General features: G+C 38.8%; 3 protein-coding genes across 4 annotated transcripts; 1 reads left to right on the top strand and 2 right to left on the bottom strand.

Moving 5' to 3' along the window:
* Positions 1 to 8,935: 8,935 nt before the first annotated feature.
* On the bottom strand, positions 8,936 to 35,396 carry LOC109031099 (facilitated trehalose transporter Tret1). Of its 2 annotated transcripts, none has more exons than XM_019042432.2 (3): positions 35,135 to 35,396; positions 14,465 to 14,850; positions 8,936 to 13,575 (listed from the first exon to the last, which is right to left on the bottom strand). In XM_019042432.2, the coding sequence occupies exons 1-3, from the start codon at positions 35,184 to 35,186 to the stop codon at positions 12,595 to 12,597; spliced, it is 1,419 nt and encodes a 472-aa protein (XP_018897977.1). In that variant the 5' UTR covers positions 35,187 to 35,396; the 3' UTR covers positions 8,936 to 12,594. The 2 variants fall into 2 exon arrangements, with proteins under 2 accessions (XP_018897977.1, XP_018897978.1); XM_019042433.2 differs by lacking the exon at positions 35,135 to 35,396 and adding an exon at positions 20,938 to 21,164.
* On the top strand, positions 25,062 to 29,093 carry LOC109031100 (uncharacterized). Its single transcript, XM_019042434.2, has 4 exons — positions 25,062 to 25,181; positions 26,348 to 26,519; positions 27,163 to 27,344; positions 28,302 to 29,093. The coding sequence occupies exons 1-4, from the start codon at positions 25,122 to 25,124 to the stop codon at positions 28,590 to 28,592; spliced, it is 705 nt and encodes a 234-aa protein (XP_018897979.2). The 5' UTR covers positions 25,062 to 25,121; the 3' UTR covers positions 28,593 to 29,093.
* Positions 35,397 to 52,439: 17,043 nt separating the features above from the next.
* LOC109031016 (uncharacterized) lies at positions 52,440 to 115,245 on the bottom strand. Its single transcript, XM_072297571.1, has 5 exons — positions 115,056 to 115,245; positions 70,731 to 70,834; positions 60,250 to 61,884; positions 54,032 to 54,879; positions 52,440 to 53,639 (listed from the first exon to the last, which is right to left on the bottom strand). Exons 1-5 carry the CDS (start codon positions 115,071 to 115,073, stop codon positions 52,591 to 52,593), a joined length of 3,654 nt encoding a protein of 1,217 aa, XP_072153672.1. The 5' UTR covers positions 115,074 to 115,245; the 3' UTR covers positions 52,440 to 52,590.
* Positions 115,246 to 115,600: the final 355 nt, after the last annotated feature.

Raw genomic sequence — 115,600 nt, 5'->3', positions numbered from 1 at the left:
GTTAAAATTTCAAGGCGTATTAAAACTGCTGCGTGGCTTCGTATTTTAGCTGATCTCCTCTCCCGCAGTTTAGTTTTTTTCGGTATAGTTTCTTTTCCTTCTTTCTGACGCACTTGGATTTTAGAAATTGATGTGACCTGATAATAGGGACCTCGAGATATCATAATTTCAATCATTTTTAGTAAAGATACAACATTTTATGAGCAAGATAATTTCATTTTGATTTTGAAGAGAAGTCTCCCTTTAGATTTTTTTATAAAGTATGCATTTTTAAGGTATTTTTCTTACAAGAAACATGCGCGCGGACTGACCCAGGGGGTTGGGGGATGGGGGATTTGGAGGAAATCACCTCCTAAAAAAGGTCATATGGACCTCACAAGGACCAGTTTTGGCAATATTTGATAAGCCCCATTCTGCACCCTTTGAGTAATATGGCAGAGCCTCTCAGAGTCCTCTTCGACTGCAGTGTTCGAAACTCACCTTCGAGTTTTAGGAGCCTTGTGGCGCATCAAGCCCGATTTTTAGGCGCCATTGAAGATTTCTTAGGGGCCAAATTGGCTTTTTGCCCATATATTAAGGCGCATTTAGTGAAAAGTTAGACGCTAGATGTTTTCGTAACAGGACTAGACAATTCTGAGTTTTTTCAATTCAAGTAGATTTGTTTTTCTTTCTTCATGTGACTTCCTATGAAAATCCAGATTTTTAAGGGGCAATTTTTAGGGGCCACGTTGGCGCATAGCCTTCATTTTCTAGGCACCATGGCCGATTTTTTAGGCGCGTTGGCGCCTGTGAGTTTCGAACACTGTCTTCGAGCCTACCCCTCTTTTAACAGAAAATGACCTCCAAATTGTCAATTCGGAGGATCCTGCTCCTTCGAAGAATTGAAGTCAGTTCGTCCCTGTGCCAGTAGTCTTTCAATACGTTTGAAATGCATATATAGTTAAGTAAGTGACCGATGACCGTATAATTAAATCGAAATTACTCACCATACGTGATTACTATGCTTGTCGGGGTACTGCATGGGCTGAGCTCAAACTCATCCAATTTTCACACCGTGGTGTCACATCGCGACGAGAACAGGTTTAGAGTTTACTATGGAACCATTTGTACGCATCAAGCATGAGTATTTGACCCAAATGTAGATAAATCAAATTCTATGCGCCCCGCAAGTTGGCAGAAAAAAACGAAAGAAGATAATTTTTACGGGACATAATTCCCGGAAATTAAAGGAGGAATTAAAGGCATCACGTTGTATGGATGACCATTTTGACACAGGACTATACCTCCATCTGACGTTGCTAAGATTGTGCATTCTAGTTGCTCTCTTACATTTACAACATCCATTAAACTTTATGGAATGTACTCAAGAATATACTCTCTTTAAAGTTCGGGAATCCACTCCAAAATAAGATATCTAAACTACATAGAGACACTTTTAATACTGAACACATGAGACAGATAACTCATTGTGTCTTTGTCATATCAAATAGTATTATGGTTAATACACATGCATTTTAAATACTCTTTTAAATTTTAAATAATCATTTTAAATAATGCATTTTAAATAATCTTAATTTTTTAGGAGGTGATTTCCAAACTTGCTATCGTCTGCAATATTTTCTTCGTAAATAATTAATAAAAGAGAAGGCATTTGACAAATTGCTTTACTTCGTAACTTGTCTTGACTCATTGAAAAAATCGTGGAAACAATATTCCGGAGATGTATGCATGTGCTACTACCATAACCATGGTCTTTTCATCATCTAGAGAAATTAACTCACGAAAAACATTTTTTTTCTCTCTCTCTTTGTGAGCATCCTTGTTAAATGATTTTTCACAAGATTTTGCTACAAGTGCTTTAAAGTGAACGCGTCATCAACATTAAATCTGACCAGCGGTTAAATTTGATTCTACCTTCTGAGCGATCACATTCGAAAATTATTATTTTGGATCGTTTGCATGAATTGTTCGGTAAATGAAAAATAATGAATAAACAGAGAGTGACTCTTTAATCCTTGGATTCATTTGAGTGACGTATGGCATCGTCGTAAACCTTTCAGAGCAACGACTCACATTCTAAAGCAGCAGATTCTCCGTTGCACGTATCTTCGTTGGCTCGCGGTATGTCATTTCCAAGTGTTGCAATACAATTAGATTTGCGAAGACCTTCAATTTAGAATCGCGGTCTATAACCCGCAATATGAAGTAGAAAATTGCACGGAATCCTCAAAATTTGGAATATCACGCGCAATAGAATAATTTCCATACTGCGGAGATCCAAACTGACCCGTCTCCCCCTCTGATCTCCTGTATCCTACATCCTGAATGACCTTCTTTATATGAATTAGGTGCCTCATTCCATGTTGATCATCCCAGTCGGAAGCTTCCCAATGCTGAGGCGTGAATGATCGATTATCGATATTCCCCCATTTGAAGCTGTGGTAAAGAATCGATTATTAGGGTATTCGTTGCGAACACCCTGTTTATCGATCCTTTTCCATAGGTTTTAATGGCAGATTAATCGACGTATAGTAAAGCACATTGCGCCACTGAAGCTTTCTTATAGTTAATGTTTTGCTCAAAGCTTGATGAGACTCGGAAGTAATGTAATGAGCAACTAATCGAGAAAATCACTCTTATCCATAAAGTATTAAAAAAAAAAAAAAAAAAAAAAAAAAAAAAAAAAAAAAAAAAAAAAAAAGTGTCCACAATTATTGTGGTTTCACCGAATTGATGTTTTAGTACATAAAATTGACGGCAAGATGAAAAAAGCCAATACGTAACTCAGTTTTTGAAATTATATGTAATTTTTATTTCGCATTTCAGTTTGCTGATGGATTCATCAAAATTTCATTCATTGTTTACTCTCGTAAAATAATTCTGCAGAATAAACACGTCGAAGAAAAATTTCAGGTCATACTTTTATTTTTGTATTATAAAGATTGGATTTTTAGTTTTACTATAGGAGTGTGTTTACATGCAATCTAGAAAAGACAGTCATGATCTTCGGAAGATTGAAAGGCTGAGCGACAATCCCTGGGCTGGGATTGTCGCTCAGCCCTATTTCGACTAATAATGGCGTAGGAGTCAAATTTAGCAAGACTTCAACTGAATCTAGGGAGCTGTATTTCGGATAAAGGGTTTAAAGTAACATCCATGTAGCAGAGTAACAGAGTAACGATGTTGAATGTTATAGATAAAATTGAAATGGTCGAGAAAAAAAGGTTAAAAAAACATTGTAGAGTATAATATTTAGTTGCAACGTTCTTGCTTAAAATGTCGGGAGCTGCTTCACGTTGAGTCCTTTAAGACAGTCACGCCAAAAAGAAAAAAACAAAAAAAAACAAACAAAAAAAACCTGTAAATAAATATTGAAAAATATAATCGTAAGGCACGCAAATTCTATGCACGATGTTCTTTATACCTAAATTAATTTGCTGTGCACGAAGTTTCGTTCGGACGGATTTAACCAAAATCAACCTAACTACACGAGATATTGCCTAAATTCCTCTTATGTTTTATTTTTCCACCAGAAAACTTTATAATCACCATTGTACTTAAAATTGTGGGAATGTATACTTTATAAACAAAGGTAACCTCACAGAAAGTTTCAAGGCCAGAGGCGGATTAAGCAATTAAGCAACACCAAATTCACTCCATTTAAACCTGTGTTAAATAATCGATTCTCGTTGGAGCACTTGCCCACTCGAAGACTCGATACGTATCCATAGATTTAAATTGAGAAAAACAATATTGCCAATTTGCTGGATCCGCCAATGTTCAAGGCATCACACTTTTTAATTCTTTGTTCAAAAAAATAAAGCTCACTGGAAAAAAAACACATTGGATCTAGAGTCCAGACTCTTTAAAACATCGACCAGAAAAATTACTCTTGATTCAATTAGATTTCTGCTTAGATCAAAAGGAAATCCGCTCAAATTAAGAGGCTTGGTTTTTGATTTAAGCAAAAATCCGATTGAATCAAGAGTACTTTTTCTTGTCGATGTTTTTGAAAGTCTGGACTCTAGATCCAATGTGTTTTTTTTTCCAGTGCTTATACGAGAAAACTAGGCAACAATAAATGCAGTTAGACTAATTCCAGCCAAGACCATCTATTCAGCATAAATCCGTCAATTTATCCGTAATATCCGTATCCGCGGCGGCGCCATCCACGTCGCCTCCATCCTCTGCGCCCTCCCCAGCCGTATTCGTGACCGCGCCGTCTCCAGTAGCGTCGCCGTCCGTAGGGTCGTCTGAAGTTCCTGGTCTCGGCGAAGACGCGTGTCGTGGGAGTATCGTCCGGGAGCGTCGTCACGGGAACCACGTCGGATGTCGCGGCGGGAGCCACATCGACATCGGACACACCTGGATCGTCCACCGCCTGGCTCCTGGCGTAAGCCAATAGGGTGACGAGCACCAACGCTAACAGCGTAAGCATCCGCATCTCGATTTTCCGTCAGACTGACATCCTTGAATAAAATCAAACTATTGATGAAAGAAGCGTAATGGACCATTCGAGTATTACATGAGGCTTTTGGTCAGTTATTTAAGTTCCCTCCCCCTCGTATGGCAACCTTCTGAGTCAGGCAAGACTGCCCGACCCAATTTTTTCAAAAAATAATGCACTGAATAAAAGTATGACAAATTTTACCTAGAAGTATGGTGAATTCTTCATTAGTTTTAACAATTGGACGCATTTCTATCAAAAGGAACTATGTGCATTAAGACATGAGCCCTGAGACCCATATAAGAATATACATATGCATAACAGGGCTCACGTCATGATGCACATAGTTCCGTTGGATAGAAATCCGTCCAATTATTAAATAACAAATTTATTCATGGTTTGGAAAGGTACAACCTAATACTCAGTTTTTAATTTTTAATTTTTTTATATATTTCATCCAACTGAAGGAAAGCGGCGGTGTTTTCAGCCGCAACGTCTTGATGTATGTGTTTTGTTTTTCTAGCCTTGTTCGTGGTTTTATATTTTACTAATTTATGTCTTGTCGCGGGCTGTCGCGTTTTCAACATACATGTCATTTCTATCATTAGTCTACTGATTCAAGACAGTAATACTGTAGCATGAGGATAACCAGACATTTATTTTAGTAGCATGCATCTACCACACTTTTAGTGAGTACGATTAAAGTTACATTCTTAAACTCTTTAGAATCTGTTGATGTTTATCATACTCATATCACTATCAGTCGAAGCATACTTTCTAGTGCGCGGAGACAACCAAAAAAGTAGCTAAAAGAACTTATTTTTACGTATTGAAGGCAGGGCCGGGTTAAGGGGGGCGGCCACACGGGCCGCGGTCCATGGCGGTAAATCTAAGGGGCGCCAAAAATTTGCAATTTTTTAAAATATAGGTATAAAAAAAAATCGGATTTATAAAAACAAAATTACAAACGAGAAAAGGCGACAAAATCTCTCATTTAATGAGAATGCAGTAGTTTCTAACTTTGTCGTATCTTAGTGATACAAAAGACAGCACCTTCAATAAGTCGAGTTAAGAGAGAGACAAAACACGCAATTTGGCCTGGAACCTAATTGGACTTAGAGAGAAATGATAACGAGGACTTGCGATGAAAAGGAGAAGCCCTCGGCGCGGCGATCGGCATGTAACACTTATTAGCACCTACAAGACTGCACGAATACTTCACGCATTGCATCAAACACAGTGCGGTCATTGCGGTCAGCGTGTAACGGATAGCGCCTACAAGAATGCATGAATACTTCACGCATTGCGCCAAACACAGTGCGGTCAGCGTGAAACGCATAGCGCCTGCAAGATTGCGTGAATACTTCACGCATTGCGCCAAACACGGTGCGGTCGGTGCGGCTCGGGGCGGAAGTTAAAATTATTAAACCAAATTTTGTGTTTTGTTCTTTCATAATTTTTTCGTTCATTTCTTATGAATGGAAGGCCTTGTCCACACAGAGATAGGTTTACGGAACTTAACTTTGCGCAAAGTTCCGTGAACTTTTGCTAGTAGTGTTGACAGGGCTTTCCCCAAAAATGTGTTCAACACGAGTAAATGCGTCTTATGCACCCTTCCCCCGCTGACACGTTCATTTGATGGTTTTTATCGAGTTTCAAAACGAATGAGAAGGGGGCGGCAAAATACAGGCGACCCATGGGCGGAAAGTAGGTGAATCCGGCCATGATTGAAGGACATAATTTGTTTAAAAGTGGGAGGCTTCCTTAAGACTAGGCTAGCAAGATACGATAATCCAAGCTGAGACCCCTTAAGGAGCTGATGCCATACTTGAACGATGCCCAACGTACATGAGACATACACATAGACCCACACATAACCATACATAGGCGATACCGGAAGGGTGTCGGTCGGTGCAGTATGGCACCTACTAGCAGAAATTCTCTAGTGTCAACGACCACAAAAAGCACAATGGTAGCGACAATCTTGGAATAAATAAGTTTGCTTTCGAAGAACATATCATTCTATTCTTTCAAACGAATTTACACCCATGGTCTGTTGATCTGTATTAAAAGAACTCTGTGAGTTTGGCAGAAATATATATTTTGCTATACACGTCTTATGGCAAAAATTTGTTTTCTTCGTCCTCATGTTCTGATGTCTACACTAGATAGGTTCTAATTTCAACCTTAACCTTTACCCAGGATTCAACATTGTTTTTCAAACAACCGAAAAAATGCTTAATACTTACAGGTGGAGCAGGTTAAAAGATTGAGACCGAAAATGTTGTAGCGTCACTTTGTTCCCCGTACAATCAGACCTCTAGGTATGTACACAAATCTTGAAATTTGGTGCAAATAAAACTGAAACTGAGCTATAATATTCAGTCTTTATATCTACTGATAAGAACGTAACGTGCGTATCGTATTAAAATCGAACAATGAACTTGAAATTATCACTCGGTTTATGCAGGATTTTCCACTGCGGTGCGAACAATAGAGCTGATTTGCATATCGGGTAAAAATGGCTCAAAAATTATATTGCGCGAAATTAGGCAAATTAGTCATCATGATCTACGCCGTGGAGACTGTCATTGTTCCCCCCGAATAACGCTTCTGTAGATAGAAACTACGCTCTGAAACAAAAATCCTCAAATATTAATGATGAATTGCATTGATTATTTTTCAACGTCTTTAATTATTAAATGTTAAAAAAACGTTTTTGAAACACTTACACAACGTATCGTTTTGTACGTGCTCATATTTTCAGACCATTTCCTTCACACTTTGTCATTACGTTAGTTTCACTCATCCGGGGAAAATTTCTCCCAAAATACGAACAAGTTGAGCATAAGCTTTTATAAATTACTTGTGAAGTTTTCACGAATTAAATCAAGAAGTTATCAAGTGATTCCTAAAAATCAAGGATTCATGAAGATTTCAAACGGTGCAGCACTTAAAGTTGCAAAAACAATTTTTGATTTTATGCTTCAATTGTTATCTTCCAATTACAATCGCGGAGAAGAGGAAAACTGGTGATGGTCAAGCTATCCTTTCTATTTGAATGTCGAATATTTAATACTGCAAAAGTTGCACTAATCTCATTGTTTTGAAACAATCTGAATGTTTGGAAAGTCCTGAGGACTTTATGTCCACGCGGAGAAGTTTATCTCCAAATATTGTTTTTGCCTCTTAGTCGTTCTACGGACCTTTCACTACATTCACCAAGCGAACTGATTTCAAATCCTAAAGGCAACGTACATTTCGCCTTCAGATCCGCAAGATACAACTTTAATGACGTCGTTGTTGATTCAAAGACTATCTTTATTGCAGGCTGACCTTCGGCTGACATTCAGAATACCTAATACTCCAAGAACTTATCTATGTAGGTATTTGCTACGTTCTAGATTTTCTTTCTTGTAACTATTCTAAGGAAATAATTGTTACTTCACTAACTTTCCGGGACTTTTTTTCGTGACAAAAGTGTACTCATATTTTTTGGCATTAGATGACATGAGTAATTTTTGGTTTTAAGGAAATCTACGTGTTTCTGAGAAACTACTGATTGAGAGAAAAAAAATCCTTCTTACGATTGAAAGTCTCCCTTCTATCATCAACGTAACTGTCAAGAATTTTGGTGACCATTCATTAAGAAAACAACAATCAACGCAGCAATAAAAAACGTCAGTAAGACTACACTAAGCAAAGAGTAGACTAAGTTGTTTGGGTCGTAAAGCATATTGTAAATATATTTCAATTTATAGTACCTAGAACATTCTCTGTTTGCAGAAACCATACAAATAAGTTATATAGCTGCAACACTAAGTTCAATTTTCTCAATAAGGTTATGTCAATACCTAATCAAAATTTACCAATACTTCACAATTGTGCATAAAAAGTGTCTCAAAAAAGTTTAATTTGAGATGCGCCTCAAGGTGGAACCTGAATTTCAGCACTGCATCATTTTATTTCTTGTCAAAATGTTGCAATGAAAACGACTTATCCGATACATTTATCATTTGTCGATTTTGAAACGAGCATTATTAACGTTTCCAGTCAGATTTCAATTTTCGCAAGTTGTTAATACTGGATTTTGACCATCAAAATGTTTGCAAAACTGTGTATAAAGCCGGACGTTTCACGTAGATTTTGATTGATTATAATGTATTTAAGTATGGAGGAAATCCTGCGTTGCCAGCTTGCATACAAAGAGACTCTGCTCTAAATTCTACAGTTCTGACCTCCGTTCTACGTGTGCCGAAATCCCTATCACTAAAACACCAAAATTAAAAATTTTAATCCTGTAATGATAGGCATTGAACATAATGTTATATTTATCCCCTGGAAAAAGTGAAGAGGATGAGAAAGAAATATAAAATATGCAGAATATATTCATCATCCATGGGATGATTTTTTTATTTTTTTTTCACAAAAAAGAGAATAGAAGAGAGGAAAGGAGAATTTAACAAGAAAATCAAAATAATATAAAAGTATTCGTAATTTGGATCACATTTAAATAATTTATGGCACAAAGTACGAGGATTCATTGTTTTTCAATGAATGTAATACAGGACTGTTAAAATATAATAAGTTATCAGTGTAAAGATTACATACTCAAAAAAAAATACGGAAAACGTAAAGTATAATCTGAATGCAGCACAAACCTATTCTTAAATTAGGTACACATACTAGCCTAAATATGAGTTTCAAACGTATCGGATTCATGCATCTTTTCGGCATGTTTATGACCGAAAGTTCAGTGAATTGCATGCATACGTTGACATTCAAAAAGCCGAAGAAAAAAACTGAGTCTAGGAAATCATATTGGCGTGACTTGTTAATCTAAGATTTACGTAGGCGGTAAATGTTAATTTGCTGATTCTAAAGTAAATTACAAAGACTAATGTCCAAAATGTCAGTTTATTTTCTCCGTTTTTAATTTGTTCAACCTGTTTGCGAGAAATTTTGATAAGGACTTAGACACGGATGAGAAAAAAAGTTCGAAAACAGATAATGAGCTGCCTCGGTTTGTATTGCACACAGGCCACTTTCGGTTTCCTCAATTAAAGACGTTCAGCGTTCATTATGAATACCGCAGCTCAGTATCTGTTATCGAAATTCTTTCTCAGTGTACCGTGTGGCTCCTTCTTTCTCACCTTGTCTAGTGGGCCCATTCAGCAGTAGCGATTTCTAAAATTTGGCAACACTGTTTTTTCTCAATTTAAATGCATGTAAAACAATCGATTCATGGTGAGGCAGCTTGCCTCGCCTAGAATCGATATTTTTAATGGATTTAAATGGATGGGAAACAATGTTGGCAACTTGCAAAATCGCCTCTACCGTTCAGTTTATCAAAAAATGTAAATAAAAACTTTTCATAACTTCTGAAAATAAATACTTCATCGAATGAAATGTGGCAACATCAGAGAACTCATACGGTTCTCTTCCGCAACACGACATTAGGTATTTTTTTTAAAAATAATTCATTAAATTGGCATCACTTGCGTTCATTTGTGATGAGCCGTGTCGTGACGTCCATCCAGTGCGCTCCCATACATATAATCTAGTAAAAAATAAATAAATTTATAGCCTCTGTTATGAGATAATTTATTCCTCGTTCAGACTGTTCCTTCAGCTCTTTATTCATCGTTTGGCATCGTTCCCTCTGCATTGCAGATTACATTTTTGCTCTTCATTACTTCATTGTCGGTGTTTTTCCTTCCCGTCCACAGAAGTTCCGTGGGTTTCAGCATCAATACACAGTACTTCAGGTCCCACCAAGAATCACTTGCATTTCTTGGATGAACTATTTAACGAAGAATTGGGTGGAGTTTCTCGAAAGGGAGCGAAGTGGACATCAGCTGTTGCCAAGTTCCATAGAAATTTATTATATCCTTACTAATTTAATTGTTTTTTTACACAAGACAACGCACATACCATGTTTCAAAAATTTCAGGATTTTTTTTTCTTTTCTTTTTTTTCTTTTTTTGGGACACAAAGTAAATCCCCTGAAATTGTTAAGATATTGGTGCAACAGTCCTCTCTCATAAAAAATTGAACTGTCCAATGGAAGGCAATAGCTGTGGTTCTTTTTTAAAGAAACTTCACCTGATTCAGACTCTATTTTTTCTCAAATCTAAAATCTGTGTACGTTCGTATCTACGTCTTGCGTTTAACTTAACCTCTAACCGTCGTCGCCTGCTAACAGTCCTGCAGTGACTTGCAACTTGGATTTTAGGAAGACAGGGGGTAAAAGTAGATCAGAATTTTTCATTTTTTTTTTTAGTTCAACCTCAATCCAAATTATTCAGTCGTTGAGTATGGGCCGTTACGTAAAGTTTTTCGCTGGTTATAAAGAAATCAAACGAATTAGACAAACCAATATTTTTCCTAAATTTTGGTCAAATCTTTGTAAAACCAAGACTAAAACTACTATGATCAAGGAAAGAAGAGCTTTAACGAGTAGATTTTTTCGTGACGATTGAAGAAAAACTATTTCTTCCCAGAAATTTTCAGCATGATCATGCTTTGGTCGAGCACCTGTCTCTTCAGAATGCTTATTCCCCTTTTTTTCGTCAGAGATATCTATCAAAATAATTACATTAAATATTTTCAGATAAGATAGCGATAAATGATGATCTAAATAAAAAAATAACCGAGCATTCTAACGAAGAATAAAAATGACTTGAAATTTGCAACGTCACTAACCGATCTGATGATTCTTAGCCTCACTATCAATATCTCACCTTAAGTGTTTTCATATCATAATCAGTTCCAAAATAGACAAATTCGCACAAATAAACACTTGAAAAAAGATTTCGCACGTATCTGAGAATTCTGAATGTTTGGACACGAGCCCAAAGTGAGTACATCGAAGAATTAAGTTTCGTCAGAAACTTTAAGCTGCTCTATGTGAGGAACTAGAGCCACATACTCTGAGTATTATCAACCTCCATGCGGATGAAGCCTTGGTCACACGATCAATAAACTCGTCAATATGTCAAGGTCACTTCAACGTAGTCCTGTCAGACTTAATATTCTACGGGTAGCCAAATATTGATGGGCTGATCGTTACTTCATTTCCGGTTTCCGACAGCATCACTCGTTCGTAATTTTGTGATCCCTCTCTGATTTTCCCCGCTTTCAACAGGACAACTAGTTTGCTGACAGCAAACTGATTACAATCTGCCGAAACGACAGAAAAATTGGATGGACATGGAGATCAGAAATTTTGTTGGGCGTTTTTCTAGTAATTTCTTTTACCTAGTCTTCATACTCCTTGGAAAAACTGGGAATTCTTGTGTGTGTGTGGGGGGCGGGGGTGGCATACGATTTTTTCAAGAGAGTTCTGGAGGGCAAATAAAAACAACCCCACAGATGAAGTTAAACGCAATCAATTAATGTCAGCTTTGATTGTTTCACTTGAAGTTAGTCCGTTATGGAGCTCTTGCAGCCATACTGCCGTGCTAAGGAAGAACGCCGCATGAACCTTCAGACGTTGCCACATTTTCTTCAGTAAAACTTTAATTTACTGGGAAAATATTGAATTTTTTTCTTCAATTTTTTTAGACGATTTAGTCCGCAATTTCGTATAAAATGTCTGAAAATTTCAAGAAAAAACACGCAAAAAATACAAGTTCTCAAAAAATACATGTTTTATCCGGGACAATTTGGCAACTCTCGAATGTTCATACGGCGTTCTTCCTTAGCATGGTAGCATAAGAGGGATTCGGGGGGCGGGGGGCCTCCTCGAAAAAATTACAAAACAAAGAAATGAGAGGTTTCAATCACCTAGAAATTCACCACAGTGAAAAATGCCAAAGGATGTTTTAAATATTACGCGGTTTCTTCACAAAATTCTTTACATTTTTGGAAAGTGCAAAGTAGGAGGGGGAGGGGGGACCCGCAAGGCCCATCTAATATTGCCCGTGGTCAAATATATGAAGTAATATCAGCTCATAATTATTTTATAAGTCGCCGACGCAATTGAAGTAACTTGACGGCTGATAAATTTTCCATGTTTCTCGAGCTACTCAGCTGACATTTTTACCGTGTTAACATCCAAAGCTCGCTTTTTCACGAAGAAACTGCGCGACTTTAATACATTGACGCAAGCGTATTGATCATGAGACCACGGCGCACGCAGTTCTTCAGACTGCTTTCTCACTATCCCCATTGCTCTGCGTCACCACCGGTCTCTCGCCATTCAGCTCGGCCTGTATCTCCTGCAGCGACTTGCCCTTCGTTTCTATCACATAGAAATACGTGAACAAGAAATTAACGAGGCCAACCGCCGAGAAAATCAGGAAATTCGCGTACATCCCGATGGTCTCCGTCAAAATCGGGAACATCCCCGTGCTGACCGACGACGCAAAGGCCGCAATGATGGCGGTCAACGCCGACGCCATGCCTTTCAGGTTATTCGGGAACATCTCCCCTTGGTAGATCTTCACGATCGGCCCCAGTCCAAAGGAAAACGTGACCCCGAAGACTAAGAATCCCGCCAGAGGGAGCCACTTGAACGAGCTGACGTCGATATCGGTATTGTCGTTCAAATAGTACCATATCCCGGTCCATAGCATGGACACGAATATGCCCAAACTGGAGGCGTAGAGTAAGGGCTTCCTGCCTGCTTTGTCTATGAGACCCGTGCAGATCAGGGAGGAGAACATCCAGACGAAACCGATGATGATCGTACAATGATCCGTGGTTAGAGGTCCTAGTTTCGGTGGGAGGATTATGGAGGAGAAAGCTTTCATACAACTGATTCCGCAGAGCCTTTGCATCACGTCTAGTGTCTCGACGATGATGAAGCCTTTCCGGTTGGCTGGGTCTGTTGCTATGCTTGTGAGCTTTTGGGTGAATGTCTCGTCGTCCTTTAGTTCCTTATCGACGGAGGTTTGGATCGTTTGGAGCTCTTTCATGATTGGCTCGTCACCGCGTAGCCAGGATAGGGACTTCCCCGCGGCTTTTGAGTTTTTCTTCATGGCGTAGTAGTAAGGTGATTCGGGGCAGAATACGAAGAGGATGATGAACAACACCGGGAAGAAACCGCATATCGTCGCCATGGTTTGGATCGTTACGTACGGGGCGACGATGAAGGAGAAGTTGTTGCCGACGAAACTGCTGACCTGGAACAGAAATGGGAAAGAGATTTTGAGATGAAGACTTCGTCAATTGGACGTATCTCTATCAAACAGAACTAAGCGCTATAGCGGAAGAAGGGAGAGGGGGGCTTGGATTGGGGATGGAACCTGGCGTCGGGCTCATTCGTTCCTCTACTCGCAATGCTTTTCCATGGCGCTTAGTTCCGTTTGACAGAACTCGCTATCCGGGATTCTAAAATCCACAAAAGGAACTCAATTTGGCGCCTAGTTCCGTTTGACAGAAATACGTCCATTTGGATGAGTTTAAACGAACAGGATTTTTACCCATTTTCACATGAACCTTGAGATCTTTAAAAGCTCATGCATGACAGGGCTCATGGCAAAATAGATATAGTTCCTTTGATTTCAGTACGACCAACTGTAAGATATTTGTGGATGTTACCCAAGAAAGGTTTCGAGAGGCAAATAAAAAAAGTTTAACACACAAAGTCACTTAATAATTTCTCTAGTTTCACTAAGCTCCTCCAAATTTGTCATATGCAATTTTGTTGTTAGGCAAAATGTTTTTACGGATCTGGGTGTTTCCTTTGAAATTTTAAAACTACTTAGTGAAACACACGCACAAAAAAAAACCCATTATTTTGACATCATTAGCTTCGATAAAATTAGCACCAGAATGTTAAATTACCTTCTCACTATTGTGAGGATATTGACATCCTCTAAAATTTTTGGAAATTTTCTGACATTTTTCAAAGTACTGAAACTATTTTTGGCATCTCGTGACTACTCTTAGAATCTCATGAAATTCCTCCAAATCTATGAAAATAATCAACCTTCTATAAAATCTTTGGAAATGTATTAAAATTTCTCGAAGTTTCATGTAACAAACCTCATAAAATTATCCAAAACTAACCTGAAAGAACGATCCGAAGATACCCCTGACGTGGGGCTCAGAGATTTCGCCAGTGTAGAGAGGGACGACGGTCTGTATCCCACCGAGCCAGAATCCAGAGAAAAGGCGGGCGACCATGAGCATGGTGGCCGAAGTGCTGAAGTAAACCAAGATCCATGATAGCGTCGGAAACACGGCCAGGACCAGGAGAGTGGTCTTCCTCCCGATGAGGTTGATCAGGAACCCGCTCGGAAAGGGGCTCAGGATCGTGCCGTAGTACATGGCGTTCACCACCCACGCCTCCTCATGCGGGGTGAGATGGACCGGCGAGTCGGGCTGTCGGAGTTTCTTAAGGGTCGGCGCCGGCCAGCCCACCATGAGCCCAGCGATCAGACAGCCGATGGAACCTGGAACAGGAATTTTAAGGTTAAGTTGTCGGCCTCCTGTAGTGTAGCGGAGTGGTTGTAGCGGATGTACCTCTTTGATCGGGGGGTCACGGGTTCGACTCTCGGCCAGCGGGCTGATTATTGAAATCGATAGACAAAACAATAGACAGACAAGACCAAAAGGATACGGAAGGATCCTCCATAGGATCCCTCCCTTCCACCCATGTGGAAGCGGGTGGTTGCAAAAAATTATAAGCCCAACTAATTTCGTATGATGGTCTGAAGTTTGCAGCTAAAATAACGCAGTTCCGAGAAATGTATAATTATGAAGTTTGATGAACAATGGGCTGTGCTTGAGGCTTGAAGTTTCCGGGTTAAAATGCAATTTTATGCCCTTTTTAGGGTATTAAATGACTAAGCTAACCGAAATGTGCGTATATAGGTACCTACTCCAGAATATGTTTTGCCAGAAATTCACACTTAGAGCTTACCAGACAACTTAATAAGAATCAAACCCCTTTAAAGTTGATTACCAACCGATTAAGTTCCTATTAGATATCTCATAGGTAGCTGACATAAAAAGTAAACGTAGCTGACACTGACCATTTGATTCACCGCAGTGAGTCAAGCGTACAGTGATTTTTCCCCGTGGACATTGGTGTGTAACTGGTTATTAACTATGACCCAGATAAGACAGGAATATTTAGCCAATATTTAAACAATATTGTTTTGGTATTTATGCAAACATTGGACCAATATTGGTTAAATATTGAGCCAATGTTAAAATCGTGCACCATCTTTCCTTTTGGCATAAATACTGTGCCAATACTTTGGCTGAGAATACTGTGCCAGTACTTCAAAGGAAAGTATTTGGATATCAACATTGAGACAATACTACACCTATATTGAATCAATTTAGGGGTTCGCAGCTAGGGGATGGTGGAAAAGGGTTAATTGTGGAAATAATTTTAGAAACCATGAAAAATAAAAATAATGAAACCACTGGGATGTTAATGAATCGATTTTGCAGATTAGAAATTTTTCATCCACCTTGGGGATTGAACCCGGGACCTACCTAACACTAGCCGACGACCCTACCGATTGAGCTTCACCAGACGATGTATTCTGGTGACTTAAAACCGGTATTTAACGTCGAGTTGGACGGGCAACTAGGATATTTTCCATCTGCCTGGATTTGTCCGTGTATTTATTTTACTTTTTACTTTACTATATTTTTTAAATTTATTTTATCGTTTTACTTTGTTTTATTTCCTTGCTGACTCTATTTTTTTCTTCACTCTATTTTTTTTTTTTTCAAGCACTTCATTTTTTTTCTTTAATTATTTACTTCTTATTCCTTTACTTTGTTTTGTTTTACTGTAATTTATTTTAATACTTCATCATAATTTTTTTGACTTCAGTTAATTCTTTAAATTCATTCTATTCTTTAACCTCATTTAGTTTTTTCCCTTGTACTTTATTTTTTTCTTCATCTCAGTTTTTTTACTTCATCTCCTTGCTCCCTCTAATGTTTTACTTCAGTTTAGTCTTTGACTTCATTTTATCATTAATTTGATTTACTTCATTTTATTTCTCTTCTTTTGTCTCTGTTATTCTATTATTTCCACCATTCTATTATTTTATTTATTTTTTTCTCTTTAAATTTTTCATCGACATTCTGAGATGCATTTTGCATTTGATTGCAGTTTGATGTCTTCCTCATAAAGACTATGCAGGTGCGATTGCCATAATCTCACAGCTGCACAGCTACTAAGTGCAAGTTCTACAGGAGACCAATAAGCACACGAGATCAAGAATTTCTTCTTCAGTTGAATTTAAATGTTTCATTTGAAATTTGAAAAATAAAAAATAAACAACCAGATGTGAATGAATGATAACATTCTCATTCAATGATAATATTCACAACAGTACATGAACTACAAACGAAACAAAAAAAGAAATAAACTGAGATCACGCGCAAATACATTGAAAATGACCTCTAGAGGTGGAAATTCAACAATTTCTTGGGAGGCAAAAAAATATATATTATATTATATTAAATTTGACAACAACTGCAATAACCTTTATGAACAATAAGGTTGAAAATAATGGATAATTGTTCAGAAAGAACACATTTGAGCTACGTCTTAAATCTAAGCCTTATTATGTTTAATACTTTTCGTTATGGGCAGGCATTTAGTATGATGACCTATACCGATTAGGATATCGAAAATATTTTAAAAATATTTTGAATAGCAGTATTATTGTTTAAAACATTTTCGAAAGATTTTGAAAATACTTACCAATGCATTACTGTCTTTTAAAATGTTTTTAAAAGATATAATAAATATTTTGAATATAAATATTATATGTACTGATATTTTAAAAATACTCTCACGATATAAATTTTTACAGTATTGAAATACAAATATTTTGAAAATATTTTTATGATGTTTTGGGTAAACATATTATTTTTAAAAATACTAAATGATGATTCTTTAAATATTTTCTAAAAAAATAATTTTGATTATAATATTATCAAAATATTGTCAGTATTGTGTAAATATTGCGACAGTACTGACAATATTTGCCCAATATTGTAAAAATATTATGTCTTATCTGGGGAGAATCTATAAATAATGCAGGAATAATAGTGTTGAACACAGACCAAGATCTCCATAGTTCGAACTGATTTTTATCAGGTTGAGAATTGTATTCTGATGTCCATACAACATTTTGTGGATACCGTTTTTGTTTGTTATTTGTTCGCCATTTGGAGAATATAACCACACCAAAACAGGGTGACTTCCATAAAATAGTTCCTCCGTGCTTGGAGATCAAAGAGGATGATCAAGTTCAATGACATTGTGATGTGACAGTTCTCTTCTAGTGGAAGTGAAACTGATTCAGTCCAATTTAATGACTAATTTTAGGGTGACAAAACCGGTGCGACTAGTAACCTACCGGCAGACACTCCAAAATTACACTCCTGTTACACTCTTCGTTCGAGTGACTGTGCGTCAGTAAAAAGCTTCAAAGAATCAAGTTCGACGTGTAGCATGCAAGGAGTTGCAACAATTTTGATTGAAAGCTTAAGCCATCGAAAGCCAGCTACTTAGCATAGTCACCGAAGCAATTGACTTCATAGCACTTGAAACAAAATCATTACATAAGTTGTGCAAAAATCCACCATGCACTGTATGTCTGAGTTAGGTCACTTTTTGAGATTTACGAATGCGATAGAAATAACAATCTGTATTATTGTATTGGAGTTTACGGTTAGACGTTTCAAGTGTCCAGGTACTTGACGATAAAAATTATGAATGATTAATTAAGTTTACGTATGGTGCGATTGAGTTTAAATCCCCTCTTGAATCCTTCTCTTTATTATTTATTACATTTTTTATCATCTTTCGCACCTCTTTTCGAGAGGGGTAGACCCTTCACTTCTTCATCTTTGAAGTTGTCTTCCATTACAGTAGGGCTAATTCACACGTTCCAAACTCAGACAGGGTTATTAACCGTTGCAGTTGATTAATGCATTGATTATTGAATAATGCGCGGTCTTAAACACCAATCCCGGTATAACGGCAAAACTATACTTTAAAAATATTTTATACAATGTAACTCATGTGTTAAATCTTGACAGTATTTTTAGTTACTTTTTATATATAAACAGTTGTGACAAAATGGTTGTAACTGTTGCATATAATAATACTTGAATTGCAAAAAAGTAGTAGAGTATTTTCTTAAATATTTATGTTTAGACAATACAATGTTACAAAATCCCTCCACTGCTGTTTAATGTAAAAAAATGATTGAATAAATTTAAGTATATAAACCAGCATGTCGTTCAACATTTTCGCGGAAGAATTCCTAAAATTAATGTTCATTAGTTTCCCACCGAAAAAATGTTATGTCATGAGAAATTCGCGTAGTGGAAGTTATGACGCCAAGTAAAAAGTGTTCGATATGTAACGGCTAATGAAAAAAAATGGGTCAAAGTTGATTGACTTTTAGGGAGCAATTAAGAATGATGAACCCTGACTCTAGTAATGAGCGCGTAATAAATAGGAGTGTACTAAGATGGATAAATAATGAAAATTTGCTCATGAAGAAAAACAGAACTATCTATTCAACGAAAATGATTTATTTTAGTCTGGTCAGAATGTATGGTACTTTATCATTCTTGATCGTGTTAGTAGGTAATCACAGCATGCACCTTAATTTATCATTATTTTGATATATCTACCAATGTCTTCAAACTAATTGATACTTGTATCATTAATGAATTCCTGAATGCTGCCAAAAGAATTTGACGAGAGCAATTTTTTCACCAAGTAAACGTTAGTCTACCTCGATACAAAATAATTGTTGATTTCTCCCAGTTTTGCACACTTGAGAAAAAGACGCGAGCAAAAATCTCTCCAAGGATCTTGAGTATACAAAAACTGCACACAGTGTCCCAGTGGGTTAACGGAATATACCTCAAAATCAATCCTCTGTGTTAAAGTAAGATTTTCTTGTATAATTTAAATTTTTAATTTTTATTTTTATTTCTTTTTTTAAAATTATTTTCAAACAATACCTCCCTCGAAGCAACGGCGGCCCCTCTAAATTTCCTGAAAAGTTATTAACTTTATTCCTTTATCCAATCCTACACTTTCTTCAATAAATAATTGAGATTATGTAATTTTACTGGCACTTTTCATTATCATGCTTAGCAATTGGCTCTTAGTTGTTGCAGAAAGAGGGGGAATTTTGAGTTTTTGATCGTTTTTTGGACACTTTGTTGGCGCTTGTTAGTCCCATAGTTATAATGGACTTAATTTTCACTTTTAGCGCACTCTCTGCTCTTCGGCAACCCCTTGTATTTTGCCGATATAAGCCAAATTTTGCTGTTTCAGCTAAATATTTCAGTTCGTTCAAATAAGATTTGTCGAATTTTGGAAAAATGTTGAAAATTAAGTCGTCCCTTCTCTTTTCGGTGCAACGGCAGTAAGGTCTGATTTCTGTGAAAGGTTCCACATAAATTGACAGTGAAACTCCCAAACCACATACCTTGGTTTGCGACGTTGCAGAATTCCTAACTGGAGGAAATCGAGAACTGATCAATGTCAATTGTCAAAAAAATCCGTGATTTTTTGCTCTCTGTGCGAAGCAAATTAAAAAAAAAAAAAAAAAAAAAAAAAACCCTCAAGGAATGATGTTGATTCGTTCTCCTGTCAAAGAATAAAATAGAAGCAGAGGTTTTCAAACACAGCAAACGCGATACGTGGTTTGGGATTCTCACCGTCGAAATAAAACTTCAATCATCAGCGGAATCATTCAGTTCATTCTTAGATTGGTGGACTTTCAAAGAACACTCAATTTCGCAAAATTAATCGTTAGACTCATAACTATGTCGACTCATAATTGTTCTCTTTGGTAATACAACAATAAGGTCCATTTTTCCATGGACGGTCAAATACTTTCGAAAGGCATTCGATCTCTAAAAATCGGTCATAGGTTAAGACTCATATCTGTTCCCTTCGGTAACACAATAATAAGGTCCATTTTCCCTTGGACGGTCACAATTTCGAAGGGCATTCGATTTCTCAAAATCGGTCATAAGCAAGGCTCATAACTGTTCTCTTCGGTAACACAACAGTAAGGTCCATTTTCTCATGGTCGGTCACACTTTCGAAAGGAATTCGATCTCTGAAAATCGGCCATAAGCTAAGACTCATGGCTGTTCTTTCGGTAACACAATAATAAGGTCCATTTTCCCTTGGACGGTCACAATTTCGAAGGGAGTTCGATTCTCAAAATCGGTCATAAGCAAGACGCATAACTGTTCTCTTCGGTAACACAACAGTAAGATCCATTTTCCGATGGACGGTCACAATTTCGAAGGGCACTCGATTTCTCAAAATCGGTCATAAGTTATGACTCATAACTCTCTTTGGTAACATAATAATAAGGTCCATTTTCCCTCGGACGGTCACAATTTCGAAGGGCATTCGATTTGTCAAAATCGGTCATAAGCAAGACTCATAACTGTTCTCCTCGGTAACACAACAGTGAGATCCATTTTCCGATGGACAGTCACAAGAAACTAAAACTCACATATGATGGCAGCGGCCAGCTGCCGCCTAACACCGGGCGTAGCGAACATGCTTGACGAAGTAAGATGGAGGAAATCCCGTCGGACACATGTGCACCAGTAACTTGGCAGTTGACTTCCCGAGTCGGACTGATCAAATCGAAGCGCGAATGATCAGGCGTCGAGCGTAACAGCCATTAATTACTAAAAATGTCACAACGCAAATGAATGGACGCTCTAATTACTGAATCCTTCCCGGCGCGGCGTCCGCTCGCTCTGCCCGCAGCTCCTTACTCCAACTTAAGAGCACTTTAAAGTCGGGGCAAGCCGTCGTGGGGGAGAGCTGCACTCTTTTCAAGTGGTCTAATTGTAATGACTCTTAAAGTCCATGAAAAATTAAATTTCTTGCACCTTGGCAACGGGTAAACTTATGAATTTTGATCGCATGTAGCAAAAAGGAACCAGCGTGATTGCAGTGTTGTAGAAATTTTGCACCTACGTAATTATTGAAAAAATCTCCCAGAATAGGAAGAAATTTTCCCTTCCCACCAAAAAATTGTTAATTTTAAAAGGTTGCAGTAAACTGTGAACATTTGAATACTATAAGTACTTGTCATCCACCTTTCGGCCAAATTATCACATATCGATGGTGAAACTACCAAACCACGTATCTCGGTTTGCGACGTCGCAGACTTCCTGTCAAACTTTATTTTTTAAATGAAAAACTACATAACGTCCAGTCTTGGAAATTTCTGTGATTTTTCCTTTTCGTGCGGAGAAAATTCTGTGAAAATTTCAAGGAATGATATTGATTTGGTCTACTTCAAAAAAATAAAATGTGAGCGTAGATTTTTAAACACCGCAAACGAGATACGAGGTTTGGTAGTTTCACTGTCGATATGCGGCATGTGACGTTTGAAAATTTCCGCCGCCATTTTATTTTTTTACAGACAAATTTTTGGTTCAATCTATTTGAAAATTTCACTGAATTTTATCCGCAGCACAAAGAATTTTCAGTGAAATTTTCGGACAGCTTCGTTGAACAACTTCTCCGCAAAAGAATAAAATGACGGCGTAAATTTTGAAACGTCGCATGGTGCTTGTGATAGTTTGGCCGGAAGGTGACGATATAATTTTAAGTATTTTTAAAAGAAAATAAGAAGTTGCACGATTTTGAAAACCTTGTAATCGCGCTGGTTGCTTTTTGCTAAATGTGATCCAATTGTTAGTCAGATTACTCTCGTGTTTTTGACTGTTGTGTAGCGTTTTTGTCACTGATTATCACTTGCCAACAGTCACATCTATATTTAGAATTTTTAAGTCTGGTGAGAGTTATTTTTGGATGTAGAAAAAATGCAGACTTTACGAAGGAGATAGTACAAACTACCCAATATTTCAATGAGACGCGGACTTGAAAGCTCGGAAACAAGATACAACACAATGTTAGCAAAAAAGAGCGCTCCATTTCTAGGAACATCGAAGATAATGAAAATGGAGCTTGCAATCTATGTGGCACGACTTAAGATGTAACGAATGAAACGACCGAGAAACCCACAATCTAATGTTTAACATAGGAGACAGTAAGGTATTACTAGGTACACGGCGCGGCGTGAACTAGTGTAAAATGACAATTGATGAAAAATGGTGATTTTAATTTGGAGTAGATCACTGAGATAAAAGCAGTAAACATTCTGATTATGGATTAAGGCACAATTTTGGGCAAAAGTAATTAAAATTCTGGAAGCAAATGTCATTCTCTTTTATAATATCCATCAAACTGTAGTTAATTGAAAGATCAATCGACAGTATTGAAAATCATAACTCAATTTTCAGTCTCACGACAATGTATTGCGGTACCGAATTCGGTGCCATGCCATTATATTTAATCTCAAACTTGCTTTTTCTATGAATTGAAAGAATACCACTGAATATGTTCATCTACTGAGCAATTATTTTTAAATTATCAACGCTTGTTTTCAAATACTTAAGGCTTTTTGACAGTGATTAAATTGGGAGCATAATACTAGATTCCTTTCATGTATAAATTCGACTTATTGTCGGAGTCAAAGAGTTGAGCATTTTCAGTAAGAAAAAGTTTTGATCCAAGAGACATCGACTTCTTTTTCATAATCGACATCACGATTTCTTCACCTCTGCTCTTGATTTCGTTACAGAGACCCTGCCGTGCCCTGTCAGAGTAAAAGTGACATTTCGCCTTCAAAATGTAGAAATACCACAACCGTCTCATGCACGTAAATTTAAATTTTCGTCTGTTTTGGTAGGAAAATCATCGTCTTTACTCTTACAATAACCAAACTGAACGATTTAATGAAACTTTGTGATTTATTTACGAAACTGAAGGTCTATCTATTTTAATAATTATTAAGTTAATTTTTTAGTATATTTTAACAATTGTAGGCGCTGTCCCTCCTGTCTTATTGTTGGAGAAAGAGATCATGCAAAATTGCTTTAGGAACAATATGCAAATAAAAACGGTAAGAGAAGCGGCAAATGCAGGCGTGCGAAGCGGTGACAGTGATGCATAATTATGACATCCATCTGCCGCAGCAAAATAATTTTGCTGTCATGATAATGACGGATAAGAGTGATGCCACCATTTCATCAACGCTTATACTGCCGTGCTAAGGAAGAACGCCGTATGAGCCTTCAGGCGTTGCCATATTTTCCTTAGTAACCAACGAATTTACTGGGGAAATTCTGAATATTCTTCTTACAATTTTTCAGGAAATTTTGTTTCCAATTTGATCTAACATATCGAACAATTTTAAGGAAAAATACGCATAACTTTCCTCAAAAATACATGTTTTATCCGGGGAAATTTGGCAACACTCTTATGTTCATACGGCATTTTTCCTTAGCACGGCAGTATGCAGCCGTTCTAAGGGGAAACGTTGTATGAACATTCAAATGTTGGCAAATCTCTCCTACTACTACATATAATTATTTTTGAGAATTTATTTTTATCAAAAGAAACTTGGATGCATCCAAAGGTTCATAAGGCGTTTTTTCTTAGCACAATAGAATAAATCTCCTCCTCTTGTTAAGAGTGTGCCTAAGGCAGATTTAATGATAAATATAGAGGTAAACGAGCTCCATTAATTGCAACTTTGTAAGCTGTAACTTGACAACATACGTTTTCATTAAAAAACGGTCGAACGGTTTACATCGAAAATTTCAGCGAGTTTTTGTAAAATCAAAAAGAGAATCCACAAGTAAATTTTTGAGAAGAACCGTAATTTTCCTCTGCATTTTGAGAGTTACAAATTTCATGAATAGACCTTTATTTCCGGTCACAAAAAACTATACCACCCCCCTCTCAAGTGTATATACTTGAATCCTTCGTAGTAAAATTGGTTAGGTGTTCCGTTCCAGATTTTGGTCACACTTGTATACATAAGTCAAGATTTTATTTATTGCACAAATACCTAATCCATTTCTAGGAATAGAATGGCTCTCGAGAGGGCGGATTTTTCCTCTTGACAGCTCACTTAAAATTGAAGTACCGTCATAAAATATGATTCACCAGCGTCATATAGCCAACTTGAGTATGCGATATATGTATAGAAGAACATAATCAGCAGTTGCGATTTTACTCTCAAGTCAATAACCAGAGTAACCAATATGCGAGAGAAATTTAAATTCAAGTGAAAAAAAATCGATATTTTTTTGATCAGTCCATCTCTCCCTAAATCGATTATTCGTGATGGATTTGCAAGGTGGCTAGAAACTGTTACTAACTTTCGAGAATAGTCGTCTCTCGTTATTAGGTAAGACTTTTAAGATATAATGAATAAGTTGACTACTTGGGAAAAGCTCTCTATGAGGGGAAAAAACTTTAAAAATCGTAATGGTTTCACTTTGCCACGTTTTCTTCGTCGAAAAATTTCCGACTCATTTGAGCTAAGTCGAGCAACGGAAAGCAATTTCCAGAAAAAATCTGGCGCACTTTCCTCGTCAAGAGAGTCGATCGCACGTTTTTATGGAATTTGAGTCTAGTTTAATGCGTAAATCCATCTCACTTACGCATGGCTTTTGAGAAAAACGTTGTTGCATGTAACAGCAAAAGGGCAAAACCATTAGCAACACCCGTCAAGGATTAAAAATGCGTCAAAAGCATGACCTTTAACACTAAAAGGTGCGGGTATAAAAAGGAAACTCGAAACCGGGGTCTCCTAAGTTTCTGATCATGGGTGCTAAGATTAAAATAGTGTTCTTGTGCGCAACGCTTGCCGTTCTTTTGATTCAGGTACCATGCTAGTTTTTGTATCTTATACAGTTTTCTGTAAGGGAGGCACCGATGCTGCTATATATCCTTCCTCCGTAACGTTAGGGCACTTCTTATTTTGTTCGGAGTTTTAGAGATTGTTCAGCTAATGAAGAATCTACGAACTGCATTATCCTTCATATAAGGGGACTTTATTTACTTCAAGCTAGTTGAGAAAACCACACTTTTCATGTTTGTGAGGATAGATATAATACTAAGCACAATTTGCAGGTTTGAGGTTGAGGTCCGTTCCGACCAGTTTTATGAAAGATGTGCTCACCGGAAAATGTCGCGTAGATTTAAGATCCCCTGTACCAGGGCCGGATTTACCTACTTGCCGCCTATGGGCCGCCTGTATTTTTCCGCCCCCTTCTCATTCGTTAAGTGAACGTGCCGGTGGGAGAGGGGTGCATGAGACTCATCTACTCGTGTTGGGCACATTTTTTGTGAAAGCCCCCTAACAAAAGTTCACGGAAAATTACGCGAAAGTTAAGTTCCGTAAACTCATCCCTGTTTGGACAAGGCCTTCCATTTATAACAAACGAACGAAAAAATTATGAAAGAACAAACATAAATGTGGTTTAATAATTTTAACTTCCTTCGCCGCGCTGACCGCATTGTGTTTGGCGCAATGCGTGAAGTATTCATGCAGCCTTGTAGGCGCTATGCATTTCTCGCCGACCGCTGCTGACCGGAATGTTTGACGCAATGCGTGAAGTATTCATCCAGTCTTGTAGGCGCCATGCGTTTCATGCCGACCGCCGCGCCGAGGGCTTCCCCTAGCTTTTCATCTCAGTCCTCGTCATCATTGCCTTCTGCGCCGCTCCGCTTAAGGTCAAATTGCGTGTCTGGTTTCTCTCTTAACTCGACTGATGAAAGGTGTTGTCTCTTCTATCACAGAAAGACGACAAAATTAGAAATTACTATACTTTTACTCTCAGGAAATGAGAGATTTTATCGCCTTTTCTCCTTTGTAATTTATTTTCTGGATCCGATTTTTCCTACATTTTGCCGCCATAGGCCGCGGCCCATGTGGCCAGCCCCTTAATCCGGCCCTGCCGTGTACTAGAGCTTTCCACATGAAGTATAATTTTTTATCAAGATGAATTCTGAAGTTTCCCTGTCTGGAATTTTTTCCCTCGCCACAGGCAGTGCGCAGCGAAAAGGATTCGAACGAAGATGAGGTCAAACAGGATCTCGACAACCTGTTGGAACATCAGCAAGACCTTAGGAACAGGATCGAGGAGCGTTTGTCAGAAGGTCTCGGGTATATCAAAATAGCACGCGAAGAAATCAAGTCTGCCGATAGCTGCTCTGCAGGTAATGTAGTATAGCATTGTTTCATCAGAGAAAATGTGTACGTAAGTTTAAAAAAAAATATAATTTAGGTACTTAGCCCGACCCTCTAAACTGTGAGGCAAAACTCGCATTTTGATTTGCAACGTTGCAGGTTCCTCGTCAGATTCTATTTCTTTCAAAGAAAAAAGACGAACATTATTCCTCTGATTTCATGCCGTCTTGGATTTTGCGGGTTGCTAAGTTGGGGACCTGACGAGTGAGATCTACTGACGAGGTCTAAAAAGACCCAAAGCGTTATAGATCTGTCGCCGTGACCTCAACTTAATATTCCAACATAAGCTGCCGGAGCTGAACACTATCCCCATCTGTCTCGTACTGGTACTCATTACAGCTCAAAAAATATTTTTTCGGCTCTACTTAAAAAAAAATTGAAACTTTTTGGCTTTGTTTTCCCCGCGGAATGGTGGGGACGGACCCAGCACCATTCCTCCGCCTTGTTACTTTCAGTTCGGACCACTTTTAAGTGTTTTTTTCCTCATCGTTGGCTTTATCTTTAGTGTACAACAGACCTATTGATCTCTTGAACGCTAGAGATGATTTTGCTCCTCATACTTATATATGTTGGAAATGTATCCGTTTCCAATTTTATGCTTAATTTTTCCAGTGCATGATTCGTTGGGTAAAGTTTTGGCTTTTTTGCGTGAGGACGAAGAGGACTGTTCAAAAGAAACTCATGAAGCCATCTGCGAGAACTTGTGTGTGCTATTGAAATACGACGAAACTTACGAAGGCGAATGCAAAATTCTTGACACTCGCATTGGTGAAGATGTGCTAAAAATGAGACAGGTCAGTCACATTTCTCAACGACATCAACTTAACAGACAATTAATCCAGTTGAGGGCGTTTCGTAATTAATTACGCAATGCGCTTTAATTTTTAATTCAATTAATTTTTGATCCAATGGCGCAGTGCGTGAAGTATTCACGCAGTCTTGAAGGCGCTATGCGTTTCACGCTGACCGCACTATGTTTGGCGCAATGCGTGAAGTATTCGTGCAGTCTTGTAGGCGCTCTCCGTTTCACGCTGACCACAATAACCGCACTGTGTTTGATGCAATGCGTGAAGTATTCGTGCAGTCTTGTAGGCGCTGATATGTGTTACATGTTGATTGCCGCGCCGAGGGCTTCTCCTTTTCATCTCAAGTCCTCGTCATCATTTCTCCCTAAGTCGCGCCGTTCCAGGCCAAATTGTTTGTTTGGTTTCTCTCTCAACCCGACTAATTTAAGGTGTTGTCTCTTGTATCCCTGAAAGACGACAAAATTAGAAATGACTATACTCTCAGGAAATGAGAGATTTTGTAGCCTTTTCTCGTTTGTAATTTTTTTTTCTAAATCCGATTTTTATTAATACCTACATTTTAAAAAATTGCAAATTTTTGCCGCCCCTTAGATTTGCCGCCATGGGCCGCGGCCCATGTGGCCACCCCCTTAATCCGGCCCTGATATGCACAGTACATTACGTGCATATAGTACGTACGTTATTTTTAAACTGAGCCAGAATTTATAGTTCCTTATCGCAAAATGGAGTCCAACTGATGCGTGTTGCGAAAGAAATTCGCTAGAGAGTTTCTGCAAATCAAGTTAGGTTTCCGAAACCAGTCGCTCAGTTAGCATCATAATGACATGAATCTGAGTGTTGACTTTCAAACATAAATTCTGCACCATGAAGGAGATAGCAGAGTGGGGTTTCTAAAGTGTAACGTTTGGTGACAATAACGTCTGAGAAAAGTTTTCCGCATTTTAGGTCAAACTGGACAAGAACGATTCGGCGGTCTGCAATCTGGTCAAGGAAAAGAACGGAGCCTTAAAAAAGCTGACCAGGGCAAGAAACGCGTACCAGAGTGATATAGTCTGGAGTCGAGTAGTCTCGAGGAAAGCCTTCAATATCATCCACAACGGTCTCGCGGTGTTGAAAAGGGTGGATGTGGAGTTAAAAGGAGGCCAAAAACGTCCCGGAAATCTCCGAGAGTCAGCACGGATCGTCGAGGCAGCCCGTGATCTCCGGGATAAATTCAACTGCTTCCAGGATGACTGATTAGTCATCCTGGAGGTCACCAACGAGATCTATCGGATACAACTGGAAAACTTCGGATATAAGAGGAATACTCGTAGGGGGAGTATTTACTACGTCTCACATTGGATCGAATCAATTGGAGAGGTCGGACAAAATTTGGAAATTTGACAAGCTTATAACTCCATTTATACAAAAACTTGAGGTTTTCAAAATGGTTCAACTGGTTTCCTCGTGAGATTTTCTGCCAGAGGCACTCCAAAATATTTAAAATGTGACGAAATAAACATCAAACTTTCCAGTTTTAGTCAAAAATTTCGTGTCCTACTTTTCTGATTGACTCGATCCACTGTGCATCTCCACACTATGTGATTTTCTATACTTGAAGATAAATGAGACGACAATACTTGCCCTACGTAGGTTTTTTTGTACAAAGCGTAGAATGATCATCAGATTTTAAGAACTGAATGACTTAGAGAAATCCTAATTTGAACTTTTTAAAATACAAGTTTGTATGCAAGTCAAGCCATTTTATTTTACACTTTATACCTTACAACCTTTTATTTTTTCATTGTATCTACAATATATCTAAATTTTTCTTATTAATCAGACAAGTAAGGACTCAAAAATGATGTTATGTCATCGATATCCCGCGGTGCGAATTTTATTTGGACACATGAAAACAGATCTTCGTGATGAGTGCGATTATACTGATTTGTTACTTGTGCTTACAGGCAGTTATATCACAGATTTGACTGCACTCAATCGTTAATAGCACAAAATATCAAGACGGCATGATGATACCCGCTTTGGATGTATCATCGTCTCATAAAAACCAATAAAAAATACGTTCTTAAAAGAAACTACGTATCACCGAACACAAAATTTTACTCGCCATTTGAATTCAATTTATGAGGAGATTTAATTTTTGAACTTGCTACTTTTTTGCATGGAATGACACATTTTTTAAGTTTTCGAGTAGTCTTCAGGCAGACGATGGAAAAATTTTTTTTTCTTTCTTTTTTTTTTACATGCTAGGTTTTAAAATCGGCTGATTCAAAGATACAACTCTCTGAGATCGGTCAAGGAGAGGGAATTCTCATCCCTAGTTTTGAATTTTAGGTGTCAATCACACTCTATAAGAGTTAGGTCATGACAAAATGTGATCGTTATGCGATTGGTATGTCCCCAAAGTGTGGGTGTAAAACCAATCATTGTTAGCGCAAGTAGTTTTAAAGTTCAATCTATCAATTTGAACCAAGACCATGGAATTTTCATCGCGCATGCCTCTGCCGTGTTGTGCATGAGTTCGTGAGCTCACTATCAGAGGAAGAGAGCCGATGTCAATTAGCCTTCAAATCACGCAAATACCACATCACATGCATTAATCCAGGTTTAGAATCCATCTGCTGAATAACAGGCTGCATGTAATCTCTTGAAGACTATTTCGTTGCGGTGATCTAGCTGAAAATAATTGGTAAGAGCTTAGTTCTTTTGATCCTTGTTCCTTACGGGGCACTATCCAAAAATTATGTATCCCTCGACAAGGATCACACAAAATCGTTTTCACTTTTGTGACACGGGACCCTTAAGAACTTTAACTCTCGTAACACATAGACAGCTCTCAAAATAGCGAATCTTGCTCATTTATTTCGGGGCTCAACATGCAAAGCGAGAGGAGGAAATTGCGAAGCTTCAATAAGGTCCTCCTGTTCTACATTATAATTTTTTAAAATGTATTTTTCCCTAAATCGGAAGGGAGCTGCTGTGACAGACGACAGCTGGAGTTTGCCAATATGTTCTATGTCACTCAACCATGGAAGTGACTTGAATTTTAAGTACTCTCGCAACAAATGAAGAGGCTTCTAATGCGTTCGCCAACATGCAGATGCAGGAACTAGTCTCACTAGAAATGAATTTCATACATCAGCATTCAAGCTGACAACAAAATTTATGAGCGACTGCATAGGCATTCTGCACAAAATTGATACCATTTTTTGTTTTAATTTTACAAAAATCTTTTTACACTAGGAGCATTAAAATAAATTTTAATAGAGAAATTGCAAGAGAATGTTACTTTGACCTCACATCGTTACTTTATTTCAAAACGTTGAAAAAACGTTTGTAAGAAAGTAGATAATGCATGAAACCTTAAAAACAGTTTTTCGCAGTAAAAACCACATTTTAATTTTTTTCCCGTCGGACAGTTGTAGTCATGAGACATCCATTTGTAGTTCATTGATGTAATTTGCCGCTACTGTCATCATTTGAGGAATTACCGGCGATTGATAAAATTGACGTGTAGTTGATATTAGAACTGAAGAGGCCACGGTGACTGGACAATGACGATCAGACACTTATATTCACGAGTGAAAAATGAAAATACCGTGCACTTGAACTCCGGTGGCGGGAACATAGGTACTTACCGCGTGTAAGTGTTCATTACTCATTGTTTATTTGTTTCAGTGATTTTAAGGCTGTCAAAAGTTTTACACAGAAAAATTAACAAAATCTTCGTTTGTTCTCCAGTATACCACTCGTGACGACTTTCGCACCTGAATCAGTTCTCAAGAAAGCTTCTAATTGAGAACAGATACAGAAAAATTGATTTCATAAGCACCAAATACGCTCGATTGTGTGTAATTGTATTTGTATACAACGTGCGTTTCCCAATGCGCAACTGATTTTGATGTGGTTTTACCTACATAATAGAGCACATGCCGTTTTATTTTTTACACCATTTTAGATCTACGGCCATTACATACACCGACTCTTATTTTTTTTTGTCAGGAAGCGTTAGTTCATTCTAAAAAAGCATAGCTTCTATTAAGTATGGTATATTTTTCGCGCATATTAGTCAGACGCGTCTTTTTGGATTATATTAGCTGGCTCAAATCATGAAAAAGAACAATCCCTGCTAATGCCAAAGGTGTCCTTATACTCTCGTTAAGTGTTTTTCGAGGTGTGCCTTTCATAACCAAAATTGAAGTTGTGAAGCTTGAGTCAAAGCTTAAATAACGAGCAGAAATAATGTTTTCTCCGGTAGAATCTAGTCTAAGTTTAAAATATTGTATGGTTGTACCCTTTTTATTCGTACACATATTTTAGGCACATTATTCTCCTATGATACAACTGCTTATTCTTACTCTGGTAAAAAATTGGCAGTAGAATCTGTGTTCCAAAATACCATAGACCTACAGCCGGCAGTAAGATTTTCAATAGCTTCTATAGCCGGCTACACAATTTCTTATAGCCTTTATAGCCGATGGCGATTAAGCAACAGCCAGGCGATAAAGTGTATGCTAAACGTTACTAATTACGGATGCTAGGATTTAGTGAATTTTTGCAATACTGCTCTCTTTTTGGGCCGTAGTATCTTGATTTATTTTGCGAGGAAAGCTCCGTTCTTTTGATGGATGCCTGCCATTACTAATATATCAGAGCGCCCTCAGTTTCGTATGATACTGTGCAATACCTCTGGTGTGAAATAGTTGCTTCAAGCGCCGTGGCAGGCGGGCAGCCATCGCGAAACACGCATTGGCGCCTACAAACCTAACAGGGATACTTCACGCGTTGCGCAATGCGTGGAGTATCCCTGTTAGGTTTGTAGGCGCCAGTGCGTCGCCGCTCCGCTTTGTGTAAGGCTCTAATATTTAATCTGGCGGAGTCAGCGTTATTCAACTCATGATTTTGAAATGTTTGCACATCCTGTATGGATTATTCTCATTTTAATTGATGAAAAAAAATGTGTGTTAAAGGAAAATATAATGTGTGTTTTGTAAATATTAAGGTGGTTCCGTATCAAACTTAAGGATTTTCAAAGCATGCACACGAATTTCTACACAATTTCTTATAGCCTTTTATAATCGATGGCGATAAAGTGTAAAGCCCGGCGATAGGAATTATAGCCCGGCTGCATACTTTTTTATCGCTTCGTATAGCCCGGCCGTATGATTTTTTCCGCATTCGTCAGCCAGCTATATGATTTTCTGTAGCCTTCTTTAGCCGGCTTTAAGAATTCCTACGGTATTTTGAAACGCAGTTCTTATCGCCAATTTTTACCAGGGTACAGAATTGGGATAAGTATGATTGAAAAGAGCATGACGCGATAGCCCGAATCTCAATGGTCACGAAAAACATGCAAGTATAAGATTTAATGCGAGAATAAGCTAAAATTGGTTTGAAAATATGGTTTTTTTACATTAATTGTTATTGTATTTTAATTATTATTTTTTTTTCCACTTACATTCGGGAGGTACTTAAAATCCTGCGATAGGGTCCCATCCTCCAACCCATACTTAACAACCAGCTGTAGCTCAATGCAATCAGTAATAGGTTAGCCGCGCACCCAGTAAATCTACAGGGTCATTCAAAAGTCACGCACCACTGGCAACGAGGGGGTTGGCGATTTGAAATTTTTGATTGCACCCTGCCACCCTCTCCCTGAAGGGGTCAAAAACTGGAAAGTACCTAAAAAAGTTTCCCTCTCAATATGGGGGAAAACGTTACAAACCGCGAATCAATATCTTAATTGGACGTATTTCTGTCAAACGGAACTACGTGCATTAAGGCATGAGCCCTGAGACCCATAAGAATATATGCATAGCAGGGCTCACGTCATAATGCACATAGTTCCGTTTGACAGAAATACGTCCAATTAGAACTAAAGTTTTGGCCAGTGGTGCGTGACTTTTGAATAACCCCGTATCATAGTGTATTCTTTCATGGTATTTTATTCTTCTTTTCGGATAAATTTCTGTGTATCCTGCCAAAATACATGAAGTTCGTAACATGTGACTGTCCAACTGACCATTTAACAACAATGACGAGCATCCAAATCTCATATCATGAATGGAAATGCATTTCACCGCATGACAATAAAGAGCTCATCATTCTAACACCACAAGGTCAATCAATTCATTTCGACACCACGAAATATTTCCGCAATGCTGCCTACGTCTAGCGTCGTGCGTGAATCAAACTGAATGGGAATTGCACTCCGGTGTTTTGCGAGTGATAACCTCCTTAACCTCTAATGATTACGCTTTCTTTATGTGGCTGGAGTAGTTTTTTGGCCAATTCTCTGTGAAAAGTATGCTATCGATAAAAATGTTAGAGCTAAAGTATGAATGTGTGTCACAATGTCAATAATAATGGACTGGGTGTGCGCACATTCATGTCTAAAATTATGCAGGAATGTATGCTTTGTCATACCCGCTAGATCATTGCATGCATAATTGTAGGATCTTAATTTGTGTTGCTTCTTCAATCGGATTTGAAAAGGTGAGAAGGATCAAATGAAAATATAAGGGACAAAATACATGGTATCTGAACCAAATGAAGTATTTTTGAGCTTTTAAGAACCGTTAGTATACCACTGATGCATATTGAAGAGCAAATTACTATCGGGGAGCCATAACTCGCCGTTTTCTGAAGAAATAACACATAACTCCATTCAAAGATTGCAAAACTTACACAAGCAATTCAAGTTTTTACCAGATTGTGACTGTGCAATTTCACCCTAACATTTTACTCTTTATATCTCATATCAGGGCAAAAGAAAAATCAAAGAAAATGTTTCGTCAGATACACACACCTCAGTTTCCTAATGAAAATTGATGAGAGCAAGGGGTACTGCTGCCGTAAGTTCCAAAAGTAGGAAGCTTTGACTTCGGTCACCGAACCCGGAATTAGGACGGTATGTTTGTCAACAACTCTTGATCATAACCTCGCATACTTACAGGGTTTTTTTTTTTGAAATGATAAACTCTCGCACGAATACCTTTCTATTGATACATCAGAACTTTGAAAAATCAGTTTTTTCAAACCCAGTCTTTTGATATAACACAGTGGATAAGAGTAAGTTTTTAGATTTTTAAGCTAAAACTGTGCAAAAGGGAGGCTTAAAAGTATAAAGCCGTCAATGTTTTTGCAAGTTATCTGTGAAACACCCAGAACCACTTTAACAGAAAGGAAAATCTATTTTATGAATTACCAATCTATTAAAAGACACATTTATACTTTTAGCAGTCAGCGATAGTTTTACTGAGAGGACAGAGGAAAGTTTCTATTATCAACAAAGAGCCCGAGTATTACGATGTCGCCGCATACAATCTTCACGGAAAGATTTTATAGCTTTATTATCAATATCGTATTCACTGAACTGGGATGTGTTCCAAACGGCCTCTAAAAATCTAAGGAATTGAGGTCAGTTTTGAGAAGGGCTTTCTGTTGCTATCGCCAGAAATTCCGATATAGTTGTTAACTTGTTCACCGATTATTAGAATCAAAAGGTACTACATGCTGATTACGTTAGTAACATTTTCCCCTTAGAACAGATTTAAAAGGGATGGATCTTTTAAAGCCTGAAATCCTGAAAATTGTTTCAAAACGTCGTGTTGAAAAGAAAATGTCATTTAAAATAATGCACAGACTGCGTCAATTTCTTTCGTGATCAGCAATTAACTATTTTTCATGGTATGCTTATTTTTACATTACTCGGTTCATTTTGCGTCCCAGAAACTTTCATGAAATTAAGAGAGTGTGATGATACGACATAAACTTACATGTTATCGCAGCGGCGAACTGTCGCCTGACCCCGGGCGTGGCAGAAAACATGCCGAATAATGTATTGATCGATACAAATCTCGAAGAGGCATGGACGATTACAACAGCTCTGCTAACCTGTATGTCACCACTCGGAACAATTACACACTAAACACCTCGTCAAGACGCTAATGTATGTTTCAGACGCTTCCGCAGACGAACGCAACGCGACACATGGGTTCAAGCGCGTATGAATCAGTGTTAACTCATTTGGCCCGTAGCTGGTCGGCCACGCTGCGCGCTACGCGTCACGTGTGAAGAGGTATTCTCATTATTTCGACGAGAGTGAATTAATGTGGTCGTATTGAAGTGTCAGTGTGTCATTTTGTTTTTTCCAGAGTCGTGACAGGAAATGGGACCTCTCAGGTTCCTGAGGTAACCTTTTTCTTAGAGCGTATACTTCATCAAGTAGCTCCGTTTTTCCTGATAATTAAAGTGTTCAGACAGAGGAATTATGATTCTGCTGTCGTGCTCAAGATGCAAAATTGGACGTATTTCTGCCAAACGGAACTATGTGCATTAAGACACGAGCCCTGAGATCCATCAGAATACATGCATAACAGGGCTCAAGTCGTAATGCACATAGTTCCGTTTGACAGAAATACGTCCAATTAACAGATAATGATGCAATTTTACGCCTACCATTGGCACGACAATGAGCCAATTCGATACTCGTAATTGGTTCTTTAGGACACCAGTAAGAGTTTTCTATCGACATCTCAAATTTCGATTTTTTTCGATTCAACTCTACGAAAATTCTTTACCTGAAAACGTTTTTTTATTCATGAAGAATAAAGCCATTTTTTCTAAGAGTAATCGTATTATAGTCGTTCCTCTGATATAGAAACAAATCCAAAGTTGCGAAATATACTTCAATAATTTATTTTTTTTTAGACAGCACAGTTTCTGTTTATGAATATTGTTGAATTTTGCCTGCAGTCCATAAACAAATCAGTAGAGTTTTTCAAAAGTTAAAAAAAAAAAACGAATTGTACGTTAAAAAATGTCTACATTGAGATTGAGTTCCATCATTTGTTCATGGTACGACAAAACAGGTATGAACGCCGTAGCTGTGTGAGAGCGTCATGGGACAAAAAGTTTGCGAGCAGTGACTTAGCAGTCGAATGTCCTCTCACTAACACATTAACAGAGCTCATGTAGAGAAAATAAGAATCCGACTGTCTTCTACCGACACATCGATAGAGCTCCTGTGCGTCTGACACCTGTGACGCACGAGTCAGACGAGCTAATCAGAGGCGAAGAGCTTCAATGCCCATACCTGTTTTCTCTCTACCATGCTCTCGTCGGGGAATTTGGAATAGGATACAAGAAGAACACATATAATATTTGATTGACTAAAGACTTTTACTAGGGCGAGAATTGACTAATATAGGGTGATCGGATAGTAGATGACCCTGGGGAGGGATCTGAAGTCCTGGGCGGAGTTGCCGATCATGCTGAATTGCTTGGGCAGGGATTCCTGAGGCTGGTTCTGGTCTTGCGCTTGGTCCTGGGCGGGTCCCTGGGGTTGCTCGCTGTTGAAACGGATGTCCCGGGACTTGGCCGCGGTCGTGCCGGAGGTGGAGCCGGTGCTCCCGGAGTTGACGTCCAGGGTGATCTTCTTCTTGCCGCCGATCCCGATCAGCTGCTCGGCTCCGGCCAGACCGGCGATGGCGGTGGCGCGGGGATTCGCGATGGCCAGCCCACCAGGGCCAACCACAGCAGTTGCCACGGGCTTGGAAGAAGCAACCCCACCAGCACCTACAACATAGATACGTGGAGGTTATTGACGATAAAACAAAACACAAGAAAATTGGAGACCAAGGCTAAAAACACACTGAGTGCCTGGGACATTCGGGATGGTATCGGGATGATTGGTTGCCTAAGAAGGTTCTGGATTGGGTCCCTCCTGGCAGAAAGCGTAGAGGACGCCCTGCCAAATCGTGGATTGAGGGAATTAGGCAGGAAATGAGGAGATGCGATCTGCCGGAGGAGCTTTGGCAGGATCGCTATCAGTGGCGGTTGGGTGTCGCTGAGCGTACAGAAGCACTGTAAGAGCGACTTGTTAGTTAGTTATCTACCCTCTCCTCGACTAGAAAAAAAAATATAAAAATGACGAAACCCCTCAGATCCCCATTTGTGATTACACAAAAAATGACTCAGCGGGAGATTAATTTAATCTTTATAGCTTTCGCAGAGAAATACGATAAACTAGGGGGTAAAGCCCCTACAGCTTGATTGTTGAAATTGTTCGTTTGTCGGGACGACATAGATGACATAGGTTAAAAGGCGGAGCGTGATTGGTCGGCTATGTCTTATTGCTACTTTGTCGTGCCTTTGTCAGGTGGAATGGACGACATACAGTCGGAAACTTAAGAGGTGCCGTTAGCTTGTCGTGAGTTCAACCCAACGTAAGAACGACAAAGCAGCGATAAGACATAGCCGACCAATCACGCTCCGCCTTCTAACCTATGTCATCTATGTCGTCCCGACAAACAAAAAAAGTCGATATGCGGGACCCTGTGAGTTCATCAAATAGAGCGGGCTCACCGAGGGACTTTCTCTCATCGAGAGTCTAATCATGCAAATCAGTCCTGTAGATCTTTAGAAGAAACTGAGACAAGGAATGAATATGAATATGCATTTTGTTTAAATGGGAGAATTCACAACTTTATCACTGGTTATAAAAAACCTGGATCGTATTCCCCAAATCTGAATAGAGCTAGCTCGAGAGAACGTCCCATGGCGATAGCCGCAAAAATCATGAAAATCGACTCACAATAGGATGGTAGAACGGACTGCGGACTGTGACCAAGAATCAAAATTAAGGGGGGGGTCAGAAAGCTTATGGTATAATAATTTCATGGAATTCCTGCAAAAAACCAAAGTGCGTGACGCTGTCCTCCCCATCCCTACTATAGAGCGTCACGTAATTCATAAACGATCCCCTAGGCTGATTTTGATCAAATATGTTCATAAATTAATTGAGTGGCTACGTCATTCGAAACATCGAGGTAAAATTATTCAGATCTAATGATTTCCACTAATGATCCCTGATTACCGCGTTTCAAAGCCTTATGTATTTTAATAGGAAACGGAATATAAACAATATAAATGTTGTTTTAGGTAAAATTTGAGTGCAGTTAAACTTCATAAGTTTGTCATATCGGAATTGTGGAAATGTAATATAGTTGTTAATATCAGGGCCGGATTTAGGGGGTGGCCACATGGGCCGCGGCCCATGAAGGCAAATCTAAGGGGCGCCAAATTTTGCAATTGTTTTTAAATGTAAGAATAAAAAAAATCGGATCCAGAAAAATAATTACAAACAAGAAAATGCGACAAAATCTCTCATTTCCTGAGAGTAAAGTAACTTCTAATAATTATGTTGTCTTTCAGTGATACAAGAGACAGCACCTTTAAGTAAAAATAGTCGAGTCAAGAGAGAAATCAAACACACAATTTTACTTGGAACGGCACGGCTCAGAAAGCAATGATGACGAGGACTTGAGATAAAAAGGAGAAGCCCTCGGCGCGGCGGTCGGCATGTAACACGCATCAGTGCCTACAAGAGTGCATGAATACTTCACGCATTGCGCCAAACACGCAGTGCGTTGCGTTGTGCGTTCAGCAGCGATCGGCATGAAACGCACAGCGCCTACAAGAGTGCATGAATACTTCACGCATTGCGTCAAACACGCAGTGCGTTGCATTGTGAGTTCAGCAGCGATCGGCATGAAACGCACAGCGCCTACAAGACTGCATAAATACTTCAAGCATTGCGCCAAACACAGTGCGGCGATGGAAGTTAAAATATTAAAGCACATTCATGTTGGTTCTTTCTTAATTTTTTCGTTCATTTCTTATAAATGGAAGGCCTTGTCCACGCAGAGATATAGGTTTACGGAACTTAACTTTTGCTAGCAGTGTTGACAGGGCTCTCGCAAAAAATGTGTCCAATACGAGTGAACGCGTCTTATTCACCCCTCCCCCTCTGGTGCGTTCACTTGATGGTTTTGATTGATCTTTCAAATCGAATGGGAAGGGGGCGGCCAAATACAGGCGGCCCATGGGCGGCAAGAAAGTTAATCCGGCCCTGGTCAATATACAGTCGGCCCTGCCTAATTGGGACACATCTGTCCCGGGCGGTTTTGTCCCGATTAAGCGGGTGTCCCGATAAAAGTTTTCCCAGTTTACATTGGTAGTATATAAAAGATTCCGTCCCGAACGATTTTGTCCCAATAAAGCGGTTGTCCCGATTAACTAGTGTCCCAATTAAGCGGGGCAGACTATAGTTGATATAGTCTCATGTTAATATAGTTTTATCATTTTTATAAAACATGTAATTTTTGAGATTCTCTCGCTGTATGATCAGGGGGTTGAATTTTTTGAGATTGAGTTTATAGTTTTTGTTCACAATCGAGTCATCAAATATATCGACCTATCGAATGACGTAGTCACTAAAAGTCTACTTCAGGTATGATCTCTATTGAAAATAGGGTTGTCGGAGTGGCGGTACCTGCGATGGCGAGTCCGACGGGCTTAGCCTCGGCGACGGAGGCGTTATCCGGCGGGGGGTTGATCTCGACGCCGTCGGAGGGTCCGGCGGTCTCGGAGGTGTTGACCTCGTCGGTGCCGGCCTCGCCGACGCCGCCCTCTTCGTCGTCGTCGCGGAGCCCCAGCAACTCCGAGTTCCGGTCCACGATGGACGTCCGCCCCGACGGGTGGATGATCAGGTACTTCCCCTTCGCCCCGCCGTAGTACGGCAGCGCCTCCACCGCCCGTGGGTCCGCTTCACGGTGCTCTGCTATCACCCTGTAACATACAAAACATACACATTCTTATTGTAATTTCTTTGTGCAGAAGATCAATTTGGAGAAAAGAGAGATAGAGAGAAAAAAAGAAAAAAATTCAGCGGACTTTCTACTGAAATTGATAGACAAAGCGATGGACAAAGGAGATACGTGCATTACCTAAGCTGCTTTTATAGAGCAGCCTCGCACTCTGCGACGCCCAATCGCCATTGCCCCCTATCCTCCTAGAGACCCTCAGGCAATTGGCACCTTCTGATCTCCGCCTCCACCCCTTGTCGCCAACCTTTCATAGGACGTCCACGCCGTCGCCTTCCGGGAGGAACCCAATCGAAGACCTGCTTGGGCAACCGATCGTCTGTCATCCTTCGCACATGTCCATACCAGACCAACTGCTTGGGCCTGATATCGTGCACGATGTCATTCTCCACATCCATTATCTCGCGCACTTTTACATTGCGGATACGCTCTCTTCTTGAGATGCCAGCAGACCTTCGCCAAAAGTCCATCTCAATTGCCCTAAGCATGCCTTCAGTTCTTTCCTCCTTTCGCCAGACCTCACCCCCGTAAGTTATGATACTATTTACGATGACGTTGTAAATTTTTCTTTGGAAAGAAAATTTACAAAGGAGATAAAGGGCAAAATTGAACAATCTTACTGGTTGAAACGAGGGTCGTTGTAGACTGAGGGGGAAATGACTGGGGAAAAAGGATGAGGATGAAAAGGACGAAGCATCTAAAACTCAGTGCTTCGGAAGATGGAAAGGTGGAACATCCAAAATCTCTATGAATTGAGCGATAACCTTGTATTAATGAAGGAAATAATGAGATTGAGAGGAGAATTATGAAAAGAGATGATTTGCGTTAGTTGTGAAATTACGGAAATAACAAATCGCCTGCCATATACAGTGACGCAAAATATCTCGCAGCACAATGCGTTCAGAATATTTTGTCTGCGCCTGGGGCTTGAAACCCTCGAATCGACGCAACGATCGACGCAACGTGACATATTTTGCGTTACTGTAAAATGCAGGCGATTTTTCATTGCCGTAATTTCTCAATCAACCGCGGTTTTTTTTTTTTTTTTTTTTTTTTTTTTTTTTTTTTAAGTTTGCTCAGGAGTTCATGAGCCTTTTGCATTAGACCTAATGAGTATGATAAAAATGGAAAAGGAATGGGTCCAATGCAAAAATATAATGAACTCCCATACAACCTGGAAGAAACACTGTTGACTCGTGTTAGTCGTGAAATTGCGGCAATAACAAATCGCCTGCAATTTCCAGTGACGCAAAATATCTCACGCCGACCATATCTTCGAGGATTTCAATCTCCAGGCGCTGACAAAATATTCTGAGCGCGTTGCGTTCGTGTGTCGGGACACGCCTCTTTTTTCCTTCATTAATCCGAGATTATCGTTCAATTTATAAATACTGCTTAACAATTATAATCGCTAACTCGAATATGTTTGTAATTACAGGAATTTAAACTCCCCCTAGCGAGAGTTTCATGATTCAGAAAAAATTCTTAGTGTCTGTACCTCTTTCATTATTTGAGGAGTTTCATTTTTTCCCTATTCGTTTCATTGGCTCCATTTTCAAAACTGAATAGATGCCAGAAAATCTTCAGTTCAGAAACTGTAAAGACTGTTTCGTATGTAAATGTTATCGAGGCTTTGCTGTAATAGAACATCTTTTAGTCACTGATATTCATTTAAATAATTGCCTTTGCCTGTTGAATTTCCTGCTAAAAATTTTCTGTGGTGACTCCTTAATCAAATGTTCATGATGATCAAATCACACGGTAACCGGCAGTTCCGTTCCATGAATTTAAAATATGATTTTCTCCAATTGGATTTTGACCAGTTTATTCATTTCAAATTTATCCAAAAATTTTATTGCTAGGGATCTAAAAGTGTTTCGAGAAGCGGTATCCAAAGCTTTCAAACCATTAGAATTTATGGTGACCGAACAATATTGTAATTTCAGAACGCATACTGTAAAACAAGTACAGACAAATTCGTTTGCGCGGATTTTAGCGAAAATTTTAGATTTTTCAGCATAAATGAGACATTTTAAATTGCAATAATAGAACTTTTTACTACTTAAAATAAAGTGCACTTGTGAACGTTGGATTAAGGCCCTTTCAAAAGATTGAAAACCACAATCAAGAAATGTTGGACCAGCTAGGTCTTTGAACTATGATCAACTCGCTATTCTCAGTCGCCGGGTGGAGTTTTACCCGAGAATATTCTTAAGCCCTCGTGTATAAATTAATCCCAGAAAAGCCTCTTATGACATTCTTCACGGGAGGAGCGCTTTCAACGAAAGTTGAAAACAATCGCGTGGACCTAAAAATATGCTTGGATTATGCCTCTAATTATCGTTAACGACAATCGGAAAAGTTTTATGTTGTAGAGAGAAAGTAGAGGCATTATTCACATTGTAGAACATTGAACTTTCTCTGGAGTCTGGGTCTCAGGCGGATTTTACACCTGATAATTTTACTGAAATAGTTAAAAACACTCTCTTCGACCTTGTTTTTTTCATATATTACCTACTCTCGCTGTTGCATGCTGACTCTCTAACTCCACGAGTAACGTACAAGTAGTAAGGTCAAGATTTTAAAGATGCAGTATTGTTAATAATGGAACCAAAAAAGCCCTCCGGTGAAAACAAGGTATTATGTCTTTCAACGAAGAGGAGTTCATTTTGTACCATTTGGCGCGTACAAAAAATTAAAAAACCAAAATTTCAAATTTTCCTTAAAACTGACTTCGGGAGCTCTTATAAAATTTGAAACGAAAAATTATAAATTTGAAAAAGAGTCATGATCGTGAAATTTCCTTCCTCTTCCTCTTCCCCTCCTCCCCTTCCCCCTGCAATTCTCTGGCCCCTCTCTCTCACACGAGCTAATCTTGGAGAGCACTATGCCCCTTTTTCCTTTGTATATTGCTCTCCCAGCTTCAGGAATAAGCATAAAAAAGAAAAATTCAGAAACTTGTCTTGAGTTGGGTTTTTGCTGGATTGAAAAATTTTAGCTGTCACTTTTAGTCTCTTTTTTGATCCTAAGCACATCCATATATCCTATTATTGTGGGTAAATAGAAAGAAATACTGTCTTGCCCGTAACGTTCTACATCCCAGCCTCTTTTTACTTTCAAAAAAAGGACCAAGTAAAATATTAAATTAATGAATATGTATGCCTGAATACCTGCAGAATATTCCGCACAGTGGAGGAAGGACACACAATAACAGTAAGGCAGGGTCTAAATATAAAACAACACAATGTTAGAAAATTTTGAACGCCATAGACGACTGAGATACAAATTTCCATATTTTGAGCATTAATTGTCGTTATTGAAGTCAGTAAATATAGGCACTCTCTATGGTGGGTCTTCTACTGGGTAAAAGTAGGCTCAATATTTGTAACTTTGATTTATTAATTTTTCTGAAATAAATTGTTCTCATACGTCATATTTCTTCTTTTCTTCTTTCCCTTTACCTTAAGCGTCTCAAAGGATGATGAAGGAATTCATTAGTGTCTTATTAAGGAAGAAAATTTCTCAACGCCTACCGATTCAATGCTCCGCTTAAGCTTATAATTTTACCCTGGATGACAATCAGTAATTTAGACCTATCTTGAGCTGTTTCATTTCTGAAAAGAAAGATCCCCAGTTTGAAAGAATGTCCGAATCTTCCCAAGTATTTTGAAGGTAATTTACGATTCAATCTTTAAATGCTGAGCGTATGAATTTGCGCGAAAAATTGCAATAATTTCAAGCGAGGAGCTATTACTTACCAGCTTCCTTCAATTATATCTTCAACGGTATGGAGACTAATTTGAAAATGCCTTACGCATAGAAGAATGTGGGAGGTAAAATTTATAACACTCATAATTTATCTCCAAATTCATCTTCAAATTCCTGGAGAGAACCAGCTTCTAAAAATGCTCCCTGCGTACCCCCTCCCTCCCCAATTAGATTTCGCAAACGAACTTGAGAGATTTTTACCAAAATATCAAGCCTCCAAGTTTAATTTAGCAATATTACAAAAGAAAGCGCACTCTTGATTTAAAGACACGTTTCAAATTTTCACGATAATTACGTTTTGCTCGTACTAACATACGCAAATCAAGAGAATTGAGAGGGTTATGACGGAGAGGGTTAGACGGGAATGACGCAGTCATTTCATTTTCACAATTACGGATTATTCAGTATAATTACGTCATGGAGAGGATTTCTGGAAGATAAACCTCGGTATGAAATTGTCGAAGAGGGTGTCAGACGATTATGGTATATTCATTCGAGTAATAGTATGATGATAGAGTGGTGCTCAACCCATACTATTTTGAGGGGAAATTCAAAGCCGAAGTAACATCAATTTGCAATAGAGTCACAAAATGCTCTCCAAGCAGTTTTGCTAACGAAACCGGGGAGGGGAGATGTATATGTATGAGATAATTAACGTATGAAGAAATGCTTTTACATTTCTTAAAGAGGTTGATTTAATGACCAATGTTTCACCCTAAAATGTTCTTGTTGTGATCGAGGAGCAATACATTTTCTCCCAAAAACCGACGTCTTTTTTGAATAGAATAATATAATACTGCTTGTTTTGCGGAGATTATAGACATACCAAAGGGATAGTTTTGGTAAGGCGCGTTCTTTAAGTACAGCAAAATACACAAAGCAGTTTTGTAAATATCTTACTTTTTGTTTAAAAAGGCTTCTTCTTCCTCATCCGCAGAATCTTTAGGTAACTCTTTTTGGAGTTTTTTGTTGTTTGTTTTCAGAACAGGTTTCTTAGTAATTTTTTTATTTTTCTTTTCCTTCTCGCCATCTTCATCCGACTCCTCTTACTTGCTAAACTTCTGTTCCTTTTTGGTTTTTCCTTCCTCCTCATTTGACTCCATACTTTTTTCTTGATTTCTTTTTTTCAACTTTGCTTTGCTGACGAACGTATATTTATGGGATTTTCCCTCCGGTCCTAAATATTTGAGATCATACACGTTGTCATTTGTTTTTTCCAAAGCTTCATCAGAGAGATTACTGTTGTAAATTTTTGGCAGATACAATTTCCTAGTTACGTTTTTTATGAGAATAGAAACTATAATAGCCTCCCCGAACGGAAATTCGACCCTTTCGGTTTTTAGGAGGGGGTATGTACCCTATTTTTCGTGAGTTCAGTCGGTGAAATTTTATCAGAGCTGATTTCTTTGTGAATTGGGTCGAACTCTTCCATGTTGCTGCAACATAATAAGTAACAAACAGTTTGAATTAGAAAACTATTTCTTCTTTAGACAATAGATTTGAGTGATGAAGATAAAAATACCTTTCTCCCCTGGTTTCAAAATCTAAAATCTCTGAAAATCAAAATTCAGGCAGAGCATTTCACAATCAGTTGATTTTCAACATTACTTTATGAGAAAAACGAGCTTAGGTCGAGCATACAAAATTCGATTGAAAATATTGTACTTGTAGGTAGACCATTGAATGTACTCGTACATCCACTGATAGAGAGTACTTTTTAGTTTTCACCCTCTGTACTCAATCCATTAGATTTGAAAAGTTTAGAAAATAATTATGAATCTTTATGCATTTTTCAACTCATTTTTTCATCATCGTAAATCTATTTGATTTGTGTGCTTTTAATCCTAACTTTTTACAGGTATAATTTGAGAGGGCACGTTTAATAAGTGAAAAGACAAATTTTGAAAGCGTCCAAAATGCGTCGTTCTTATTCGATTTTAGCCTGTCATTTGAATATTTCCAAAATTTTGGGGACTGAATGCGCTGCCTCCATTGACTCTTAAAATTTAGTGTAAGCCTGATTTTTTGTAGATCAAGGAACATTCTTTCGTGATGTCATCATCTCATATTCGTCCAAAATTGGATTTGATCCTGATTGCGTCATTCTTAGGTCGAACGTGTGATTTCTACGCAAGTGTGCGTAACTCAATTTCTCATCAATACGCGCACATCTCTCTTTTTAAAAATGGACGTTGAATCCAGACGATATCAGCATCCTCTTCGTCTTTTGTTATTAATTTTCTTTCCTAAAGGATTGCACCGGATAATACACGCAGACAAGATAAATTAGATACTTTATTCCGACACATACTTCATGGCCGAAGCCACGAAACGTTATTTGCGGGGCCTATTAGACAAGATTCCACGAGGCCTGGCCTGCCACTTGCAGAATCAAGTTCAGTCTCGTTCATGTTCTAAAGCACTGACGCGACCATCACTTTTGAGCTTTGGTTTTTTTTCGTGTATTACAACTTCCAGAGCTCATCAGTTGTGGACACTGAGGCCTTTTCGAATGTAAAAGGTTTGATTTATGACTCACTCCTGCCACGCACCGTCATAGGATCGAAAGGAATCGAAACGCCTCAAAATTTGAATTTCTCTATCGACAAAGGAATGCTCCAGACTAGGCTGCCAGGCTAAGGAAAACCCCGTATGAGCCTTCAGGCGTTGCCAAATTTCCTCTAGTACATCACTAATTTTCAGGAAAATTCTTGAGTCTTTTTCTGCCAATTTCTCAGATAATTTTGTTTGTAATTTGATCTAAAGTGTCTGCAAATTGCAAGAAAAAATAATCATAATTGTCCTCAAAAATAAATATTTTAGCGAAGGAAATTTGGCAACTCTTGAATGTTTATACGGCGTTCTTCCTTAGCACGGCAGTAGGAATCTATAACTGCAAGACTGACAGAGAACAATTGTGTGAATGCATACATAATCATTCGTAAACCCCAATGAGCATACAATCCTAATGCAATAGAAGACTCACCCTACGGTTCAAATAGCTTTTTTTCACTAAAGCATTCGTTTTGATTGAATGCATCGACTTATTATTAAGCATCGGCGAGACAGTTCCTCGGAGGAAATCAATATCACCAAGGCGGGTCATATTATCGGCCATTGTTGACAAGCTTGCGATTCTACGTCTAGGTGGTTGATTTCGCGATGCTAGAAATGGCAACCATCCTGATCGTCGGCGGTATTTCGATTTGGAACTTCTGACCGACACCGCTTATTACCGCAAGCGCAACGTAGCATTAACCGCGGACACCTTTTCGGATCAAGGGCCTGTCTCGCCGTGAGCGAGTGTCTGCTGTTATTAGGTCGATTTATTAATGAATCATCTCGCAAACACTGGGATTTTGATTAGATGCAACCTACCGCTCGATATTTTTCTCGCTCGAAATTTCCACAAAAGTAGCCGTCTGCAAGATAAAAGGACCTAAGTGCATGGAGGTGAATTTTTTAAGGGGAGTGATCTTGCGCGAGAACGAAAGGTCGGGAAATCGCGAAGTTGATCTCTGACGAATAGGTATCACTCCCCGGTGTTCCAGGGAATATGTTGCGAGCTGTCTAATTCATTTTTTTGCCAATACATAGAGTATTTTTGGAAAATAATGTGCAATTATAAGGCCTAAATATGGTGGCTTAAATGCAAGTTTTTCCTCCCAACTGCGATTTTTGACATCCGCTCCTCTGACGTAAGAGTGTATCTCCTTATCCACGTGAGCCCTGTTCTCAGTATAACTGTACCTTCTGGGGCTCATGTGGAAATTGAGTATCGCTCTGACTTCAGAGGAGTGACAACATGTGAGAAACCTATTCGGGTCTATTTGTGCCTTAAACTACAGCTTGCGTTTAATTCTTTGTGAATTTTAGGAGTAATGGGAAGTAAATACAATTCAAACATACATTTAAATGGTGTATATTTCCGAAGTAATATATCCAGGTTGAGCGTATACTTTGAGTATCACAAAAACAAATTATTCATCACTAGTGAAGATCAGATATGCATTCTACACCGGCATGCAGTAGAATGTTAAGAGAAACGTTCAAGTAATATTTGAGCCTAAATCCATCTGTTCTCCAAATTTAGATGAACGAGGCGTTGAGGTCAAGACTATCTACAATCATTTTTGTCATCCCCGCAGGGCCGGATTAAGGGGGTGGCCACATGGGCCGCGGCCCATGGCGGAAAATTTTGCCATTTTTTAAATGTAGGTATAAAAAAATCGGATTCAGAAAAAAAATTATCAATGAGAAAAGGGGACAAAATCTCTCTTTTCTGAGAGTACAGTAATTTCTAATTTTATCGTTTTTCGGTGATAAAAGAAACCGCGTCTTTAATTAGTCGAGTTAAGAGAGGAACTATACACGCAATTTGGCCAGGAGCTCAGCGCAGAGAGGAATGATGACGAGGACTTGAGATGAAAATGACAAGCCTTCAGCACGGCGCGGCGGTCGACATGTAACGCATATTAGCGCCTACAAGACTGCAAGAATACTTCACCCATCGCGTCAAACACAGTGCGGTCAGGAGCGGTTGGCGTGAAACGCGTAGCGCCTACAAGACTGCAGGAATACTTCACGCATTGCGCCAAACACAGTGCGATCAGCCCGGCGCGGCGCAGCGGCAGTCTTAACCGGCAGTATTAAACCATATTTATGTTTGTTCTTTCAAGTTTTGGTTCATTTCTTATAAATGGAGGACCTTGTCTGCACAGAGATATGTTTACGGAACTTAGCTTTCGCGCAAAGGTCCGTGAAATTTTGCCAGTAGTGTTGACAGGGCTTTCTCAAAAAATGTATCCAACCCGAGTAGGTAAACGCGTCTTATGCACCTCTTTCCCTCCGGCACGTTCACTTGATGGTTTTTATTGATGTTCCAAAACGAATGAGAAGGGGGCGGCAAAATACAGGCAGCCCATGGGCGGCAAGTAGGTAAATCCGGCCCTGCATCCCCGTTCTTCAAAATGAGTTTTTTGGGATAAATATAAAATTTTCCTGACTTTAAAATTGCAACTTGAAAAACCAAAACCTGAATATTCCATTAATGCAAAGGCCAATTAGCAAAAAAGGAAATATTAAATTAAAGAAATACATTTTCCTGTCCCTAGGACAGATCAGTCTTATTCTAACTAAAATGCAAATCATGCACAAAATAAGTCATTTTTGGATTTTTTTTCACTTATTTTTTAATTCTTGATTTCAAAATAATACGTTGACGCGCTTAAGAATTTATTTCATTTAATGTCTATTAGGAATTTTTTACACTTTATTTACATTTTTTTCTTAGCAATATCTTTTTAATAATATCATTAAAATAACCAACATGTTGATTCAATGCACCTGAACGCATACCTATCTCTGTAGTGCATTTCATTCAATTATTCACAAAAATGCACGTATTTGAGTATTACTCTATTCTCCAAATCTTAAATAATATGTATTGGTTTTGCTTAGAATAATTAGGAAAAAATACATCTTTATCTTACATTAACCTATCGTCCGCCGTTGAAGTCAATTTTAGAGTAGTTGACACTTGAAAATTCCAAAACCTTTATTCAATCTTCTTTGAGCCATGAGATCTCACCAGCCAATAATAAAGGAACTATACACCTATATTTAATGTGAAATATTTTTGTCTCGTTAAATTTTGTTTAAATATTTTTGAATTCCGATAAATAATACTTTAGCAGTGTCGAGTTGGCTTGAAGAATGCAGCACACCTATTTATAACGTATTTTTCACAAGTGAACAACTCTAATATGTAGAACCGATAAAGTCTCTTTTGTTGTTTTAAGATCTTGATGGGGAAGATGGCTTCATTCAGTATTCAGTTATTATGAGCCATGCAATCAGGAATATCAAAATTCAAAAATTCTTTTTCGGCTCTACTAAAAATATCTTTCGACTTACAGCTACAAAAATAAGGGGGTTATAAGCATAGCATCAGCTCTCCCACATTGTTAAGCTCCGCATGATTCACATTGTAACTAAGGGAGGCGCACGTAAGCCTTTAAAATATAATTAAGACAAGGAGCATATTAATCCGAACTTTAAGTAAAATTAAATAATATCATTTTGGAAAAGATCCTAGGATCCACAAGCTTGTAAAGGAATACAATGAGTATTAACTGGAAACGTGTGAGACACAAAAGAACGAATTTAGTTCACCTCGAAATTTTACATAATCTTTTCATTTGTAGGCATTTCTTATTTTTCTCTTTTTTGTGTAACAAATAATTGCAATTCCTTGCAAGATCTGTTTCCAAAGCCATACAGCTGGATTTTAACTCAATTTTTTTTTCAAATTTTTCTTTTTATGGTACTATGCTAAAGACCCTCTTTAACCTCTTTCAATCACATTTTAAGACATTTGGGACGTTTCGAGAAGCTAAACTGATTAAGGAGGACTAAGAATAAGGTCCTAAATATAGTTATGTATGATTCAACTACCAGCAACTACTCCTCATAAAGCATTGACATCAATTTTAACCCCATCCGGTTTTTCAGCGGACATAGCTGAATATACTCGGAAATTCAAGTCAACCGCCAAGCATATAAATATTGCGAACAGTAACGGAGCAAAATGAGGTAAACAAATCATTGGGTCAACAGCTTGCCAGTTTCAGAGCCAAGGTAAATCAGGCAAACTACTTGCGAGAGGCTTCGTTGACGTATACCCTAGACGTTTACCACATTTCCAATAAACCGGTTAAATCAGTGTCAGCGCGTCTTGAATTAATGGGACGATCTGGCAAGCGTGCGCGGAATCAAGCACGGCAGTTGATATATCTGGGCGCTCAGCAGTCAGCACGGCTCTAAGTGCCATCAACCCGATCACGCGATGCAAATCCATAGAGAGGAGATGAAGTATTACCTATACTATTTACAATCACAGCCTGCGGATAAATAGTACGTACACTAATATAAAGTCTATATTTACATGTGTTTAAAGAACCGTTGAACACAAAATGAGCATATTCGATGGCCAACTTGAAAAACGCAAAGCCGCAAAGTTGGGATCTGAACTTTTTTTGCAGCACTCAGTGTTACCTCTAAGCTGCCCCCAATGCATAAGATGCATACTCTAGAGCTTGAGATTTGAGCGTAGAAATGACCATTGGCAAGGTTTTGAATCATTCGATTGAAGGAAGACCATCTGTCTGACAACTAGTTAAAGAACAACCCTCCATTAGACAAATTTTTTCGCCTAATTTCTCTAAAAGACATGTATCAGTGATATCATTTGACGAAGAAATAATAAGGTTCATCCCTCTTGCCAAACAGTGATTAATACATTTTTGAAAATAATTAGTAGGCAACTCTTTGTGTGACTACTAGGCAGTCTTAGTCTGATAAACTCTCCGAGAAAATCGCTCTATATGACATAATTCAGTCTTCAATAGTATAAGATAATAAAGTCTCTCATTGGTCAAGTAAACAATTAGTTTTTAATTGAGCTAATTTCATTAGCTCTTTCGTATGTGATTTTCTTCCCCTCCACTGTTATCTATGACATTGTTTTCATTGAGGCTTCTGAGAAGCAGGGTGCCTATATTTACAAGGGTAACTTTATAATTTTTGTAAGCGCCAAGAGTCTATTTCGAGTGCCTAATGCAAGATCCGCTTAAAAGGGAAACGTGTATAGCCTTTAGCTTTGATTATATCAGAAAAAGCATAGTCTAACGATAAGCTTAAAATTAGGGAAAATACGATACCTAACCATATGTCTCTCATTACTTGAGCTACCCTTAAAATTTGAAATAAAATATATCCAAATTAAGTCAGGGCCACGTTTTTTCTCAGATTTTAAGTGCATGACACTTTAATTTATTTAAATAAGCTCTCTTTAATTCTGATTTTTTCTCAAAATTTACCGTAGCAATCACTGAAGAGATGTAGCATATTATATCAAATAGGTACTTATTGATTAACGCGATTGAAAAATACGAAAGCTTTATCTACCCTCTTTGATAAGACGATGACAAGCTGAAGAAGTAAAGGTACTGGAGGAAAAGTCTTTTGGTGCCTGTAAGGTCCAAACTCTTACACAATTTGGAAAGAAAAAATCCTCTTGAATTAATCAGATTTTTGCTCGAATCAAGAGGAAATATGCTTAGATTAAGAAGCTTGGCTCTCGACTCAAGGAAGAATCCAATGAAATTAAGAGTATTTTTTTCGTCAAAGTTTTTAAGAGTCTAAACTCCAGATCCAAGAGACTTTTTTTTTCAGTAGGTGATCACGAGTCAAGGATTCGTGCCCACCGATGCCACTTGGTTAACAAAATTCCAGCCCCGGTGTTTTATCCAGGAACTATTTTCAACGCTTCCAGTGGACGGTGGCACATTAAATATTAGGCAATTTTGGGGTGTACATTTTTTCAATAGACCCACCCTTTCCGAGATCAAAGCCATTCTAAGTAATATTTGGACCGAGTTTAACAGAAAGGAACCAAGCCACATCAGCTATTGCCAAGTTTAACTGGGCAATTCATTTTTTTACAAGAGATCGTTTCGTTCGGATTTCTTTGGAATTGTTAAGGAATTTGCTTCGCACCATGGAGAATTTTCACCAAAATTTGCACGAAAATCCGCACCACCGTTTCCTTGTAAGAAATTAAATTGCCCAATTAAATTTGGCAATAGCTGATGTGGCTTGGTTCCTTTCTGTTTTATTTCGGTCCATTTCATGTAGTCACGAAAGCTCCCTCGCAATCACCTACTTTTTCTCTAGGTTCAAAATTTCCACTAGTCCTCATTCTTGGCATCGCCATTCGTGAGGACTTCAGTGGTTATTCATTTCCTCTCCAAGTACTTGATCACAAGCTGTGGCTTGGACAGAGCGGTACCGCCGGAGCCAGCAACAGCCACCGCAGAGGGGCTGTAGTGAATATAGACCGTCGCGCCTTTCTGTACGTAGGCGTGGGAGATAGGTGAGGCGAGGGCCACCCCGTTTTCCCCGGCCGTGGCGTTGGCCATCGGCTTCAAGATCAAGTTCGTCACGTTGCGCGGGGCAGTCGTCGTCTTCTGCGTCGTCGTTGTCGTGGGGTACGCGCTGCTCAGCGTCGGCCGGCATGGCTTCGGCGTCGTCTTCTTCTTCGGCCGGAGACGGTCAGCCACGTAGCTGTTCAGCTTGTCGTCCGACTCCGCCAGCGAGGCGTTGAGCTTCAGCTTCGTCGAGCTGGGTCGCTTTCGGAGCTTTTGACCGAAGACCCGAGTAGGGTCGAATTCCTCCGGGGTTGTTGGGTACTTGGTGAGGGAGAACGGCATCCGCTGTTGGTTGGCGTCATCCGCGGTCGGGGGTCCGAAAGTCTGCTGGAGGCTGAAGAGCGGGCGCTGTCGGGCGGACATGTGTTGCGGGGTTGCGTCCTCGGTTGGGTGAAGGCGGCTGGGTCCGAAGTCCCCGGCCGTGTTGATGTGGAATTTCTCCGGTCGGAGGGACTCCAGGTCACCGTTGTAGCCTCGGTGCGGAGACTCCAAGTCGGCGCTGTCTGAGGAATCAGCGCTTGTCGCATCGGACGAGTTCACGGGGACAAAATCGTCATGATTTCGAGGAGAACTAGTGCCCTCTAAACTGGTTGCGTCAGGAGTGTCTATCGGGTCAGAATCCTTTGATTGTTCGTCTGCACTTTCTACAGCATCATGATCTGTTTGGCTGGATGCATTGAGTGATTCTGCAGGCGCTTGCTCATCTTGGTAGGTGGTAGAGCTGGTGTCTGTCAAGCTTGCTGCGTCGGAGGATTCTGCAGGCGCAGTACCCATTGAGGGCTCATCCTGGTTTTGAGAGTTCAGGGACTGGGAATTTGTTTGACCCGCAGCATTGAGCGATTCTACAGGCGCAGGTTCTAGGGCAGAACCATCTTGGTCTACGAGATCATTGTTTGTTTTACTTGATGCGTCGGGCGTTTTTGCAAGCGCAGATCCGATTGTAAATTCGTTGGAGGTTTTGAATCGACATCTGTTTGGCTCGCTGCGTCAACCAATTCTGAAGGCGGAAAATCAACTTTCGGCTTGTTTTGGAGTTCCAAAGTAGTATCCGATTGGCTTGCTTCGTCAGGCAATTCTGCAGGCGCAGATACGATTGTAGGCTCGTTTTGACGTTTCACAGCATCGAGACCTGATCGGCTTGCTGCATCGACCGATTCTGTAGGCGTTAAGTGAGTTGACGGGTCTTGCCGCTCTAGAGAATCGATAATGGATTGGTGCTCACTTTTTATCAATTTTTGAGGATCATTACCTTCCCCATTTGAGGTATCGGACTTAGTTTGTGAATTTACAATTTCATATCTTGAATCATCTCTACTATCTTGTTTTATCAAGTACTTCAAAGTGTCAAGTTTCGGGTTTTTCTCAATTCTGCGATGCCAAGGGGCCACGGGGTCACCAATAGACACACGATTTATCGCTTCTGAGGGATCTATCTCGGTGTTCAGGTCACTCGTTATTGAATTGAGAGAGTTAACTTGGCTGTCCGGCGACAAACTCTCCGCGTCAGACGGGTGCATGGCATCAAAATGTATTTGATTGTCACGCGAAACGATCTTGATAACCACCGGTTTCTTATGATCAGACAGCTCTATGACTTTTTCTCTCTCCTTTTTTCGAGGTAACTCTTTAGGTTGCTCCGCGCCGCACCAGTTGTTGCTGAGGTCGCAATTCACGTTTCCAGTCATAGGGGACCGCTGCATGTTTTTAAAGCCAAAATCAAAGAACTGATACTGTGGTGGGAAAAAACGCATGTTCCTATAGTTCGTGTCCTTTTCCAAATTGTGTAAATATCTTTCATAACTAGAATAGCCAGGGAATTTGAGATTCCGAGTGCCATCAATCTGAGTGCCTGGGTTGAAGGTTGGATCTGGATGGTTCACATGCTGGAATTGGAAGGAGTTCATTGATTGTGGATAAAACGGACTGACTGGCGTTTGAGACCATTGGACTGGTTGGTTTGTTTGGAAAGGAAACGCATGTTGAGAATATGCTCTGCTAAGCCGTGAATTATCCGTTTGATATGGACTTCCAAATGGGTTAAAGTCTTGCCAGCCATCCAGCGGATTAATTTTATTCGAGTTCGGCCATACCATCAACCTATAACAAACGCAAAAAAATTGGCTTTTAGTAAAGATATTTTCATTGTAGAAAGATAGGTCTTATACTGAGTGCCATTTTAAAGACTTATTTTTTTAGGCGAGTGAATAAAAATTGAGAATTTTTAAACAAGCTTTTTTTTCGTCTTTGAAGACATTTGTTTTCCCTGAGTTGGGATATTATCACCTCTTGATTAATGCAAAGTGTTTTTTAAAGAGATCTTTTTACTAATAAATCTATTTGTGTAAACTTGTACCGTGTAAAATGCTTGTTACAAAACGTGTATCTCATTATCCTACATTAGTCCCAAGTCTTGCGTTTGTTTTTGTGATATGGCTGAACCCGAATAAATGCTGGCTAATGTATGACATACATGAAAATATCGTTCAATTATTTATCCGTCTATTTTACCTAAACGTTTAACTAGAGGAATCATATCACCGTGATAGGAAACTTCCTTGCTAGCTCCTCATTAAAAAGTACCATTTTTTCTACATCTATTACTTACAGCAACCGTCTTTACTGCAAAAAAATATCCCTAACCATGTTGAGAAAAACATTGTCTGCATTTGAAAAGCACCTCAGTGTTGATGATGGTTTTGTGAATAATCACGTCTCAATATCTTAGCTTTATATTTTTTGGTTCAATATTTAGAGGCTGATGGTTTTTTCGTTTGTTCAAAATCACGACTTTCAAAGATTGGCCAATTTTTTACCCTGAAAATTTCGAGCTTAAAATTTTTTCAAATTTTACTATTACTCTAAAGAAAAGAGCAACATTTGAAAAAATTAGGCTCCACAACTTTTCTGTCAGAAGAGAATAGCACACCTGTATCACGTGACTTTTTAAACGATTGTCACAATTTAATATTCTCTCAGCCCCTGTTTAGCTTTTAAGTATTAAAGGTATCTCAATTTTTGTTGACATTTTAAAATACCGCAATAGAGACTCGTGATATCCAAGCTCAGCAGGCTATGCAACTGTTTTTCATGATGATGATGATATTTGTACATAATTGGTTTAGATTGATCCAAATCAACCTTTAAAGCACCCTTGTGTGTACATTTTGAAAAAAGAAAAAAAAAAATGATTAGTGGACATCAGCAACGTCACCCAGTGCGTGCGCACTCAACTAGAAGGATTGAATTGTCTTTTTTTCTCAAAAAGATGCTTTTGATCGTCAAGAAATACAAAAAATATGACTAAGGTAGAATTTCAAAAGTCTTTCTAATTCCACCAGATATTTCTCTTACTCCGCGCTAATTTCTATTTGACCTGAATTATTGAACTGTTATGATCTGTGAGTATTTCTTCTTGTAATTTTTGGGGTTATTTGATTTCTAATTTTCCCTTAATGGTAAAAATAATAATACATAGAGCTCCAATGAGAAAATTATTTCCACTTACGGTTTCAATAATCTTATTGTTAGCGATGAAAGTATCTTTATCTTATCTTACTGTCCTTTCCCAGAAAATCAACTTTCGCATCAATTTTATTGCATTTTAAACGCAAGTTCCAGCCTAGTAAGGTGCATTACTTACATTCTCCTTAAGAAAAATTTATTCAACAGAAAAAAAAACTTCGATAATAATTTGAGCATCTAAGTAGGTAACCAGCATAAGAGGAAACAACCATACATGTTTAAAGAGTGCTTTGAGAATTTTTCTTAGAGGCATATGTAAAAGCACCCCGTTTTCTCATAAAGGAAAAAAAAAATAATTTTTTTATGGTTAAATATCATTTGTTCTAAAAATATGAATGCTCTCTCTCTCCCTTTCTTTCTCTTATACTAATTTATATTTTCAGAGAAAAAGAAATTAACGTCATTTTCTGATATTTGCACGAATATCTGTCCCTGCGATAAAGCTAAATCAGAAGAGTTTTTCGAAAAAAAAATCTTATTACTATTTCTTCCATCAAATGAAAAATAAATAAAACTGATGATGTAAAGCCACAATTCAAGCTGGGTAAATTTTTTTAATATATATTTTTAATATACATATTCTTTAATCCATTCTTTGAATTTCATCCCATATATTTTACTGCGTCACGCTAGGTTAATCATGTTTTTGGACTTCAGTTTCAAACGCGCCAAGCACTGCATTATACTTTCTTTTCTATTGTAAAAAAAAAGAAAACATGTTTTTTTTTCTTCAAAAATAACTTGACCTTTTATTCAAAACTATTGTGTACAGGAAGCTACAATAAATTAGGATCAGCTCTCCAATGAAAATTGACAGTTGGAGTTTAGAATATTCCGGTAAGACTTAATTATTCAAAAATAAATAAATTAACAGTGTACTTTGTGATCGAACTCAAAAATAAATAATAATAACTAAATATAAAAATAACAAGCAACGAAATGTCAAAATAAGTAAAAACTTACTAAAAACTATACAAACATATTCGAAAATACATTTTAATACTGATGAGAGCACGCAAGCTTTGAAAAAATATGAAACAGTTTACATCAATTTAGCTTTGAGATGCGCGTTTAGATATTAAAAAGATAATATTTAGAATTTGGTTTTCAAGGAACATGAAAAGTATTTTCAGCGAATGAAATAATTTACTTGCATAGAGTTGCATTATAGTAGGTAAAACTTTAAATTACAGTTATGGCACAAATTTTTGTTTCTTGACCAAGCTTAAAAATTAGATAACTATGAATTGGGAGCAGACATTTTAAGAGACTGCGATACGTTATTGGTTTCTAGGCTCTAAAGTAATTCCGCACAATTTTTGAGGAGAAAAAGCATGGAAAAAATGAATTCGGAGCTTATTGCATCACAAATTTAACTCTAGGAAATAAATCTAAATCAAACACTATCTCTAACTTTTGGTTTCTAAACAGGAATTTAAAGTAAAATAGTAATAACTAGCAAAGAATCCAAGAGGTTTAGTAATTGTAATATTTGGCAAGCATCAATGTTAGTAGTAGTAATGTCATATCACATAGACTACGATGGCATCAACCCATCAAAAGTCTGAGTCGTGTCATTTTCATGTGTAGGGTCTGTTCTCATTAATCGCTCAAATGAAGCGAACTTATGCACGGTTTCTTATTTGGAACTTCGAACAATATAGCACAAGGAATGGGTGCCTTCATTTATTCAGGTAGGCAAAATCATACCGTAAGTGTCGAATTAAATTTCTAACCTGTCAATATGAAAGCAAACCACCACCTCTTGTGCTATTGAAACTACGTTTCGCTACACACATCATTGTTCATCATCGTAATTTGTCTTCATTTATCAAGGTAGGCAAAATTATACCGTTAGTGTCAAAATTAATTGCTAAACCGCTCTAAATGTAGGCAAATTACGACCTGTTCCTCGGTTGAAACCGCATGTATCAACATATCTAAACATTTACCTTCATTGCACTGGGTGGGACGAATCCTGAGAGTTGCATTCTTGAAGTGCGCGTCACGCTTATTAAAAAAGGACAAAACTGCTTTTGATTTCTCTATTAAAATAGGTGTTTTTGCAAATGCATCCATACCCATAATTTGTTTTCAGTGAACATCTTTACAAAAAAGGAATCCATTTTCTTCGTTGTAAACGTCTCGTAATAAAATGGGGAAAAATAGATGATTAATGCACTAAAGTTTACAAGAGTAATTGCACTTAAGAACGAGGTTGTTTTACTGTATATTGTCTAACTCAGATAATTTTCAAGTCGTGGGGGGTGGGTCAGCCCTGGTAAAAATTGGCAGTAGAATCTGTGTTCCAAAATACCATAGACCTACAGCCGGCTGTAAGATTCTCAATAGCTTCTACAGCCGGCAACACAACTTCGTATGGCCTTTTATAGCCGATGGCGATTAAGCAACAGCCTGGCGATAAAGTGTATGCTAAACGTTACTAATTACGGATGCTAGGACTTAGTGAGTTTTTGGACAGTCGCTCTCTTTTTGGGCCGTAGTTTCTTGATTTATTTTGCGAGGAAAGCTCCGTGCTTTTGAGGGACGCCTGCCATTCCTAATATGTTGGAGCGCCTTCAATTTCGTATGATACTGTGCAATACCTCTGGTGTGGAATAGTTGCTTCAAGCGCCGTGGTACGCTGCGGCGCGGCGGGTGGGCAGCCAGCGCGAAACGCGCATTGGCGCCTACAAACCTAACAGGGATACTTCACGCATTGCGCAATGCGTGAAGTATCCCTGTTAGGTTTGTAGGCGCCAGTGCGCCGCCGCTCCGCTTCGTGTTGGGCTCTAATATTTAATCTCGTGGAGTCAGCGTTTTTCAACTCATGACTTTGAAATGTTTGCACACTCTGTATGGATTATTCTCATTGTAATTGATGAAAAAAAATATGTAGTAAAGGAAAATATAATGTACGTTTGGTAAATATTAAGGTGATTCCGTACAAACTTTGGGATTTACAAAGCACACGAATTTCTACACGATTTTTTATAGCCGATGGCGAAAAAGCAACAGCCAGGCGATAAAGTGTAAAGCCCGGTGATAGGAACTATAGCCCGGCTGTATAATTTTTTATCGCTTCGTGTAGCCCGACCGAATAATTTTTTCCACTTTCTACAGCCAGCTATATGATTTTCTATCGCCTTCTTCAGTCGGGTATAAGAACTCCTATGGTATTTTAAAACGCAGCTCCTATCGCAAATTTTTACCAGGGAGATGAAAAACGAAGTTTTAGAGATTGATTATGAGAGTCTATGACATTTTTGACATTTATGACATTTAATCTTATGACATTTTTCTAACTGAATACTCTCCGTCGTACCTGTGGCTCCTTTTTTCATAATTTTTTCCCCCTCCGAAATTGCAGTGATATTTGTTTAGGAAATTAATTTGTGTCTTTGGATACTTTCAAGTACTTTACACATTTCTATCACAAAATTGGGGAAGAAAGCCCTAAAAAGGTATCGCATATTCTCACCATGCATCTTATCAGATACTCATCCTTTATGACTTAGTTTTTCTACTAGATTTAAAGTGCAACGCTCCTCCTTACTTCTTCCCACTAATATATCGCAAGATTTTTGTCAGCAAATATTGACCGATACTTTAATTAATGCTATTGTTGCCATAATATCAAAAATTGGTCTTTATTCTGTGCCTTGTATAGTACCTTTTAAAACGCAGCTGTTGTGAAACAGATCATTACACCCATAGACCATTCTTATTTTGACTCCCATAATCTATCTCTGAAACGGTCACGTTCAATCCAAAACAATCCTGAACACACCTCTTTTCCCAAATTTTTCCCGGTGTCAATATTGATTTGCTGACCGAGATTATTTCTTTTTCAAAACTTAGCCCTTTAAAAAAAAACGAGAAGGGTAAAACATTGCTGAGACGCAACAATCAAAAAATATCATTCAGACTTAAGATCTCTCTCACTTCTCAGGTTTCTGATCCAAGATCAGCTCCCACGGGAGCAAATGCAAACCCGTGCTCTCGGTGGAGTCCCTGGTGTCCCTGTCCGGAGTATCACCAAAATCTTCCGTGACCTTGGCATGTCGGTTGACCCTGACCAACCCTGGCCTGTAGTCCATCGTGGGCCTACCGTGCATCAACTCCGGGAAAACCCCGTATGGCGAGAGTTGCGGCTGGTATTGAATCTGGTACTGCGGCACGTGGAGCCCATGGTTCTGGGACTGCTCGTTCTGGGCACCCAGGGACACGACCTTACCTCCAGAGCCTACTACAGCCATACCGTCGGCCGTCGTGTAGGCGGTGCCCCCTGGGCCCACGATAGCCGTGCCTCCCGAGCCGGCGGTGGCGATACCCCCTGGACCCGCGATTGCCACTCCACCCTTCCGCACCTTCAGGGTCGAGATCTGGGGCCCGGTGGAGCCCTCGCGCGAAGAAGGGATCACACCCCCTTCCTGCTTGTTCTTGTTGGTACTAGCGCTAAAAAAAGACAAAGGTTTCAATAGTGAGTTGGTGTGTGTCGGTGCGTCCTTGTAGGTATCTTTGTAGTGCAGAATTTCGTTCTTCAGAACTCCACTAGCGTCGGTGTCAGTGTCTAGTTTCTTGTCCGCTCGGTTCGTGTCTTCCTCTCTCTTCTCGTCGGATATTATTATCACTGTAAAGTTGGTAACGTCGTGCGACTCTTCACCCTCCCCTTCGGGTTTATTCTCCCCCTCTGATTCGTTCAAACTCTGCGCTGAGGCCACCTCGTTGGTATCCAACTCGGATCCGCGCTTGACACGGTTTAAACTCTCGATCTTCTGGTTGTCTCTCTGTTTGCAATCCGAGTCGGTGCCGTACTCAACGGCCGTCGAGAACGTCTCTAAAAAAGGCGAGGGGCCTTTCGATGCGGCCGGAAATAACTTAGCCCACAAGGGGTTGGTTTCCATCGGGCTTTGGTACATGGGCAGGGCCAAGCTCGGCAGATTCAGCGTCGGGATGTCGAAGACCCTTTCGGGGACCCTTTGTTGGGGCTCGTCACGAAAGGACTGATAACTCGCGACCGGATACGCTGCGCCGTATTCGTTATCCAAAGGGTAGGAATTGTAAGGCGTCGGGGCTTTTGGGGTGTACACCACCCTTTGCTGGACGACCCGCTTGGGTTTTAAGACGGTGTCCATGTATTTGTCCTTGAGTTGTGCGGTCGAGGCGTCCATTTTAACGTCCTTCTCGACCTCCTTGATGATGCTCTCCTTGAGCGCGGATACGACCTTACTGGGTTTGGACCGCCGGCGGTTGGGGTTCTTCATCTTCTTGTAAACTTTGTCGGAGATTTGGTTGGAGCGAGTGTCGTCCGGGTTCGGGTTGTACTTGAGGTTGGCCAAGTGCTGGAGTTTGGATATGAGGCGGTCGGTGTCCTTGAGCGAGTTCTCGGCGTCCTCGGGTTGGGCGAACGGCTCCGGTTTTGGTGCTCTCACGAAAGGCGCGCTCTGGGCGGGTAGTTTGTCGCCAAAAGAGAGGTCCGTGGAGGGTTGTTTCGGCCAGGAATCGTGCATGTACATCACGGGAACGAGGACACCGTCGTAGTGATAGTACTTCTCGTCCGTTTTCCCGTTCACCTCCCTGAAATGGAAAGCATTTCGTCATGAGATGAAACATGATTTAAACAATTTGAGAATTAAGATGTCATCGGAGGGGCTTGGAGGACAAAGCGCATATGTGAAGTTCCTGAAAAAATGAGATATTGATGATTTCAAGTAAAACTAATCTTGATGCATATTCTCTGAAAAATTCTCTCCCAAATTCCAATTTTTAATCATCAAAAAGTCAGTTTAAACTTGCTTTCCGCCATAAGGATCCATGTAATTTCGAAACTTCAAACACGTCTTTCTCGAAATAGCAAAAACTGCACTAATGCGCCTTGTCCTTCAAGGCTCTCATTTAAAGTTGCTCAAAATTTGACTGCACATTATAGGTATATGAAGGAACTAATACCATCGGAGTGTTGTTAAGACAGTGAAATTCCTTCGCTCACAATGAACTAACTGAGAGCGTTCAATGAAATACATTTGCAGGTAATTTTCTCATACAATTAATATTGTTGGTATACCTTGACAGAAACTGTTTGAAATTTCGGAGTTTTCAGCGAGATTCAAGAAGTTCCAATGTATTTGCCGCGTTTTAAAACCATTAGTTCCGTCTTGTAAAATACATTTTAAATTAATGTGTTTTGTCTTAAAATGCCCGATTCAGAAATTTTCGAAAATTTGTTACGTTGCAGGAAAGCACCTACCTATACTTTTCAAAAACTAACAACATTTAATATTTTTTTCTTTTATTTAAAAAAAAAAAAATGTTAGACTTTCTCCAAGGTTACTCGTCGGCTCACTTCAATAAAATTGAAAGTAACCAATTCCTAAAGTTTTAAATTACTTATATTCCTATAAGAAGTAAATAAAGAAAATTTCGACCTTTGCATTATTAGATCGTTTTAAAGGTTCGAAACGATCGCTTAGTTTGATTAAAAATAGTGTCAGAATTGTATTGAGAGTATGGGTAAATAAATTAATTTTTATTTTATATTTTTTATAATTAATATATTGTACGTTGTGGCAATCTCTCGTTTCCTTCTGATTGTTGAACGCATAATTCGATAAAAGTTCCGCTCAGGAATGGAATTCAACCCAAAATATTCCCTGAATAATTTTGAGGAAGCAATTATGTAAGGGAAGTAGTAAAGTGGTAATTTTTAAAAGGAAAGCATGGAAAGTATACAATGATGACGTACAACGACTTAAAAATAATGCATATCAATTTAAAAAGCAATCATTTCTTTATCATCCACCAAATCTTAATTGTAACCCACAAACCGATGATTTTAAAAGAAGTAAGCACCATAAAATCCGTCAGTGCTTATGAGCCTTTTTAACGGAGATCGATCTCAGATTTTTCTCGTTTAAGTGGCCAGTCCTCATAAAGATGTATGAAACAACAAAGAGAAAGAGAAATCATCAACATTTGATAAACGTGATACTAGGTTGGAGCACAAAAGTGCGCGTTTGAACTCTTTCTCAATGCGAAGCATACTTCACAATATCAAAGGCGTTCTTCGATGAAATTACAATGAACGCCAGTATTGATATATACATATATTCAGCTCAGTATGAGGTGACAATGAAAATATATACAGAATGAATGATTGATGAATTACATTCAGCAAAATATTTAATGCACTAACGATGGTAAAATAATAAATAGGATATAATGAAATAGGTACACTTAGAGAGAAAGGTTGGAAAAGATGACAGAGAAGCGAATTGACGAGTACAATTGGGTATAAGATTGTGCATCATACAAGCACCATCAAGAGGTATGAAAAGCAGAACCGGTGACCATCAGCTTCTTTCTTTAGAAATGTTTTAATGATTCCCTTCCTTTATCATTATTTTCAGTTAGAAATTTTGGTAACTATTTTCAAAAAAGACCCACAAAAAATGGAATCCTGTACCTGCATTTTTAAAGTATGTTATCATAACTAATTTTCTAGCATGCTCTTTGAAAAAGTGTTGCTTATAATCCCTTAAAAGCTACAGATATTCCAGCTTTGATGAGGCCCACTAAAACAGGAAGCTGGCAGCTGAACGGTTCCAAATTTATCGAGATTACTTTTCTTAAAACAATTTTAAAGAGCTTTTAGCAGGTCAACTTAAAGTATGATTAAAATATAAAGGATTTTAATGACAATTTTCGCGAGACTTTTGGAGATGATGCATCGATAAAGAGAAGATGTTAGTAATGGGAATCGAGATTAAACGGTTAGTAAACTCTTAGTTCTAAAAAAGTTTGTTAAATAGCTTCTTACCTTGCTTATTTTAAAATGCTCTGCCAAATTTTGTCTTCCAGTTATGTGCAATATTTAAATGAAAGAACTAGCACCAAATTAATAAAAACACAACTATTTTACATTTGGGAGTTCTTACGATCCTCTATATAAATGCACTATGAAACAGCACAGAAATTCAACGTTATTCATGATTATTTTTTACATATTGATATAGAAAATTCTGTAATGTGTAGCTGTACATGCACATTTTACTGAGTGCAAATGAGCCAAGAGTCCAATTATATGCGAATAAGTTTCATCAAATGTACAGATATTGTGTCTTGGCTGTGTTTTATTTTTTACAAAATTCACAAAATTTGTCAGTCATTTCAGTGTTAGTCAAAGAAAGTACGTAAAAAGAATCCGCTGTCGTAAAAGCAATGCAAATTCTGCAAAAATTCTGTCATTTCGCTCATCTTTTTCCTCCTTTAAAAACATTTCTAATTTTTCAGGCTTTTGAAGAAGGTGGGTTAAACATGCTGAGGTATAAAGGTAGTAGTAGCACTCGATAACTTATTTTGAATATTATTTACTGAAGATCTTGTAACGAAGTCATAAGAGGCAGTATGGAAAAAAGTGTATTTTACTACGAAGTAGTTGTTTTACGTAGCATAGGTACGAACCGTGGTGGTTTTAGCATAGATAGGTGGGTATAGGTTCTATTGATTCTATTAAATTTACGAAGTTTTTGAGCATGATTTCATTCCATCAAGCTTTAGGAAAAGAGGATTTCATTATCTATTGTCCTTAAGATTGTCTCATGGGAGTAAAATGATTTTATTTCATCCGAGCTAGTCGTTTTCGAAAACCTATACAGAAATACTATACGAGAGACGTCATTTCGATCATATCTAAGGGCGGATCAATTTATTCGGAAGAGGTCAAATTTTCTTTAAGGGAGACGGTGGGAGCAACATTTTAGTGAAAAACCCTAAAATGATGAAAACAATTCCTGGAATGAGGGTCAACTTTACATTGTAGAAGTGAGTGCATTTACATTGTTTACAATTTCGCAACAATGGTAATCTCATCTACCTGTTGAATTCTATGCCAAACTTCCTTCGCTCAGATATGGATCGCATTGAAACACGCGATGCCATAGATTATACGCGGAGGTAGTAATAGTAGCTCTCAGGCAAACTACAACTACACTCCCTTTAATCACACACCGACTTGTTAGAATAATGCAAAAATACATGAACAACCGAAGAGCAGGAATCTATCACCGAATAATTGATGATCATATTTCATTGGAAACATTACAGTCGTGGAAACATAACCTAACGTGACTGGTTCTTGGTTGTTAAATTCAAGCCTCATAATATAGGGGGAAAGATTGAAAATAATTTCAATTTTTTCGGAGGAATCTTCTGGATGAATAGTTAAAAAAAAGCAAAACGCCTTCAATTCTTTGCATGCAACACGGACATCCCTCGAGTGCGAATAGTTGTATCCAGACGCTACCATGAAGGAACTGAAGGAAGCAAGCTAGGGCTTGTCTCGTACCACTAGAATGTTTTCTTGCTAGCTTGGATGCTATTTCGTGTCTAGCCTAATCATTGCATAAAGGCAAACCACGTTTCGTAACTGGTTTTTGGCCTAAAACTACTTGAATTTTGATTTGATAAGAGATATCCACAAAACAATAAGATTTTGCAATTTTAGTGAAACTGATTTCTTAGCTGGTCACTTAAATTAAAAATGTTTTAAAGTTTTAGCCATGGGCTGACAACAGAGATTTCTCGAGGTCAGAGTGAGCGAGAGTCCTAATAATAAAGATATGCAAACTCTTTTGCATATAAATTTCTTTCAGGAAAATTCCAACTCAATTTTTCGATACCGCCCAATCTAACCACCCGTATTCTAATGATTGCAATTAATGTGGAAAACCTTTCTATTTCTGAATAAATTACTGTCAGGCTCCTCGCAAACTGGAGCTCCGCAAAATAATTATTAAGATGAATGAGATTTTAGTCGTAAAGAATCGACTTTAGGTGGCTAAAATCCTCGAATTAAACACATAGAGTGACATTTTAGGATATAGTGGGGAGAAAATATTAAACAAGATATTTTGCTTGACTATTATGCTTAACTTTTCCAGCTTTTTACTTAACACCAAGCACAGTAGTTGAAAGGAGGGAAAATGCGTTTTGCGGTCTGTAAATTATTTTCAACGTGAAAGTTCTCCACATTTCCCTGACATGTCATTGTAGGATTCTCTATTCTCTTCTTTATTCCTCAATCGCAAATTTTTCAAATTTTTATGAGTCAATTAATGCCAAATTATGTGGAAATGGGTAAAATTTGGTAATTCAGACGGCTCTCGAAAGTATGACTAGCACTCTCTTTTTGTGTGTTATCTATTATGAAATTGATCAATACTTTTTAGTGACATTTTTGAGGGGAAAATGTCTTGGTATGGATCCAATGTTTGAAAATAATGTTGCTGTAAAATTTTCTCAGTGTAAATTTTTTATCCACCACTATTAGCATCTCACTCTCGGGCCCAGAAAAGATAGGATAGGCAACACACGCGACTACCATAGAAATTGAAATTGAATAATTGCGATGATTTCAGCCCCTAGAATTTAGAAGATGAGCAACTCAACAATCGCAACCATGACGAAAAATCTGAATAATGTAGCCACTAGCCAATTTATTAGCATTCTTTTCAAAACGTAAGCAAACCGCAATGAAATTGCAATAATTTGATGATCCGATTGCTTTTGAAACAGTGTATGCCCTTCAGTTCCCTTGACCTATTGTTACCGTAAAATGAGGATATCCTAGTTTAAAGTCAGAACTTCTTCAGTCGGCTGAATTCATTGCGTTCTCATCATGAGCGATGTTAACATGCTTCTTTTGTCTACGGAACGAGAAAATACCAAAACAGGAAAGGGTAATCTGTTTATTTTTAAAGCAGAGCTAATGGAGTCGTCCAGAAAGCGTCCAGTCACCCGCGACGCGCCACTCTTGAATTCCATGACAAACGACTCAACTACCATGCTAAAGAAGAATGACGTATGAACGTCTCAACGTTACAAAATTTCCTTCAATTGAACTAAAATTTTTCGTTCAAAATGTCAAAAAAAGTTTTTCATCTCACATTAATGCTCTGGGATTAGAATGATCGTGCTAACGAAATGTTCAAGTACCGGAAATGTCTAATGAGAGTTACACGGCCCACTACAATATTTCAAAGACCGTCTAAGGTAGATTTGAACTGCGTTAAGCAGGAAAGAACCAAGCTACATTAGCTTTTGCCAAATTTAATCGAGCAATTTAATTTTTTACAAGAAAAGGGTTGCGCGGATTTTTTTGCAAATTTCTTCATAGTGTAAAGCGAATTCCAAAAAAATTTCAAAGGAATCCACACAAACGTTCCCTTATGAAAAAGTAAACTTCCCCGTGAAATTTGGCAATACCTGATGTGGCTTGGTTCTTTTCTGCTAAACAGGGTCCATTTTCGTGTCGAACGATAATTTTTCCACCCCGGTCACTCACCAGTCACCACTCGCGAAAGCAGTAAGAATGGATCACTAGACAAGGTACGAATTTAAGCATTCCGATACATGTTTGTCAACCAAAATTTCACGTAGAACACGATTCGCGCAACGAAAATTACTGAAACCAACTCCTAACGAAGATATTAACCTTTTCATTTCAAATTGGTTACGAGGAATTTGAACTGCCCGCTCACAAGAAACTCAAAGCTCTACGTGAGTCAAATCGCGCACGACAACGGTCTCAGCAAGTTTCTTAATCGAGCAATATTCATTTCCCACCATGTGTTGATCGAACTATAGGCAATTTGCTATAGCTGAGCCAAAGCGTCAAGATTGAGGTTGCCAGATGTTTACATCGCGCAGAGACTGTCATGATAACGTTTAGCGCGCGATGTGAATCACGTAGAGCATTGAGTTTTCATGAGCGGGTGGTTTGAATTCACGCATCAAGAATCATTAAATATCGTTGTGAGGAGTTGATTTCGATAATTTTCATTGTGCGCATCGTGCTCTACGTGAAATTTTGGTTACGGAACATATATCTGAGTGCTGAAATTCGTACCTTGTCTAGTGGTCCATTGTATCACTTCACCTCAGTCAGAGTGTCGGTCCACCGGTGTAAGGTCGTAAGTCAATTTCCACATGAGCCCGGTTGTCCGTCAAACTTAATGCTCTCCGAAGCTCATAGGGAAACAAAGATTCGCCTTTACATCATAGAGAGGAGCGATGAAATGACGGACCGATTACTTTCGTAAACGAGACAAGTTTTATACTCCAGGGAGCTGAAACTAGCATCCTGGCATGCGATTCGTTTCCACCCGTCGCACAGTGGATCGAGTTAATAGGAAAGGTCGGACAAAATTTGGAAACTTTAAACGCTTATAACCCCGTTTATACAAAACTTTGAGGTTTGAGTCCATTGGTTTCTTCGTACTATTCTCTTCCAAAAGCACCCCTTGAAATTTAAAATGTGACGAAATAAACATCGAAATTTGCAGTTTTGGTCAAAAATGTCATGTCCGACCTCTCTAATTGACTCGATCCACTGTGCGTCGCTAATAAGGCAGCCAAACAAATATGTGCGGCATCTTTTGGCGCTAAACTATTTGTCTTTAGGTACTTCAGAGAAAAGAGCGTAATTTGTTTTTTCCTTCCCGGCGAGACGACAAATTGAAGGGAAATTAGAGACAAGATTAGAGGGGTGACCGATCTGAGAATATTAATGCAGGCTATATTATATGCAGAACATTTACAGACATGGGTCAGTCAAAGGTGTTGTTTCAGATATACTTTAAAGATTTTTTATTTTCTGAGGTCGTAATTTATTGTAAGCTCAAAAAAGTCTCGGTATTAGTCAACATTTGGGTTGTGCAAATTGAACAAGCGCATCTACAGACTTGCGCTGGTTGCAGAATCATGTTTTGATGGTTGAAACTTATAGCCTAGCAGAAAAATAATCATATTTATTTTGGAAACTTGGTGTTTTGGCTTATTATTTTAACAATCCGTAAGTTTTAACCGCCCAAACACGATTCTGCGCGGCAAATGCGACCGAAAAATCCGCGTGTGCTAAAAGTTTATCTAAAGTCCGAACGTTGTCAGATTTCTGCTCATGAGAACCGGACTTTCTACAGAATTTATGTGTATTTCTCCTTGAATTTTTCGAGGATTTTCATCTTAAATTGAATCTAGTGTCCAGAGGAAAAATAAGAATATCTCAACTCAAGAGAAGTTTAGCAACCTTTGAAAAATCAGAGGGCATTTTTCGTACAGCAGAGCAGAGTTTTCTTTTGCTGCATGTCCTAGATAACGCTTTTAGAATCAGTGAGAACAGAAGGATTTGTGGTCTCTCAGTGCAAGACCGATTTAAGTATCTCCTTAGGTGTCAATGAGTCTTTAAAAAGTGATTTGAAAATGTATGTTTTGAAATGTTGAGAAAGTTAAACAATGTTGGTGAAAATTTTGGGCCACGAAAAATGAACCCATGTTCTGTCGGTCGTCAAAGTAGTGAATACCTCAATTTTTCCTATAATCCAAACCTTGTCAAGGATTTCCAATGAATATCATGCAACTGTAAAATTAATTTTCTCTATACATCGGCATGATATATGTTTTCCAAATTCCACTTTTTATACAGCACATTATAGAGCAAATTGATGCACTTTCATTCATGCTTTTAGAACTAGCCACTGATGAGTGAATAAAAATAATAGCCTGATAGTGATATGTGAGATACTTTACAGAATGTTTGTGAATACTAGTTCTAAGTAGGGAATGATAAAAAGTGCAATTTTTATCAAGTGACCAAGTAAAAAATTATCTATAAATTTAAATGTTTAATGGACTTGAATAATTGATATGGGAATACTTCAAACATTTTTTTATGAGGTTCGTTGGTCGTTTAAACGAGGGGATTGGAGCAGAAGATATAACTGCAGTTTTTGCTATTTTGAGAAATACGTGTCTAAAATTTCGAAATTACATGGATCTTAAGGGTGAATCGAAAGTTGAAACTGACTTTTTCTGTTTAAAAATCGGAATTCGGGGGCGAATCTTTCACGATATATGCATCAAGACTATTTTTACTTAAAATCAATAGTATCTCAGTTTTCTTCAAAAACTGCACTTATGCGTCTTATCCTCAAAGCTCCTATAAATATTAATCGCTTCCTTTTCAAATTTGTTACAAAAAAATTTTAATGTAATATCATAAGAGTAATGTACAACGCCTGAGGCACGAAGCGCTTAGAGGGGTAGCACCGTGAAGCGGTCCGGGGGCGTAGCCGGAAGGGGATGGTGGCTTCTTATACTTTTTTCTTGAGCTCGAATTGAACATTATTTTCAGTCATTTGTAAGTGTAACCAGTAGATTCTTTTTCGACTTATTCGTGATCTAGAGGCCAGGGTGATAAAAGCAATTGTTCCCTCAAAAACTACTCTCCTTTTACTCTTCTTCAACTATGGGCGAGAGAACTAATACTTTCAGATAGTTATTTTTGCTAGGCTTTAAACGACCAACTTCCTCTATGTCTTCAAAGCGCAGTGAATACCTCATAAATTAATTACAACAAAAGGCCGTACCTTTGAATCTGCGGTCTGATGGCATTGTTGTACTGTTGTTGGTATGCTGCGTTGGGTCGGGAGTATGCATCGTTGATAATCACCAAGGTCAATGCTGCAATGACCTGAAAGAAACCAGATAAAATCTTCGATTAATGACCCTTGTATACTTTTTTCTCAGGCTGTAAATACTCTGCAAAGTGCAAATCAAACATCAAGTCATTGACCCACACGCGCACTGATTCACGTGAAACAGAATGATTCAGGATTAAGTTTTTTAAACATTTTAGAGGTTTATCCTCTTTGTAAAAACCGACGGTGTACCTCTCAAACCACGTATCTCGTTTGCAGTGTTTTAAATTCTACTCTTCCATTTTTTAAATTTTTTTTTTTCATTATTAAGAAAAACATTGACATCGTTCCTCGATTTTTTCATAGAATTTTCCTCGTGCATTGTTAGAAAGGAAAAATCAGGGTAGTTTGTTAAAATCGACGTTAATTGGTTTTCTGTTTAAAAAAGGTATGATGGGAAATCTACAACGTCGCAAACCGAAACACGTGATTTGAGAGTTTCATCGTCAATATAATATTTTTTTTTAATGTAGGAAAACGCCAATACCATTTTTCTCTGAGTTACAAATTCTCGAGAACTGAAACTGAACAACAAAATTAACATTTTGTCAACGTTTATGGATCAATTAATTAAATTCAAATCAGTACTCAGGCATAATTTAAGTTGTCTAATTGTTTTTGACCTCAAATAGAGGGAAAACTCCCTTCCTTTGGAAATGCGTCCTCTCTTTCTATCCGAGAAGGAGAGGGATTTTAACCTTTGAGTCGCGTAAATTAATTCCTGTTTTGGAGGGGAACCCGATTGAATCGCTGCAAAAAAATGAAGACAAATACTTGTTTAATTAATGCCCTTCCAGCCTTGCTCTACACAACGAAGTTAGTCATTCGTTTTTCAGGTGAAAAAATCTAAAACGCTCAAGATCGCCGAAGAATGCCAATTTTGCTCCATGAATATATGTATTCATGTTTTTAACAAAATGTTGCAGTTCTGTGGAGGAGGAATTCAGATGAAACAAATGCTTTGCTACCGAGAAATATTATTTTTCCCTTTCAAATCCATTTTTGTAACCTGAATACTCAACCACCCTCCGGACACATCTAATGAAACATCAGTCAATGACCTGCATCCTGCAATTTGCATTAAACAATCTCGAGACTAGGTCCATCACTTGGGCGCATTTCCGCCAAGCAGAACTATGTGCATAAAGACACGAGCCCTGAGACCCATAAGGATATATGCATAACAGAGCTCACGTCATAATGCACATAGTTCCGTTTGGCAGAAATACGTCCTTTTTTCCCTCCTACTTGAGCTTTGCATTGACATTGTTCTTTAATGACATGTCAAAGCGTGTCAGAGCGCAAGTATGCTTGTAATCCGACGAAAGTCGATGCTGTGCTACATTGATCTCCCGATCATAATAAATGTCTGAAGACGGAAACTAGTCATACCCCGCTCGCGTTTGATTGATTTTACGACCGGCGACCTTTCGCTGCAAAGTCAGCGCCGAAAAGCAAATATTCAAATGAGGTTAATTCAAACGATCGCGCCTTTTTGTTCCGGAAGAGGTAATTGATTGATGGCCACCCTAATGAGTTCGGCGTTGTCAGGGTCATTTAGTAAATCATAACTGTCGAAAATTAAAGAGGTTTTATCGTGAGTTTCGGCTCACAATAGGCAACTACGAAGCGAATGATGCTCTTTTAGGAGCTGGAGCCTGATAACGAGTTCCAGTCAGGTTGTGAATGTATTCAATCCGATTTTGACCTCTGAGCCGGCTCCCCAGGACCGCTGTGGTTTAAAAAAGTGGCAAAAGTAAAAATTGGGGAATGAATGGCGTGCCTCGCTTCCATAAACGGCAATGGAGCCACTTTGTCTGGGCTATCTCACGTCTAAAAATATAAAGTGAAAGTATTGGCACCGAAGCGTACTGAGTTGTATTTGCAATGAGATGGAGGTTCATACGCAGCAGGGATAAAATTCGTCCGCACTGGAAAAAAAAACACATTGAATCTAGAGCCCAGGCTCTTAAAAACATCGACAAGAAGAAATTCTCTTGATTCAATCGGATTTTTGCTTAAATCAAGAAGCAAGCCTCTTAATTTGAGCGGATTTCCTTTTTATTTAAGCAAAAATCTGATTGAATCAAGAGTATTTTTTCTTGTCAATGTTTTCAAGAGTCTGGGCTCTAGATCCAATGTGTTTTTTTCCCCAGTGCGTGTATGTAAAACAAATACAAATTGCGCGAATTTCTACCGAAAGATTTTATCGAGCCTCTATCAATCCGTCACGTCTGAATTCATGCGTGAAAAGTAGAAGAGAAAAAATGTTATTTTGAAGCTTCGCGTCCTCCCTTTTTTTACCCCAAAGAACGCCGCCGATTTCGATAATTGAATCGGAAGATAAAATCGGTTTATTCAAGAGGCGCACACGATGTTTTCATAATTGAAACCTCCAAAAGAAAAAAAATGCGGATTTTAGTTGTTAAACTAAACGACGCAACCGATGACTCAAGACTTTCAAGGCCACCAAGGCCGTCCGCAATTAACGAATTAACGCCACGGTTGTTCTCTCGGGGGTATTTAACCGAGTTTGAATACGGCGAGATGTGCCATATTGAGAAAAAACGCCTTATCAGCATTCGTGTGTTGCCAAATTTTCCCCAGTAAAATATTTGCTATTTGGAAAATTGATGAATTCTTTGTCTTGGAATATTTCGAGACGATAGATTGAACCGCGGGGCAAATTTTCCGAAAAATTTAATGAGGGAAATTGACAATTTTTCAAGGAAATTTCCATTTTATCCGATACAATCTGGCAACGCTGGAATTTTCATGCGTCGTTTTTCCTTTGCACGACGGAGATGTTGACGGAGTAGGGAGTCACGGGGGACGAAAATTGACGGTCAGCGCTCGCCCGGAACCATTGAACCGTGCATCAAGCGGAGCGGTGACTGGTGACTGGTGACAAAGTCACGAAATCCATCTGTATGCGCCGAGCGGCCAGATTTGACGACGAAAAGCTGGATTTACAGCCTGCGTGTTGAGTATAGGGATGTAGCGGACATGCAGCTTTCAGCGAAATAAGCCCCGAACTATTTTCTGTTGCAAAATTTCCTCGTGTAATTGCATTTTTTCTTCCCCTTTTTTTATGACACAAAAACATGTAAAATTTCGATTGACCCCATCGTTATGGATTACAGTAATTTTAAAATCTTTCCAGATTATTTAATTTTATACACAGTATTTTCACCAAATTTTACCGCTAGTTTTATCATGTGCCAGTATTTTGCCGGAATCCGAGTGATTTTACCGTTAATTTTGATGTTTCTTGGAGTATTACTACCTATTGCGTGTTCGATACTTTTTACAACTTAATCATCAATTTTTAAGTCATTCAGCGCTCGAATCGCATGTCCTCGGTAATTTTTCCGCCTTTCAGTAGCCCTCTTTTTACGTGTGGTAAAATAGTCTGGACAATAAGCTATATAGGGCAAAGTATAATTACTATTGGAGGACGTATAAAATTACAGAGAATTTCTGGTAATAGGTAGTAACCAAGATACATACATACAAGTCGCTTTTACAGCGCGCCCGGGTGCTCTGCGACACCTAATCGCCAGTCTTGTCTATCGACCCAGAGGTCATTTTCTAGTAAATGGCGTCTTATAGTTTCATCATAAATGCCATGCACCTATCCATGATATTTTGCTGGACGTCCTCTACGTCTCCTCCCAGGAGGAACCCAATCAAGTAAATGACCAAGATTCCCTAATGATTTCACTAGTTACTCTATATTAATGAGAAATCTACGGACCGTTCTGTCTTGAAACTTTGTAAGTGTATTATTAAATTGTATTTTAAGTCAAGCTATCGTCAAGGCAGAAATCCGAGCAGTTCGGCGAATTTTCGTAGTCTTTTTTTTTTTTTTTTTTTTTTTTTTTTTTTTTTTAATATGACATAGGAGTATAAATAAGCGGGTTTTTTTCTTGATAGAACTTGAACCTGTTTTTATAAATTCGCGATTGGAGCGAAAGAAAATTTGTAAAAATTTTGGAAGAAAATTTGTAATATTGGACACTAAGAAACCTATTTTTTAGTTTATATCAGTATTAGTGGTGCAGAATGGCAACACTGGCAACCTGCCTTTAGCGGGCACGGGCAAGGGGCACTCACCCCGCGCGGCTCGACTCATCTTTCCGAAACCTCCCACTTAATCCGAACCTAGTTGCCAGATCTCTAATTTATTTCATTATTATTTCACAAATACTACGTTTTGGAATGAGATTCACTGTAGTGCCCTCCGGCCTCAACGTAAAGCCCACAACGAAAACACAATGCGAGAGAAGAGCGAATTCATGTTTCTCTGTAAAATTTGACCACAAAGAACGCTTCTGTGACAAGGAAGCACAGAAAATCGAATCTTTGGCTATTAAGCCCATTAAATCCAACATCAACTTCCAACATTCAAATAAGCTCCCCCGTTCCCCCGAAAAACATATACAACTAAGTATAGTATTAATAATTCATTTATGTTTTATGCCTATAGCGATTTTTTTTCTGAATGTAATTTGAGGAGGCAGGAAGAAGCTCAGCGAAAAAAAATCTGTTGTCTAACGCTGTAACATAAAATTGATGGATTATTTCGGCCTTTAAATTTTACAGCCTACTTCCTCCTATCTACAGATCTTGTCACCGCCATAAATCCCATCAAATTTTCCGCTTTTTCTCGTTGAAAGTTTACGTACATCGCTAGTCAGCTAGTCAATAAAACACCGTAGACCAAAATTGTTAAAGATAGTGGATTCACAATCGCAACCGGGAAATTTTGCATAAATTTACCATAAAGAAAGAGGGAAAGGCTGGGAGCAACAATGTCGCTGAACATCAGTCTTCGTTCCGATCGCAGGAGTCCGAGCCACCGAAAGAATTTTATTTATTCGGCACCCAGATTTGATAGAGTTCATTACTCACGCCCATGATTGTCACATTGTGATTTAAGTCCGATTAATCATCCAGTTTTCTTTTGTTTCATTTCTTGTGCATCTAGATTAAGATTTAATCTAGACAGCGGGGATGATACAGGTAGGGACCAATGACTCAGGCAGAATATTTCACGAATGGACGAAATCGTGCTTATATAATTATGTCCTCGCAATAAAATTTGCATTGAATTTTTGCTCTGTGCATTGTCACAAAAGTTAAATGCAAGCAAACTATTCACCCTTCTTCTTTTCATTTCACTTTTATGCACAATCAGATCGAAATTTTTCTTGGAGCGAAATACTGACGAAGAAGAAAATAATTATCATAGTGTTACGTCAGATGGAAAATTGTATTGAATTTGTCGTTCATGCATCCGAAAATGTGCCGAAATTGGAGAGAAATTAGAATGGAAAGTTGTTGGTCTGGAAGCTTGGGTCTGAGTTTTCTGAAATCTCTATAGGTGAAGGTTAAAAACATGAAAAATGGTCCTTCAAATCTTTAAAATCAACAAGTTGGTGAGATGGCGCTTGGGTCACCATTTCGCGGAGAAAACAAGGCAAAAAGTTCAACAATTTAAATTAGAGCTCAAAATGTTTGACTCTAATTAAAATTTTTGAACTTTTCGGCTTCGCTTTCCCCGTGAAATGTTGTGGACCCATCATCATTTTACCACCTTGTTACATACATTTCGGGCCATTTCTTAGTGTTTTTTCTTTTAAATTAATATTACTCAAAGTGATCAGATTTTGTCCGCCTTTCGCAAGCAGGGTTGCACATTTAAATAAAGGATTTCTGAAGATAATCGCATTGTTTTCTAATTATTCTGCTCTAATTTTTTGAAAACACCAAAAAAACTGGCGACAACACTATTTATCGTGAAATCATCCACTTCAAAAAAGAAGAAATGTATCTATCACCAGCGCTGTAGAATGAGTCACTTCCCATTCCGGTTTATGGGACGTAATAAAACATTTTTCCTTCACTAACCTAATTCGAAATGTCCTTCAGCCCGGAAAACTCGGCAACATCGTGAGGGTTCAGAATCAACATTACGCGAATGAAAGGAATAACAACGACTGGATAAGTAAGAGACAAGCCTCTGCACCATTTCTTAATTTATATGCTCGGCCAGGGGCTTTATTTTTGCGCCGGGGAAAAGCAGGAATATGGATTCGGTGTTCGTTGACCCTCGTAAAATAAACAGCCATCAGCCAAAGGAACCAGTTATTTGTTTATCGCGTTTTTATTCGCCAGCAACGTGGACGGTGGGAAAGATGTGGACATTCCTCTACCTCTCCCTTCACGCTATCTACTACGAGTTTTCTCGCGGATACTCTGTTGCGGGACCCTCACTTCTCTTGAAAACGTGTATGTAATCGTCAACGGAAAAAAAAGAACCTTGATCCACAAAAATTCAAAACTGAGATATTGATGCCGAGGGCTATGGGGGTACTCTACAAAAATTTTGGCAAGAAATTACCAATAAAATAATTTCACGTCAAACTAGAGTTACGGCAGTTTGAATTTTGCTGTGCAAAAGCTTAGTTTCAGTGAGAGTAATTAAATCTAAATCTGTCTCTTCTGAACGATCATTTTAATCTGTCACTTCCGTGTGGCCCAGCCGAATTTCTCCGTTTAGGAAAATGAATTTTGCTATCATAGAAACTAAAATTTGGTCCAAATTCTCTCTCTCCCCCTTCCCTCTCCCCCTCTCCTCTTCCTCCTTCCATCTTTCCCCTCCTGTTTTTAATTTCAAACATCCACGTGGAGCAATCCTGCTAAAAAAACCCCAACCCTTTTCAATTTCTACCCACAACCAGCCTTAGACAACCATTACTTGAAACCAGCAAACTACTCGAGTTGTCTAACCTGGCATCGAAACCGGGATCTCTTGATCATAGAGCCTGGGCTAAAATGGAGACAAAGACTCGGGAACCGAGGGATTTCCAAAATGTCCGGCACATAATTCGATCCCTACAATTAGAAAAGTCATGAGAAACATCCACCACGCGGCTCCAAGCATATACGGTTTCCAACACCAAAAAGTCCCGTGACTTCTACGTTCCAAAGTTTTTTATGTATCCAAGCGATGCACCTAACATGGATAGTGCACAAAAGAGACACCAAAGTTCAATTAAACTCTGAGGAACCAGCTCAGGGAGGGGAGGGGAAGGGAGGGAGAGGGGTCTTGTTACTCGGTCAACCGGGCTACCTAGTCGTCTCCCAAAGGAGCGAGGCGGCCGGAGGGTCCTTCGCCAATTAGAGAGGCGGTGCTGAATCGCAAATATGCATGCTCTGGGACGAGCCTTACTCATCTAATCATTAAAGCTCTGTTAGCAGCAATTTAATTATTACTCGCTGATCACCCAGCTGCTGCAACAACCGTAGCGCCGATCCGCCTTTTTTTCTAACCGCGCGTTTAAGTTTCCGGAATTATCCGTCAAAATCGACATTATCGATATGTTGGAATCGCGTTTCGATGCATCTATGAAGGAAAACTCGTTTGCCAGTTACCATGCTCAAGAATATTGGTTTAATTTGTGATTTTGGTGAATGAGAGTCCGATAAACTTGGAAACGAGACCGTAAAATGCAAAACTTTAAGGGATTTACATCGAGGAAATTTCGATAGGATGAGCTCAAATTTTTAGGAGAAGACCCAAAATTTGCCAAGTTTAGGCGTGTTGTAAATCACTGATTGAAAGTTTGAAAATAAAATTTTAGGTCGGGAAAGTTGCGTCGAAAGTTTTGATCCAGAAATAGCTGGAAATGAACTCAAAATTATTAAATTACTTTCCGCTTTTTCTTCTTCGTTTTTTCCATGTTCAGTCTGCATTCTGGTTCCGGTAATAAACTTACCTATATATGGATCCTTGAACTTTAAAGCAATAAGGTCCATCACCCGGAATATCAATTCGATTTGCAGAGAAAGAGGCAAAAGCAACAGCACTATTATAATTTCTGATATGCTTTATGAAATTTGGAGAATATAAAAATAATGATTTCAAATCGGTATTTGTCCGAATACTCGGTAAAGAAATTAAGCCATTTTGGCAGCAGTTATTAAAATGACCATTGGACATTTCACCCTGAAAATGGCGAGCATCACAATGATGACAAATTATATTCATTGAACCGACTGAAAATTTGGTAACAAAATTTTCATCAAAGTTCTGATCATCAATTTTATACTTCCGAAATGAAGAAATGAAACTTTGATTTTCTATACTAATAACAGAGTTAAGTTCTTGCTTCACTAAACGAACATGCAAAGAATTCTGGAAAACGCGACCACGTTTTGGAGGACGACCGCCTCGGTCATTGAAAATTTCACTCATAACAACTGTTAAATTTAAAATTAAAATTAGTAAAAATTATTATTATTTTAACAAAATCATAACTGAAAAGTTCAATTTTTAAATTAAAAAAAATAAATCAGAAGAAAAAGGATGAAATGAAAATGGAAATTAATAATAAACATATTTATACACATTGAAAAGAAACAGCGTGAAAAGTTCTGATCGGAAATGAGAAAAAAAACTTGGAGGTTATTGACTTAATGAGGAAAAATTGGCAATAGGAAAAAGATGGAACCAATCATGAAAAACCGTAAAAAAAAAAAAAAAAAAAAAAAAAACGCGGGAAAAGAAAAATGTAAGTTGATGGCAGTTGAGTGTTGGAAGTAACCTCACTTAATGATGATTGTTGAATGAAAACAGCTGATAAAAAGACAGCAAACAGTAAAGTAAGATGCGTAGCAACAAAACTTTTCCGAAAAACAAAAAACAAAAAACAACAGTTATGAAGCATGTCATTTTCTATACCGGAGTTTTCTCAATTTAATGTGAGCTCAAACTTGCTAAAAAATTAGATCGAAATCTTAACACCAGATGGAACGTATTTTATGAATAATTTACTGTTAACCAAGATTTTATTTAAAGAAAACCATTGTAGAAATTTAAACTTGAAATCTATACATGCAATCGCAGAGTTTGATCAGTCTGCTGATCCTTTATTCAGAGTCCATTTTTGTTGATCATTTAAAAATGAAATACATTAACCTTCGAGAACACGTGCATATTCTCTTTTATGAAAACATTTATTGAGGGAGCCAAAATGCTTTGAATTAGGTAGAAAATCTTCCTGAATAAAGAAATTCAGTTTCCTTTTAAAACAAGAAAAAGAAAAGTTTCATGGATAAATTTCAAATCAGAGTTTGTACGTTCCTACTTTTACTATCGATATTACTCTCGAGGCATAAATGTACGATATGTATCGAATCATTTACGTCCGGTTTGTTGCTAAGCGCGGTAAACTAATCCACTAACACATGCCTAGTTAAATAATACAGCCATGTGAATACGCCCGGAGCAATTGCGGTATCTGTTGTGGTTTCGCAGATGCGAAAAAGAAACGGGTACTCTTCAATGTTTGAGGTGGTCAGGTGCCTATTTAAGGTTTCAGTCCTTTGCCACGGGACTAAAGACCATGTCCAGCATTGTAATAAGAGCTAATAAAAGTGGTTCATCTTCCTTTTTTATCTGAATAGGTGATTCTGTCATGGGAAAAGTGTTATCAATATCTGCGGTTAGATACCAGCAAAGCTCGGGGCCTGCGGGTGCTTCCCGAGTGCATGTTTTGTTTTTAGCGCTCATTGGTGATGAGTTTCCCATGAAAGAGGGTATTGAAGATTTAGTGTAAATAACCACACACGATAGATCATGTAAACATGTCCTGGCAACGGGATTTTATAGGAGACTCCTGAAGGAATTCTGTCATGCGTTTAACAGTGTTTGAGCCACACAAGAGCCGTTAGAAAATGAGGAGTTCAGCTTTTTTCTTCATTGATCACATATAGTGGACTTTTCTTTCCTTTAATACATTAAGTTTTTGCTGGTTTTCATTTCGATCCAGCTAACTTTTTTTGAAGACATTGAAATACTGTGCCATTTTTTTAAAACTTTATTCACACTATAAATCGGCTGGATGAAGACAATACAGTGGCGAAGGCTCGGCTCTCAAAGCAAAGGCCTTTCAAAAAGATAATGGAAAAAACTTGAAGCTGAGGAAAGCAAGGACAACAGAAAAAAATGTTAAACTTTGTTCAAGTATCTGATTTTCAATAATTTTTCACAGAAAATCTTCAAAACATGAAGAATGGTCAGTTCATTTGGAAAAATTAAAACAGAATAAAATGTAAGTGAAGAAATATTTTTAGAATTTTTTACGCATGCAACATAAATTAGGGTGAAATTTTCTTCTTTTTTTATCAGAATTTTTGTCAGATTTTCACAAGTTGGTGTCGAAGAAAATAAAAGCGGTTGAAGGATGGATCCAAAAAAGAAAAAAATTTTCCCTGATTTGTTACATTTATTTGATTATGTATTCTCAAGACCTGATCGGAATCCTGACGCAATAAATATCGTATCTTTCACCCATTCTTAAACCTTATGAAAAGTTCAAAAACTAACATTTGCATGGAGACGAACTCTAAAGTATTTTGTGTTGGTCAAAAACTGAACTGTTTGCGATAATATCGTTCAAATTGAGCACTTTTCTCAAAATCCGACAATAACGCTCTCCAGTATGATATACTGCGTTCGGTTTTCATTGCATGCACAGAACATCAGCCCTAATGAACCGAGGAAGCTCACCATACCGCCGTGCTAAGGAAGAACGTCGTATGAGCCTTTTAGACGCTGCCATATTTACTTCACTAAAAACCAAATTTAGCTGTAAAATTTTGAATAGTTTTCCCAAAACATTCAGACAATTTTGTACGCAATTTAATCCAAAATATCTTAAAATTTCAAGGAAAAATATGCATGAATGTCGTCATAAATACATGATTTATCAAGCGAAATTTTACAACTTTTGAATGTTCTTAAGGCGTTTTTCCTTGGCATGGCAGAATTCGCATCTAACCTCAAAGTTCCTCTTCCGACTCAACTTCCACGGTTAATCAGTCGTGCAGAAGGAGGGATGTTAAACGTGCTGTAAATATCGGAGGAACAGTTACTTTGGCCCCATAATTCAAAGGAGACCTTCACAGACATTCCGATCCTTGTAGGGGCCACACTTTTTTTCTATATACAGCAGAGTTAGCGCAGAATGCAATTCATCTTTTTCAGTCGCACCTTGCTAATTGCAAGTGAAGTCCCTCAGCATGATCAGGGAAGCGGATTATTTGAACAAGGGTGAGAGAGTGAGTGTTAGAGAATCCTGCAGCTCATGCGTCTGTCTGGATCTTGAATACTTTGTCACTATTTCATGAGTCATGACTCTCTCTGAAAAATGAATTGTTGAGGATCGTCTTGCAGCGTTCGCGCTTGAGAACAAGAACAATCTTGACGTAAATTAAAAGAGATTTTTGAGAAAATATTGGAAAAGATACTCGGTAATTTTAAACTATAATTTTTCTTGATTAATCGAGAACACCTGCACATCGATGCTTTACAAAATTAGTCACTTAATAAGGGTAAAATATTTTCCAGGGTTCTTCCTCGTATTCCCTTAAAAAATAATATTTCTTATTTTTCGCATATTCGCGCATGAATCGAAATTAGAAAGAGAAGAAATACAGTAGATAGAATAGATTGAACAGATTAGATTGATGGATAGATAGATAGATAGATAGATAGATAGATAGATAGATAGATAGATAGATAGATAGATAGATAGATAGATAGATAGATGCAATGGCTTAAAATATACTAACTAATTAACTAGAAAGATGATAGATACATAGATGGATAAATCGATGGTTGAATGGTAGAAGAGCTGTAGGAGCATTTTTGTAATATTTTTGAAAAAATATGAACCAATATAATTGAAGAATAACAGATTGGTAAAGCTGTTTGTTGTTCGATCTCTATGTGTCTTTTAATTAAGTCCCTGCCGTCACCATGAAAAAACGTTGGAAAATGGCTGCATTCCCGTTTTTTTTTTTTTTTTTTTTTTTTTTTTTTTTTTTTTTTTTTTTTTTTTTTTTTGCGATTCATTCTTTTCAGTGGTTTTACCGTTGTGTCAATGAAGAAGTGTCTTGTTCTAAAAACAACTAAATATATAATTTTTTTATCTAAGGTATGAAAATACCTTAAATATAGATCGCAGTTTGAATTGATTACACGTAAAAGTTAATAATCAATAAACTCTTTTTCAGTTTAAATTCAGAAGTTGAACGAAACTCGAATATTTCAAATATCTAAAATTCTATCAAGTGAACGAGCTCACGCGAGATCGCCGGTTCACGACTTCTTGCCATTGATTGATGACTCTAAAATTAGAGGCTACCACTACCACGTTTAGAAGCCCCAAAAGTGAGGCTCCTGCATAGTTGGCAGCATTGACAAATTTTCATCCACAGCCGCCTGAAAAGTATTTGAAACGCGCAGAACCAGTTTATTTTAGCCCACAGCGGCAACCGTTCGCGTCTGGGTGATGTTTCTGAAAGTTGGAAACTTGCCGGTGTGATAATGGACTCACGTGTGTGTGGATAGCCAACACCTGCTTTACAAGTTTAAATTGGTGGAACAAATCGAAAAAATGCAATCAAAAATCGACTTGAGCCCTCTATCTCGTATGAGTGCATTATTACTAAGGTTCATAGCGAGATGTAAGTATGAGTTCTCGATGAGGCCTGTCCAAATGATACTAATCAATTACGCCGACACGCCATCATAGCAGGGTCCTCAAATCAATAACCACAACTTTTCTTCGGTTTCCTACACTGCTTCTTCTTCATCAATGGAGCCGCCTTTAAAGCAGAGGTATAGCGTCCCTCTATTTCGATGGGATAGTCTCCCGTCTAAGGCTCGGCCGTCAAATCAGAGGAGTATAACCAAGTTTATCTCTCGTAAAAATGCTTTATTCGCGTCGATCAAATAATTTTGGAGAAAAATCGATGATCGAGTTCTGACGTACGAGTTGTTTCAGCATGTTATTAAACTCATAAAAGCGACGTGAGACTATCTTCACGCACGTGGCATTAGCATAATCAGTTTTTCGTGATGTTATCTGTTGAATAGACAGTTACGTAACACAATCGTTGAAGTTGTTGGACCAAAATGGCCCATAAAATTTCAAATATTGGTCCAATAAGTTCTTTCGCGAAACCATTTTGATACAGTTAACAAGTCAGTCAATTCAAATAGGGTTACATCGTAAAGCATACGCCAGCAGGTGGTGACACAAACGAGTATTTTTTATGCGGAAAAGAATGATTGAATCTCATAAAAAGCTGTGATTTAAATTTTACCGCGGATTCAGGTCATTACTCTCTTAAAAAGTAGGTGATCATTGATTGAGTCTGGAAAGCAATAAATTTATTTTTTTCTACACAAATTCTTTCAATTTCCTCTTTCCACTTTGTTCCTTAATAAATTTGCGTTATATTTTCTGTAGAGAGTAAGCATCTTGATATGCTTGATATGCAAAAAATAGTTGTGACAGTTTTATGGACATCATTTTATTTTTTATGCTTTATTAATCATAAACCAGTTCAGATGTAATAAAAACAGTCGTTCCTGTGATCGACTGTTCACTGCAGAGGACATTTCCCTCCAAATTTTCTCCCGGATGCTGATCGAAACTACTTTTTTATGGCGTCATTTGTGTTTTTGCAAAATCAACGAAAATGTAAATTTAAAAATGTAAACAAAGTGAAAAAGCAGTCTGGCAGAAGAAACAATTTAAAAGAGAGAAAAAAGAAAGGAAGTTCCCACTGGTGGCAATTGTAAAATACCTGAGGGTATTTTTGAACGATGGAACTCTCTTACTGAATAAATAACTCTCAATGACAGCTGATTAAGCATTCGTCGGAATTAATTATTAATTCAAAATTATACTTTAATTGATATTTTGTTATTGTTCCTTTGTTTTTTCCTATCAAATGATGTCCGGAGTTTTCCAAAATTTTTACGGAGGTACGAGAAAACCTCCCAAAGAAGATTTTTCCACAAAAAACTCAGTTTTCAATTAATGTTAGGGACTTTTTACTTTTTAATATCGAATAATTTATGTATACCCTTATGGCAACAAAGGCTAATTGCTAGAACACTCGGATAACTTAATGAAGGCGATTTCTGCCTCGAATATTTTTTATTTGACAGACGCGATGTAAGGTCGAGTTTTCCGTTTTTGGTTCCTGCGCCGGCCGCACCTCGCCGCGCCCTTGAGGTATGAAAAATCACGGTGCAATACTGTCGTGCTAAGAAACAATGCCCAGTAAACTTCAGACGTTGCCAAATTTTCTTCAATAAAACAAGAATTCCAGAGAAACTTGCAAATATTTTCATAACATTTTTGAAGAATAATTTTTGCAAATAATCTTTTAAAAAAAACCCAAATATTCCAAGGAACGATATTCATAACTTTCTTTTTTAAAAAATGAGTTTTATATCCGGAGCAATTTGGCAATGTTTGACTACTCATACAGTATTTTTCCTTGGTACGGCAATATACCGGTTGCCCATCACCGACACAGCCGACATCAGTATCGCGCGTGCCCACCGATCATCCGAAACACAGTCCAAATGTCTGCCGTATTAGGCAAAAACCGCGTAACCACTAATATTTCCTCTGAGACTTGCGTTGTTCTTCCGTTGCACTGCAGACGTATTGTCTGGCTGGTTAGGGGCGACCATGTATTCACGAGAGTCTTACACGAGACTTGTGGCATCCTTTCAAAAAGCATGCAGATCCATTTCGCGTCATAGCCACATGGGGTCGCAAAAAATGGGTTATTCATGGACCAAGTTTATACTGAAGAACCAATTTTCCTAGAATGCAAGAACTTCCTTCGTTAGCTGATCAAATTGGGTCTGTAATCGTCTTTGTATATTACTGGTTGATTCCTTTTTCTGGGTTATATCAGAGGTACGAAATTTGGGAAAGTCAGTGCACTCGAAATTTTGAACAAATTTAACTTGCTTTGAATTCAAAGGAAGGGAGACACGTTATTGAAAATTTGAACAAAATTTAAAGATTTTTATTGCAAATTTGCCTTAAATAACAAAAAAAATTTGTGCTGTACTTTAAATTTAAAATTTCAAAACTAAAGCTTTACTTTGATAAGAATGAAATAGAAACTTTATGTACAAGTTGATCCCTTGTCCCCTTAATAACTTTGTTGTTTCCTGTTCAATTTAAGCCATACGAATAATATTTAAGAAACAGTACAGTAAGACAATTGAACTAGGTTGCTTTCCCTGCATGAAACTAAAATTTGTCATACTTCACCTCATTTTAGGCCAAAAATTTGTAACTGGCTTGAAAATTAAGTTCTTAAATAGAGTCCTGAAATAGAGGCAAAAAGCTCTTGTATAGAAATATAAAAATTGTCTGGCGATCATTTTAAAAGAGAGACGTTTAATTTGAAAATATTCTGGCCGGATCATCTTCTTGTTTATACGTGTAAACTTGACAACTTAGATCGTTCTAATCCATCTGATTTAGCACAGGTCTTCGATTTTTCTCTCGAAATTCTTGCAATTTCAGTGTCCAAGTGAGTATTTGAATCTTACCTTCCTTTTAGATCCAACTATATACGCTTGCGGTCTATCCCCTCTCAACTTCAATTTATTATAATGTCTCTCAGTTTCTCTCGGACATGAACCTGTATTTTTATCCTTCGTCTTCTTTCATGGCCTTGGTTTTTCTCAGATGTGCTTAAATTGAATTGAATAATAATAAGACCTGCCTGGCTGCTTTTCATCCTGTTCGTATCTCAAGACATCTTAGCGTGGATTTTACTTTTTTTACTTTTGAATAACTTTGGCCGCATCAAGACAAAGTGCGATCTCTGAAATTCCATACAGGAATGAACTTTTGATGCTAACATCAGATATTATCAGATTTCACAGTTACTGAGGATGGTATCAAAATCTAATAGGTTTTAGTTCACTTCAATCTGTGATTTTGCATAACAGTTCGACACTCAAAAGCTGATAAGATATAGCCATTCAGATTAGTTAGTATTTCAAAAAAGTAAGGTAATTTTTCATGGAAAGTAAGAAAACATGGAATTCATAGTTCGAAACCGCAGTATCACTCCTTAGGTGGGTGGAGTCCTGAATTAGTTACACTCATAACACGGTGTTTTAATACCGTCATGAACCGCTAGAAGATTTTATTCTCTTTTAACAGCAGGATTTGTTCCATTAGCGATTGCATCGGCTATTTGTTGCAGCAAAAATATAACAGCATTATTTCAAATCTTTTATGCTTGTTGAAGTGCGGAAAGCAAAAAAGGCTCAAATCTACCATGGGAATGAAATAAAGATTAAAACTCAGACTTTATCAATTATAAATAAGCTGCTACAATTGAAACTACTTTTTGACACCTCCTGGCACGATTTGAATGATTGCAGGCCTCCCTATAAAAGCACCTAAATTTTTTTGCAGAACACGCGTATTCTTGAAAATGTATATTTACGTACCGCTCAATCTTGGACGGTCGAAGTGAGCGGTGCAATAATTCAAATGGAGCTTTTACAATTTTTAACCCACTGAAAATTCCGATGTGAGATTTTGCATGTTTTAACTCGCTGATACATGAATTTGCAAAACTTAAAAGCACGAACAAACCCGATAATTATCGTTTAAGTAGTGATGAGAGGAAGATAAGTAATTGCTCTCCGCTGCGAAACTACTTTCATACTCGCCTCCACAGCAGGATTGTCCGTTGATACGTCTCACCAGATCACCACGGGTTGCTTATGAAAGGGAAACGATTACTCATCAAAATGACGGGCAGGTATGAGAGAGTGTAAACAAAACGATACATCGATATGGGTCACGAGGACGCTTACACCTATCAAAACACGTCTTTAGCTGGCTGTGTCTGGTCATGGTTGTCCGAGTGAACAAAGGCTATAGTGAAATATTTTGGGGGAAACATAGAGTTTGCTTGTAGGATGGATGATACAATAATACTTTTCCTGGTGAAAAATTGGATGTCACTTAATCAGCGAGCTGATTATTAAAGTTGACTAATTTCGTCCGTCCAATAAACATCGTGAGTTGAATCCGGGGTGTATTTCACTCCGGAAATCTTTTTGACCGCGAAGAAACACGAGTATGTGAATATGGATTGATCTGATCTGTAGAAGTGAAGTTCATTTTGCAACAGGAATGTATTAATCGTAAATCAAAACAATAGAACACAACCTCAAACGAAAATTTTAGGATTTATGTAAGAAAAGATAAACATGAGAAAACTCCTGACAATTTCACTTTTCATTGCCGTTTTATACTCGTAAGAATCGAAAATCCATCACAAGAATCAATTCCCTTAGATTACTCAATTATAACTTTTGAAGCTATGTTTACGTGTTAAACCGATCGATATATCGATACAATCTCCCCTGTGTGATGTACCAAATACGGTCAATTTCACTCCACACTCAGTGAGTGAAATGCATTCCGGATTTCACCTCAAGATGTATAACGGTGAAGACCATGACATCCAGGTGTACTAGCACCGCGCAGCTTTGCAATCGCGCTTCCTTCAGGCGGTGAAAAATGAATCTAGATGAATGCGGATATCGCGTAAGACAATGACACGAGCCGTGGGTGGAGCAACGGAACCGAAGGGCTCAAAATCACTCTCAGGAACACAATGGAATGAGACTCGTTTGTCCGAGGCTCCTGATAATGAAGACGTTGGACGAAAGCTCATGGGGGCCATGGTTTGACTTCGAGGGATATTTGGGTGGCAGCAATGAACAGTAAGCCGAATTTATTTGCTCACTTATTTCCGAATCGAAGCATCTGTGTAATTTTTTCACACTTTCAAATGCGTTTCAATGTGTATTTTTTTCGAACGGTTTTTAGTAAATGAACGCTATCCATTTTGTCTCATGTTTTTCTACTTGCGCGTTTAAGTCTCCGGCGTATTTTGGACACAATTTGTCAAAAAAGAGCTTTAAGGATTTTAGAAAGAACTCTATCTACTGTCCAATTCCTTATTATGCAATTGAACCATAGCTCCATCTATTTTTTCTGATCTCTTTTTCTACTCACTCGTTTAAGTCTCCGGCGTATTTTGGACGCAATTTGACAAAAATGGGGCTTCCTGCTTTATTTTAGAACGAAACTTATCTACCGTTCATATCCTTACGCGATTAAAATATAGCTCCGCGTCTATTTTTTCTCATCTTTTTTTCTACCCGCGCGTTTAAGTCTCCAACGTATTTTGGACACAATTTATTTAAGAATGAAACTCCTGACTCATTTCAGAAATTCGAATTTCAAATATATCTACTATTCAATGACTTGTAAGTCTATTTATAAATATATGCTCACATTTAGTGATTTTTAGCTTATCTCACAACAAATAGTGTAATTGTAATTGCTTTCTTTGCGCAGATAGTGCCATACTGAGCAACGTGAGTTTCCACCCTAACAGCCCTAAAGTCCATTTCTACCTTACGTATCGTTGTTCCGCAGATAAACGGCGTAATTCTAGTGCAAGGTTGCGAAACCGTCTAAAAAATTCAGTTTTTTACAAGGATATGAAAATACAATTATTTTTGTCAAAATCATTTGCTCATTTCTGCGTGAAACGAAGAATGATTATAGCAAAATTTTTGTTTGATGTGTCCAACAGTTTTCTATTTATAATGCCATTTACAAAACGGAAATGTAGCAACTTTGAGACGCAGTTACGTATTTTCTTCTAGAAATTTTTGATATCCAGTAAATCCTTGTCCTTACTAGCAACGTGTACCGCGTACGCCCAGGGCTTTGCGCCTGGATCATTTCCACCGTAACGCACACCCAGTCTCTGCCACACATTATCCTTATCACTTTCAATTTCTCGACCGTTAGGTGGTGAATTTAAATACATGAAATATGAGTGCAAATAATTATATAAGAAGAAAATCTTGATTCATGCGAACAGCAGTGCGTGGTCTAACACTTTATATGCTGTCCCGTCTGCCGCGGTCAGAACTTCTAAGCCCCAGGAGTGTGATCTAATAAATAAGACTGGTCAGCGTGAGTATCTTTACTTCCAATCTATGAACCCTCAAGCACATCGGATGATGTGGTAGGTTACGGTAACGGGAAAAATGATTGCATTAAATGAGGCTTTGCAGACTTAACCCGTCTAAATATTAAAAGAGAGGGCTAAGTATATGAGACCTTTCCTGTGATGTAAATGACCTTTATGCCTTAAGAAAAAATTTAGAGATTGGCACCATTGCTTTGAGTATTGTTTGTGGGGCAAGTTAAAATTTCCAGTTCGATTAACGTGGATGGGGGGGGGGGGGGGACCATCACATGATATTTGATTTTCTATGCTTGCGAGCTGAAAACTGTCAAAAATTGTTGGGATTTGAAAAGAACCTCTCTAGGTTAGAATAGAGGTAAACTACTGGTAACTTATGACTTTCCGGACAGATATCTTTTCTTCCAAAAACTTGAAATTCAATTTTTTCACCCTTCGTGACAAAAAGCACTCCTCTGAAATATTCACCAAGCATTCAAGAGTTCCCTTTGAACAACGCCATTTTGTAATGAAGGTGATGAATAAAACCAAGGTGTTTAGGGTATATTTCTAGTATAATTTTAGTATAATTATAGAATTATATCCACAGCACCTTGGTTCTATTTATCAGGTTCATTCTATGCATTAGTTCAAGTTCCTTTTTCCATTCAACAGCAAGTACAACTTTTTTATGGCCATTTTTCAAAATAATCGTCATTCTAAAAATTGCAGCGCCTGATCTGATGATCTAAAAATATGACAGCATTCCAAATTATAGAACTCGGAATAATTCCTATGTCTTGCTGCACATACTCATTATAATATTGTAATGATCCACCAAAGCCGACTGCGATGACAAGTTTAACCGCAGGTGCATCTTTCACTGGATCCGTCTTAAATTAACTCCGTTCTTATGGAGCAGTAAATTCCCTTGTATATTTTTCTATTTTCCTTTTTAATTCATTCCTTCTACTCCATCATTCAAAAAATGGGATTAAAATATTTATCCTCCATTAAAGTTACAGCTCAATACTTCATTTGAAAAGCGAGACAGTCAAGCTTAGATTATCTTAAAGCGGAAGCCTGAATTGTTTTTTCCAGATTTCTATAGCCCTAGTCATTCCAGATTTGACAGTTCAAAGACAGGTTATTGTTGGGGCCAAAAAGGGGGGATGTTAAGATGCATGAAAGCAGATGACATACTCAACCGTCATCAGTAATCTTATGCAAAATTACTGCAGCATCGCAGCCAGGGGCGAGGCGTGCTTGATAGATAATCGATATTTCCCCATTTGAAGCTTTAGTAAAATATCGATTATTAAGGTGTTTGTTGCAACACCTTGTTTATGGATCCTTTTCTACAGACTTGAATGGTAGATCAATCGATATAGCAAAGCACACCATGCCACTGCCTTACATTGCCACCGATGTGGGTTTACTGTAACACTGCAAAATCTTCCATACAACACTGGAAAAAATTGAATTTATTCGAGTGAAAGTATTCATAAATGCCGCTGAGAAAAATGTTTTCTTGAATCAAGCAGAATGTGCTCATAGCGAAAAGAAATTAGCCTACTTGTAGCAAACACCTTCTAGATTAAACCAATTTTACCTGTTCTCGACTAAAATACAAATTGAAGTCATTTTTTGCCCCAGTGATAAGCCTCCCAAATTGTAAGAGAAATTCTTCGGTAAATTGCATCGACAAAGACTCAATATTTTAACTATGATTTGTCAATACACTATTTACATTGTCTTCCTCTTCAAGCGAGTGATCCTCGTACTTTCTATCTTGTTTTTTACCGGTATTTTTTTCTCGAGTTACAACAACATGCGAATAATCTTGACATTGATTTACATTTTCAAAATGTATTCTCCCTAGAAAAACCTTTCAGATATACTTTTAAAGTATCCCAATATTCAGTATTGAAACCCTCAATGCATTTATCAGGTCCGCCGCTAAAAAAAAAAAAAAAAAAAATCCTCTTTTGTACTTTTGACCACGAGAGCTCGATCCATCTTGACTTCAAGATCCTCTAACCAACAGAGAACGATCCTCCAATATTCAGTGCATCTAATCTCTATATTTCATCCCCGACAATGCGCATAAAAATTTATGGCGACCAAATGGTCATTTCCCCGTAAGAGAGTCCTTCTGTGCGAGTGCAGTGGATAATGAGGCCTAGCTCGAAATCTCGCATGATAATAGACTGTAACGGCCAGTTTGTCATTGGTAATTACCCGAATTATACACTGTATTATTATTCGATCCTGTGTGTGCTGCTGGAGCGTCCACAGAAGTGCGGTATGATATTAAATCATGAGCGTCGGACAGAAAGGTTAAAGTACGCTTTATTGAAACCAACTTTGATTGTAGCTACTCACACGAGAGGATGCTGATGCTCCGCACATAGACACACGTATAATTCATCACTGTGATTAATATTAGCTTTACCCCTCAAGTTGAGGTCCCATTTTCTGTAATTTATCGCATATGCGTGTCGTTGATATCTGATTGTGAGCCGAGTTTTCCTCGTACTTTTTCCCATTTTCTCTGAGAAGATCAGTGGCGAGGCATGAATATTCGATTATTCATATTTTCCCATTTGAAGCTATGGGAAAGAATCGATTATTAAGGTTTTCGTTGCAAACACCTTATTTATCGATCCTTTTCTATAGTTTCAAATGGCAGATCAATCAATATGGAGCAAAGCGCGCCATGTCACTAACGAATATGATCTTTTAGTTTGATGCAGCCATAGTATGATCATCAGCATTTTTAAAATCATGCTTCAAACAGAACTTCGCAGTTACTATGACAAGAAAAGAACTAATTTTCCCTTTCTCTAATAGTTTTGAAATGAGAGCAAAACGCGCAGGACTTTTGGGATTACCCTCGTATGTGAAATGTTTGTAACTGTAAACCATAATTGCGTGATACGTTCATAATGACCCATTTAAAAAAATTCGCCATTAAAGTTTCCTCTCGGGCCATTTTCTTCATTTATCAGACGTCAACCATTTTAGAATCTTTTGGGATCGAAAATTTTGACTAGAGCTTTTAAACTCCAACATTGAACGAAATCCCCTTTATGAACCTTACACACCTGTAACTTTAAACGTTAGCCTGGTATCACACATCGGAAACTAGCAGGGTCGGGTTTAGAGCCCACGTCAATTTTACGCATGCACTTTAAGCCAATCCATATTACCTGTCGTGGAAACTGAGAAATGCAATTTATTCCACCTTTAACGGGATGTGTAGCTTTTAGAAATCGTAGATCAATATTAACCTTGTCGAAGCTTTGGCAAAAATGCGGACTCATATTGACACTCGACGAGGTTGCCAGATTTTCAGTCATTTTAAAGCCAGTGAAATTGAATCACCCGATAGCACTTACTAACCTCAATTTTTTTTTTTTTTTTTTTATAAAAAAAAAATGTATTTTGAACATCTATACACCCCTAAGACATCAATTATTATATGATTGGCAAACATCCACTAAGAATGGACAATCCAAGGTGATAATATAAAATTAAAAGGCCGATACGGGAAGGATCCTACCTACGGCAACATATTTCTACGGTTGAAAATATAGGGTTACCAAAAGCCCACAATGTCCCGGCTACCGCGGATCCAGGGAGGAAGGCGTAGGGGCCGCACGCCCCCCCCCCCCACCGGTTCGCCCGAAAAAAGGAGGAAGATAAGAAGAAATGAGGGAGAAAATGGGGGAAAGAGGAAAACAGAGGAAGAACGCTTGACATTGATAATTATTCATGGCGAAATTGACTCAAACTCATGTTCCATGCCTTAAAATTTCGGAAAAATTTTGGGGTAGCCCCCCGGACCCCCGTTCCGCTCCTTTCTCCATTCGAGGTGTCTGAATTCGTCTACGTCCCGGCTTTATCTCCATTTTTTTAGTTTTGATAACTTTTTTTTCTGTCACATTTTTGGCTTTTTTGCTTCAATTTGTCTTTTACATAGTTTGCTCGACCGAAAATGTTGGCAACTGGACCCCCCTTCCGACCCTTCCGCCCCTTTCTCCTTTTGAAGTGTCTGAATTCGTCTATGTCCCGGCTTCATCTCCATTTTTTTAGTTTTGGTAACTTTTTTTTTTCCTGTCACATCTTTGGCTACTGATTTGCTTCCTTTTGTCTCATATATAGTTTGCTCTACCGAGAAAGTTGGCAACTGGATCAGGAGGCGGGTTGGCGCGCGCGGGGCGGGTTGCGTTGGGGTCGGCGCGTGCGCGTTCGAGTGGGGCGGGGGGCGCGCGCTCCAACTTTAACTTGGTCTCAGAGCCCGCCCGCTGCCGCGCCGGTCGCGGTCGCGGCCCGGCTCTTGGGTCCCGGGTGTCGGAGTCAAAGTCAGTGTCGCAGAGTCAATAACCTTTCGCACAACACTTGTACTCAAGGCATCGGCATCGCTGCCCGTCTACCGGGTGCCCACAAGTCGTCCACCGCCAACTTGCATCGTGAAATTTTACGGAATGTATCCCGAGGCAATTTGTTCCTCCGTGAGAGTTTACATTATTTTTCGAGATTTCGTGGAATCCGCGAAATTCATGACTTTTTGAGAATTTTTGGAAATCGTCGAATTTTTGACTGAAATAAAATTGTTAGAACTCATCAGGAAGTCACTATGTCTTAGCATACTGTACAATTTTTCTAACACTTTATCGGCACTATGAACACTTTTTTCTATACAAATTAATTTTTTTTTTTCAAAAACCGATTATACTAAAGAATTTAGTATAATCGGTTTTTGAATTATTTTTAATTTGTATAGAAAAGACAAAAGAGCCATCAGGAAGTACTATGAAACTTACTTTCCTTTTCCGCCCGCTGTAATTTACAACGGGCGAAAAAGAAAATAAGTGCCATAATGTAAGTGCAACCCGATCAAGGAAACAGAAACATAATCATCAGAAAGTTTCAAAAAATTGTTAAATGTTTGGAATTCCAGAAATTTTTAAAACGTTTGACACTTTTAAAAAAATACTTAATTTTTGAAAGTTGCGAAATTTCATGGGATTTTTTTCACGAGTTATCTTCGGGCCTGTAAGAAACTTTAATTGCAATAAATCGTTCAAGGTCTATTTACATTAATTTTGCCCCTAAATTGCAACTTAAAAATTTTAAAAAATACGTTAATTAACGGCGATTGAAAATTTTTAGAGTTTATTACGCTGATAGATTTTAATCGCGATTTCTAAATACGGCTCGTAGACACGTCCAGGTGTTTTTCTGAATACCTATAAACCGCACAACGTGTAACTAACGAAGCTGCGTTTTGTGTTTGCCTCGGTGGCAAGAAATTACTGCGTGGAGGGAAGAAATTTTTTGAATATTAACGAATACCCAAGTCGCTAAATTGGGATGAAATTTCTTCAGCACGTATGAAAATCCTCCTTTTGTCTCAGTCTCTGATCCGCCCGAAAGCTAAGAATTTTCAGTTCTGGAGCGCTTTTGGTAAAACAAGCCTTAAAAAGACCTGTTCGGAGACGAAATATTTTTGAGACATAGGACAGGAATGCACACTCTTTGGAAGCCTCTTTCGTGTATAGAAACGACATTGTTCTTTTTCTTTTATTTAAGTAAAAACGACGAATGAGCATTCAGAAGATACCAAATTTTGCCCGATAAAATTCTGAATATTTTCTTAAGACTATCAGGTACAACCTATAAATCTGCGATTAAAATTCCTTGTAAAAGAAGTAAATACTGATGCATTTCCAAAAACATTCGAGTTTTATGAAAATAAATTTGGCAACGCACATAAGTGTTTAAGCACTTATTTCTTCAGCACAGCAGACCACATTTACCTAATGATGACTGATGACCAGTGTACTCGGCTTTGAGCAATCCGATACAGACTAAATTAATCAATTTTCTACCTTAATGCTACCGAACTCGGCAGTCATTACTCATGTCTAGGCGGAGGTGTGTGCCTATGCATCTGAAGAGAATAGAATATATCATAAGAGGGAAACTTAAAGTGCGAGAAATGGGGAAAAAACATATAAAACTCTTTCTTACAACACTGTTGTTGGATGTTAGGTTGATCGATAATGAATTAAGTATATCTTAGATGAAAGAGTAAAACTACATTTTATGAGGAAGGAGGAAAAAAAAATTGAAACGTTCAGTACTTTGAATGAGAATTGTGTCAGCAGGGTATATGTTCTGGGAAAATGGGACAATTACCTCCTGAGTGAGTTCATGAACACTTCGAAAGGGTACAGAAAGGGGGTCCAGGGGGCTTCTTTCAGAGAATTATAAAGCACCTAATATGCAGTTTGAGTCAATTTTGTCATGAATAACTGTCATATATAAACTTCTTGTCTTCTTTCTTGTCTTTCATTTTTCTTCCTCCTTTTTTTCGGGCGTAAGCCCCCTACGCCCTCTCCTTTGGGCCCGCCTTTGAGTGAGTTCTCAGAAGTGACCTAGTGGAGTATCCCAAGGGCCTCATTATTGCTTTCAAGATAAATCAATCCTCCATAAGCAATATTTCAGCCGCACTCATGATTCGAAGGCACACTGTAGCCGCCACGATTCATTGAGATTCATACGTGCTGCGGCTGGCATAAACCGTTATCAAAGAGCGTTCCTGATGACGCTTTCAACCTTGGTCACTGTGTCATTCCTCTGACGTAATTTATTTCCTCCTCCTCCTTCGTTTCGACTCTCTCCTTTTCCGATAGTTTCCACCCCTCTACGTAACATCAATGCAGAGAGAGGGTCTGCTAAGTTTCCGTACAACTGAGTGGGCTCTTTGTTTAAGAAAACAAAATCTTGGTCCTTTCTGTAAAACGTGATAAAAACAAGGCTAAAAAGATAACACTAAAAACCCGAGACGTTCTGACGACTCTAAACTAAGTCATTTGCAGTCGGAAAATAAATATTAAAAATTGAAAATATCAGTTGTTTTTTTTCTCGGTCTTCAGTCATCAACATGTAAGTCTTAGGTTTTTTCTTCGATATTTTTAAAATTTTAATTTATTTTCCAACTGAAAATGACTCAGTTTTGAGTCAAAACGTCTCGGGTTTTTAGTGTTGGTTTTTTAGCATTGTTTTCTGTTTATTCCCTTTGTTTTTTTCATATTACCTATTGTCTCGGGCTGCTCCGTATTTTGTATCTATCTCTGTAAAACTTAATAGGTAAATCTATTACTACAAAGAAGACAATTTGGCGTCTTGACAGCTCATACATTTTTTTTTTCATATGCTGGCACATTAATAAAACATTCAAACCGTAATTACTAAGTAAGTGCGCATTCCATTACCAATGCATTGCTGAATCAAGACTCGGTGTCCTAATTTTAGGCCACTTTATGCATTTGTGCAGTGCGTCAAAAAGAATGAAAATACAAACATCGCCCGGACGGCCATTAAGGATGAGCCACTTTCTCCTCAAATCCTTGCTCGACCAGGTGAAGAGGTTCCGAACCTACTGACCCATAAAAAAAACTCAGTTATATCATAGCGAACCACGCCATCTGGTGACAGCACAAGCTTGGAATAACTCATCCGGGAATAAGTTCCCTCGTCAAACAGCTTCCGACCGATTCTTTTCGGAGCCTTTTATGAGCTACTGGAACGGGAGGTGATACGCCCGGCTATCCGATCATCGAGAATGTCGGTCATTCTCAATGACTCCTTTCATCGAGTTGGATATGATGTCTTGACACTCGGAAGTGTATTGGAGCTTATCGATGGGCACTTAACACGATCCCGAGAAATCTCATCTCGCTGTCACTCTATGGGTTCGTGCGGCCACTACGTCTGTAAACACAACGTACTTCCGTTGCCAAGTTCACTGCAAAGGAGTGCACTACGGTCAAAATCAACCATCAAATATATGCTCAGAAGTCGAGCATCACATTACGGGCCATATTTTATTCATAGTCGCTCCTGCGAAACAGCCTCTTTCTTTCGGAAGGCCTCATACGGTTTTCATTGTAACCAAGGGAGCTTTCAATTTGGTTGCATGTAAAGGAAATTTGTCTGAACCTGCAGTAACATTGATGAATATAACTTTGGAAATGAATTTTTGTAAGGAAAAGTAATACTGAATAAATTACAGGACGCGAAAAAAAAAATACTGGAGATTTTGGAAACTCCAAGACAGGGGTAAAAATGAACCAGCCTTAGTGTCAGTCATGGAATATTCTGTGAATATTTCAAGAGCTACTTTATTGGACACTATTATCAGTTATACTATTTTTGCCATCTTGAGTAGAACTTGACATTTTTCGGAGGTAGAATGTTCCAATATTGATATTTGAGGCTGTCATTTTTTGTCTCCTGGCGTTAAAGTCTCCGAATATTGGTCATTAGATTCCAGCCAAATTAAGCCCATCCTTGCCATTATGATGCGACGTGCATGATTTTGCAACCCATTTCATGCAGTAGAGCCACAGACACGTTGCAAAGCTTCGCACTTTGGCTTTTGCTCGTAACCTAGCGACCGACCATAGTAAATTTCGCACTTTCGTAACAATACAAAAGAATAATTATTTAAGTTTCGACTTAATTTAAAGGTAGCTCCAAACCTATCTGAAATTTTCTCAAAGTTGTAGAAATTTTTCTCTGCATTTTTAATTTTTTACCTTAACAAATCATTGACATCTACTGAGAAGGGATGTGGTCTGAAAATTAAGTTGTTGAGTTTTACTCGCGGTTTGTAAAAAGTGTATTATTTTCATGCTCGTGCGTAAAAATCTTTTTTGAATCCTCCCACGTTACAACGAAAAACCACGAGGGTCCTCCGCAAGGGAAGAAGCTAATTAAGGAACAACTACATAAACGACCCTAAGGTATCCTCTTGGCCACCGCGGCAACCGGGAGACACCGTTCAAAGCTCTCGACGCACGGCGCGGCGTGAAATCGAACGGCGTCGCGGCGCGCGGCGTCACGGTTTAGGTCAAGGATATTAAGCTCAACAGCTGATTCGGATCCTCATTCCGGAGCCTCATTCTTCCTCGCTCACCAGCGCTGAGTAAACAAACGCACCCACCCACGCCATCGCCCCCACACACCCCTCCCACAACGAACTTACTCTCGTTAAAAGGGAACATTTCCATCTTCTCATGATCTCCCGAGTAGATAAGAACGATCACGTACCAGGGCTCATCAGAGAATTGACAGCTTATCTTTTCAAATTGGACGCATTGGAATCAAATGGAGCTATCGCAATTGTGACTTGGGCCCTGTCATACATGTATTCTTATGGGTTTTAGGGCTCAGATCACAATGGAGATGGTTCCTTTTGATTTAAACGAGTCTGATTGATCCGGCCGAGTACGATCCCGTTTTTTGCTCTGAGCGCCTGGGCGCGAACTGATTTTGATTGTCGCTGATTGTTGGCAAATAGTTTAAGTGTTTGCACATTGTCACGCGTGTTTGTGTGGATACAACTTTATTGTCCGATCCGTGCGCCGCTAACGACGGATATAAAGTTGTTTCGATCGGTGAGGAGCTGTCAGAGACGAAATAGTTTATGAACCCCGCGCTGGTTTTTCAAGCATTACACGAGTGAGGAATGAGTCAGATGTGACGGTTTATTCAATGTATTGTAAACTGAAAACACGAATCTTCTTCTTTGATGTTAGTTTTGAATACATCTGTTTGATAAGTTTTGTATGAACTTGACGATGAATCCTCAGTCAATTAATTTTGTAAAAAAATGATGATAAAAAAAAACCCAGAAAAAACAACGATATTTACATGATGTTTTAGTACACGTGTAAAAACATGTACTTTCATACAAGATTTGACCTAGAGACGCTTTGCACGGATGAAAAAGTTAGCGGTCCAGGTCTAGCTTTTGGCTGAGGTGTTCATTCCTGATCAATTGTCGCCGAACATCAATTTGTTGCGATTCAGCAACAACAAGTTGCAGTTCAGCCGGAACTATTTGCCGTCGAGCCTCGAAAAGTTGTGGTTCAACCCTGATAAATTAGAAAAGAAAAATTCATCGAATAAATTGTGAGTGGACCCCGAAAATTGGTTTACTTGTTACTCTATAGACATAAAATATTTTATTCGTGTAAAATAACTCCAAAAGCATGTCCTGAGTACATAGATATCGAGACTCGTTTAATTTTTCGCTTCATTTTGCAGAGTAATATAGATATATCGGAGATTTTTTTTAAAAAAAAATGCCTTAAAATCTGTAAATGATCAACTGATTCATTGAGTATCGAATCGCTCTAGAAAATGCTAAAACATATCCTAAATGAGGAAATGTATCTTGCGATGCTATACTTCTTACGAACAGTCAGTCAGCAGGCTGATCGTTGACATTGGTAGACAAAGCTACAGACAAAGGAAACAAAAGGGATATGGAGGGATCCTATTGGTGGAAGCGGTCGGTTGCAATGGACAAAGAATTTAGGTAATAGACTAACTAACGGCAACCGACGAGAGACCGAATAGTTAGTCTATCATTTACCCCCTTCTCCTACAAGAACCACCCATTTCAACCTGTAGGATCGCTTCATACTCCCTTTGTCTTCTTTGTCCATCGCTTTGTCTATCAACTCTAACAATCAGCGAGCTGGTGGTCCGTGGTCCTGGTGGTGGTCAGAAGAATATAGAAGCTCCTCGCGGGTAAGAGGCTGAAGCCAGAAGCGCCAGACCACGTTTCCATTAGCTGACCGCTGAATATTTTCGGGATGCACGCAACGAGAGCAAGAGCGAGCATCCAGGGTGGCGGACAAAATTATGCGAACGTGATGGTGCTGTCGACGTGGGTACATGATACACGAGGGCGCAACACGAAGACGCGGTGTGGGATTATAATTTAGTCTGATTTAAGTGCGTCCGAGCACTAATCGACAAGCGCCTGTCGGCAACTGATACCGTCCGTCGTCGGTCGCCGCTCGTCGTGCCGAAGACCTGCAGTTGCACTCCGGGCCGTGACCGCAACCCGACGTCGCCGTCAACCGCTCGTCCGACTCAGGACCTAGACCCAGACCGAGAACGTCGCCACGCCATGCGTTACGGGTCGTTGTATTACTCTCTTCTGTAGCATCAAGGGGGCGCCCAAGACCAGATTTTTAACGGGATGAATCGAGGAATACACCGTGTGAAATATTTCCTTCAAATGAGCTTGTTCGGTTTTAATCTATGCTTTAGGACACGTCCTTAAATTACGTAACGCTTCAGGGGGAAGCGGCGGAGAGGGGGTCGAGGAGAGCGACAGGCCATTTTTTCCGTGTTTAAGGATAGGGACCTACGTCATAAAAGCGTTACAAGTGCAGGATAAAAAATATGAAGTCTCTAAGCAAGAAGGATATTCTTAAGGCCATTTTTTTTTTTTTTTTTTTTTTTTTTTTTTTTTTTTTTTTTTTGTAACTACTTCAAACAGCCCACAAGGGCTAATCCTTCCGCTTTAGTCCCGCTCCTCCTCCGTCCCCACATCCAGTCCCAGGCAACCATTGTTTGAGACCATCAAACTCTGGTCGCCTGGCCGGGAATCGAACCCGAGACCTCCTACACCTCCTCGCTACAACCACTACACTATAGCAGACCGACTAATGCCTATTTTGGCTTCACCCCGAATCGTGTTTGAATCGAATCTTATGGAATCTCATGATGATGCGCTATTGGATCCTTCGCCCAATCGAAAAGGTGAAAATTATGTAATGAGCATGGAGTCTAAAAAATTCTTGAGAGAAAATGCGAAGGCAAGCTCACAGGTGAGCATGGAGTCCGATATCTTGAAGGGAACTCTGCAAAATCTCTCGAGAGTACTCTAGGAGGAAAATCGTCGGTGACTCTCTCCAACAACAGCGACATGGATAGGGGTGTCTAACGAGTCCGGTTGGGTAGGATGAAATGGGTCTCGTTCGCGCGTTTGATCGGTTTCGCGTTTCCATGCCAAAACCTCTTTCGCCGGCAAATAAACGCGCTCGGAACCCAACATGACGTCTGCTCGTCGCCCCGGTGGGTTATCGCGCGACGAGGTAACGGATCACTCTCCTTGCAACTCACTCGCACTCGCAATCAGCCAAGACGCCTGCGCCTGCGCCTGGCAATTCCGCCTCATCTCGCGAACACTCGCCTGATTTGACCTGATTTTGCGAGCCTACTGCCCCGGTATCTAGATGTATCAAACGAGGAAAAATGGATTGTGTTAGGCAAATTAGTTATATCTACAGTAGCCCTTTTTCAAGAAGAGTTCAACTGTTTGAAGTCAGATTTTGGGTTTAATTTAGTTTTATGAAGGTTAGACTTGGGGTGGTGATTCTTCACCAAAAGCTCCGCACAACGGGAAATTAAAATTCAAAAAGCCTCTTGGATGACCTCAAGCAGATAAAACGTTTTTCCTTCCATATTGACACAAATGTGACCATATATTTCTAAACAGCGTTTAAGCGAGGATGAGCTCATTCAGTAATTTTTGAATCTTGCATTTTTGAAAATTATGGGTCCGCTTATTGTTCACGGGAATTTTTCCGGATTAATCTTAAACTTTACTTTGATAATAACGTTCAAAAAACTCTCCGAAGAATGCCTGTGAAGTAAGTAAAATCTACTTTCCATCAATGCAAAAATTGAATATTACTGAACAAGCCCATTGTATTAAGCAACCAGGTACTATCTTCAGATAGAGCTACAAAGATCTAAGAGGCTATGGAGTTTAATGTATCCGTGAGTGGTTATTGCGAAAGTTCTCCTTTTTTGGCTACATCTTCGGACTTCTGTTCCCTCCAATTATTTCGTATACGTATTTATCTAATACACGGAGAAAAAAAACTTCGTGCATGGGACCCGAAGTTGAGGTCATATGGACCTCTGAAGTTTTCGGATCTCGCATCCGAAAACTCGAGGTCCAGCTGCCGAAGTTCGGATCAGACATCTAAAATACTTAGGAACATAACGAAGGGTTCGGGTCACACATCTGAAGTATCCGGTACATACCTAAGTACTTCAGATGTCTGACCCGAACTTCGGATGCGAGATCCGAAAACTTCGGGTCCCATGCACGAAGTTTTTTCCTCCGTGTATAGTTTTACAAATCCCACTCTTTTTCACGAGATTTTTTTTATGTAGTAATGCCGCATCCATTCAAAATAAATAGGTAACATGTGTCCAGAAAATCGAACATCACGCTCTCTCTCAAGAGGCAGCGCCTCTCAAACCGCTATGAAGAAAACGCTATATATTCGACGGAATCCTTTTGGCTCCGGCGGTTCCTGCAAAGTACCTCTCAGCATCAAATTCTATCTACATTCTTCATCTACATTTTAACACTCTCGTTTCAGGAATCAAGAGCTCCCGATCCTAATTTCGGCCGAGGACCCGATCGAGTTCCTCGAAATCGGTTCCCGTGCTCCAGAGGCAACTTGGCAGTCACGAACGGAGCGGTCCGTGGAACTTGGACGAGTGCCGGGAATTAGATTGGATATTAACACGTTTTTATCATCGCCTCCGATCGCCACTGCCAGAGTCGACCGAAAACCCCGAGCCGTCCTCCGTTCTCCGGAGTCGAGCCGGGAGCTTTTCCTCGGCCACGTGTCAACGGCGCCTTGCTGCAGACAGTCGTCGATCCACGGGAAACGAAAATATCGGTTTGAGGTCACCGTCAACCTGACGGCGCTCCGGTAGACAATGCAGCGGCGCTAAGGAAAAACGCCGTAAGAGTATTCAAACGTTGCCAAATTTCCTCGGATGAAATTGGATTATCTGGAAAACTTGTATTTATTTTTTCTCGGTATCTCCAGAGAGTTGACACTAGGGTGCTCCAAACTTTCGATGTTGTATCTTACCTCACGCTCTTGCATCCCCTGTCCCTGCTGTTGCTCAGGCACTGGCTCTACATCCTTAATTCCTTTGGAAAGACTGCCCTGATCGATTGAGGGAAGACCGAGTTTTGTGGCGATTAGGCGTCGCAGAGCGCCAGAGAGCGCTATAAAAGCGATTCAAGTATATGTATCTCCGGAGAGTTTAATTGTTTGTTTAGTCCGTTTACAAGAAAGTATATTATGACTTTATCAAAAAAAAATTTGGCCGTTTACGAGAAAAAAAGGCTCAGTCAATGCTGGTAACATTCCCCATAGAGTGATTTCTGTCAAGATAGGGCGAAAGGTTAGTTTTTTAGATTTCTACGATTTTTTTTTCTTTTTTTATTTCGACGAAAAAGTCGATTTCAAGTCGAAGAAAATATGTTTACCATAGGTTGTGCCAAGGCGTTTTTTGGAGTTAACCTGACTTCAACACCTCCAGGAAACTTTTAAGTTTTCCAACCTAAAAAGAAGGTTTTTTTAAAGACCTTCTTAAGATGAAGCTATTCTGAAGCCTAATTTCATTGGTTCTCAGATTTTGAAGGCAAAGGTCCATTCATCCATAAATGGTCACAAGTGCTCAATAAAGGGAAATTTTGCAACATTCGAGTTCTCAAACTGCGTTCCTCCTCAATACGTAAGAATGGTCTCGTCGTCCCTGGTGGCGTTTTTGAGCACCATTTTGCACCCACATTCCGAGTGAAAGCAGGGTAAGTATGGACAGCTCCGAATATTACGGCTGCTCATGCATGGGAGTATGTGAATGTATCGGTCAATGGCAGTAGTATTGAGTCAGCTACGTTGAACTTGCATTTTAAATTGCCCTATCCACGGTCGCAGCCGGAAATGAATGCATCGGGAGGTATCTCTCGGCGCGCGCAGATTTGCAATCTCATGAGGCCCGCCTACGGGTAAAACATTTTGCTCTCTTGCTTGAATGAGGTCGAAAGTGTTACTATGCTCATTAGGCCTTAGACGGACCAATCATCGAAAAGAGGAATCGGTTGAGTTGCGATGGTCCTAAGAATGTGTTCGAATTCTCAAATGGAACCATGGATTAAAGCCCTCATTTGGAAGAAGTGTGCCAATTTTAATTTTTTTTGTTTGTTCTTTTAAGTGAGTGTTAGAAAGGTTGACTGGAAAGGGTGTTGACTCATGAGGAATGGAAGAGAATTGATTTAATAGAACCTAGTCATTTTGAGATTTTTAAAATCAATTATGGTCCCAAATTAGAAAATTGACTTAAAACCGATACAGGATCCAAGAATTTCTATATGTATTATTGAATCCCTTATTTGTCTTGAATGTAGTGCCGGAGGCTCCATTAATTGTTAGTAAACGGACTCAATTGCTCTCTCACACAAACAAAAATGTAAGTCTCGCTAAAAATGTACTAGAACGTATCCTCAGACCTTGGAACGGGTCTACTTTAAAATTTGCAAAACCCGAAGCACAAAATACGGCAGGTACTTACCTGCCGTATTTTTGTGTCAAAAATTATGTTTTGGTAGAATATACATACGTCCAAAGTTTAACTTCTGAATTTTTTTCAAAGTCTGTGAAATGGTCCTGTCTATGATAGTATGGCAAAGGTCCCCTTAACACGGAAAAAAATCACGAGGTTCTTGGATGGTATGGATATTTCAAATTAATTGTGGTATTACTCCAATTAATTATAGTAGCACCCCAATTAATTATGGTAGTACCCCACTAAATTAGGTAACTAACCCAAATGTTGCGGTACTACCACAATTAATTAGAGATGTCCATATCATCCAACAAATTGGGGTAGTACCACAATGTTAGGGGATAACCCCTGACACTTCTTTTCCGTGAAAGCTCCCTTAATCATATTGTGAGCTGTATGAGGCATCCCTCGGAAAAATACCTATTTAAAGAGCGGTCGAATAAGCTCTTAGTCCTCGCAACCTAATTCGTTTTCTCCTCGCAGATTTTTAGTGGAAATTTTAAGCTCATTTTACGTGAGTTGATCATAATTTCGTTTCCTCCACACCGAGCCCGATCCGAATATCCATCATTAGAGTACCTATATTGAGAGAGTATGGCCACTGGCGTTACCACCTCTGATTGGCTCAGCCATCTTAGGCTGAATGAAGCCCTTAGGACCCAAAAATGGCGGACGCCTTAAATTAATGCATTGCAAAATGACTCAAAATGTAGTTTTCTTTGCTTATAGTCACGAGAAATTTACTCAAATGCACTATTGCGACTTCTTTACATATTTTTAAGACTAATCGTGTGCAATTTTTGAGAAAAATTATCCTAGATGTAGTAAGGTTGGCAGCAAGTACGGTTGGTGGTAACCGTCAAAAGTTGGCAATGACTCCCCTCCCATCCACAAAAACCAAAACAAAGCACCGCCTTTTTTGGGTCCTAAGCCTCTCCATGGGGCCCAGTGACCATACTCTCTCAATATAGGTACTCTATCCATCATGGCTCATATTTTTTACGTTTCATGTTTTATCGTGGCGGTGCATTCCTTTCCGTTCTGGGAGGCACTTAGGCTTGGTGATTGACGGGAGCGGCGACGCCGGCTGCATGCAAATTTCTCGCGAGCTAGAACAAAGCGACACGGCCGCGGCGAGCCCGCGCAGGGCCGCGAGTGCCGCGAGCGTGAGAAGACGCCCGCAGCCGCGGCCCAGGCCACCACCAATACGTCAATCTCCGCGATATTGGGAAAATTGACATCCGACGCCGACGCTGCCACTCCATAACTCGATCACGGCTCGAGACAATATTGATAGTGTACCTAGTTGTGAAACCACGTATCGCTATTGTGGTGTCTCGCAATTTCAGTTTCTTTTGAACTTTTTAAGGTATGGTCTATGGCGAGATATTCGCGGGGATATGAAACAAAATTTGCTAAAATACTGATCTCGCACTTCGAATATTTATCCATCTTTCCTTTAAGCACTCTTGAGCCCTTTTTAATAGTATTTAAAAAAAAAAAAAATAACCTTCATTTATGTGTTTCTTTCCCCTATTACTCATCAAACTCTCTCCCCGGTTATTTTAAAGATGAAACCATAGCAGAAGATAGTGATAATTGTCAATCGAGAACGAGATGTCGAATACATTTTACAAGAATACTGGATCCCCTTTGGATTTTTGGCAGAAAATTATCCGTTACGCCCAAAAGAAACATTTCAACTGATTATTCCTAAAAAAAAAAGAAAATTGCGTTTGTGAAACCTAAATATATTGCGAAAACATTATTTGCTTATTGATGTCTCGATGTCTCTTTAGGTACGTCTACTCCTCTCTTCTTCTTTAGATTCATCTGAAATAATAAAATGAATCAACGTCGCTCCTTCAAATATTCAAAGCATATTCTTCAAACTGAGTTGAAAAATCATGAATGTTTTCAATTAAATGACGATTTTAAATGATTCTCCGCCGAAAAAATAACGAATGACAGGGAGTCTCCAACGCCGCAGGCCGAGCGCGCTTTTAGAATTTCACCGTCACAAGATTTCATACTGTTAAAAATGACGGAGCCATATCTGCTTTCATAGAGAGTAAATTATAAGGTAGTCATTATCTGGTCTGAGCATTTTGTGTTTAGAGCAAAAAAGAAGAAAAAAAATTGGAGTGCATACAATTCAAATTTGAAGCGCACTCAGCCTCTATCATAATCGATGTCCGCAATATCGTCACGTTTGCGATAAAGAGGGGTAAAATGCGCTCCAGACGAAAGTGATTTCTAAGTTAATTTTTTCCTCCATACCGAGAGTCATGCATGCATGATGAAGAGTCAGGTAAAGGCCTTTAAGGTGAAAACTCACATTATTAAGCACAGGAAAATAACGATTTTGGGCCAAAAATTTCGATGTTATATGCTCACGTTTGCGATAGAAATCTCAACTGTGCTCCGAATAAGGATGATATTTAATTCAACAGCCCCCCTCCCTCTTAGAGTCACATGATGCAGGCGGGTGAAGGTCCTTAAAAATGAAACTCGATCACGCTGTGCAGCGCATAGAAAAATTTAAACAACTGTGGATCAAGAATAAGGGTTTTTAGTTCCAACTGTTGCACGCTCTTTAATGCTCTTTAGAACACTGCATGTCAATCGAAGTCTAGCAACTGTGCAAGTGAACTTCAGCAGACTTTATCTGGAGCCACCTGTTTTTCGTCTTCAAACTTTCAATTGCTCCTTGAGGGTCGATATTTTGCATTTTTGGGTGTATTTTGTCTGTTGAAGCTGAATCAACCCCTTTCAGCACGTGGTACATTTATCTCATTTTATTAGTTGTTCAAATCAATAGCATTTTTGTTCATGTCAATCAGGGATCCAAAAGTCCCTCCACCCCTGGAACCTTTGAACAAATTGACATGGAAACTCGAAATCTCGCGAGTCCGTGTAGGGCAAAAGAACGAAATTTGGGACCTCTCAACATTTTAAGGGCACCGCTCTGAAAAGGAGGAAGAGCCTACGGGTTTTAGGAGCGGCGTAGGACTTTTGAATCACCGAGTGTATATTTTGATGAGGTCGGGGTCAACTTAGAAAAAAAGGGATTAAATTTATCAGGGCTACGCTCCACTGGCCAAAGAGGACCATTTTTAGGACTAATTTAACTACATTTTGCAATGAGGAACTACAATGTCTGGCTCTGTTTAGAAACAACGTATGTACCATTAGTGTCCCTATGCACGTAAGTGTTTTTACAGATGAGCCAGAAATTATAGTTCCGAATTTCAAAACGTAGTCCAATTGTAAGTACCATGAGCTAAAGGGGGCTCTCTTCAAGGCTCCGTGCCACTGGCTGGGAGGGCTTTGTTCACCCTTTTAGGGCTTTATCATCTACGGGCCATTTTAGCTGAAAGACACCTCCCTCTTCATCTTTTATATCATCAGGCAATTAGGTCCCTGAAGGAGGATGACCCGAAATCCCTCCGCAAAACGGTGGATTTCAGCCGTTTTCAGGAACTTCCTGCCCTTGGATCCACCTTTTTCATGACAAGTTTTTGGTGATAAACTACTAACCTCATGAAGAATTCCTAGCTGAAACACTGGTTTTTATTGAAGTTTTGATGTATCTGGCGGGATATTTGACAACAAAGACCTGGGCGAGACGCGGTCGGTGATGCGTCTGATGTTTCGGAGTGACGCATGACGCGCCGATGCTGTGTTCCTGGCCGCGACAAACCCAGCGTGACAAGAATCTTGCTCCTGTTTGTTTATTGAACTTGTGACATGCGGCAAAATAAACCAAATCATCCGCGACGACACTATGCTCAGCCGCCTGTCATCCGCTCACTTTTTCTTTCAAGGCTACGGCCATCAACATCTTGTTGGAGCGCCGATACACGGAGAGTATGAACAACTCTGCGATCCCGAAAAAGTTAGAGCCCAAATGATTAGCCAAATTATGATCTCAAAAAATCCTCTGAATTTCCTCCTCGTGAATTTACCAAATTATTTTCACATAAGTTTCAATGATATCAAAAAGAAATAAGTATCATCTGCAGTGGTGTGGTCACCGAGGAGAGGAGAGTTCAGGTGGTCTAACCACCCCCCCCCCCCCCCCAAATGACCGGAACATTCTACCGATACAGGTCATTTTTCTCGATTTTTAGAAAATTTGTACCCTCAGACTCTCCCCATGAGATATTTCTGACCGCAAGCACCCCGTTCCTTCATAAAACTTAATGGCTACGCTACTTACTGGCTATGTGTCATCACCACTTCAAAGGTACAGGACGGCGGTTATCTTCAAAATTTCCCGACCTAAATATTTGAAGGCTGATAACGAGTCTACCCCGAACATTTCATGTGGGGATTTCGGCTACTCTCTAGGGCCCAAAAACCTCCTTGAAATGGCTTGACAAGTACATACCCTCCCTACCTGGGTACTCCATATTTAGACAAACTATTATCATCAAAATAAAATTTACGACTTTAAATAATTATCCGTGTGAGCGTATTTTTAATCCATGGAGCAATTTATCCATAACAAAAGGCTAACCTTTCAACTACCTTAATATAGAATACTCGGAAACTCAGAAATTTCCGATTAACATAATTTTCCGTTTTAAACCCTTCACTGTCAACCTTGTCATTGGAATTACACCTATGAGATAATAGAGATCAAGTGCTTTGAGTGCACCTGCAAAACGTGGTGGTAAACAATTTATTTTTTATAGACTTGTTTATATGCGGTCAAATATGTTCACTTCGACCTGAAGATATTTCAAACGGATGCAGGTCTTACAGGCTAATTTTTGCCGACTCTAAACACTTTGTTTACGATCAAAGGCTCGAAAAGTAGTTATTTTCTTGAGTTGTGAACCAGTCTTATACCCGTAATAAAAAAATATTCATCCCAGATTTTCCACCGTTCCCTAGAATATATAGTTCAATAACCAACGCCTTCAGATTAGAAACGCAGGATTAATGGATTAACTGATTAAAACGAGAGTCTAATCATACTTAGCCTGGAGCTTGGAAAAATAGATTCCCTTCTCGTGGTGGCATGGTTAACTTCCATTTTCGATTTAGCGATTCTTCTTCGCATCTTGACTTTTTGTCTAAGAGCCAGGAGGCGCTCTGTTCTGGTAAGGAAGAACGTTATACGAACATTTGAATGTTGTCAAATTTTTCTCGATAAAATGTTTATTTTTAGGAAAGATCACGAGTGATAGTATATTTAAATTTTCAGATAGCTTATATTAAATTGTAAATTATATGCTTTAAAATGTCAAAAAATATAAAAGTATAAGACTATTATAGCGACTCCGAATTTTATTAGAGGTCACTCGGCTATGTCCAATGTCCACACAGCCTTTTCCCTTCAGGAAACATGAGGTTTTCGCCGATTTTTTTTTTTGTAAGATATAATTTTTGGAGAAGTTATGAATTTTTTCTTGAAATTTTCAGATATTCTACTTTAAATTTCAAATTATACTGACTAAAAATTTCGGGGAAATCATAAGATCTCTAGAAAATCGGTGTTTACAAAAAAACAAAAAAAACTTGGCAACGTTTAAATATTCCCACATTTTTCCTCAAGAAAACGTCAGGCATTGGACCTATTCCCATCACTTTGAGCGTTCGGTAAACTCTTTTGAAAATGAGGGGTGTTTCCCTGGCGTTAATTTGTTTTAATCAGAGGTGGCGTAATTGCCTCGCGGAAATTCGAACAAAGAGCCTTCCATATTCCTGAAAAACAAATCACCTTCGCACCAAACGGAGACGCCTCGATCATTGGTGGAATCGGAACCTAGAGGAAGGTCAAGAATCTGAAAATGAGAGCAATTTGTCGAGATTTACGGCTCGCGGCTGACGTGAAGACTATTAATTGGAATTAGGAGGGTATGACAGGTTGAATATACCCACCGAAGGAGTGGTTCGTGGCTGCCAATTTTAAAAGAAAAATTTTATCGGGACAAAATTTCGACAAGTTTCGGAGTTTTTTGGTTTTGGTCTTTTTGTAACATAAGGGCAGCATCACAAAATTTGAGATAATTAGTGGGAAAAGGTGCTTTTTAGCAATTTGTAATAATGGAGAATTTGCATGCAAATATTTTATTTGCTTCATCTGAAAGTGCTTAAAGAGCTGATTTCACAGTATTTTTTATAATTTTTTTCTGATATGAGAAATAGTATAAAAATAGATTTAAAAGTGAGAAAATGCACCGCCTAGTGACGTCATCTGGCGGCATGTCCCATTTAAATACACGTATTTTTGCAGATTAGATCATTTTGTCTTATCTTCTCCAATAATTGTTCAATTCATGAACCAAGGTTATCCTCGTGTTCAATTCACCCAGTAGTTTCCACTCAAACTCGAAATTCATCAAATTTCAGACACCTGCAAATTCTCTATTGGGCTACCTACGCGTAAATACAAAATCGTGTTCTGGTGGTTTTATCATATGAATAAAAAGGGGTGGGGGGGGAATGTAAAGTTTTTTCATCATATATTAATCTTAAAACGTCAAATTCCGAAGGAGGAAACGTAACTCCATTCCAAGGTTGCAAAATTTACTCGAACAGTTCAATTTTTCACAAGTATATAAGCGTGCAATTTCCGTCAAAATTGTCTCTGATTTTTGCGTAAGATTAAAGGAAAAATCAGCAAAGTTCTTAGTTAGAAATGCCTGAGATTTTCTTGGTTAAAATTCAATTTGCGAAGGGAAATTTGGTAACTTTGAAATCTAGTAATGTTCCTTCGTGAGGGTGGAATTATTACATAATATACATCAATCCTTTATCACCGATGAAACTGCTAAAACGCGTAATTCGCGGATCGCAACCCTGCTGACTTTCTCTCATAATTTTTCCCCAAATAGAAGAGCCGCAGAATGACGTTTTTTTTCTACGTGGAAAAACTTTCGGAATAAAATGTTGCACGACCGAATCACCATAAATTAATTCATTTTTGTTTTCCGATGAGACAACCTCGCCAAAAGACTGGGAGTTGCGTAATGTTTCTAGAGATATCATTTCAGCTGCCTCTGATGAATGCACATTTTATATTTACCTTAATCTAAATTGACCACACTCGTGGGGCGTAGGTCCAAAACATTCTTTGACAAGTCTCCCCGGTGGAATTCTCCGCGATGCCGAATGTAATGAAAACGCAACGGTGATCTTCCTTTAAAATTCAGATCATGCCAAGAAGGCAAGTCTCGACGAAAAGAGGGAACAAGATAGCGCATCGGAGGCAGAAGCAGCGCGCTCCGCTCAGCTGATCGCAAGCGATTCTCCAGCGCATGAGTTGGCCCGTGTTCAGGCCGCGCAGCGCGCTGCGCCACCTCCATGCGCTCTTCTGCTTTCCTACTTTGGTGGCTCTGTACGTATTTCTGTCTCCCTCTCTTTCTGTTTTTAATGCAATTTACTTACTGAACGCATTTAATAAATTATATTTGCTAAAATGTAAAACATTTAATAGGTGTAATTTTCTTCTTACTTTAGAAATCTTTGGGCAAGCAGTGCTTGCCTTGCTTATCCGGACCGCACGCCACTGGTCTTTTCTATTAGAAAAGTTTCCTTTGAATATATAGTTGGGCGTTTCAAAATTGACTTCTGATTATTCAAAATACAGCATAATACGCTCTTAGATTTTCACGATTAAAAATTTGGGACGCTATGGGTTAGTTGCGCTTGTTACAGAATTGTGTTTCGATTATTTTAAATCATACATATCAGGAAAAAATGTAAGATCTGTCTGAATACCAAGTTTCCATGTCCAGTATGAGTGAAAATATCGCCTTTTAAAAAACAGGGCGTATGGTGTCATCCACCGCGGTAGTGCAGCCCATGGTTTCTCTCACCTTGATTGTCTATTCAGTTGAAAAACCCGTGGAAATGTGTGTATCACTGATTGATGAAACCGAAATGGAGAGAATTCGTGGAATGTACCACTGCGAAGGATGAAGTCATACGCCGTGTTTTTGGAGGGTGGTATCTACGTTTATGTTGGACTTTTAAACTAGGCGTTATTGGATAGATATCATTTTTTTGCTAATACATGACCTTTTACCATTAAAAGGCAATTCTAAGACCAATGAAATGATCCATAGCGTGAGTAGTCACTCGGCTAGGTCGGACGCCACGGGATGGCATACTTTCTTTCCCTTTCGTTTGAGTCTCCAAGGTGGCCTCTTAGAAGTAAAGACATTCTGGTCCCACTATGTCAATTGTTTGACTGTACTTCTGGTCACGTGGCTAACCCTCTGAAAATCGAATTAAGCTGATGGTTGTAATAAGTATCTACCAACCAACCACGAGTCCAGTGACTAGCGCCATTCGCCACATTTTTCATGAAGATATGCAGCTTTATACACCGACTTGCCACTGAGTTCCACTGGCGGATCCAGCAAATTGGCAACATTGTTTTTCTCCATTTAAACCTATGGAAACTAATCGATTTTTGGAGGGGCCAGGTACTCCGACAATAATCGATTATTTAACATAGGTTTAAATGGAGGAAATCCGGTGTTGCCAAATTGCTGTATCCACCTCTGCTGAGTTCGCTCCGCAGTTTTTGACTGATCCTCCAGCTTCGGGCACTATTAAATTATTCCGCGACACGCGCAACTAATTTGTGATTCAATTTGACAACACCGAGAGGTCGAGAGGAAGACTAATTCATGAACCTAAATAAACTCTCGGGGAGACAGTTGATATCAATTAGAGTCGCAAATACTCTGAACGGCCTGTTTTCCCGTGGACGCATTCAGCCGAGCTTCTTGTCGCATAAAGAAGGGCCTGATAGGACTCGGCTTAATGTAAATGAAGAAGAAATCCGCATGATCTGGGATACATGTTCCTCAATTAAGAGTTGAAGAAGTCGGCGGTCTCATGTCCATAAGCGGTTCTCCGTTGGAAGGGATCACAGAGACCAAATAGACAAAACAGCGATAACGAATATTCGGCAATTCGGATCCAAGAACTTATTGCAGACGTTTGTTATCTACACATGTTCGCCTCAATATTGCAGGAATAAAGCAGAGCGATAACAAGGCAGTTGAGGACTTCGTCTGAGTCTCTCGTAATTTGGAAAAAATGTCAATGAAACAAAGATTTGATATTGGAATTGAGTCTTGAACTACAACTCCACTTTTGACTTTCTTCGAAAGCACTAGATAAATCGTAGTGCAGCAGAAGTTACTATGTTTCTTCGGGGCTAGAGAAAGCTTTCAGGATCGCGGTATATGACTAACGGCTTGGATATAAACAAGTTGGAGGCCTAAGGCTGATTGTGCCTATGAAAGTAGGAGAAAACAGGTTGACCTGTGACCTAACCGCGTGAAGTCGCTGGATCAAAACTTTGAGGCCAATACATAGATCAACTTCTGAGCCATATTTTAAACTGTTATATTTTGAGAAAGGAAACCTTAACTTTTTACCTCTTTACAATTTCATGAATCTACAAAATGTTTGAAATTAAAACGCAGTCTTTCTAAAACTTGCACGTTTTTTTATGGGCATTGGTCGAACGCTCAGCAGTAGAAATAGAACAGCAGAAGACTGCAAGTTAAAAATTAGTCATAACAACACACGTTCTCTTGTCAATAATCTAAGTAGAACATGGTGAACACATTGGAAATTTTTAAATTCTCTATTTATTTATGTGAGAGTAGCGATTTTAGTGCTCGTAAAGATTAGGTACCGCCTACCAAAAATTAAAGGTTTAACTAACAGCTGTATCCAGGATCGACCTCCATAAAAATGTGCCTTCTTTTGAGAGAGGCAGGGGTGAAAATATTCTATCCGTCCGATGTAAAAAACATTTCGGCTAATTGATCAATTAACTTCATGTGTTTCTGTCATTAAAGTTTTTAGAGTATATTTAAAAATATTTTTTTATTCATGCTGAGCCGTATCATTACAACTTTTGATCAATTTTCCTACGATATAAAATAGAGGCTCCTCATTTCTAGTATTTTGAGGGACCCTGTTTAGGTTAAAGTAAACAAAATACAAATAGAAAATAATGATTGCAGCAAAGTTATTAATAAAAGAATAAACTCTTACCTGAACTGAGCACCTCATTTTGATAAAAATATAGTGTAAAACTTCAAGAAAGAACTCTCCTATAACAGGAGATAAGGAACCAAAATTCTAAAATTATAACCCGAAAAATTCACCTCTCACAACACCCGTGCGGCAAGACCGAAGATACCCAGTAACTCCTGGTTAGGATGAGAAGCTACTGAGATCTAATATTAGCAGGAAATTTAACTTCACCTGTGGGTCCGCCTCGGACCCACCAGCTCTCTCTCTATCCTCTCCCCCCACTTGGCAGCTCCTCTCTTTCCTTTTCAGTCTCTCTCACCCTTTCTTCTCCTTTCTCCGCCTCGCCCCGCGATACATTTTCAATTTCTTCGCCTTGTTCTCGGGTGCATCGCAATGAATGTAGACGAACCATTAATCCCTTTTAATGCACCCACCAATCAACATGTGTTCCGATTTATTTTGACCATGCAAATAAACCGGTTCCCCTTTGTGTCCACGCCGTTTTTCAAGAGATCTAGGTCCCTTGGCTTGGTGCTATGTGCGACGTACAACGTTGACCGATG

Source organism: Bemisia tabaci, chromosome 3 (assembly GCF_918797505.1).
Source record: "Bemisia tabaci chromosome 3, PGI_BMITA_v3".
Lineage (NCBI taxonomy): Eukaryota > Metazoa > Arthropoda > Insecta > Hemiptera > Aleyrodidae > Bemisia > Bemisia tabaci.
Note: the sequence above shows the minus strand (reverse complement) of the source record. Positions and strands in the feature narration are given on the sequence as shown.

Excerpts from the sequence above, each read along its gene's own strand:
- LOC109031100 (XM_019042434.2), top strand. The coding sequence starts at position 25,122 with ATGGGTGCTAAGATTAAAATAGTGTTCTTGTGCGCAACGCTTGCCGTT. Across the intron at positions 25,182-26,347 it reads TTGCCGTTCTTTTGATTCAG|GCAGTGCGCAGCGAAAAGGA; the intron begins GTACCATGCTAG and ends CCCTCGCCACAG. Across the intron at positions 26,520-27,162 it reads TGCCGATAGCTGCTCTGCAG|TGCATGATTCGTTGGGTAAA; the intron begins GTAATGTAGTAT and ends TAATTTTTCCAG.
- LOC109031099 (XM_019042432.2), bottom strand. The coding sequence starts at position 35,186 with ATGTTTTCTGCCACGCCCGGGGTCAGGCGACAGTTCGCCGCTGCGATA. Across the intron at positions 14,851-35,134 it reads GTTCGCCGCTGCGATAACAT|GTTCCATCGGCTGTCTGATC; the intron begins GTAAGTTTATGT and ends TTCCTGTTCCAG. Across the intron at positions 13,576-14,464 it reads TCTTCGGATCGTTCTTTCAG|GTCAGCAGTTTCGTCGGCAA; the intron begins GTTAGTTTTGGA and ends TTTCTGTTCCAG.
- LOC109031016 (XM_072297571.1), bottom strand. Across the intron at positions 54,880-60,249 it reads TTGGATCAGAAACCTGAGAA|GTTGATGGTATGGCCGAACT; the intron begins GTGAGAGAGATC and ends CGTTTGTTATAG. Across the intron at positions 53,640-54,031 it reads CGATACCTCAAATGGGGAAG|AACCTGCGCCTGTAGAATCG; the intron begins GTAATGATCCTC and ends GTTCTGCCCTAG.